Below are 144,179 nucleotides of genomic sequence, written 5' to 3'. Positions count from 1 at the left end.
ATTGAACCCTTGTGCTCTAGGCTTAAACGTGTCTTCTCCATCCAAAATTCTTGATATGTCAAGTTTATGGGTTGAAACTAAAGAAATTTCCCAGGGTCTACATGAAAGCATTGCAAAGTAGTGGTTTTTAACTTAGAGTTCATGAATGGGCTTTGGCCAGTCCATTAACTCATAAATGCATTCCAAAACATATATGTATGCATGTAGATGCATTTCTCCATCCAATGATTACATAGCTTTGATGAGATGTTCAAAGGAATTGATAGCTCAGAATAAAATTCAGAACTCCTACTATTGAATAATCTTAGGATAAGTTCTGCTTTTCCCTAAAAGTCATTGGAGAGAATTTTCCTCCATGAATTGAAGTATCCAGGAAGATCTTTTACTTAGGGTGTATATCATATTTTATAAAACCAAAGAATTAATGATTTTTAAAACCCAGGGAACTGAAAAAGAAGAGGAATATCTTATACCCAGAGGTACAAAATATCAATATGCCCTATGAAACAAACAAGTGCCAATGATTAAAACCTGACACATGCTCACTTGAACACCTGGGCTTGAAATATATTAGAAAGAAATGTCAGAGGAATTAATAAGCTTCTACCTCCTGTCCATATTCATTGAGAGAAAAATAAACAGAAGCTAAGCAATTACAAAAATCAGAGAGCAGAGTTTTGTTAGTTCTGCAAGAAATTCCAAGAAAACACATTTCTTTTTTAATGAAATATGCCACCAACAGCCAAAAGATAATATGATAAAAATTTTGTGGCAATTCAAGAATACTGTTTCATGGGCCAGCTCTGTAACTCTGATTTCAACCATCTCAGGTTTCAGAGCCTCCAAAATACCACTTTGCAGATATTCTTCTATCTGCTAGCTTTCTGATTTATAAACCACCCAACTATTTCCTTAACTAAAATTTTACCACTGCTTTCCATGCTATTCCAGTGGTCAGAGAATATGTTACCTACAGAAAGGAAAAGATTGCTGATCTACTGCCTTTATATAAACTAATTTCTCCAAAGGTCTTATTCATTCATAAAGCACATTGAGCCAGACACTGTAATAGATTCTAGAAGTAGAAAAGCAAATGAGGTAGACATTGACCCTGATATCAGGGAGCTTGCACTCTAGAAGAGAAGAAGATAGAGGGAAAAGTCAAATAAATAAAATAGTTTAAATAGTTGTATGTTATATTTAATGCTATTATGGAAACAATCAAGTGGCTTAAGTTTAGAATAACAAAGAGGAGCTTGTATTAGACAGTCAGGGAAGACCCTTCTATAGAAATGCCACTTAAGCAGAGACAAGAAGATAAAAAAGCTGTGTTCATGCATAGAGTGCGAAAAAGAGAATCTAAGGTTAGGGAAACAGCATGTGCAAAGACTAAGAATCAAGAAAGACCATGTATTTTTGAGAAAGGAAAAAATGTGGTGAATTCCATCCATTGAGGGAGAGAGAAAGTCTAGACATGGTTGGAGAAGAAGAGACAAGATCATGCAAATCCTGGAGGCCATGGTTAGGAGTTCAGACTTTGTTCTAGCTACAGTGGCAAGTCACTGAAGGTTTTAAGCAAGTGGGTGAACTGATGCAATTTTTATTTTAAGAATAGCATCTTTAATAATGTATGAATAGTGAATTAGTATGGGAAGACTAAAAGATGTTAATGTGGAATAAGTGGCCATGACGTTGGAGTGAAGAAAAGAGATTGAGACATATTTAAGAAATAGAATTAACAGAGTTGTCTGGTAGACCAGACACAGGGTCTGAAGAGAAAGGAAGGAATCAGTATTACTCTTAGGATTCTTATTGGAGAGGATGGTGAGACCATTTACTGAGACGAAGAAGATTTGCAGGAGGTGCCAAGAATCCATTTTCAACTTGTAAATTTTGCCATATATCTGTTACATTCAGGTGGAAATGTCAAGTAGGCAGCTAGATCTACAAGTCTGCAGTTCAGATGACCGACCAGGGCCAGAGACAAAAATTTGGTCTTCAACATTGCAGTAGTATTTGAATCCATAAACATGGACAAGATCCATCTAGGGAGAAAATTTGGCAAGGGAAAAGGGCCCTTAAGAGCCCTCCCCCCAAAAAACCCCAACCATTTAGAGGAAGGGAAGCCAGCACGGAAGTCTAAGAAGGGGTGATTAGTAGAGCAGAAGCAGAGCTGGAGAAGTGAGAAGCACTAAGAGAAGAAAATGTTCTTCCTTCCAGCTCGAAATGTCACAGAAGCCTTGGAGAGAAGTCCATTGGCCTCAGGCACATCTGTCATTGCCCGGAGTGTTGATTTGACTTAAAACATACCTTAAACCAGTGCTTTCCAAACTTTAACATGAAGACCTGGGGAATGATAATCTGTTTCATTCCATAGTGGGTAAAATGGAGGGTCTCTGGAGCCCTGCTGAGGCTGCTCATGGCCCCAGGTGGCCAGCTATGGGATCCCAAACCACAGCAGTGTAATGCTGTTGGCTCAGTCTGATTAGACAAATGGATCAGTGAGAACTCTTTTGGTTAAAGATATAGAAAACAGCCTGAGCTAACTTAAGCAAAAATGTGGAGAATTTAACAACACAGGGGTAACTCAAGGGACCCAAGACTGGAATCAGCCAGGCCTGAGGGAAGATTGGAATGGAGAAATGGAAAGTTATCAAGCTACACGGGTTCCTCTCTTGGCATCTCTCATTGCTGCTTCTCTCAGTAAGCCTGCTTTGTTAATTTTTTGGGCAGAAGAGCCCTCTCTGTTACTCCATGTTTATAGCATGCTGTCATCCCTCCCAGGTTCAGAGATTCTTTCTCTATGTCCCAATTTCAGATTCCTCAGGGCGGGACTCTGTACCAACATAAACCAGGGGTGCATGCCTGTTCTGATCAGCTGAAGCTGGAGGAAGTGTTATAGTGTGTAAAATGGTGAAGGGAGGCACTATGAGCTGGCCACACACTCCAAAAAAATATTGCTAGGTCCAACATGAAACTCACTTATCTTGATTATAATATTATATTGCCTTGATTCTAAGACGTCATCCATTATAAAAAGCATCCATTTACTGACTTATCCAGAAAAAGCAAAGACCATATAATCTATCATCTATCTATCTATCTATCTATCTATCTATCTATCTATCTATCTATCATCTATCTATCTTTAAAGCCTACAGAAGTTTATGTTTGTTCATCCCATCACACACCACTTTCTTTTCCACTATCAATATGGCCATCAAAATTTGACTCTAAGTTTCTTTTACAAAGTGTGAAAATAATTCTGAGTCACTTTTAGATCAAAAAGTTATTCTAATTTTCATTGCCCATGCCCATTGTCTTGGCAGATATTGCAATTTTTGGATTGGTAATATAATTGAAAAGTGTATCAAAGAATCTGGAATTTTGTCTAATAAGTATAATTTGATTATACTTATAGGATTTTTAATTGAATTACATATCACTAGAATTTAACATGCTTTTCTTGAAAGTCAGCTAAAGGCTTTTATCTGATATTCTGAGCTTGAATGATGGACCTTCACAAAATTAGTTAGATGCACCTTTCTCCTGGTTTTGAACGTTCTATACCGTGTTCTGAAAAAGCTGGTCTTCTCTGATCTCTTTAATTGTATTGCCTGATGTGGGATAGTCTTCTGCATACACAGTAATTTTTTGTTTCAATGCTGTACAATGATATAGACTTATTTAAAAATAGTTTTGTTGATTTTTACAATTACACTCCTAAATTGAATTTAAATGCTTTGCAGGCTTGGTACCACCAATGGACCAACGCAGCTGAGGTCCATCTCTCATCGTGCCTGGCAAAGTTGGTACAGAACATGGGAAAGCAATGGTAACAGGTTCTCTGGCCACCACCTGGAGAGTCTCTTCAGAAAGATTTTAAGACACATCCGATTTCAGAAATGTCAAAATATGGAAAATGTACATCTTGCAATCAAGCAAATATATATATAAATATATATATTTAGTTTTCTTTCACTGAGACTTAATATGTGATAGACCTTTTTAAGCTAAGTGATTCACATGGTTTAACTCATTTAATCCTCATGACATGACAATCTAGCTAGCCATAGCTCTTATGTCCATTTTACAAATGAAAAAACTACGGTTGTAAGGTTAGGTCATTTCCCAAAGACCACCCAGCCAGTAAATAACCTAGCTAGGATGGAAGGCCAGCCTGATTCCAAATCCCATGTGTTTAGTCAATGTATCAAAATGCTTCCTAATTAATTGTGTGGTAGCAAAAGTCATTAAAGATAAGATTAATTAGTAAGATAAATTATAAGATTAACTAATAATATGAATGTATCCACCTTGCTATTATTCAATTAACTGAGCTATTCTATTTTTCCAAGAAATATGGACAAGGCTAGTTGTAGTAGCTATTACATATGTCAATATTGTTTTTGGTATAACTTGGATGAATCACTGTTCATATATCCTTGATTTTCTTATCTTTAAATTCATGGAACTATTTCAAGTAATAGTAATCATAATGAGTGGAAAACAACTTGCAGTTAGAGTTCTATGATGTGCTCAGCTCTTTCCCCCCACCTGCCGTCATCCAGGTGTCCAAAGCAGAGAACCGCCAAGCAGCTGCCTGAGCCTTACCATCACCTGTGCAGGATAGAAGACAGGACAAATGAACATAAAAAGTGCCCTGCTCCAGTAGGCCCCTGATCCTCTCACATTAGAATTCTGCCTCTGGGAATCGTACCAATGGGTGGTGTGTGGGACAGCAAGGTGTCACCCCAAAAGTATTAAAAGACATATAGATGGCCAACAGACATATGAAAAGATGCTCAACATCACTAGTCATCAAGAAAATATAAATCAAAACTACAATGAGATATCCTCACACCTCTTAGAATGGCTAAAATCAAGAAGACAAGAAACAACAGGTGTTGGTGAGGATGTGGAGAAAAGGAACCCTCTTGCACTGTTGGTGGGAACGCAAACTGGTGCAGCCTCTGTGGAAGACAGTATGGAGGTTCCTCAAAAAACTTAAAATAGAAATACCATATGATCCAATTATTCCACTATTGGGTATTTACCCAGGGAAAACAAAAACACTAACTTGAAAAGATATCTGCACCCTATGTTTACTGCAGCACTATTTACAATAACCAAGACATAGAAGCAACCTAAGTGTCCATCAATAGACAAATGGATAAGGTATGTGTATATATATATAAATATATACACCTTATATATATGTGTATGTATTATAATATATATTTACACTATAATATACAATATAATACAATATTATATACATGTATTATAATATATATATTAATGGAATATTACACAGCCATAAAAAAGGATGAGCTCATGCCATTTGAGACAACATGGCTGCACCTAGAGGTTATTATGCTAAGTGAAATACATCAGACTAAGAAAGACAAATACTATATAATTCCACTTATACATGGAATCTTAAAAAATGAATAAACAAAAAGCAGAATCAGAACTGCAAGTAGAGAACAAACTGATGGTTGCCAGAGGGAGGAGGGTTGTGGCATGGCAAAATGGGCGAAGGGAGTGGGAGATACAGGCCTCTAGTTATGGAATGAGGAATGAGTAAGTCATGGGAATAAAAGGCACAGCATAAGGTATAGTCAGTGATACTGTAATAGGGATGTAATGGGACAGATGGTAGCTACGCTTGTGAGCCCAGCATCATGTATAAACTTGTCAAGTCACTAAGTTGTACACCTGAAACTAATGTAACATTATGTGTCAATTATACTTAAATAAATAAATATTTGCATATTTATATATATATAAATTAAATTAAATGGACATGGGGGAAAAAAGTATTAAGGGACAACCCCAGGCACTACAGCTTTTCTTAGGAACATCAGTACCATCTGAGAGCCTATTTCCTGTATTTGTTAGGAAACAGTGATGCTTCCTCATCCTAACTTGCCAGGATTTGGTGAAGAAGGTCTTCTTCCAGCCACAGCCATTAGCAAACTTCTTGCCTACTGAGTACAAGTAAATAAATAAAACTTCATGATGGGGGCATGTGGGTGGCTCGGTCAGTTAAGCATCAGACTCTTGATTTTGGCTCAGGTCACAATCTCAGGGTCATGGGATCGAGCCCTGCATCAGACTCTGAGCTCAGTGCAGAGTCTGCTTGAGATTCTCTCTCTCCCTCTCCCTCTGCCCCTTCCCCCACTTGTGCTCTCTCTCTCTCTAAAAATAAATGAAATCTTTAAAAAAAAATAAAGTTCACGATGAATATTGTAATAAATAATATCTTATGACATATATTGAAGATCATATTATAATTACAGCATGAGGAACATTGCAATCCAAGCGTGGTAACTCATTCATGGCACTAGGGCCTCATAGGACTTCCTCCCTTGATGCCAAGAAATGCTCCCCAAAGAGCTTAATCAACTTTCGAAGAGCTATGGTTGGGGTTTATTTAATAGATTATTCAAAGAACTGTAGACACAACCCACTTCTATTGTTAAAGAGCTAAACAGAAGACACAAAAATCTTTACGTGCAGGCTTTAAATGTGTTTTCCTTGTTTCTCATTTCCCTCTATTACTTTCAGGCTCACAGATTGCTCTAATTCACCATCTTTGTGATTTCCTTCCATTGACCCTATTGCCATTTCTCTGCTATTGGTCATGCTCATCTATGTGGCTTTTAGGTTAAAGATGTATCCTTTTCTCTCATCCATTCACTTTCATTCACTTGTGCTGCAAATATTGAATCCCTACTACGTCTCAAGTCCTGTATGTTTATCCATGTGACTAACTCACTGAGAACATGAAATCAGTTCAAACAGACATAAGATGTATTTTTTTATGTTTTCATATAGTAGTATTTTATTTTTTACCAAAATATACTTTGATTATAAAATTTAAAATAACTAGAAAACAAAATAAACTTGAGAATTCTTGTTCTAAATATGTTGTTCGTTTCTCTTATAGTAATTACTTATAGTAATAAAAGTAACTTAAGTAAAAAGACAGATTTTTATTCTAGACCTAATTTTACCATTTGCTGATTTTATATAATGTGGTACTCTGTCTCAGATCTCTTTCACAATCATCCTTATTTCTTTTTTTATTATGTTATGTTAATCACCATACATTACATCATTACTTTTCGATATAGTGTTCCATGATTCATTGTTTGCATACAACACCCAGTGCTCCATGCAGAACGCGCCCTCTCCAATACCCATCACCAGGCTAACCCATCCTCCCACCCCCATCCCCCCCCAGAACCCTCAGTTTGTTTTTGAGAGTCCATCGTCTCTCATGGTTCATCTCCCCCACTCCGATTTCCCCCCCTTCATTCTTCCCCTCCTGCTATCTTCTTCTTTTTTTTTTTAACATATAATGTATTATTTGTTTCAGAGGTACAGATCTGTGATTCAACAGTCTTGCACACTTCACAGTGCTCACCATAGCACATACCCTCCCCAATGTCTAACACCCAGCCACCCCATCCCTCCCACCCCCCACCACTCCAGCAACCCTCCGTTTGTTTCCTGAGATTAAGAATTCCTCATATCAGTGAGGTTATATGATACATGTCTTTCCCTGATTGACTTATTTAGCTCAGCATAACACCCTCCAGTTCCATCCACGTCATTGCAAATGGCAAGATCTCATTCCTTTTGATGGCTGCATAATATTCCATTGTATATTTATACCTCATCTTCTTTATCCATTCATCTGTCGATGGACATCTTGGCTCTTTCCACAGTTTGGCTATTATGGACATTGCTGCTATAAACATCAGGGTGCACGTAGCCCTTTGGATCCCTACATTTGTATCTTTGGGGTAAATATCCAGTAGTGCAATTGCTGGATCGTATGGTAGCTCTATTTTCAACTTTTTGAAGAAACTGTTTTCCAGAGCAGCTGCACCGGCTTGCATTCCCACCAACAGTGTAGGAGGGTTCCCCTTTCTCTGCATCCCCACCAACATCTGTCATTTCCTGACTTGTTAATTTTAGCCATTCTGACTGGTGTGAGGTGATATCTCATTGAGGTTTCGATTTGGATTTCCCTGATGCCGAGCAATGTTGAGCACTTTTTCATGTGTCTGTTGGCCATTTGGATGTCTTCTTTGGAAAAAAATGTCTGTTCATGTCTTCTGCCCATTTCTTGATTGGATCATTTGTGCTTTGGGTGTTGAGTTTAAGAAGTTCTTTATAGATTTTGGAGACTAGCCCTTTATCTGATATGTCATTTGCAAATATCTTCTCCCATTCCAGACATAAAATGTATTTAATAATAAACAGAAAATTTAGTTTTACTCTTCCCCAGAATCCCAGTTGGCTTCTGAGTTCCCTTTCGGGCACCTTTAGATTAGAAGCCAGATCTGCCCCTTCTATCATCATCAGTGCTGTTCAAGGGAAACTTCAGCAGTGGGAGGATGGTGGATTTGGGCATTTAGGAAATCTGGTACAAATTCTACATCACTTGCCAGGTATGAGAGCAGAAACAAGTTTGGTAAGTTGCCCAAGTCTCGGTTTCTTCATTTACTAAATGGGACATTCACATCTCTCTTCCAGATAGGTTCAAAAGCTCAAACACATGATTATAAGTAAAGTCATGCAAAAGAGGTAGTCAGTAAGTGTTATTTCTCCAATGCCGCACACCTTTCTTACTTGTGTCTTTGTCTTCTTTGCAATCTGTTATGTATTCAGTCTTTATCTAGTGACTACCTATTATGTGCCAGGCACTGTGCTATTTTTCTTCTTCTATAATGAACTCAAGAACTTCTAAATGGGAAGGACTTAGTCAATCTGGATGGAATGGAGACTTGCCTTAGGCTTTATTTGCAGAGCAAACTAGCTTTTTTACTAAGAATTTATGTATGGGGGGGGCGAGTGGGAGCGCTGATGGAAGTTATGCCCCCGCCCACCTGCACTGGCCAGCTCCCCTGGCAGAGAACACCACTTCCACTGAGACCTCAATGGTCTTGGCTACCACAAGACTTCTCCATGCACTGCTGTGTTCTAGGTACCCTCACATATGAACCAGGTGCAGAGAAGACTCCACTGCTTCCCAAATCCCTGTTCAGGGTCTCTAGCTCTCTTTCCAAACTGGCTTCCAGGAAGGCAACTAATTTCTCTACTGATTAACCTTTTCTGCCTGACTCTGGATGACAAGACCTCTTAAACCAGCTTCCTTCTGGCTTTGTCCCTGGATTATTTTCCTTCTGCTCACATTTCCATTGCTAATTAGCCACCCATTTCTTCATTTATTATTGGTGACCAAACCTCTTTCTTTTTTATTTCTTTTGTGTTGAATTTTCCAATTTGGAAGGAAAAGATTTTTATGGGTATATAGTGTCTGTGTAGTATTTTTTAGGCTATATTACACATATATCATTTAACTATTACAAAAACCCTGAGATGTAGGTGCTTTTTTTAAGATTAGTGAGAGAGAGGGAGAGCACAAGTTGGGTTGAGGGGAGAGGCAGAGGGAGAGGGAGAAGGAGGTTCCCTGTGAGCAGAGAGCCCCAGACAGGGCTTGATCCCAGGACCCTGGAATCACTACCCAAGCTGAAGGCAGATGCTTAACCGACTGAGCCACCCAGGCACTCCTGAGATGTAAGTGTTATGAATCCTCCTATTTTGAAGATTAAAAAATCAAATCTTAGAAAAACTGATACGTAAGAAGGACCTTCAACTCCATATGCTCTTCCCATTACCCCAATTTGAAGAATTACTACAAATATTTTGCAAACAAATTCACAAATAGAATAGACTATAAAAACAGCATCTGCAATTGTTGACTGATGCACACATGAAATTGCCTTTGTTTTTCATTAGTTAGATACTCGGTCCTAAGCACCTGGGCATCTTCTATAGGGAGCAGGTGAGTCTAAATTTTGAGAAGCAATATCTCAACTAATTCATCCATTTCAAGGTGCTCTTTAGTAGTCTATTTTTCTAAGCATCAGTAGGACAGAGAGTTACTGTTATAATAGAGTACAATTATTACCATATACATCAATTCTTTGTGTCTGCATTGTATTTATCTACTGACAAAGTCTTTTTCCCCCAGTGTCAGCACTCTATCGTTAATACAGCTTTAGAAGAGAATTGTGTTCTCCTGTGACTCATATATCACTAACAAAATTACCAGCAAAGATCCAATTCTCAATTATAAGCACAAAAATAGGCCTCCATTCTAGCAAGTATCAAGCCCATCTAGTTCAACATCTATTCTCTGACATAGATGTATTCCATCAGGATGGGCCAAGTCATTAGAAGATCTTGCAAGTTCCCCCAACATCATGTTATCAGGTTGTATTTTTCTTTTGGATCTTCAACATTTGTCTTCACATCATAAAATCAGTCGTGACCAGTTTTAAAGCAGACTTTTAAAGGCATGTGTAACTTTGACATTGACACCTCACTATCAAGGTGGGAAAACCTTAGCAGACTTGACCCAGAAAAAAAATCCCCTAATTTCATCAGTCAGGTTTTCTGGGGCAACCAGCCTACTACTTTACTCTCTCCCACACTACTAAATACCCAATAACATAGCTTATCCTAAACATCACAATGTAAAGGCCTGTCTTAGTCTGCTTGGGCTGCTATAACAAAATACCATAGACTTGATGGCTGAAACAACATATATAGGGAAGTCCAAGGTCAAGTGCCAGCATGGCCAGGTTCTGCTAAGAGCTCTCTTGTTGGCTTACAGATGGCTACCTTCTTGCCATGTCCTGACATGGCAGAGAGAGAGGGTGCAAGATCTCTGGTCTCTCCTTATACAGCGTTAATTTTGTTGCGAGGACCCCACCCTCACGAACTTATCTAAGCATTATTATCTCCCAAAGGCCCACCTCCAAATGCCACGACTTTGGGGATTAGGGCTAAAATATATGAATTTGGGAGGAGGATATAAACATGCAGTCCATAACAGTGCCCTCATCACCTATGACATAATCTTCCTAAAAAGCTTTAAGTTGCTGGTAATACCACTAGCTTGTGTACAACTCCTAACCACACCTGAGTAGAGGAAGAGAATAAGGGCAATCCAGGCAATCCAGAGTGAGTTCTTAGGCCCAGGCATAGCTTCATGAAGGTTCTGTGAGCCATGTTTCCTACAAAATGGCAGGAAGACTTCCTTACCAGTTACCTTGAAAGCTAAATGAGATAGAAACTGGGAACATGCCCAAGGATAGAAAGAATGCACAAGAAACTTCCCCTTAAAAAAAAAATAATTGGACAATTAACACAATATAGCTTGCCTGGATTACAAGCCAGTTGGCAATGCATCAAACCCAGTTTGGTGGCTACCCTCCCCCGAAAGGAAAGTCTGCACCCAAACCCAATTCCACAGGGGTCCTCAATACCCCCAGGTAACTGAGTTTCCCAGATAGACAACTCTTAACAATGGATTCCAAATCCAGATATCCCAAGAGTTTGAGTAGTCTATTTGTCTCACATTTAACATGACCACTTTGTTGTGTTTATACTATAAAAAGGTAAAGCAATAGGGGGCAAAGTACCTTCACTCAAACATACATTTACAGCATGTCCAGCAAAGCTTGCTAGCTCCAACCCATCTCCCTCCAGAGGCAACCATATATCTTTCTTCTTGCTGACCCTGACCTTGTAAGTTTCCCCCAATAAAGTCTATTTACTATTCATTCTGGCTGGCATTGTGAAATTATTTTTGAGCCCTACTGCAAGACAGATAGTGATCATGAAAAGACCCATCTTGAATAACAAGTGGTAGCCTCAGAGACTTACCCTGCACAAGTACCATCTTCATATAATGAAAGGTGATTTCATTTTTAACAAACCAGCATTAAATAAATGTTGTAGATTGGATTCTACTGGTTTTATAGGTTATATATAATTAGCTTGTAAATTTGATTTGGATTGTAGTTATATAAGAGCTATAAGCATAAAGTGTTTATATCTGGTTCTATATTCACATTTAATCAGTATTTTAACAAAATAATTTAAATCAATACTTGTGGTTGGAAGATACTGTTATGTTTGTGAATTCTGGGCTTTGCTCAAGCCCAGGTGAATAACCCCAAGACTTCAGCAAGCACATTTTTGTTTTCCCATGAGAACTACCTAAGAGGGTACACCTGGCTAAAAATAGCTTTCTATTGTACCACAGTGGCTATTACCTGAGTAGCATTCTAAACATTTGGATATGAGGAAGGCTGAATGAGAAAGATGTTACTCACACCTCAGTATTAGAAAATATACTTTGGGCTAAATTTCCCTCCCCAGTCACAAGTTGTACTGAATCAAACATGTTCATTTGGTACTCCTAGAGCTTGATGGGAGAACCCCTTGATATAGAACTTTTCTTAGCCCTAAACTACTCAGGCGATCTCTGACCTTATCAAAATTAAAGACTCACCTGGAGTTTGGGAAGGGAGCAGACATGCTAAGACACTATATCCTTACTGGAAGACTGAAAATATTCCCTCGAGTCTCCATATGGAATCAAGCAGTCCCAGTCTTACTCTGTGACACTAACATTGAGTTTGTCTAGGAAACTTAGAACAGTGGGAGTTTTATCAGACACCAAAACCAAATCAAGTAGTACAAAGGTGAAGGATAAGATCTCTGGATACACTGGAGTTTGTTTATCAAATCTAGAATCCTAAATCCCATTTGCACTTCTACCCTGGTCTTTAGGGACCTCTTGACAAAGATGTGATCACTTGGGAATTAAGCCACAATGACTGCATCTCTAGTCCAGTTAAATTGGGTTCTTCTCTCATTTGTTTTTCCACAAACCATTTAAACTTTTGAGTTTCCCAACAAGCATAATTCACAAATTCATTTGCTATTGGGGTTCTCAATATAACTTTAATTCTAAACTTTAATGAATTGGCTTATAGCAATATTCTGAATATGTTAAATATCACTATTGATTCTCTCTTGGCATACTTGACATACACCTACCTATATATTCATTCTTCCAGGGAATTAACTTATGAAGTCAAAGTTCCAGGAGAGGATATTTATTTATTTATTTATTTATTTTAATTTTTTATTGTTATGTTAATCCCCATACATTACATCATTAGTTTTAGATATAGTGTTCCATGATTCATTGTTTGTGCATAACACCCAGTGCTCCATGCAGAACGTGCCCTCCTCAATACCCATCACCAGGCTAACCCATCCTCCCACCCCCCTTCCTTCTAGAACCCTCAGTTTGTTTTTCAGAGTCCATCGTCTCTCATGGTTCTTCTCCCCCTCCGATTCCCCCCCCTTCATTCCCAGGAGAGGATATTTAACCCCACTATTGCTTGTAACTTGAAACAAATGCAGCAATTGGTTTTGTACAGAGATGAAGCACCCAGCTGTAATATCAACATATAACATTATCAAAATGTATCATATGTCAAATGCTTTTTTAATATACTGATTATAAATGTTTTATTAAAATATCCAGATAGTATCAAATATGTTAATGTTTATATGTATTTTAAATCAAACATCATCTGTTTTGTATTCTTTTAGGAAAGAGTTTGTATAATTGATTTCCTGTTTTGTATTGAATTAGACTAACCGGTGAGTAGAAAGCTCATAGGAACTGTTCAGACACCCGAGGTAAGTGCTTAAAAAATAGAACTATACTATTTAGTGTTTATTTAAAAAAAAAATTCCCATAAGGTATTTGAAGGAAATCATTTGAAGAACTATAGCAGGTTAGCTGTTCTGGAAATGATGTTTCCTTAAAGAGAGGAAAAAAATAAGATGGTACCAAAGAAATGGAATTTAAAAGGAACTTTGAATTAAAATTAAGATACAATGTAATGTCACAGTTCATGGGAAGCCTGAAGTCATGACTGAAAATAAGGTGCCAGCCTTCTGATGACCACACTGTTCTCCCCACAGCGACCCATGACAAGCCTCCCTCCCTGCTCACACTCTCCATCTGGAGGGGCTCATGGGAGAAGACTCTGTCTTCACACCTTCTGTAAGAGTGTGGGCATGTCAAGGAACATCCAGTGTGTTTCTGAGGATTTTATTTCTATGTGCCCAACGAGCTGCATGAAGGAAATTAAGATACAATGTGTTACAGTTAGGGAAGGGAAAAAGACAAAGGTTCTGGTACCAGACAGAAAAAACCAACTCACCCAGAGGTAGATTTAAAATATTGCCCAGAGGGGATAAACACACACACACATATGCACTATGTATACACACACACACACAACACACACCTATATACGGATATGAATGTATATGGACATATACTATAATCGATATATATAAACATGTACATAGATCAATATACCATACATCCATGTATATGCACATGAAGAAAGAGAGAGTGCGTGCTTTCTTCAGGAAGATTCTGCTCATTTCTAGTTTGATCTTTCTGTGCATAATCATTTAAATATTTATTACATATTTTAAAGATGACCTATATAGATATGGATATAAATATAAATGTGTTAACAGTAGCAACAGAAATATTTTTAAAATATTAAGGAATAAATTTAATTAGAAATGAGCAGAAGCTTCCTGAAGAAAGTGTTTTATCTCTACTGAGGTCCACAAAAGAGGACCGGTAAATCACATACCCTTTTCTTGGATAAAAACCTTAAACTTGTAAAGAAGCCAATTCCATTTAGTTTAGTCTATAAATTTAGTAAGATCCAAATAAAAATACTAGATAGGTTTTAACCTTGTGAAATTACAATTTTTTTCCTTTTGTACAATTTTATTGGCTAATTCTTTCAGAACAAAATTAAACAACAGTGATGGGTTTTCATCATTGTCTCATTTTTTACTTTTACTTGAAATACTTTTCACCATGAGGAGTTACGCGGGAATTGGCTGATACAACACACACATACTGTAATGTCTTAGATGAAATCAGCTCAACACTTCTATATGCTCATTGTGCTGAACTTCAGAAAAGGAGTCAACGCAGCTTATCTCTCTTTCCACTTTTTTCTTGTGGCTTCTAATGCTGCCATCCACTCCTGCCTTTCCTTCACTTCTGTCCTTTACTGCCTACGCCGCTTTAATCTGATGTCTACATATTGGAGATGACTCAGAATTTGTCTATCTAAACCCTTGCCCATGTAATCTCATTGGGTCTATCTACATAATCCTAAATTAAAAGAGCCAACTTGCACCTTTCATTTAAAAATAAATAGAAACACACATGCACACAAATATAAGTAAAGATGGGGAAATCTGATTAAGATCGATGGATTGTATCAATGTCAGTAGCCTAGTTGTGATATTATACTGTTGGCTTTTGAAATGTTACCTTTGGGGGAAACTGTGTAAAGTATGCAAATAATCTCTCTCTATTATTTATTACAACTGTATGTGACTCTATAATTATTTCAATAAAAATTTCGGAGAGAGATATCAAAGATTATGTGACTCATTACACCAAAACATCTTCAGATGGCTATTGTATTTAAATATATATTTTTTAAAGGGGGGGGAGAGAGAGAGGGATCTGATTAACTTTTAATTTCCATATCATGATTTTCTCTCGATTCTGGTGTTTATATACAGTTTTTTTTCAATGTAAAGAAATTACATTTTAAAGGAGTCCTTTATTTCACCCAAACTGTTATCACGTACTGATTTTTAGCTAGTATTATATGTTAGCAATTCTTGCCCTTTGCAGCAAATCTAAACTCCCTTCCAACACGTATATTCACTTCCCCAGCCCATCAAGTGCAGAAAAAATTTTATTGACATAATCTCTTACTTAGTGAAACAAGCAGACCAAAGAAAAATGAAATGTTGAATAAGAGTGTGATTCTGATGTACAAACTAATATTTCTGCTAAACTCTGTGCATGTGCAGCTAGGCTTGGAGGAATCCTTCTGATGATTGGCATCCAACTGAAGAGAGTCGAGAATTAACCATGGAGCCATGGGAGTCTGTCTGGGGTTCCCTTGCTTCCCTTGTTTTATTCCTTCACTTACTCCCTGCCCTTCATGTTTCCTTCCCTTCTGCTCTTTTTTTTTTTTTTTAAGATTTTATTTTTAAGTAATCTCTGCACCCAACATGGGGCTAGAACTTACAACCCTGAGATCAAGAGTCACAGGCTCTACGGACTGAGCCAGCCAGGCACCCCTCCTTCTGTTCTTGAGGTTAGAAAGCATCAGGATTTTTTAATGTTCCTCAGGTGAATCCCAATGCGGGTTCTTGATGAAAGAGGAAGTTTTCCTAAGGAGTGAAGGAACCCGGAGCTTTCCTGGTTGTCAGCCCCGACTTCCAGATACTTTTCCACGCTGTGACTATTTCCTCCATTCCCTGGTGAAAACCACCCTGCTGCCACTCTCCAGATGCCTCTCTCCTCACTCAGACCCGAGTCTCCAAGCTGCCAGGGCCCGTACCCTGTCTCACTGTGTTCCCACCCACCTCATGGTAGAAGGTGCTGCCTGAGTCTCTTCTGCCCCATCCTCCTCCCAAAGCCTGGAGGCAGTGCTTTTAGCGTTCGAGCATCCAGGGATCCCAGAGCCGAGCAGCAGAAGAAACACTCGATGTGGATTATAGACCCCTGGGCGAAAGTGGGCTCGTGGAATGGAACACAGGAGGAAGGCAGGCGCACAAGGAACTGTAAGAATGGAGAGGTGAGTTGCAGACTGAGAGTGTGCAAGCATGTATGTGTGTTAAGCTGCATGTGTAAAAAGTATTCATGGTTTGCATTGTGAATAACTAATGAAAAGGAAAACTGTAACATTTTCTCCTGATCCCATAGAAAGTAATACCTAGTAATTTTCACGAGTTGGTTATCATTTCTATAATTATTATGCAGCATGTAGATTTAAGCATATATATACACATAAATATATATACATAAATATATATATTTATATATATATAATTTTGTGCTACATGAATATATGTGTATATATATCAGACAAATTTATGGATTTCACTTCACAATGATGCTTACTGCTGCTTGTATCACTCATGTGACAAATTATAGGTTTGTAAGATCATATCAGAAATTTCGGTATATGAAGCTGTTGTGAAGTCCACTGTTTGATCTCTACCATATCCAATTACTGAAAACGGAGTCCTGTTCTATCCAGTGATTCTTCACAGAGATTTTTACAATATTCTGTCCAACAAGGTGCCACCCTTTTTCTGTGACTTGGTCTAAAAACAGGAGTGATTAACTGAAATATTTTCAGTACATGGTGCGTAGCTATAGAGCGTATGTAATATCCATCCTTCCAGCAGGGGGCTCTCTCACCATTAGAAGTATAGATCAGAAAAGATTAAAAAATTATCTACTCAGTTGTTCATTCAATTCATTTACTCACCAAGCTATCATTGAGTTCCTGCCCACTGCCAAATTCTATTACTTCCCAGGGATTTAGTAGGGAGGACTTCATTCTCCTGGAACTTAGAATCTAGTGTCTAATCTTTAGCTACCTCTACTAGAAACAATCATTGCCTCCTGAGTAAAAGCTGTTATTACCAGGTCAGCCACTTGGAGAGGAGGTGATTTTGCTTGCTGAGAAAGTAAGTACTTCGGAAAGGAGTTTGAGTACACATTAAATTTGATTTGCTCTCCTCTGTGCTCTGAGAAATGTATTCCCTCCCGCAACTAGAAAAGAAATTGCCTCTGTTTCTCCCATAGCCTTTCCTGGGATCCAGCCACTGCTCTATTCTGAGGGGGAAAAAATGGCTAATCTAGTGGGACAAGCTTTCTATGCCAACAATTTCAAATTTATGGTCTTAGAATCTATTATTCTAAGAATGATGAGGGAATTAGGATGCAGACCTCATAAACATCACCTAGTGCAGTGGTAGTCAACTGGTTTTGTCCAAGGACCAATTAAAAAAAAATTAAGATTTTTCAGATTTCATTGTTGTTTTCCTGCCAAATAAAAATGACATCGTTGCATCTTATGGGAGATTCATTCTTACAACTTGGATTATCCACTTGAATGAATGTTGTCAATGTAAAAGAGAAGATTGGTGTTGTGTTATGGACCACTAGAACATTAACCACTGAACATAGTCAAGAGGGAAAACATCATGGCAGCTTCTGATCTTTCTTCTTCACATTTGGGGCTGCATGCCGCACAAGGGCCAAAGCAGGTACCTTCCTGATGTAGTGTCCAACCCTCTCATTTTGCAGATTAGGGATCTAGAGCCCAGAGAGGAGGCAGGACTTATCCATGCCACACGGTGAGCTCTCAGGGCATCTTTTTTGAGAAATTGTTTTTAAAGATTGTGAAATCATAGCATCTTAGAGTTAAGATGAATCTTAGGAAGTCAATCAATCCAACCTTCTGCCCCAAGGGAAAACCACTTTGATAGGACCCCTAAAACGACATCATCCAAAAAGTGACAGATCGCTAACTGTGTTCTAGCTCTCAAAGGGTCCACTCATTCCTGAGTTTTCTCATTGTATAAAAGTCGTCCATGGAGCCCAAAGATCATTTCTTGTCTTGTTTCTAGTTTTGTGGTCTGCATCTATATAAAGAATTGTACTGCAATTGCTTAAGGACAGTGATCATAACCCCAGTTCTCTCGTCCAAACTACACATTTTCTATACCAACTTTTCAGCCATTTTCCAGATGCTCTAGTTTCTCCTGACATCCTCAAATCCCAACCAGATCCTAACATGTGATGCCAAATGTGATGCTTTTCAGCTGAATCTGGCAAACAATGAGAATGAAGCAAAGTATGTCCATTTCCCAGAAAACGTATTTTACCTATGGGGAGAATAAAGAGGACTCACTCTGAGCAACTAAAAGTTGCCTTTTGTGCCATTTCAACCTATGGAAGGCTTTTTCAGTTGAGCCAGGTCTCCAGGCTAAAGAACGAGTTTATTTGGAGAAGCAAAAATCAAAACGTTTCATGCATATGATAGCAATACAAATCAACCCAGAAATTCCAAACACTACTCCCTCCACCCAAGTCCCAGGGCCCAGGCTCAGGGTTAACTGGGTTTAAATGGATCAATGAATGCCTAAAGGTCAGTGCCGTCTCAGACATACTACGTTGTCATGAAGCACATATTCTCCAATATCTAGAGATAGAACTATAAGGGGTCTTTGGGTTCAAATAATAAGCACACCAAGAACCCTACCAGGGAATCAACAATGCAATTTCTTCTGTTAATAAATAACATATAGATGTTTATGCAAATCAGTGAGTACAAAATACTCATTGCAACAATTTCGAGATAATGTCCATTTCCTAAAACTAGTTTCAGCTAATTAACCATGGTGGAAACTAATCGATTGCCCTCAATCTTGCTGAAACTCTTTATGATACTTTCAGCAGCTTGGCAGTCACTCAAAACGGTCCCAGATTGATGCCAAGAAATCCATATTGGCAAATGCCCAGAATTTCATAGGAACCTCCCACACCTTACATGAATTGTCCTCTACGTCTTTTCAGCCAGAAACCAGCCACATGCTTCACCTTACTGTCAGCAGGTCAGGGGAGACTTTCAGAGGCTTACAGTCACCATATTCACTGGGTCAAAAATAAGTTCACTTATGCGAGCCATGGAACAAAATATTTTAATTCATATCTTCAGAAAGTTTAGAAGTCACAGTACCAATACCTCTTCCCATTTGTACTTGGGCCATGTTCAGTTTTACTGAGATCATGTTCTAATGTGTAAGCTATTAAAATATTTCACATGCCCTCCATTTACTCTTTTTGGAGACATCTCAGCCCTCGAACATGGGACATTAAGATAATATTTTATAATGTTCCTACTGCAATTTGTTGGGTTTCTTGCAAAAACTATTTTGCCTTCGTAAATAATCTTTGCACACATGTATTTTACTCATCCACATTCTGCGGAGGAGGAAACAGGGTTTTAGAAGAGTGAATTCACTTGTCCAAAGTGTCTTAGGTAGGAGACGACAGAACTGAGCTGGAGCCCAGGTCTGTCTCCAGAGTTTATGCAAAGTACCACGCTTCACAGAGACTGCTTCTCACTGAGGAAGGGAGGATCTAGATTATGGCTCTGTATCTTCTACCTGGGAAGCATAAAAAATATCTGCACTGGGAAGGACTCATTTCACTTTTGACAATTTTCTTAAACATCAAATATCTACACCTACTTTCTAAACACTTATTTTTGAAAATCCTAAAATCACCCTCAACCCGATGGTGAGATCCAAATCCATCCGCTCTTTTTCCCCCCTTAGGAAGACAGCTTCATGTAATGAAAATTGCACAGAGTTGGAAGTCAGAAAACGGGGTTCTAATTCCAACCTCACCATCTACTATTGTGGGTAAGTTATTCCCTGACATCTATTCTCTCAACCCTAGAATGCAAATAGTAATGTCATCAGTTTCCTAGAGTTGCTGATAATTATTAAATAAGAATATATGTACAAAATATTTCTCATAATCCTTTACAAACATTCTAATTACTATTTTGCTTTGCATTTGTTGATATGATTTCCACTTTCTTCGTAGATGTAGCCATCTAGAATATTTTCATATTTCCACAAGATGTCAACAGAGTGAAGGAATTTTCAAATGTTAATTTTCAGTTTGTCAAGCATACAATGAAAATGCTGAAGCTCAGATTTCCTTACCACTTCATTTTACTTGTTCTAACAAGTACAGAGAACAATGAACCTAGCTAACAATGATTCCCCATTACCTCTCTAACATAAAGCACTCAACTTTTATAATACATGTGAAGTGAGTAATAAGCACAGAAATACGTAATTGCTTTTTAAGAAATACTTGTTTTCAGTTTACACTTCAGAGTAATGTGGAGGACTAAATTATTTTATTTAAATGGACTTTTGTCAGGTAAAACTCTGAGTATCACTAATAGATTACAAAATGGGAGCATAGTCATGGGAAAAGGAGAATGAATTTTCAAAGGCATTAGACCTTAAACTCTCTCAGTATTCATAAACCATAATGAAGACCACAACAATCTGTTAATGAAGTAAGATTAGCAATCACATTTTATACTATTTCTATATATAGTTAGACATACTCTGGTGTTGTAACATTTTTAAATGTAGATTTTTGTAATCCAAGATTTTCTTTCCTATTAACGAAGAAATACAATGGATATGTGTTCATCTCGATGCTAACTTACAATTGAATTTCTTTTGTCCTATATCTTCTTATCTTTATGTCTGAAAAAAAAAAAATCATGTTTAGGAAATGTGGTTCAATTTATACCTTCAGAGTCCCTCCCACTTCTAGTGTCTGACCCACGTGTTGCGCCATGTGCTTTTCCTCTGCCTTTACCCTGCTCCTGAGCTATATTCCAAGAAGTTCCTGAGTCAAAGCCTGCTAGTATTTGTGCAGTGCCCCTCCTGCCAGATTTTTATCCTCTTCTAGCTGCATCCAGCTGTTTGCTTTGTGTATCCAATCATCTGCAGGCAAACTGCTCCCTTCATGGGAGTAATGAAAGGCCAGTAGACAGGATATCAGCAATCCTCATCCTCAAAAGAAAAAGCTGGCTTTGACAATAGTCCTAGAATATTCCCTGTCCAAAAGCAGAGATGCTGGGTGGTCCTTCGAATAATTATTTGTGCACAAGTTCATTCGTTTAGAGGTGATGTAACAAAGTGCTAAGAGCATCATCCCTAAAACGGGATTGCATTCCCAACTCTGCCGCTTCTTAGCTGTGTGATCTTGGGTGACTTCCTTAACCCTTCCCTGTCTCAGTTTCTTCATCTATAAAATATGGAATATAATTGTACCTATCTCAGAGTTCTTGCAAGAAGTCTTTGAGTTCATATGTGTACAATATTTAAACAATGTCTGGTGCATTGGATATGCCTGATGTCTTTCCTGTTAGTGTTACTACCATTTTTTGTTTTAGTCACTCATTTAATATTTATTGGTCTCTGCTAGTGCTGTTACACCAGGCATTGGAATACAAACCGGAGCAGAGCAAACAACTAACAGCCCTCATAACATCTATAGCGACACACACAAATCAAGTAAACTCATAAATATGTAGTAGGAAACATGATATAAATAAAATACATGAGGTATGACTCTGCCCCTAAAAATCATGGGCCTAGGCCACCTGGATGGCTCAGTTGGTTAAGTGTCTGTCTTGCCTTCAGCTCAGGTCATGATCCCAGGGTCCTGGGATCGAGCCCCACATTGGGCTCCCTGCTCAGCTGCAAGTCTGCTTCTCCCTCTCACTCTCCCTCTGTGCTCTCCCTCTCTCTCTCAAATAAATAAATAAAATCCTTAAAAAAAAAAAAAATCATGGGCCTGTCTACCAGATTTCCTAGCATCTGCAGTTCCTCTAGTTTTTTCCAAGGGACAGGAAGGAGTCTGCTTGCTCCCACAGTCTGTGAACTAGTACGGATTTGCTTGTCTGCTTCCTTTGTGCCCTGTTTCTGGGGAAAGGCCTGGTTCCCACTCTTCCACTGCTTAGTTTTGAACAGCTCTACTCAGCCATCCATATCTCATTCCTCCACCAGAGCAGAGCTGCCCCTTTGAAACTCAGCCCAGGCCCTGATTCTATTTAAATCAGCGGTCCTCCCAGACTCTGCCACTTGGCTGGCGGCTGAGTTGGATTATTAGGTGCATTGCCCCAGTTTCTGCTTCCCCAGGTTGCCCATACTCCTGCTACCTTCTACACACACTTTAGAATACCTGGATCTGGTGTCAAATGCTGCCTTTATACTTGTAACTCTGTGAGTTCTACTAAGTTTCTCAACCCTCCTTGGCCCTTGTAGTTTCATCTGTAAAATAAGAATAAAAATATCTATGCCGTAGACTTGAGTGGCTTAAATAAGATAAGACCTCTTAAGCAACTTTTAGTGTCTAACACTCGGTAAATAAATTCATTCATACAACAGATATTTACCCCTAGACACTGGGCACATTATCCAACAAGTACTTACCCCAAGCACTGAAGATACATGGGTAAAAAAAGACGTAAATTGGTTTCTTCATTTGTGAAGATTATATTCTATCAGGAGAGGCAGCTAGAAAGTAAAATAATGCAAATTGTTGTTGTTGTTGTTGTTTGGATTTTTTGTTTTTTGTTTTAAGTAAGCCTCATGCCCAGCATGGAGCACAGTGCAGGGTCCTAACTCGTGACCCTAAGACCAACACCCAAGCTGAGATCAAGAGTCAAATGTTCAACCAACTGAGCCACCCAAGCGCCCCATATAATAATGTAAATTATAAGTACTGTATAGGAAACAAAAACATTGCTGAGATAGAAAAACAAGGGAGATTTACTATCGATAGTGGTCAAAAAGGGGGTGGGGGGAAGAGACAGACAGATAAAAGAGCATGTGCAAAGGTCCTGAGGTGAGAAAGATTAGCAAGATTGAGGGCCTATAGGACCACAGTGGCTAGAGCTTGGTAAGCCAGGGTGGAGTGGCACAAGATGAGATTGGAGAGGTGAACCTAGTAAATGGCTTGGATCTTTCCTATAATTTAATTCTTCCTCCTCCCACTACCATCTCTAGCCCCCAGTTTTGTTTTTTTAAGGAAAAGATAGGTACTGCTACACGAAAGTTTAGTTGATTCCCATCTTAGGAATTCATCATGTTACTACTGATCCAGCTCTTTATGGAATAAAGAAAAGAAAGATTGAGATGGATGGTATGATATACATCATATTCTTCTGTTTTCTTCCTCTCTTCAAATGTTGGTGCACCCTGGGGGCTCAGTCCTATTTTGTGCTTTCCCTCATGATCTTCTTCAGTCTCATGGCTTTATGTAGCATTTGTATGCCCATAACTCTGGGTTATATCTCCAGCTCTGATTTTGCAGAGCTCCAGATGCATCTCTAAAAGCCCACTTTACCTCACTACTTGAGTGTCCAAATTTAAGATGGTCAGAAGAGAGCCATACATTTTTGCCCTCTAAGCATGTTCTTTCCCCAGACTTCCCCATCCCTATCACCATCCAACCTTTCATTCAAATCAAAATTGCAGATAAAATCCTTGACTCTTCCATTTCTCCTGCCCTCCTCCATCCAATCCATGGAAGCCTGTCAGCTGGACATCCACAGCAGATCCCTTATCTATTTCTCTGTCTCAACAGCCATCCCTCTCCTAGGGTCATTCTGTAGTCACCTGGGCTATCTGAGCTACCAGAACAGTCTCCCAGATGGCCTACTGCTTTCCCACAGTCAGTTGTTTGTTATCCCAACAATCAAGTCTCCACACACCTGCCATAGTGATCTGTTGAGGACATGAATGTAAATCACATCATGTCACTCTCCTGCTTAAAACCTGCTGTGCTTCCCACTGCACTTAGTATTCAATTCAGACCCTTGACCCTAGACCGTGAGACCCTAAACCATCTGGCCCCTTAGCGTCCCTCTCCTACCTCACTTACTATTCCTCTCCTCCTGTGTCACTAAGCTCCTGCCACACTGTCTTCAAACATATCCCAGCAGTTTCGACCCAAAGGGCTTCATGTGTCTTGTTCCCTCTGCCTGGTGCCCTGCCCCCTGACCTTTGCAGGTCTCGCTTTTGCCTGTCCTCCAGCTCATGTCTCAAGTACTTCTCTCTCAGAGAAGCCTTCCCTAGCTTCTAGTTTTAAAGAAGCTCCTCATTCCCCTACTCATTCTCTGCAACAGCTCTGCCCAACAGAACTTCTGTGATGGAAATGTTGGAAATGTTCTACAATCGGTGTTGTTCAACACAGTAGCCATGAGCCAAGCCACATGTGGCTATTGAGCACTTGAAATGCAACTACTGCAGCTAAGGAACTGAAATTTTCATTTTATTTCATTTTAATTTATTTTAATATAATTAGTCCCATGTGCAGACAAGGGCTATCCTGTTGGACAGAACAGCTCTATGACATCACCATATTTTATTTTTCTCAGTGCACTCATAACTACCTGAAGTCATCATGTTCATTTCTTTTCTAGTTCCATGAGGGCCAGGGTTCTGGTCTACCTAAAGAAAAAAGTACTGGACACACAAAAGGTCTTGTATTGGTTATCACAAATTCAGCAGCTTAAAAAAACACACACATTTATTACATCACAGTTTCTGGGAGTCAGGAATCCTGGGCATGGTTTAGCTGGGAGCTTTGCTTCATTGTGTCTCACATGTCTGCAGTCAAGATGTTGGCAGGGCTGGGGTCTCATCCAAAAGCTGACTGGGGAGGGATCTGCTTCCAAGCTCGTGTGGTTGTTGGCAGAGTTCAGTTCTCTGAGGGCCACTAGAATGAGGGTCTGTTCCTGGCTGGCTGTTGACTGGAAGCTGCCCTCAGTTCCTGGCCATGTAGGAACAACATGGCAGCATATTCCATGCCAGCTCACTTTATCAAGGAAACAGAGAGATTTTGCTACCAAGACAGACGTTTCAATCTTCTGTAAAGTAATCATGGAAATGATAGCTCATCACCTTTGCTGCATTCTTTTGTTTGGAAGCGATTCTCTAGACCAACCTACCCTTGAAGGGAGAGGATTACTCAAGTGCCTGAAAACCAGGAGGCAGAGATCATGCCGGGCCATTTTAGGGGTCCGCCTGCCACAAGTGGTTATTAGCTGTTAGCTAAATGGACGGATGAGTGGGAAAATGAAGACTCTATTCTGGCCGAGTAGCTGTGCCACTTTGCAGCACTTTTATTCCTCACTGTGGAAGGTAAAGCCTCTTGCATTAGAAATTATCAAGAAAAAAACAGAGGCTCTTTCCCAGAAGAAATATGAAAAGTTAAAAGAGCAACGAAAAAGGAAGCTCCTTAGCAAATTGGGCAGATCTTTACTTGATAACTATTAAAAGCATGGGCCCTGGATCATACCTCTCAGATTCGAACCCCAACACAGCATTTTCCCAGTTGTATGGGTAACTTCCCTGTGCCTCAGTTTGCATCTCGGAGTGATGTCAGGATTTAATAGATGTGGCAATCTTAGAACAGTGCTTGGCAGGGAATAAACACTCAAGAAATGTTAACTATTATTGTTATTATTACTGCTACTACTACCAAATTTTGTGTTGAAAACACATTTTCTTCTTTTATTGCTCTTAATGTGGTTCTTATAAGTTAATGATTGGATCACTCACGGTTCTTAGTTGCAGGCAACCAAAACCAACTCCAGCTGACATATGCAGAAAATGGCATTATTAAAAACATAAGGAGTGGCTCCCAGAATCACTGGAAGAACTAAAGAACTGGCATGGGGCTGCAGCCAATAACACCACCCAGGATCATGAGGCAGAGCCTGTCTGGTGAGACCCCTGCCCCTGCAGTCCCCACTACTGCATTGTCACCTCTGAACCTCATATGTGATGGCCGCATCACCAACACCCCCAGTCCCAGATGCTGCAGAAGACCATCTGCCCTAAGGAACTGAGTCTCCTTCGGCTTTCACCACCGCAGAGCTGGAGTCTCATAGCCCCCACATCACTGGCTCTGGGCTTTCAGTGGGCAGCATGTGACTGATGGAGGCTAGGTCTCAGACAGAGGCCAGACAAGCAAGGATTTGGCATTTTCTTCCTCTATGATTGTAAATAGGCCTGCCTCTTTCCAAGATTCATTAGAAGGGGAATTCCCAAAACAGAAGATGAGCGTTCCAAAGCTGGACAGCCAAAATAACTTTTAAAGGCAAATGTCCACTAAAGTGTTCATTAACGATTTCTCTGTGATGAGCATGATTTTTTAATCCATGCATTAAAAATTCAGTAATTTCCTGCAGGGAAGTTCTCTCAAGGATTTACATCTCTCATTAAATTCCTTTCTAAGTTGAAATTATAGTCTTGGAGCTAAAGTGAAAGATTGGTCAAAATATTAATTATTTGACTGATTTATTTGTGCTTTATTTTTTCACCAATAGATTTCCCTTTTCCAGAAAATCATTAATTGCATATTATATTCTCCACCAAGACTTGTACCCTTTCAGCACTCAGATGCCGTGATATTACAGCCTCTTGCCCTATAAAATGTAAGATGTCTCTATTCATGACCTCCTTGGAAGAAGTTCAAATTCTTATTGCTTGTGGTATTTTAATTTTATTTTTCTAGGAGACAGTCATGAGAGTTTCTTTCATCAGAAACTTCAGAATAGATGGCTTTGAGCCCTTGTGATTCACTCCTCCACACATCAGAGAAGGAGCCTCTGACACCAAGGTCAATGCCAGATGGTCCTCCAAAAAGATTGTACCATTTTACATGCCTACCAACAGCTTAAAGTTGATACAAAAGAAAGAGACTTAGGAAATTTCTGCTTTGGCTAATATTCTACTTCCATCATCTCAAGAATCTAGAATTTTTCTCTAGTCTTTTACCTTAAGGCCACAATTTCCCCTTTTATTTTTCCCTGATTTTCCACAAATTTTCCACAATTTCCCCAGTAAGCATACATTTGGCAATTTGATCATATTGCTTTAAAAATACTTTATAACAGTGTGTGGGGGGGGAAACAAACATTGAGATGCAATCCACGTGCAGGTTGGTAAACTTGAAGTTTAAATCTTGGCTACCTAATTCAGTTTGATTGATTTTAGATAATGGTTCTCAACCAGGGGCAGCTTGGCCCCTTAGGGGACATTGGCAATGTCTGGAGATATTTTGGTAGTCATAGGTGGGGATAGGAAGGAGTGATGCTACTGACATCTGTTGGGTAGAGGCCAGGGACCATTCTCTACAACAAAAAATTATGCCACCCGAGATGTCATTTGCCAAGGTTGAGAAACCCTAATGTGAACACAATGACTTTGATAGGCATTTTCAGTTTTCTTTCCTCAATCCATAGTTCTGTCCCTTCCTGGCATAGAGACACCTCTTCTGACTCTTAGGTCTTTAAAAAAGCAAGATTCTTCCTGAGAGGTCATTCCAGATCTCATCCTCAAGCCTGAACTGTGGAGGACGAAGCTATGCCCTGATATCCCATTCTGAAAATTCTGTGAGCAAATTTACCTTGGTAAATACTCCTTGGTTTTGAGCCTTTTCTGAAACACTTCTACTCAATTATGTGTATTTGAATCTGGAACTTTAACAAAATCAACTCCTGTTCTTATCACACTGCTCATGTCCACCCTTAGTTTTTCTAAAAATTGTAGTCCTAAAGCCCTGATGGGCATCCACGTTCTCCACCTATAGTCTATGCAGCCTTGTCATGTAAGCTCTTGCCACTTTATGTCCACATCTGCAAAATGATTTAATAAAACTAACTTCACAGGGTAGTTTGATCAAATGAAATAATATAAAAGCATTTAATGATCTATAAGACAATAGAAAGTTTGCTTTTACTGTTAGTATTTTTTTTCTCCCCACCTCCTTTCTCTACCCTCTTCCCCTATGGTTAATATGTGTAGGGCTCTCTGGTAAGGATATCACATAATGTACCAGTCAAGCATTTAGTTTCAGCAACAAAACCAGTATACCTATAACATGCATTTGTATTACATTTGCCCCTACCCATAAAGACAGTGAATTACATAGTCACGTTTTGAAGAATAGAGACAGCATCACACTGCAATTAGACCCTCCCCCAATTTAGCAGAAAAAAATTACAGATGGGTCGTGATTTTTACCATATGGTGCCTGGGAATAGAAAATAAATGAAACATCATAAAATAGCTCATTTCTTCATAAGAACGATCTTATGATTTGTGGTTGAAAACATGGCGTCAAATAAAGCAAAGAAAGAACAAACAACAAATAAACTTCTATAATCTTTGAAAAAGAAATATACTCTAAGCCATAGAAAACAAACATAAATGCACATTTTGATACATAATATTTTTGTTAGCCTTAACATTTATAAGACTTTTTATTGATGACTTGGATAGTTTGTTTTATGAAAACACAGCTCATGGAAGTTTGAATCGTTGTCTTCTTTCTCTCTTAGTAAATCTCCCTAAACTTAGCGGGAATAATCAGCCTCTTTCCATCTACCTTGGAGAGTCCTGCCACACTGAGATCATTATTCAGAGAAACTGCAAGATCTAAGCATTTGAATCTTTCCCAAAGAACTTTAGTTCACTTGCTTCTATCTTCCAGCATTGGATGGGAAAACAAACCACACAAGGAAAGCTGTAAAGAAATAAGTGACAAAAAGGACAGTCATAGTCCATTGGCTGTGAGCATTGCAAGATATTAATGAGTTCCCTATTGAAGCACAGAGCTTTTTGAGGGTCAGGCCATGGAGACACACTCATCTCTCTTCCTCATACTGCTCCCCTGGGTTACTGCCCAGAGTCAGCAGCATGAAATACTACTTCAGAGACTGTGGAATGAGTGAGTCTATTCACAACAAAGTGAATTGTAGGTGTTAGTTACCCAGTGACTAGTATCTATTTGTCTATTTTCCCTAGTAACCTTTCAGTTTTATAAAATATGATTCTTTCACCCCATATGTATCCTTTAGTAAGTATATACAAAGATAAACATTTCAGAATTATGATAGTCAGGCATGTTATAAATGCAGACATTCTGATGTGTGTGTCTTGAATCAAAAATCCATTTCCCTCCAGCTACAAGCATGTTTTTGGAAGTTACTTCTGATGCATGTGATCAGACTTTGTACAGTCTCCATGACGTTATCATAATCAGCACTGGCAATTTACTGGTGCCTGCTCTTGTAGGCAGATGGTCGTTGTTATAGTCCAATGAGATTTTAACTCTTCCTTCAAGAAGTCTTGGGTTGTGTCACGACCTCAACTCGGTGTGGCAGACTTCGCAAGCTAAATCTCTGTCTCTTAATCCATCCGGTCTAGGAAAGTTCCCTAAGGGTCTGTTTCAGCAATTGCTGTCCCTTGTGCCAATATGACAATTTGCCTTTCCTATTATAGGCTCAGGATTGCAAAGTTAACACTTCAGAGACTATTCGTTTCAACCCAGGGATGTGCCAAAAATTCAGGTGCTGCCGAAGATGAGTAGTGGTGTCTGGCACAGGAGTCCATAGGTAGGGATTAATAAAATGAAAAACAGCATACTTTTGTACTGATTGTGTTTTGTCCAAACAATACAATTTTTCCATAACCAAGGCAATAACAGTAAGTTATCCTGTAAGAATTAAATATAAAAACTGACACATAATTCAGAACAAAGAAGAAATTCAGACATCTTAGAAGAGTTAAGTTCTTACAAATGAGAGTCTACAGTAAGTCCAGATCTCCCCTTATCTGAACTAAATGTCTCTCTTTGGTCAACTTAACCACCATCTTCCCAAAATGGCTCCTCTCGTCTCAGCTAAGCCAGCCAAAGTCTGAGTCTGCTGTTGCCACCATGACCCAGTCCTTGGAAGGAACTTTCTGAGGAATCAGAGCTATATATTTCCTGGCCCCTGATGTTCTTCACCTTCCATATTGAAGCTGTTTAAGCTTAATTTACTCTCATTCTAAAAATGAGTCTAGATGCTTTGAAGGAGAAACACGTAGGCAGCTCTGTCTCGCACCACACTCAATCACTCTGGTTGTGTGCGCAGATCCCAGATCCATGGCCACACACACAACATGGCCTGTATGCTGGCCCTCTGGCCCAACTCTGGTCTTGGACCATGTCTCACTGATTCACCAGCACCTGCTGCTTGGCATCAGTGCTGATACCATGCATTTATTTTAGAAGGCTTAATCAGGTCATGATGAAGTACAGGGTTCCTTGAATCTTCATCTTGAAATTGTTGAACTGTAAGTGTCTTAACTGTGCATGACACTGAGTCTGCATGAGGCACATGACCTAAATGAGAGCTTGAGAGAAGCAAGAGACATGGGAAACTGAATTTTAGGCTCAAGTAGATGTTCTATGTGTTGTTAATGCCATTTTAGTACTGCATGTTCTTCAGCACTGCATTTTCACGTTTGAAAAGTTTGTCAGAAATATTCTATAGGCCATACTTTCTTCCCTCTGCCCCCCCCCCCCCCCAGAAAATCTCTACAACACATTCAACAAATCCACATTATTGTCAGGACTAGCTCTGACTTTTCACTTAACACATTCCTGCTATCTGAGCCCCACCCAATCCCTGATTCTATCAAGCTAATACCTGCTTTGGCCTTTGCAATTGCAGCTCCTTCCACTTGGAATGCTCTCCCTGCAGAAGGTTGAGTGGCTCACTCCTCATCCCAATCCCAGCTCAAATACTCTGCTCTCAAGGAGGCTTCTAGCTAACATGGCCTCCCTCCAACAATACTCACTATTATAACACCCTCCTTTAGTTTCTTCATAGCACTAAATACTACCTAAATCATCTCATTAATTTATTTGTTTATTTTCTTTCTCCCCCACTAGAATATTATCTTCATGAAAATAGGGATCTTATCTGTCTTAGTTACCACTTCCTTTTGGATTCCTAAAATAGTGTCCAGCACTGAATAAATATTTATTGAATTGATTATTTATTGTAAATTCACATTTTGTTTGAATATCTGGTAGAGTTATGGCCACTTCATTACATATCTTGTCACCTCACTTTTATAAACTTTTTACTGCAATAACTCAAACTCCTTCAATTTAATTGAACATAAGTTCTGCTCTACATAGATACACAACTTAATAAAATAATTTCATCTTTCTGATTCTTGAATTTATATTTGTTGATAGAAAACTTAGAAAATAATAAAAAGTATAGGGAAGAAAGCAAGAAATCAACCATACTCATACAACTCAGACTGGCATGATTAACATTCGATTCCTTTTAGTGTATTTTTGTAGAAATTTTTAGATACCAGCTGGGTGTCCTACAACTCAGCTCAATTCTGACACTATCTACCCAGGGATGGCATCAGATTCCACCGGTTAAGGGTTCAGTCCTACAAGACTGTCCCCTCAACACACACACACACAACTTCAGACTCCAGTGTAAGCCCAGGTTGTCACCTGTGCTTCTGACTGGCTCTAGCCTAGAGGTTCCCACGACCCTCTCCTTTGGTCCAATTAATTTGCTAGAGTGGCTTACAGAACTCAGAGAAACATTTTATTTACTAGATTACTAGTTCATTATAAAATAATAAAGCTCCAGAACAGCCAGATGGAAGAGATGCAGGGAACAGGATGGGGAAAGGACGTAGAGCTTCCATGCCTTCTCCAGGTGCATAACCCTCCCAGCAACTCCGTATGTTCACCAACCAACCCAGAAGCTCTACGAACCCCATTCTTTTAGGTTTTTATGGAGGCTTCATTACACAAGCATGAATGATTAAGTCATTGGCCATTGGCGATTGATTCAACCTTCAGCCCATCTTCTCTCCCCAGAGGTCAGAAGGTGGTTGGTTGTCTTGGCAACAAGCCCCATCCCTAGGTGGGGCCCAAAAGTCACCTTGTTAATGTAACAAAAGACACCTTTATAGCTCTCATCACTTAGGAAGTTCCAAGGGTTTTAGGAGTTCTGTGCCAGAAACACAGGACAAAAACAAAATATGCATTTCTTATAAGTCACAATATCAGAATAATGCTCTCACAGATCCAATTTTACTATCTCAAATTAAAAGGGCATATTACAGTTCACCAGTTCTGCTGAACACTGCCAGTGCTAACCTATGGGAAAGCAATGGTGTGATGGAAGGGAAAGATCAGGGACTGCAATAAAGGGTATTTTCACATTTTACTCTGCATACAATGATATTTTCTTAAAATTTTAAAAATAAGCATGCATTCATGTATTACTTTTGTAATATTAAAATAAAAGGACATGGTCTCAGTCAAAATTGTCATGGCCCTATTTAAGATCATGATTTTGTGTGTGTATTTTGAAACAGGTCTCAAAATTCTTTTTAAAAACTATTTAGACCCTGTTTGCATGCATTGTTTTGGCTCACCACCATGTAAAGGTGAGATGATTGTCTATTCAGACATGAATCTTGGTAATTAAGGTTCTTAATTATACTAAGAGATTAACCCATTCAATAATTCAATAAATATTTTTGAGCACCTGCTATGAGCCAGCGTAGTGTTAAATATTCAGTATATAACTTACAGCAAGATAGACAAGATTCTTGTCCTCATTAGTCCTACCTTCTAATGCAAGAGGCAGACAATAAATTGATATTTTATTTAGAATAGATTAGATTATTCTGCAATGATATACAATTCCCCCCAAATCTTAGTAGCTTAAAACAAAAGGTTTCTTTCTCACTGATGCCACATGCCTATCACAGGTTGGCAGGGGAATTGGCTTCTAATAGATACTTCGGAACCCAGGTTGAGGGTTGCCTATTGGAAAAAGTACATTGGAGGAGGTCAAAATAGCATTTAAATGTTTAAATGTTCTGACCTAGAAGTGATTTAATATCATTTATGTTCATAAGTCATTTGCCAGAACTACTCACATGGACCCACCTAACTGCTAGGGGGCCAGAAAGTGCTCTGAAGTGGGAAGCATGAGCAGATGAGACTAGTGACAACAATCTGCCTTTCTGATCATTAGATATTAGGTTTATCTTTCTTCCCATGTACAAAATATATGCATACCCTCTCCAGGGAAATAACCCCAAAAGTTCTATCACAGTGTCAAGCTCAAAGTCCAAGATCTCACAATACTTAGGCCTAGATGTACCTTCTCTTGATCTGGAGACATATGAACTAAATAAACAAAATATCTGCACTATCCTCCCTACCTCTCCACCCCACTCCCGATATATAATGGTAGAATAGGAACAGGATAACTATCATAAATATTCCCATTTAAAAGGGAGAAGAATAGTAGCCATTGTTGGTCTGTGGCCACTGTGGAATCCTGCCAGGCAGACATTGAGGGTCTTAGACACTAGGGTGGGGAATGTTCCTTGGTTAAGCAACAATTGAGATCCATGGTTGGCTCTCCTCTCCCATCACATTGTTTTCTGTGATCCTTAGCTCTAACTTCTACCTTCTAGAAGAGTTCTTTTCCATTATCCTCCATGTCCTTGGATTAAGTGAGCATTGGAGAATATGTCCTTCTCAGTTTTTGAACAGCTTTCTCAGACTACTTCCTGCTCATCCTGCTCACAGAAAGTTGAGGCCCAACTGTCGTTTTAAGTCTCATTTATAGTTTCCTTTAGCACTCACTGCTAGATATTTTGGCACTATCCTAAAAAATGAAGTCAACTTCTTCTACATTTGAGTCAAATCTGTTCCATGTGCCATAGTCACAGCCACTGTGCTTTCTGAGACACACATTTTTCTTTTATTTCTCTTGTGGGTAGCTTGAGCCCATCAGGCTTTGTCAGTGGGAAGCCCTGTACCATTTTATTCAACTGAAAGGATTTACTGGGCACCACTTCAATCTACTCAGAGATTTTAGTCATGAGTGTGACTGTCATATCCTTGATTTGATCCTTGACACAAGGCTGAGTTCTAATCAGCCTTTTTGCTCAGTTATGGCTGAGAATCATTTGTATCTTCCAACAATACAAGTCTCCAAATCTCTGGACTCTATGATCTCTTTCAGGTGTAATTGCAAGCTGGACAATTATTTATTTCATCTCTCCCTGTAGTATCTTATGTAATCAGTAGTTACCAACACCCAAATGGACATAACAGACACATACAGAACATCCCATCTGACAGCAGCAGAATATGCATTCTTATCAAGTGTACATGAAACATTTTTTAGGATAGATCATATGTCTCAACAAATTTAGGAAGACATAAATTATATGAAGTATCTTTTCCAACCATAATTGTATGAAACTGAAACAAAAGGAAAGCTGGAAAATCCACAAATATGTGCAAATTAAACAATGCACTCTTGAACAACCAATCGATCAAAGGATAAATCAAAAGGGAAATTTAAAAAAAAATCTTGAGACAGATGAAAATGGAGACACAACACACCAAAACTTATGAGATGCAGCAAAAGCAGTTCTAACAGGAAAATTTATTGCTATAAATGCATACATTAAGAAGAAAGAAAGATCTCAAATAAACCTAACATTACACCTCAAGGAAATAGAAAAGAAGAATAAACTAAGCCCAACGTTAGAAGAAAGGAACTAATAAAAACTAGAGCATAAATAGAGAACAAGAAAACAATAGAAAAGATTAACAAAATAAGAGTTGGCTCTTTGAAAAGATAAAAAATCTTGACAAACCTTAGCCCAATAATCCAAGGAAAAAAAAAAAAAAAGGACACAAATAAATAAAATAGAAATGGAGAGGAAATGTTACAATAAGTACCACACAAATACAAAGGGTCATAAGAGACTACTATGAACAATTATATGTTTAGGTTGTTCTAGGATAACATAGAAGAATGGATGAATTCCTAGAAACATACAACCTACCAAGACTGAATCATGAAGAAATAGAAAATCTAAACAGACCAATAATGAGTAAGAAAGTAAGAGATTGAATCAGTAATCAAAAACCTCCCAACAAAGTCCAGGAATTTGGTTTCTACTGAAACACTCAAAAGATTAATAACAATCCTCAAACTTTTTTAAAACATTGAAGAGGAGGGAATATTCCCAAACTCATCTTACAAGGCCAGACTTATCTGGATGCCAAAGCCAAATAAGGACACTTTTAGAAAAGAAAACTAATAAGTTTTCTGTACTGATAAGGCTAGATGCAAAAATTCTTAGCAAAGTATTAGCAAATTGATTCAACAGAACGTTAAAAGGTTCATACACCATGATCAAATGTATTTATCCCTGGGATACAAGGATGGCTCAATATACACAAATCAATAAATGGGAAACATCACATTAAGAGAATGAAAGACAAAGATCATGATCATATCAATAGATGCAGGTGAAGGTGAAGCATTTGACAAAATTCAACATCCTTTCATGGCAAAACTCTCAACAATTGGGTATTGAAAGATGTACCTCAACATAATAAAAGCTGTATATGGCAAGCCCACAGCTAATATCATAGTCAAGGATGAAACATTGAAAATGCTTCCTTTAAGATCAGGAACAAAACAAGGATGTCCACTCTCACCACTCATTCAACATAGTACTGGAAGTCCTAGCCAGAACAGACAAGAAAAAAAAAAAAGACATCCAAATTTGAAAGGAAGAAGTAAAATTGTCTGTTTGCAGATGACATGATCTTACATATAGAAAACCCTAAAGGCTCTAACAAAAAACTGTTAAAACTAATCAATGAATTCAGTAAAGTTGCAGGATACAAAATCAACATATAAAAATCAGTTGCATTTCTATACACTTAACAATGAACTACCTGAAAAAGAAATAAAACAATCCCATTCACAATAACATCAAAAATAATATAAATTCAGAATAAATTTAACCAAGAAGGTGAAAGATCTGTACACTGAAAACTGTATGCTACTGGTGAAAGAAATTGAAAAGGATACAAACAAATGCAATGACGTCCCATGTTCATGGATTGGAATAATTAATATTGTCAAAATATCTATACTACCCAAAGCAATCTATAGATTTCATGCAACCCCTATAAAAATTCCAGCAGCATTTTTTACAGAAATAGAAAAAATCCTAAAATTAGTATGAAACCACAAAAGACCTCAAATAGTCAAAGCAATCCTGAGAAAGAAGAACAATGCCAGAGGCATCACACTTCATGATTTCAAAACATATTACAAAGCCATAGTAATCAAAACAAATCATACTGGCATAAAAACAGACACATAGACCAATGGAACACAATAGAGAGCCCAGAAACCAACCCACTCATGTACAATCAACTAACATTTGAAGAGGGAGCCAAGTAGATTCCGTGGGGAAAAATAGTCTTTTCAATAAACGGTGCTGGGAAAACTGGACAGCCACATGCAAAAGAATGAAATTAGACCAATATCTTAGACCACATAAGAGTTAACTTGGAATGGATTGAAGACTTAAATGTAAGACTTGAAACCGTAAAACTCCTAGAAGAAAACAGAGAGAAAATGCTTCTTGACATTTGTCTTGGTGATGAGTTTTTGGATATGATGCCTAAAACCCAGGGAATAAAAGTAAAAATAAACAAGTGGGAATATATGAAACTAAAAAGCTTCTGCACACAAAAAAGAAATAATCAACAAAATGAAACGATAATCTACAGAACTGGAGAAAATATTTGCAAATTATATATCTGGTAAGGGGTTAATATCCAAAATATATATGGAATTCATACAGCTCCATAGCAAAATAACAAAGTATCCAATTTAAAAATGGGCAAAAGACTTGAATAAGCATTTTTCCAAAGAAAATATGCAAATGGCCAACAGTTACATGAATTACATCAGTAATCATCTGGGAAATGCTAGTCGAAACCACAGTGAGATATCTCCTCACACTGTCAGAATGGCTATTATGAAAAAGACAAAGAGATAGTAAGTGTTGGTGAGGATGTGGAGAAAAGGGAGCCCTTGTGCACTATTGGTGGGAATGTGAATTGGTGCAGCCACTTGGAAAACAGTATGGAGGTTCCTCAAAAAATTAAAAATAGAACAACCCCATGATGCAGCAGTTCCAATTCTGGGTATATATGCAAAGGAAACAAAATCACTATCCCAAACTGACATCTGCACTCCCATGTTCACTGCAGCATTATTTACAATAGCCAAGAGATGGAAAACAGCTAAGTGTCTACTGACATGAATGGCTAAAGAAAATGTGGTATATACACACAATGGACTATTATTCAGGCATAAATAGGAAGGAAATCCAGCCATTTGAGACAACATGGATGAATTTTGAAGATATTATGCTAACTGAAAGAAGTCAGACGGAGGAAGACAAATACTCTATGATCTTGATCTTACTTATATGTGGAATCTAAAACACCAAACAGAAAAAGAGAGTATATTGGTGGTGGCCAGAGGCTACGGGGTGGGAGAAATGGGTGAAAGTGGCCAAAGGGCACAAAATTCCAGTTATGAGGTGAATAAGTTCTGAGGATCTAGTGTTTTGCACAGTGACTATAGTTAATATTGTATTGTATACCTGAAAGGTGCTAAGAGAGTAGATCTTAAAAGTTCTCACCACACACACACACACACACACACACACAGGGTAACTATCAGGTGATGGATGTGTTTACCATCCTTACTGAGGTAATCATTTTGCAATATATGCATGTATCATATCATCACACTGGATACCTTAAACTTACACAGTGTAATATGTCAATTATATCTCAGTAAAGCAGGGAAAAATAAGTAAAAATATGCCCCCCAAAAAAAATAATTACCAACACATGCCATCAGCATCCAGCCTCTTCCACTGGAGCTACACATGTACAGGGTACATTATCTGCCTTCCAGGCTTCACTACGCTACCAGGGGAGATTGTTTTGCCAAATGTTTCACTCCTGTGACTATGAATCATCATCCTTACAGCTTCTAATATCACTTCCTTTGTTGTGTACCATTTAGCCCGTAAGCCAATGCCATCTATTTAAGACTTTTGTTCTAGTAACAGATCCCTTCTGACAATAATTTCTGTATCAGTCAAGATTGGCTCCGTGTTGCTGCAGTAATAAACACCAAAATCTCAGTGTCTGAAAAGTTTACTACATATCCATTGTGGGATGGTAGGGGAGCTCTGCTCAATAGAGTCACTCAGGAACGCAGGCTGATGCTGGCCGCTGTCTTGAATGTTGCTGGTGGCTGTGGCAGAGGGAATCAAGAGCTCTGAAGGGTCTTGCATTGGCAAGCCTGGAAATGACTCATATGACGTCTGTTCATAACTAATAGGCCAAAATTAGTTACATGACATTACTCAACCACAAGGAAGCCAGGAAGAGCAACTCTCTCTTGTGCTCAGAGTTGTAGACGAAAGGAAATATTTGTTGAGCACCATGAATACCTAGCAAAGTAGGTAAACAAACAACAAAAATAATGAAAAATCTGTGATAAGTGAGGTCAAAGGGGAAAAAACTGGGCTATATGGTAGAAGTCATTGAGGGACCTATTTAAAGTGGGTGGTCTGGGAGGTCTCTCTGATGATGTAACATTTGCATTGAGACCTTGAAGTTCAGAAGGAGTGAGCAAGGATGAAAAGAGCATTCCAGACAGGAAACATCAGCCCTTGGGTGGAATGAGACTGTTTTTTCCTAAAACTGACAGAAGACAAGATTTTGGAGGAAACCCAAGAAGCAACGGGGGCAGGAGGGGAGTGTCATAAGATGGGAGAGACATCAGAGTCAGATCAAAGAAGACCCTGAAGGCCATAGCAAATAATTAGGATTTTATCCTAAATGCAATGGGCAGCCATTGAAAGGTCTTAGGGTGAAAAGTTCCTGTTGGATTTATGTCTGAAAAAGGTAACTCTGGCTATGTGAGGAATTACTAGGGAAAGAGAATGAAAATGGGAAACAAGCTGGGAGGGTACTGTAGCAGGGCAGACAGAGATGGTGGGGCTGGGAAGGGCTGCAGAAGGTGATCAGTAGTGAAGATGGTAAGTGGTGAACAATTTAAGATAAATTTTGAAAGCCTTACTGATGTATAAAGTAAGAGGGAAAGATCGGGAATGATAGGAGTTATGTATGACTTCCGTTGTCAAAGATAAACAAAGCCGGATACTAGTTAAAGTGGTAAGGACAGATTTTTATCGGTAATAACTTATTACAATCAAAAACAGGGACCAGCCTTGAAAAATCCCTGAACAGACAATACCAGTTTAGTCATACAAACAAAGATTAATTTAACTTATTTTGCAAGACTAACTTGACCTGGGTAATTTCTTATCATGCCTCTGAAAATCACAAGCAAAACTTAAACTGTTTCCCAAGGTTGATATGAGCTGTGCCCTATCATTTAAGAGAATTCTAATATTATAACCAGTCACTGTGAAGAATAAATAGTCTGCTTTCCCACTACATAAGCTGCTTTATAGCAATATACCCCTGAGCCTCATTACATGTTTTGGTTTGAGTGCTCCTGGTTTGCAAACTGTCTTTTTGGTATGTGCACAGTAAACTTTGACTAATTACTACTTCCAGTGATTCATTCGTTTTACTTCTGTTATGTCTAAATTTTTGACAAACTATTACTATAGGGAAACGAATCCAATCTGAAATGAACTCAACTTTGATATGTACAGAGATGAATGGGTGTTTTAAAGGGAGAAAGAGGGAATAAAGGGGAAGCAAATGGAGCTCAACAGAGTAAATGCAAGTAGGCCAGCTGTGTATGCTAGCTGGCAATCACTGAAGTTAGGATTCTACCTTCCAACAGAGACTGGGAGACAGAGGCCCTAACCTCAGGTATTAGCTGAAATGAAAAGAAAAAAAAAAAAAAGACAGCCCTGAGTTTTCTCAGGCAGGCACTTTAAGGAGTCTGGGTTCATCTTAGGATGTGGCCTTGATCTGTTAGGAGCTACAGTAGTGTTTGTTCAAGTTTTTATATGTCAAGGTTGAGGCCTAGTCGAGAACAGGGCTCAGAGGAGCCTAGCTACAGTTTGGTCAAAGAGAGAATCTTTGTTACATGTTTCTGATTCTAGTGACATGTGGTTGGTGATGTCATTCATAGAGAAGGGGAAGTGACAACTAGGTTTAAAATCTAGAGGAGACCAAATCCCACGTTAAGTATGAAACATTTGAATGGCTAAGAAGTTAAATATAAGAATGAATCATAGTAGAAGTCTGAGCTAGAGATATAAATATAAATCAAGAGCTGTCATCATGATGTAACTCAAAGATCACACAGGTGGGAGTGGGAGATCAAGAAGACATAGGGACTCTAGGATTTGCCTTACAAATTATTCCTTGAGATTTGTTTCCAGAAATGTATCATCATTAGGTAGATGGGTCTTTTTTGTCAGAAAGTCGAATTAACAGAACATCAATCAAGGTAGCTGTTAAATATTTGATTTTTCTTTTGATTTGAAACCTATCTCCATTTACGATTTCTAAATTGTAGCAAAAATAAAATTACATTTAGTGGACATTATTGTTCACATTTAACATATGTGGCAAACTGAACAGAGAAGGGTTAAATAACTTTTGCCTTACAAAATTAGTAAGGGTTGGATCCTGTATTCAAAACTAAGCAATCTGTTTCCAAAGGCTATGATCTGAACCCCTATACTATGTGGCAAGCATATTTAGTAGCGTGGCTTATTTATTTAGTGGGTCATAAATAATAGACTTTTATATACATATAATAGTTCCAGTAAGGGCGCCTGGGTGGCTCAGTTGGTTAAGCGACTGCCTTCAGCTCAGGTCATGATCCTGAAGTCGCTGGATCGAGTCCCGCATCGGGCTCCCTGCTCTGCGGGGAGTCTGCTTCTCCCTCTGACCCTCCCCCCTCTCATGTGCTCTCTCTCATTCTCTCTCTCAAATAAATAAATAAAATCTTAAAAAAAAAAAATAGTTCCAGTAAGTTTTTAGTGGATCTATGTTCATGTGTGCATGTCTGGGTCATTAGGGTTGGGGCACAATTCACCTGGAGGCTTTGCCCCGAGGTATATTACACCCAAACTCTAGGCAGAGTAGAACTGGTTTCACAAGAATGGCTCCGAAGCTTCAACCCATTGGAAACAAACGAACAAACAGAAAATTAAAAAACAAAACAAAAAACAAACAAAAACCATGCAAATTGTACGGGACAGTTGGGTTTGCTCTACCCTATGGCATCAAGCTGAATTTCTAATCCTGGACATAATTTGCTAGTCTGGGAGATGAGTAAAAATTTTCCCCCACCACACAGTGAAATTTTTCCCTCCAAACAACACTATACGTAGTTATTACACTGAATTCACATGGTTATCTAAAGTATCGAAGAGGTCTTTGACGGCAGGCATTATTTTATTCCATCTTTTTAACTATATCCTCAGTGGCCAGCAGAGTCTAGCATGGAGTAGGAGCCCAAGAGAAGAAGAAAAAGAAGGAGCAAAAAAGGGAGGAAAGAGGGAGGGAGGGAGGGATGGAAAAAGGTAAAAGAAAGAGGAAAGGAGGGAACGAAAAGAGAAAGGAATTCAAATCGACCATTCCTACTGGACACTTAGAAGGTGAGCAAGATGCCCTCCAAGGTTGTGTTTTTAAAAGTTTTTCCCACGTGTGTGCCGTGCAAAAACATCCTGGTTCTATCCGAAATAGCCTAACTGGGCCTCCACCCCCGGCCCTTGCGGCCCGCGGACTCGCTTCAGGGGCCTCTCGGGCCTGCCCACTCCCCGTGGACCCCGTTCTCCAGCCTGCCTCGCCACTGCGCCTGCGCACGTGGAGCGCTCCGCCGCGGGCCGTCGGGGCGGGGTCCTGAGCAGGGCGTTCCGCCCAGGGGAAGAGGAAGAGGAAGTTGGGGGAGGATCCTAGCCGGGAGTGAACCGGAAGTGCAAACGCTCCTGCTTCTCGTCGGCCAGGCGGAACCTGCTCTGCTGGGCCCGGTGGCCGCAAAAGAACTTTCTTTCTCCCGCCCCAACGGTCGCCGCGGCCAACTGCCTCGCCCGCCTGGCAGCCTTCCACCGCCTTCTCTTCCCCTCTCCAGCTCCGCGCGGCCCTGTCTCCCTCTCGCCCCGCGGTATCCGCTTGCTGCTACCACCGCCTCCTCGTCTTCTGCCCGGCCGAGCGGCCCGCCCCGCTGCAGTGATGTGCGACAAGGAGTTCATGTGGGCCCTGAAAAACGGAGACTTGGATGAGGTGAAAGACTATGTGGCCAAGGTAAGCGGCGACGAGTGGAGTGCGCGAGAGCACGGAGGTGGGTTGCAGATGAGGCTGAGGAAGCTGCTGGGAGCTGGGCTGGCGGGGGTGGGGGGTGGGGAGGAGAGACAGCCTGGATGGAGGTGGCACCAAGGAGAGAAGGGGGTCTGGGAGCGTCTGAACTGAAGGAGGGGTGCGGATAACACGGCCGCGTTCTGTCAGGTAACTGGGTGGTGTGATACAGTCAGGCTCTTCTTGTCTGCCTGCTCCCTGGGGGAGGGGAGGAGTGGTAACCGTCTTTTGGAGTCACTTCTGAGCCCTGGTCATTTGAGTTTGGCCCTCTTCTGTGCCGGAGTAACTTAAATCTTCCTTTGAATGGGGTAATTCTCCATCTTAGACCTGCCGGTTGCTGAATGAAGTACCTCAGTGGTTAGAATCAGAGGAACGTTTTCTTGAACTTTGAGCCTCTTGAGAATTTAAAGTATTCATTGACCGTGAAAAAGAGTACCGAAAATAGCAATGGTTAAAATTGTGAAACTCGGTATCACTTCACTGTGAAGTCTTAACTTTGGGTGTGGCCTTTTTCCTCTCCCACACTACAACAAATCGTATTTGCTTCAAGTGGTAAGGTGGTCAGTCCGCACCTGGCAGTGTTTAAGATATCAGTAGCTTTCAAACAAGCATGGTGACTTTAGTTACTCCATGTTTATCCTTGATCCCATCTGAAATACTCAAACGAGTCATAAATAGTATGCAGTGTAGTCACAATATGCTTAGGGGTAAAATTGTGATGAAGAAAGCTAATCTCAAACCTAAACTCAAAATATAAAGTTGAATCTTCATTGTGGTGGAATGGTAAGCTTAAAATCCCAAGCTGACCTGCCTCCCGACCCTAAAACTGTGCCTTTTGTAATTATGAGAGAACTGACCTGCGATTATAATATGATGGTAATGTGAAAACAAATCTTCCAAAACAAAAGTATAACCTATGACATAACCATGGAGGGCATCTTGCTTCTAAAAAATATAACTTTATGACATAACCATGGAGGGCATCTTGCTCACGTTCTAAAAGTGTGAGAACTGGATCTAAATTTTAGTTCTTCAGAGGATATGACCGCTGGTATGCTGTTTTTGCTTCAGCGATCTATGTTAGGAAGCAACTAAGCAGAAGCAGAGTTTCTTAAAACTTGCAGGATTGTGTAATCCCATTACAATTTAGACTTTTTGCATGCAGAATATGTGTTTTGTTATTTGCAATGGATTCGTGGGACACCATTCGCTGCCTTCTCAGCTGGTGGCAGTCTGAAACCTGACTTAATTGGATGTTTCGATCTAAGATTGAAAGGAAGAAATTACTGGGACACTTCAATCCATGGTACACTTCCCAGTGGTGGGACACTGCAGTACTCTGGAAGTGAGTGGGCTTTTGTGTTTCTGTTATGGCAGACCTAGGTTATTTGATATACGTGAAATATGAAAAGTTGGTAAGTACTGATGGAGCTTACAGCTACAAAAACAACACCCATTTATGTGGTGTCTTCCTGGTACATTATTTTATATCATCCTTGTGAGTCTTGTGAAGTCCTTTTATTCGTCCCATTTTACAGATAGGAGTACTGAGATGGAGGGTACTTAAAACAAAAATCCAGAGTTACAGAGAGAACAAATAATGAAGCCAGAACTGAACTGCTGACTCCAAAACTCAGGCTCTTTAACTGCTCCATTCAGTCTCTCCCAATATCACCTGTAATTGTGAAAGCATATGATATCAAGATTCTAGTAGGACATTCCCCAATTTTTTTTTTTTTTAAGTTTTAAAATCAGGTTGTTATGTTCAGTTTGATTTTGTTCTTTCCCTATTAACTACCCTACTGCCTATTCTCATCAAAAGAGACATGCATGAGAGGGAGGCTAGACATTCAAAGAAAAGCAGAAGGAAGTATTAAGAACTGGTTTATCTGAAAAGTTTGACTGTAATGTAATCCTATGAACAATGAGCTTTTTCCTTAGTTTTATTGAGTAACTTGAATCTCTTAAAGTATCTTTTGTTTTGTTAGTGAGAAATATGCAAAAAACCCAAAACCACCAAAAACCAGCACTCTAAGGGTTTACTAAGTTCCCTTATAGTGCTATTCACACTCTCAAGTGCTTATAACATAGTTTCTTCTGCTCAGCAGCCATCTTCCCTGCTTACTCATTGACTCATCTTTTTCATCCACCAATTTATGAACACTCATGATACTGAGTTTGTGTAATGTGCATTTATCTAAGTAAAAGTATGTAAACAAAGTACATAAAGGAACGTTTGGACTCATCTAATTTTCCTTCTAAGCAGTGAGTCTTTAAAATACTCTCCTCAGTACTCCTATGAAGATCTCGCACATTGTTAATATATAAGAATGGACCTGTAGGTGAAGTATTTTAGTATTTTCCCTTTTTAAAACTAACATTTTAAAAAATAAATAATCTGGGACACCTGGGTGGCTCAGTCGGTTAAGCATCTGCCTTTGGCTCAGGTCATGATATCAGGGTCCTGAGATCAAGCCCTGCATCAGGCTCCCGGAGCCTGCTTCTGCCTCTCCCACTCCCCCTGCTTGTGCTTTCTCTCTGTCAAATAAAATCTTAAAAAAAAAAAAAAAAATCAATAATCTTACTTTTCTACCTGCTTTTGACTTCTATACAGAAATCTGAAATAAGGATAGGCATAAATTACTGGTTTTAGGTGAGTTCTTAACTCTGAAAAATAAGTTCAGAGTCCCCAAGTCATTGAAAAGTGTATGTTTCTAAATGGAAAAAACAGCATATAAAGAAAATTTTAGGTTAATCCATATTAAATATTCATCTGTAACATTAAAACAATATCTGAAACAGTTTGGCTTCTTGACTGACCTAAAGACCACACTTGGTTAGTTCATTCATTTTTATTGGGCACCTTTCAGGTCCCAGGCACTCTGCTAGGCCTAGCCCGATAGTGAAGAAGTTGGACACAATGCTCAGGAAACTTAAGCATCTACATTTAGTAGACTTGTATGGGAAAATTTTCATGCTTTTAAAGAAGTATGAAAACTGTAACATCTCACATAAAATTCAGCTAGTCCAATTGGAAAACCAGTGAAAGCCAGAGAGCGAGATCTTCATGAGCAGCAATAATAGATACTCGTAACCCCATCTTCAATCTATGTACTGCTTCTGGGTGACATTATCTTTGCCTCGTCTTCCATTTCTACCTTTATGTTCATTTCTTCCATTGGAGTTAATTCTGCTTTCACCTGGGCTCCAGTCTTCCTAATAGACGGCTTTGTTCACATAAAATCCAGATTGAGCCCAGACTGTCTTCTCAGAAACTTTTTCATTTTTGTTGTCTCCATTTTGACTAATGACCTCTTGACCCACCTATTTGCCCAAATGGGAAATTGGGGGATTTTCCCCAACTTCTGAGTGTTGTCAAGACTACCCTCTTCTCTCTCAGCCATTCTTTACTCTCCATTCTTATCACTACTGCTTTCAATTAATTGCTGCGTCTTTCCCGCCTGAACTGTATTTTCCTTGACTATGGTATTCCTCTCTTTCCTAGTCAACTTGCATATCTCTCTGTATTGTGAATTCTGAGCATGTTCTCTTTTTCAGCCAACCTCCTACACTGCCCTTAAAATATTTTGTGATTCCCCATTATTAATTTTTCCCCATTATTAATTTTTAAAAGGGCCAACTACTCCTTGGTTTGGAAGACTAGGCCACTATGATCTGGCCCATGCCTGCCTTTCTAAACTCTCCTCTCTTACAAACGCTCTGCTCCAGGCTGTGCCAGGCTGTTTCTTACTTGTATATCTTTACATGTGCTCTTTTTATCCTCCTGGACCAAGTCTGGCTCACCTCAATCACTAACCCCCAACCTGGTGAGCTCCTATTTATCCTCTGAGCTTAAATACCACTCCTTCCAGAAAAAACACTTGACTTCAGATGGTGCACTGCTTCTTTTACTGTTTCACTTATCAGATTGCTGTGACTTTGTTTACATGTCTGTCTTTAATTAGGCTCTGAGCCTCTGGAGCTTAGATACTATATTCTTTTTCATCTTTGTATCCAGTACAGTGCCAAGGAATTTCACACATTAAAAGCACATGTTCCAAGAAATTCTTTTTATTCTTGACTTAGCTACAGTTTCAGTATACTTCACTGGCTGTGTAATAAAGATTACCATTAACAGAGTGATTTATATTGCCAGGTACTAGAAGACACTCTGCAAGATCTTTACCTAAGTTTTCATTTGCTTTTTACCCCAGCATTTCAATATAGCTAACAGTATTCCCATTTTTAAGGTTGAGGAAATTGAAACTTAGAGAAGTTAAGCAACTTAACAAGGTCACAGAGTAAGTAGCACAACTGGGATTTAAACATAGAGCTGTCTGAATCTACAGCCCATATTTTTTTCACTATATCAGTCTGCCTCGAAATGGTTATCTGGTTTCTTAGCTCAGAGTAGTTTAGCATCAGCACCTTAAGAAAAAGAAAGGGGCTTGCAAGAAGGAGGCACAACAAGTTATATCTGATTATGAATAAAGACTTAGGAAAATGGCTATAATTTTAAAAGTTTTTAACTGTAACAATATAGAAATAGCATAGAGACAACATCTCTTATAAACTTTAAATCTCTTCAGAGAGACTCTCTTTGCTCAAGGTACTCTGTAGAGACTGATTATTTGATAGCTTGTGGAAACTTTTGTATTTATAGTCACACAGTCTTTTTTTTTTTTTTTAAGATTTTTTTTTTTTTTAAGTAATCTCTACACCCAAAAATGTGGGGCTTGAACCCACAACCCTGATTCAAAGAGTTGCATGCTCGACCGACTGAGCCAGCCAGGTGCCCCTCTAGTCACACAGTCTTATAATTTATATATTTGAAGACCTTATGCAGTGCAGAAAAAGTTAAATTGTGTCTGTTTGCCTTAAGAAACAAAAGTAAACTAAAGTATTGAGATTTCTATTCAGAGTAGTTTCAATTAAACAAATAGCACTTTTTTTTTTTTTTCAAAAAGTACGTTCTTAAAATTTTATTTGAGCACTGTGATGCCATGTGTAAATATAATTTGATTTACTTATCACATCAATCCATGAGCATAGTTAATGTTGTTAAACCACCATTTTAGAGATTAAGACACTGAAGCAAAGATTAAATAGCTTGCCTAAGGTCATAAAACTCTTGAGTAGTGAAGCTGAGATTTGAACTCTTGACTTCATAGCTCCTTGCTGTATACTTCAGCATACCATTGACCTTCATTTCTCATGAATGCTATGTAATTCAGGGGGTACTGTTTTATGCAAGTCTTAAAAATAATCAGGATGGTAATTATCCATTGAGACTACTTAGAGGTGAACTTTTTGGTAGATTTTGAGGATCCAACTCTCCTAGAGGTGAATGTTTGTGAGTTGTATTCATAAATAGTCCATTATAATCTCCAGCGGGTCTGATGTATGTACTCTCTTGTTTACGTGTGCTTCTGTTTCACTTGCTGTGAAATACTATACATCAGGTCTCTAACTTCCCTTTCTCTGTGGTTTCCTTTCCCTCTCCAGCCCCCATTCTAATTACATCTGCCTTTGACACTCTGATAGGTTTGAAAAGCACAACTGTGCACGCTTTGAAAGGATAGGATCTCTTGAACCTGAGAAAAGTATCAGCGCTAATCTTTAGAAATTGCAAGACTTATTGGGATCGCTTTTCATTTTCCTAATAAAATAGGCAATTTAAAAGCAGTCCTAATTTAATCTGTCTTGCATTTATTCATTTTAGGCAGTTTCCCTTTTTTCCATTCCTTTTTTAAATTACCAGTTTCTTTCTTATAAAGATTTGTCACTGTATTCTGCCCTTTCTGCGTCAGGGCTGGTGACTCAGTCAGAAAGCAGATATCTCAGCTTGTATAAATAAATATAGGTGCCCTCAGAAGATATAGAAAGTTTAGTATAGACACACTTTTCTGTCTGTTAGTCTGTTAGTCTTCTTTTTGAATGTAAAAGAAGATCTTTTTTTATATTGGAAGGCTAGTGTTCACTCTGATGTCCATAGGCTATATATAGTGTTTGGTTTGAAATCGTAAACATTATCCTTACACTAGTGCAGATAGTTAAAAGTGTAATATATTAAAACTGATTTGATTATAAAAATAATGTAAGCTTTTACTATTTAAAAGGTAACACTGCATTGAATAAAATAAATTGAAACTAAGTGTCCCATTGCCCATTCCCCCCTGCCCAGGTGGTTTCTTTAAAATATAGGTTGTATTACGTATTTTTAAGACAGAAAAGCATTTAAAAAAAACAAAAATTTCCCCATAATTCTATTATCTAGATAATTCCTGTTAACTTTAAAAAGTGAAATTAATTCAGGAACAGATTAAAAAATGCAGCCGCTATGGCTCCCTTCCCTGGTCTCTGTGAACAAAGTGAACCATTCTTAACAGTTTCACATAATTTCAAAGAAACACTGGAAATTCACTTACTTGTCTATTTTCCCACTTAAAAACAATCTGTACATACTTCTACACTTTGCTTTTTTAAATTCCTTAATAATTTATCTTAGGTTCCACAGTGAAGTTTATTCATTCCTCCCCTCCCTTTTTTTCCAATGGGGCATAGTATTCTATTTTATGAATATACCATAATTTATTTAACTAGTGTTCTATGATAAATATTTTTTCCAGCTTAATTTTGTAATTAAACAGTGCTGTCATGATTACCTTTGTATATATACCTTGACAGCTTTTGAGGTTGTATCTGTATTACCCTCCTGATGAAGTTTTGTAAACTTAGGCACACATCAGTAAGCACATTGGACTGATTATTTCCTCACAACATCAGCAGCACTGGGCATCATCACACTTCTTAGTTTTTGCCATTTGAATAATTCAGGTGAAAAATGATACGTTGCTTCAGATTCCATTTTTTAATGAGGAAATCAAACATCAGAACTTTATTAGCATTTGTGTTCTTTCCTCCAGATTTCTTATTCATATCTTTTGTTCATTTTTCTATTAGGTAGTTGGTCTGTTTTTTACTGATTTGCATGAGCCCTTTATAAATTAAGGAAGTTCGTTTTTTATCATAGTTTTTGTAGATTTTTTTCCGGTTTGTCTCTTGACTTCCATCTATTTTGTTGTTGCTCTATAACAGTCTTTACTTTTTATGTGGTAAATATAGCACTTGTTCCCCTTTTGTGACTTGGATATTGTCTCCTATTTACAGAGACATATTTCTTCTCTGTAAGATTATAGATACATTTGGTCTTCTAAAACTTTTTCTTTTTTTGGTATTTTAGGCATTTGATCCTTCTTTTATTTACTTTGAAGTTGTTTGGTTTTTTTTTTTAAACAGTTTGTTTCCATACCATTTATTGTGTAATTCTTCTTACTAATCTGAGCTATTATCTTCATCATAAGCAGAATTTTGTGTTTGGATTTCTTGCTCTGTTTCTATCCATACTAAATTGTTTTAAATACTGTAGCTTCATAATATATTTTAGCATGACATAGAACCATTTTTCTCTTATATTCTCTTTAGAATTTTTGCAGGAGGTTTCCTTTAAGATTTTTCCCTTTTTTCTATTGTCTGAGGGAAAATATGAGCATTTTTTGAACTACCTCACATTTAACCCTAATGTCTCCATAAGCATTATAACATTTTTTTCTAGCATGTTGGCATGATGTAATCTGAAGAACATAATGCTTTAGGTTTTAATTCTTTATGAAGTATCTTAGGATCAGAGAATATAGTGCAGTGTGGGAATATTCTATATCAAAGTATTTGAAACAGTGAAGTTGTGTTTAGGTAATCAAATCACAGCTGAATTGATCATTTTAAAAGAGTTACTCTAGGTACTATAACAAAGGCCACCTTGTAATGAGAAGTAAGACAGGAATTAATTTTTTTGCAGCTGTATCTTTATGGTATTAATAGTTCTGATAGCTTGATTTTTTTTTTTTTTTGGTCCACAGAACAGTGCTCTAAGGGTGGAGAGGAGGTGTGATTATTGAAAGCAATGAAGAAACAAACATAAGCTTACCTTAGAAAATGAAGGGGCAAAGAATTATGTTATCTTAAAGTTCTAGAGGCCCATACAATAATTAATATGTATGAAAGTAACCTTGAGCTTCAAGAAAAGTTTAGATTTAGTCTACTTTTCTCTTATTTAAAAAGCCAGAGATGTGTAGGATATATTTTGGAAAGATTTCCATTTGACTATATAAAATAATAAACATTTTGATACTTAAGTCTAAATTCTTGACCTTCTGAAAAATTTAGATATCAAAGAAAGGGGGTTGCAGATAATAAGCACTTTGCCCATAGTATAATAGAAGCTGTAACAGTCTCCTTAGGGAATTTGGAATTTCATTGCTGGGTTAGCCATAGGGTTAATGGCTTTGGATTTAAACCCTCTTGCTCTGGCTCTCTAACTAATTGGATTGCGTTGAGCAAATTAGTTCCCCATTCAGAACCTGGGTTTCCTCAATTGGGGGAAAATCAGGCTATTAATAATACCTACTTGATGTATCTCAACTCTGTACCATTTTCCCTGGCATGTGGCGAGTGTTAGCCAAGAAATGTTAGCCATTGTTACTCATAATAATAACCATAAATTTGTTTAGAAGCAAAACTACTTAAATTTATCACCCAGTCCACCTGCCTTATTTTGTAGTTGAGGAAAAATTAGTTGTTAATGGGCTTGACCCAGATCATACTGCTAATAAGGATTAGGACTTTAATGCAGTTTTCTGGAACCAGAACAGGTACTTTTTTTCCGCCCCCCCCCCCCCCACCAAACTATGGTATTTTATAATAAAGTACTTTGTACTTTATACTAGTTACTACCTCTGTTGGAATATTCTTTTTTGCCCCGCCCTATCTGCATAGTAAATTTCTGCTTATTTTTAAAGTTCTTGTTCTGCATAGCATTCCCTGTTTGTGCAGTTAACTCCTCATTTATGCCAATGTGGTATCTAACGTAGAACTTTTTCACTATGTTTATGCTGTAGTGCAGTTTCTTTAACTGGAGAGCTATGGGCTCCTGATTTAACCGACAAGTCCCTGGACTTGAATTAGAAAAACAGTGGTTTAAGAAACTCAAATCTTGTTCTATGGAAGTCTTGCTCTTGTCTTTAAGTTTTGAATATTCAAAAAGAGTTTTGTGTTAATGACTGGTTGAAAAAAAACAAAGGTGCCTGTGTAGGAGTGGATCATTTGTTACCATTTAGATATTTGAATAGTACCTCTCAAACTTGAGAACTCAGAGATTACCTCCCCCCAAATATTTCACATCTTGATTTAAGATACAGTGTTTATAGTGGGGCTTTTATCTCTTGGAGGGTGGGGCTTCCCAGAATTTGAAGGCCCTTCCTGTGTTTGAGGAGTTCCCTCTTATATAGTGTGAATCTTGGTGAAATGCAAGGCCTACCACAACAAAAGCCAAAAAGGACAAATAAATTGCTTTTTCCTGTCTGCATTTAGGAAATGGGCCCAAAATTCATAACCCTAATTGGATGCTTTTTTCTGGAGCTGATAAAAAGACGCAGGCGCTGTAAAGGATATGGCTGCAGCAATAAAATGCGCAGTTTCCAGAACGAGAAGTAGCGGTGTGCCTGTTGTGGCGTCTTCTGTGCCCAGGTGCTTCTTGTGACGGATTTTGGTTTTATTTCTTTATTTTGAAGCCTCCTTCATGCCTGCACATTTACTGAGCTTGGTTCTTCAAGCTTCCCAGTAATTCTGAGAGATACTTTGAATATCTGTTTAATTTCTGTTCCTCATTATGAATTGGTTTCTGCTGCTTGTAATTAAGAACCCCATATTAATTTTTACTTGCTTATCCTCCCTTCTTGTACTGTGAGCTTTTTGAAGATAGAAATTATCTTTGTATTTCCAGCATTTATCACATTGTCTCTTACCTGCTTTATAGTTTGGGTTGAATTGGTATTCTAGGAACTAGCCCTTCCTTTGTTGTTTCCAAAGTTGTTTTGCTATATTCCTCTTTGTAACAGATGTTCTTAGTGTAAATGATGTTCCTTCATATTTCCTCTCTTGAAAATAGCTCTTAAGTTTTCAAGGTCTTTCTTTTAAACTCGGTAAACTTTGTCCAGCTTTTTCACACTATTAACAGTAGTTGTGGAATACAATAATAATGACAACAGTTGTTTAGATATAATACCAGCTTTTACTTGTAAAGGTGGCCATCACTTTAGAAGTTCAGTAGAGAATTTTTAAAACCATATAGTCTCAATAAAAGTAAAGGTAGTTTTTATGCTTGTTTTCTTGTGAAGAATAAGAATGAATCATCATTGCTTTTTCATTGGCATTAATGAACAAATATTAAAATCCATACTTAATACCACATAAAACAATATAAAAGCGCATGGACCATCAAACCAATAAAATTGAAAGCTGTCTAGCTGCAAACTAAGTCCTTGGAAAACACCTTTATTATTTGTTATTTTAAAGCCCTCAAGAGTATTTTACTTTGGATTCCAACAGACCAGGGTTTGATCCCAATCCTACTACTTACTAATCTTGACCAAGTTATTTAATTTCATCAGCCTCAGCTTTCTCATCTGTAAAGAGGGATTGTGATAATAACCAATTCAGATATTTTATCTAATTTTTAAAAGAGACAGTGAATGTAAAATTCAACAAAACAGTACCCAACACATTGTAACTGCATAGTGAATGTTTGCTATTTGTGTTGTTGTTTTTATGTGGATCCATTCCTAAGAGGAGTCTTAGAGAGGCCAGGGCTCTCTTAGGCTTTGTGAGCCATACAGTCTCTATCATAGCTCTTCATCTCTGCAGTTACGGAAAAACAGCCATAGATGATATATAAGCAAATAAGCATGTCTGTGTTCCAATAAAACTTTATTTACAAAAATAGGCAGAAAGCTGGATTTGGCCCATGGGTCAGAGTTTGCTCATCCCTGTATAACACTGAAGTTACAAAAACTGGCTTGTCTGATAAACTAAATTTTATTTCTTTCTCCTTGAGATTTTGAGATCTAAAATAATGAACATGTATGATCAAATATAAGACTTCTTTTGGGGCTCAACATTTCCAAAAATATGATTCAGAAGTTTTTCTGGTTTAAAGATATTGAAGTCTTCAGACCTGGAAAAGCTACGTGTAGATAAGGGGATGAGAAAGAAAGAGGTTGAATGAAATTCTTTAAAAGAAAAGCAGAGTCTTGGGGTGCCTGGGTGGCACAGTCGTTTTAGCATCTGCCTTTGGCTCAATGATCCCAGGGTCCTGGGATTGAGCCCTACATCGGCTCCCTGCTCAGCAAGGAGCCTGCTTCTCTCTCTCTCTGTCAAATAGGTAAATAAAATCTTAAAAAAAAAGAGTCTCTATAGTAAATTTGCTCCTTAGGCAAGAGGCCTAGAATTATTCTGAAAATTAGGAATCATTACTTGTATACATGAAAACAAGAACTAATTTAGATCATTAAACTGAAAGGGAATTCTAAAAAATCTTTATGGCTGTCGAAGGTCATCCTTCACCAAAAACGCTCCCAGAATTCTCTCTCCAGCTCCAATGCCAGTCCTAAGACCTTGTTTGATTTCCAAACTGTGGAAGTGAAAGAGAAGGCTAGTTATTACAGTTTTCATTGGTTCATTCATGATTCATTCAGCAGATATCATTTGAGCGCCTATAATACCAGCCGCTGTATTCAGTAAGCATAGGAATACAATAATGAATATTTCTGACGATCCATTTTCTTTAGTAGGTTCAGTTAAAAGGGTGTACAGGACAAACAATAAATAAGATAGTTGCATGGGTTCTGGATAAATTATTTTCTTATTTAAAACATGACATGAATAAAACTTAGAAAGCAAACATACAAATATGTTAAGGAATCATATAATTTCTGTAGAAATAATAGACTGCTATAAGAGCTAAGAAAAAGTTATATTTGGTTACAGTATAGAGAAGAATCAGCGCTATAGAACATCAAATTCAAAATGGAAGATAATGGGAACAGAATGCCTTCTCTTTGAGGGCTTACTCTATGTTAGGTATGGTCCTACAGAATAAGTTAATATGCATGTAGATATGCATATAATTTAATCTATGTCTACCCAGGTAGGCTTTATCTCCATTTTTTAGGTAGAGATGAAAATTAAGTAACTTGCCTGAAATCCTACAGCTAGTAAGTGGAAGGATAAGATTTGATCTGACTCATTCCAAAAGAGTATTCTTTTCCATCATTTGCACTGAAATTTTTCAGAGCTACAAATGAAATACATACATGGAAAAAACTGAAGATTATTATGATATGTAAAGCATTGAGATTAAACCAGCAAAAGATAGGGAAGAACATACAAGTTTGAACTGATAAATAGAAATACAAGTTTTCACAAAATTGGAAATAGAGGGTCCCCACATTTTATTCAAAATCAGGAAACGTAAATGAGGAGCATAACACATCCTGACTAAAATGATTATGAAGATTTTTTTTTTTTAGTCTGTATGCTTATAGGCAAAATAATAACATGAATTTTAAGAGGTTAAATCGTCTTACCTTTAGATTATTTTCTGTGATAGTACTGGATAATAGTGAAACAAGCAGGTCTGTCAGGAATAAAGCATATAATATATTCAAGTTGTCACTATTTTATGATGGTGATAGAAAAACAATCTTAATATATACACCCCCTTCCCCACTGAATAGATTTCTGCAGAGATCACATTTAAAATTGTAGGAATTGGGGCACCTGAGTGGCTCATTCGTTAAGCGTCTGCCTTCGGCTTAGGTCATGATCCCAGAGTCCTGGGATCGAGCCCCGCATCAGGCTCCCTGCTCAGTGGGAAGCCTGCTTCTCCCTCCCCCACTCACCCTGCTTGTGTTCCGTCTCTCTCTGTCAAATAAAATCTTTAAAATTATAGGAATTGAATTACTCTTTCCCTTCTGTCTGTCTTCTCTCTTACCCCCTCCTTTCCTTCCCTTTTCCCTCTCCCCTCCTGTCATGGGTTTATTTACAGATACAAACTTTAGGAATGTAAACCTTTGGATCCAGACACAAGACATTTCCCAGGCTACATAAGATTTTAGGAATAAATTCCAGCTGTGGAGCCATGAATTAGTTTCTTGAAAATGAAGCTAATTTTTGATCATATGAAGTTTTCCAAATTGAGATACTACCATAATGTTTTGAATGGATTTTTTTAATTTTGATAGTCTTTCTTCATATGAATGCATGCATTCTGTTAAATTAAAATTTTAATTTTATACCACCAGTAAAAATTCTAATACTTCACTGTTTCCATCTCAGAATTTCTAAGTGTGACTGATTGCTTTAAAACCTTCCAAAGAAGAAAAATAAAGTGAGCTTTTAATAAGTAAATCAGCCATATAAAATTCATTTAAGTACAGAAGTAGTCATCTTGAAAAAAAAAAAAAAACTTAGGTTAAAAGTTCTGTGTAGTGTGTAGATGAGGGAATATACCATAAGATTTGAGCTCTTAACTTTCATGGGCTTTCATTTAAAAACTTTTTTGTTAGTAAAAAAGGTAGATGCTTAACACTTTTATTAGTTAAAAATACTTATAAACAGTTAAGCATTATGTTTGCACTTAAAATTTTTTCTAGTTCACGTTTTGATTTTCATTAGTTCTGTGTGATACTGGTAAGTAAATTAATGAAAATGAACTATAATTTTGAATATATACTTCCAGAACCTTGAGTAGTCCTAAGTTTAGAATCCTGAAGACAGAAAAGCATAGTTATTTGCATAACTATGTTAAAAACACAGAACTTTGTTTTATCTTGTAGTTCTCATTTTTAAACAAGGCATATGTTTTTTTACTGTGAACAATTTCTTTTTTCAAAAAAATTTTTTTGCCAGATTCTCAGGCATCATTAACCATTGAAATATGTTAAAATTACTACCATTTGTAGTAATTTTTGTCAGTGAAAATAACCCACAGTTGGGAACGTGTCTGGGGTGACTGACCCTGGTAGATTTTAGAAGGTGATTACTTTGGTCAGGATCAGTGTAGGAAGGATTTTAACTAGTAATCAGAAATTATTCTTCAAAACAATTTAAAATGTTTTCTGTGGATGCATTGTTATTGATTAACTAAGTAGGTGCTCATTAAAGGAATGCTTATGGGTATTATTCCTGTTCATTACTTTGAAATGAGTTCATTTTTATAATATTGAAAGTTTGATGCATTTGGTGTGACAGACCTTTCCTGATAACTTTGTAGAAAATATGTAGAATTAAGAGCAAGTTGATGAAATATTTCTCAGACTTTCTACCTTTTTCTTGTGCCATCTACCTGTATTATCATCTTTTTTGTTTTCTTTGCTCCTCAGTGGCAAATTATACATTTGAATCCACTGCTATGTAATTTATAACTCTGGTACTTTTTATCCACTAATATCACTAGTGCAGTATTATGTAATTCTTGGCAAAATTGTATCCTAAGGCAAGGACTTGTAACCTCGAGGGGCAGGGGAGAGAGGACAGAGGGACAGTTGTAGGAAAGGAGAGGCCATAGCATTTATCCAGTTCTCAAAAGGTTCTGTCATTATCAAAATACTACATTCCACAGTCTTAAGGAAATTCTGAACTCTGAGTGGGGAAAGGTAATACTTAGCTGTAACTGAATTACTGGGCACATTGACTCAACTATATAGAATTTGTTAAATTTAATAGTTTTACTGCATTCTGCTGTCAGTCAGGTGTCCAGTATTAACTTACATGCTGTGCTACAAAATGGTCACACGTATGCTAATTTAGTCTACTCTTTGTTAAGTAGCTTTTGAGGACACTGGTTTCTTGTGACAGTACAGTAGAACTCAGTTGCAGCAACATGTAGGTATCTTGGAGATCAAAGGAAGCAAATTACTTGTGTATTTTCACCTGAAAAAAGTCCTAAAAAAGAGTTCTCTGCAAGAGTCAAATGACCATTTCATTTGGAAATATTATAAAGAATGCTATCCCAGTCTGAATGTTCATTATTCAGATGAACCTAATGTGTAGTAGAGACCTGCAGGAAGTACTGGATCTAGTAAATATCCCCCCCAAAACCACAGTTTTGAGATGCATATAAAAGGTTTTGCTTTTGGGGTGCCTAGGTGGCTCAGTCAGTTAAGCATCTGCCTTCAGCTCAGGACATGATCCCGGGGTTCTGGGATCAAGCCCCACTTTTGGGCTCCCTGCTCAGCAGGAAGTCTGCTTCTCCCTCTCCCTCTGTCCCTCTACCCCCCTGCCCTCCGCTTGTGCTCGCTCACTCGCTCTCCCAAATAAATAAAATCTTTTTTAAAAAAAAGATTTTGCCATTAAAAGGACAGGAAATCTGAAACTATTGAAAGTGTATACGTATTTGTAAATATGGTTTTATTCCATATTAAAACCATTTAGGAGAGTAGATAAGGCAAATATTGAAAAAAGCTGGGGAAATCTGGTGAAAGGAAGATGTAGAAAAATAGAAATACAAAGTAAACTAAACTAGGTAAACTGACCTACTCTCTATTTGGACTGTGGATGATGGAGATAGAACACTTCATAACACAAAGCCCCTTGAAATGATTTTTTTTTTTTGTTCACCATGGTACCTACCGTTTGTCCCTTATTTGCCTTAAACTTCCAGAAGCTATACTTAACAGTGCAGTAGTACTAGCAGCCCACCAGAAGAAAAATTACTCTCTGGACCGTGTAAGTGATTAAAATGACAATATCCTTAGAATATAGGTAAAGCAAACCAAAGACCTAATACTTGTCCTGTGTTACAAATAAACATAATGATATTCTAATAGCCACCATGTAATACTAGGTTATTTGCGGAATGCTTTGTCTACATTTTCTCATTTAATTCTCATAAACATTTGGTGTAAAAAAGACACCGTGAAAGATTGTTTTTACAGGTAAGGTTACTGAGAATTGAAGAAATTTAAGTAATGTGCCCAAGTTAACCAAGCCAGTAAATGGCAGAGCCAAGATTTGTCTCTAGATGTTTGATTCCATAAACTACTCTCATTCCATTACATGAACGGGAGTATTTTTCTGAAAGACTGAGGGGGTAGAGAAATGAGTTTCAATTTTTTTTTTTTTTTTTACGACTTAACACAAACCTGTTGTCAAAAGAGAAACTTCTAGAACCACAGTGACCGTAGTCCAGCTCATGCTATGCGAATTACAGCTGTCACTTGACCTGATGAACTTGTGTCTTTTTGTTCACTTCTGTACGTTTCTACCATGTAGAATAATGTCTAGCTCTTAGTGGGAGCTTATAAATATTTGTTGAATAAATGACCAGATAAATGACTAGTGAATGAAAAAAATCTCTAAAGCTTGAAGGTCTTATAAAAGATCTAGAGCTGTACATACGATGGTAAGAGTTTATATAGAAAGAGCTTGTATTCTCTATCCAGAAGATGAAATCAAGATCTGATTAAGGAGTATCAGCTTGAGCTGAAAGTCACTGGCAAGATTTGAGTCTAAATGGCAGGAAAAGAAGAGCATCCAAAATCTGAACAGGAAATAAAATGTTAACAGAGACAGAAACCAGGTGAACCAGTTCCCCTTCATGTTGGGATTAGCAAAGTGGCAGAAAAGGGGTCTGAATCAGCGTAAGGGGGAGCTATAATATTGTCTTGGGATTTAACTCTTGTCACCCAGTGCATTAGGGTTCTTCGGTGCTTTTAACAAGTTTCTAAGGTGTAATACAAAAGATAAGGAGATCAAAAAAAAAAAAAAAACAGACGCCAGGCCACTTTGAGTTAGTCATATAAAAAATTATTTATTTAAATCATTATAAGACTTCTTTACCTTTGATAGAGAACATTGCTCATTATTTCTTTTATAATTTGTTATTCAAGAGGCAACAATGATATTATTAAACAATACCACCAAAGCCAGGTATTCGTTTGCTGGTTTTGCTTAAAATGAAAGGTGAATTCAGCACCTACTTTGGTTCCTAGACTTTGACTCAAAATATTAAGACTTATTTTTTAAAATAAGGCTTGGAGATTTTCTGCAGTTAGTCCTAAAAGTGCTATATGCTGTTAATTCTTGTTTTCATTCCGAATACTCATTTTTATAAGGATATACTTTGAACAGGCTTGTGAATAATTATTCTAAAGGAAATAGTGGACTCTGTGTGTGTGTGTGTGTATATGTGTGTGTGTTTGTGTGTGTATACATATATTATAAACACTGGGGTTCTTTTCTCAAACATTGAAAACTCTTAAATGAACTCTTATTATTGATTTTTACAAAACTAGAAAAATAGATCTTTGAATTTGAAGTCAGACATTCTGAGGTTAATTATCTTTGGAAGCAAGATGGATTGGATGATGTTTCTCTACAGTTTTTTTAATGAATTTTTAAATTTGTAAAAATTGTCATTACCTTTTAGCTAATATGGAAAGTTACCAGAATTAGTATACTTAAAATTTTTGTTGTTGCAAGATCTAGGCAAAATAATAAATGTTTTCAAAGTCTAATGTGAAATAAAATAATGGACAGATTTTAAAAAACCATGTAACTTTATATTAACACTCACAAAAGCTGTGGTTTTCCACAGTTTGGGGTCCATCCATAAGTAATATTCTTACCTTTAATATAATAATTTAGTATTTTTACCTTTATTTTCAAAATATTAATTTTCTAGTGTTGAGCTCTTCTTTGCTTCATCAGTAATTTAGGACATTCACTATTGGTTTCATTGTGTGTGTGTGTTTGTGTGTGTAAATTTGGGTGTTTTTTGTGTTATTTTTGTTGTTTCCTCCTTTGGTGTTTTTTTTTGTCCTGGTTTGTGTTTATATGAAAGCTTTTGGTATTAATTTTTAGTTTTATTGCAGTGAGGTTAGAGAATAGGTTCTATAAGGTTTTCAACTTCAGGCTGTATTGAGGTTTTCTTTGGTCTGTTACAATCAAGTTTTGTTAATCATGGAAGTTAAAGGTGTAGTTTCCATAAGGTACAAAATTTGATATATATTCAATCTTTTTGATTATTAATCATGCCTGCTGTATTCTTACCTGCCAAAGACTGAGATTATTATGATAGTCTCTCACTACGGTGCTATTTTGTCAGTTGTTTTCTTGATATTCTTTGGTAGATTCATGACTAACATACACATCTTTTCAATGTAAAATGAACGTCTTTTTCACATACACTTTTCTTTGCCTTGAGTTCAACTTTGTCGTATATTAATGTTACTCATTAATTTCTTTAGATATATGTACCTGATATATTTTTGCCCATTCGTTTATATTTTTTCACATTTTCTCACATTATTTTATTTTTAGGCGTGTCTCTCATTGGATTTTTATTTGCTTTTCTTTTTGCCAGTGTAATTTAACAAAATCCAAAATTCATTCTTTATCTTTAAATTTGATAGTTAAACCTACTCACATTTGTTGACATAACTGATCAATTTAAATTTTCTTTTTAGACTTTGAATTTATTTTGTTTAAACTTACTTTCATTTTGTCTTTTTTTTTTTTTAGCCATAGGCATTTATTTTATCGGCTTCCTTTCCTTCCATGACTTGAAAGGTATTCATTTTTTTAGTTCTACCAGAACTTAAATTTCATCAGAAAAAAAGTGTTTGAGTCTAAATTTTGCTAAGCAGTAGCCTTTAGTTTGTTTTAGTTTTTTAAAACAAAAATATGTGTGTTGCTTTGATTATAAAAGTAATGGATTTTTTAATTTTTAATGGATTTTTCATTTTTAAAAAATATAATGTTATTGAAAATCAGAAAGTGAGAGTATTCTCATAGTCCTGGTCTCTAAAGATGACAACTAATCAATTTATTATATATATTCCTTGAAATTTTATATGATTATAGATAAATATATAGTCTTGTAAGTTTTGAAGTAAGTGCGATCATTCCTGCTTTATTCACTCAACAGCATGGTCATCTCCCCATGTCAGCAGTACAGAATTAGGGCAAGTCATCTTCATTGTGCCTCAGTTTCCTTGTAAGGGAATAGTAGTACTAATTCAATTACCTAACGCTTTTGTGATAATTAAGTGAATTAATACCTGGAAGGTACTTGTAACAGTGCCTGGCCACATGGTAAGCATTGAGGAACTATGTTATTTTCATCTTAAATGATTCTGCATAGTATTTCATGGAGGATATGCCATCATTTATTTTAAAGTCTCCCATGTACAGTATTTAGTTGGGATTGTGTCCCTTAATAAGGTCCAAATAAGATAGAACCTAGTCAATTTTTATTTTCTCACCTACTTTCTGTTTTCTGTAAATGTGTGATTGTATGTGCTTGTTAAAAATCTATGTCTTCTCTCTCAAGACTTCTTTTTGACATCTGTATTATCTAGTTTTTAACCATATTTGTTTAAGTAAAGACTTTATGATGCCCAAACTCCCCATTCTTGTGTTCATTTCTTCTATTTCACTAAAGCAATAGTTCTCAAAGTACTGTAGATCTCATAGATGTCTGGGGGCCCCAGGGACCTCTTCAAGATATCCATGAGGTCAGAACTATTTTCATAATAATATTAAGACTTTCTTTGCTCTCTTCACTATGATGACACTTCTACTGATGGCGCATAAGCAGAGTTCAGTAAAGCCACTGTGTCAATCAAGGCAGCAGCGCCAAACTATATGGCTGCTCGTCATTGTGAACCTTACCCCACACACGCACAATTAAATATATTTCCCTTCAGAGTGCCCTTGATGAAACGCTAAACATTCACTTTCATTAAACCTTGATTATGGTGTACACTTCTTTCGTATTCTTTGTGAAGAAATGGAAAGTATTCATAAAGCACTTTCACAGTTGGAGCTGCAACCTGAACTAGCTGCCTTTTTGAGGGAGCAAACCCTGCAAATTATAAATTTGGTTATTCAGTCTTGGCTATTTGGCAGATAATTTCTTGAAAATGAAGTTCGTGAGCCTGTCAGTTCAAGGAAAATAGCTTGAAGAAAAAAGTCAAATTTTGGAACATTTATATCTGCCATTTTGAGCCTGACAGCTTCCCAGTACTTAAGGGCTTTGCTGATGAGATTGGAAGTGTTATCAATGAATGTGATTGTTTTGATACTGAAAAAGAAGTGAGTCAACATTTGGAAGATCTATGTAACTCAATAAACCAGTACTTTCTAAATGACCAATGCATTACAAAATCATGCATATTTATAAAAGAGCCATTCAAAGTGTAAATAGACTGATGGGTTTTAATGTAACAGAGTATGAAGTTCATTGATACAGTGACAGATTCCACATTGTAAGTAATCTTTAACAAACTACCACTTGTTGAGTTTTAGTGTAGTGTCAAAGAAAATCCATAATTAACTGAAAAGGCTCTTAAAAACATGTTAAATTTTGGGCGCCTGGGTGGCTCAGATGGTTAACTTCTGCCTTCAGCTCCTTCAGCTCAGTTCACGATCTCAGGGTCCTGGGATTGAGGCCCTCTCTTGGGCTCCTTGCTCAGCGGGGAGCCTGCCTCTCCCTCTCTCGTCCCTCTCCCTGCTCATTTTCTTTCTCTCTCTTCCTCAAATAAATAAAATCTTTTTTAAAAAAGTTAAATGTTTTACTTGTTCAACTACATATCTGTGGGAGGCCAAATTTTCTTCATATATTTTGGCCAAAACGATATGTCAAAACAAATTGAATGTGACAGCAGATATGAGAAGTCAGCTGTCCTCTGTTAAAGCAGACATTAAGAAAATTGCCAAAAAAAAAAAAAAAAATGTAATGCAATGTCACCCTTCACCTTTTGGGGGAGAGGGGAAGAGGACTATAGTTATTTTTTATTTTTAAAAATCTCATTTATGTTAACATGCAATGTGTTTCTTTTTGTTATTTCTAAATGAATTAATAAATATTTAAAAGGTTTTCTGCTTTGATAAATACCCAACCATTATAAACAAAAATCACTTTGGGATGCTGAGACTAAATGTCGGAGAATTTACTGCACTAGAAGTCCTAAGGTACTGCTCACCTCCTCCTCCTTCCCTCACGGGAGCATCACTGGTGTATTTTCTGATTTGCTGGTACCCAAGAGTGCCTTTGCCTTTACACGTGAATGTTGATTTGCTTGTGTGGAATGGATGAGTCATAATTTATTCTCTCTCAGCTGGAGATTCTGTAGACCTTCTGCCTACCTCCAGCGTATTTAAAGGACACCTCATACAGCTCCCATTAGTGTCAGTGTCAGTAACTCTCCTCAGAGGCTTATACCTGATTCCCCAAGTCCTCTCCAGATAGCATTACTATAGATAGTCTCTTTCTCTTGTCCTCTGGAATTCAGTGTTGTAGAAAGAGACCAAGCTAATTTTTCTTTAGAGTAACATATTTTTTACTTATTTGTTTTTATTTTTATCCTTGTAAAACAGAAATTGCAAAACTATGCTAATGGGTGGCGGTGGGGGGGGGCGGTTCTATTGAATTTTGTAAATGAGTTTTACGATCTGCAGGTTCACGTCTTTTTTGAACTCAAAAAGTGTACTTTTATAACTTTCAGTTCCCCTTGTTTTGACAATGTATTATTTATAGATTTTAGCTTTACTGTCATTATATCATTTTTATTTATCACTTCAGTATTCTGGGAGAATTTCTTAAGCTTATTGACAATTCTTTATTTAATTAAGTTTTCCTAATTTAGAGTTGGTAGTGTTACCCAGCTCTGCTGACTTTGGTACAGATTTTAATCTTGCAATTGCAGTTTTAATTCTCCTGCCGTATTTCACTTTCTCACCCAGTTTCCTATTCCCATCAGCCTGGATCTCAGTTTGTTTGCTATGCATATTTGCTTGTTTTCCTCTTAAGATACTTTTTTCATAGAAACCATGTCTTTTGGATTCCATCTTGATCACTCTGTGAATGCTTTCTAAAATTAAGTTTCTTGAGTTTTCAGTATGATTTTTCTTTTCCTTTGTTACAGTTTTCTTGTAGTTTTCATACACCCCATATTGTTTTTCTTCTGTGACTTACCCTTTAAAGGGGAAAGCTGTCCAGATTGAGGGTATGCAAACATAACCAGAGTGGAGCCTGACATGGGGCTTGATCTCACAACCCTGAGATCATGACCTGCACCAAAATCAGGAGTCAGATGCTTAACCAGCTGAGCCTCCCAGGCGCCCCCATTCTGAGCTTTTTTGAGTTGTCTTTTTCTGTTTGTTTTCACAGAAGTTGAGGCAGGCATATCAGGAATGTGTCCCTGAGAATGTATCACTTATACTGGAGGACAGTTTGCTTTCCGTTTTAGTTTGTGGACACAATTTAGATGAAGTGAGAACTTCTGAACATTTAGTATTAGCAATAGGATCTAATGTGTTCCTGCTGGTTTTAATTTATTTAATATCTTTATTACATTGTTAAAATATGAAATACTCTATTTAGTTTCTGAACTAGAATTGATGGCATACTCACCCATTTTCCATGAGAATAATATGAGCAGGTCTTACTTTCAGTGAATTTTGCCATTTTATGTTCTCCAACTTTTTTTTTTTTTCTATTTGTGACCCGATTTCAGAGATGTTAAAATACAGGAAAATGCGTACTTTGGAATCGATGAAATACATGATATGGTTATGTTCCATAAAATAAGAACTTTAGGGGCGCCTGGGTGGCTCAGTTGTTAAGCGTCTGCCTTCTGCCTTCAGCTCAAGTCATGATCCCAGGGTCCTGGGATCAAGCCCTGCATCGGGCTCCCTGCTCCGTAGAGAGCCTGCTTCTCTCTCTCCCACTCCCCCTGCTTGTGTTCCGTCTCTCACTGTGTCTCTCTCTCTCAAAATAAAATCTTAAAAAAAAAAAATAAGAACTTTAATGGTACAGAGTATTTGGTATTAATCTACATGTCCAAAATTAGAATATTTAGGTAAATTATGGCACATCTACTTGACAGAATATTATGTAGCTTTCAAGAATGGTACCAAAATAATTTACCTCAATGTTAAATAATTAGTGTGATTTACTTTCATAGAAAAAAATTAAACAGAAGGACAGCAAGGTAGTAATAATGGTTGTGTTTTAGATGGCAGGACTCACTAGAAGAAAGATCTCTTCTTTTCCAAATCTTATTTAATGAATGTGTTACTTTTTAAATGTATTTGTGGTGGCCATGGGGTTGTTTGTGACACTTATGAAGGGATCAATTAGAAATAAATCCTGCTATGCTAATTTCCTTTTTTTTGCAGTTCCTAGACTACTATTAGATAAAGGAAATCTCAGTCATTTCACTGAAATTTTTATGTTTTAATGGTATGCTTCGGGGAACGATGGTAAAGGATGGTGGGATAAGAATGTAATGAACTAGATTCAAGACCGTTTGAATAGTAGTACCCAAATACTCTACCTATTTCTTTATGTAGTGAGCTAAAGGAAGTTTCCTGGATACTGGTGGAGCTCATTCCTCATCTTTTCTCATTTTCTAAGAAATGTCTTAGGTCACCATAATGAAGATAGGTGAGGTACAACTAGAGGGAGGTTGGGGATCAGAACTAACAAATTCCTTTTAATAAGAATCTGGAAGGAACTTGGCAGCCTAGGAAAATAAAATGACCATTATAAGTTGAAATTTAACAGCAATTAATGTAATGGCCCTGCGTTTATACTCAGAAAATGAGTAACTGAAGTTCAGGGTAACAGGAAATCATACAAAAAGATTTCATTTTAGTTATAATGTGATGTGGCTGCTAAACATAATTGGTAATCTAACATGAAAATAGGGACTGCTTGTTCCATGTGTCCCCAATGGGTAGAACCAGAACTGTAAAGTAGAATGAGCTGATCAGTAAGATCTTGAGTTGCCTTTCATTAGAGAGGTTCAGTTGTAGGTTGAGCATACACAAGCAAGGATTCAGAGAGTAAGGGGATGGGTTGGATGACATTCAGAGTCCTTTCTAACACTGAGACTGACTTTCAGACACACTAATGATTTTTTTTTTTTTTAATTTATTTATTTGAGAGAGAGAGAATGAGAGACAGCACGAGAGGGAAGAGGGCAGAGGGAGAAGCAGACTCCCTGCTGAGCAGGGAGCCCGATGTGGGACTCGATCCCGGGACTCCAGGATCATGACCTGAGCTGAAGGCAGTCGCTTAACCAACTGAGCCACCCAGGCGCCCCTCAGACACACTAATGATATTTTTAAATTACCTCTTTGTGGAGTGATAGTTGTTATGGTAAGCAGCAGGTTCCATAGTGTGACAAAGATGCTATAAATGACTGCACTAATTCATTAAATTGGACTATTGGCACAAGTCACCCATAGACATTATGGGCAGTATTTATAAGTAAGTTACTCTCCTTTTTTTAATGGAGTTTTTATTGAAGTACGTAAATAACAAATACCTGATTGAAAAAAGGTAAAGTGTAGTAAGAGACGTAAACTAAGAACTGTGAGGATTAAAAGGAGGGAATTATATATCAAGAGTATCAAGGGGGAAAAGAGAGTATCAGGTAAAAATTTTATGAGAGAAAATAGGTCTCAAAGAGTAAGTGGAATTTCAGCAGATTAGGACATGAAAGGAAGTGGGGTAACCATGACAAAGAAAGGCAACAACATGAAGTTTCCTGGAAGCAGGAAAGCACTGATGTTTTGGGAACAGTGTAGTGTGAGGTAAAGCGGCCAGAATGGCAGGTTGGTATTGAAGTGAAGAGGACTTGAGTGTCATGATGAGGATTTTCTGTTCGACCAAAGGGAGCAGTTGAAATTTTTTTGAGTGAAGGAGTAGCATGATCAGTCTTACCTTTTAGGAACATCGATGTACTTGATTGACATTTGTTGAATTGTTGGATTTGGAGAAATTGCATAGAAAGCTATTTAAATGAGAACCATTGAGGGCTCTGTTAATAAAAGCGGATGGCATTATTGAGCGCTCACTATATGCCAGGCACCTTAACATTATTTCAGTGAAGCCTCACAACTATGCCGTGTGGTAGGTACTTTCCAAATTAACACTTCTGGATTTCCAGGAGGAAATTCCTATGAGAAATCCATACACCATAATAATTAATTTCTCCAGGTATATTCTCTTATGTACACATGTGCTGCGTTCACCCATACTCTCCAAATCACCTTAGTGAATACTGTTACATCTTAATATAGCATTTTATAACATGCTATCATAATCAGCAATCCCAAATTATTATTGAGGTTTAAAAGTACCATATTAGGCACTGTGGTAGAAATAAAAGAAGTATAAGATGTAGTCTCTGACTCCTAAGGTAGACACAGACCCACAATTCTACTTTTTTGTACCGTGAGCATGCCCAGCACAACATGGCTGCTTAATAAATGCTAGTTGATTTATTGATTTTAAATTAGAACTAGACCATTACACCAATAATTTTCTAGTCGGATAAGAATTTATCAATATAGTTGAGGCTCTTGGTTATTCAAAACAGTGGTACTTGAGAAATGAAGCATGATTAGCCTTCACAAATGCCAGTAATGTCATTTAATTTTTAAAAAGTTGGAAAACCTGTCCACTGTCCAGCCCTAAAATGTCATGCTTCAACATTGGAATAAATAATATTGCTTACAATTCATTTGGTTCTCCTCTTAACATAGAACTCACTGACTTAATTGATATAAACTAGTCATGCATTATCATATCTTTTTTTTTTTTTCTTTTAATTCTTTGAGCAATTTTGATTAGGACCAGGGAAGAATCAGAGAAGGTAGTCTGCAGTTGTTAGAATATGGAAGAATCTTAGAACTCTTCTTGGGTTCCATTCAATTTAGAATATCACATAGACTTTCTCCTCCCACCATAATCTAAACCCCCTTATTTGAGAGGCACCAGGAGTCAACCTATCCTAAAGCATTTCATAGTCACTACAGTGGTTCCGGATAGAATGTATTTAAATGTATTTAAACTGCTCACCAGAAAATATAGTGAAGTTTATTATATCTGCCATATTACATATCTGGAATATGCCATATTTAGAGAAAATAAAAATAGCTTAAAAACAACTTAGAAGAAATATATGGCAAAATATAATTTTAATAGAATAAAAATCTATGTTGTGTATTTAACAACCAACAGGCTTCATGTTGCAATAAAAGAAAGAGTAAAATGAAACTGGATAGATTATTCTTGTTAAAAGGGAAAGGTAAAGCTAGGCAAGCCTTGATGTGACGACAAATTAGGTTTGTCAGTTTGCATTACTTCAACTGTATATGGTAAATAAAAGCTGTGTGCAGAGTTATTATTTGTGACCTGCATGGTGCAGTCCTTAAAAACATACGTAAACTTTATCCCTAAGGAAGCATTTGTTATTCAAAAAAAAATGTTATAGTCAAAGTATTTTGATATAGATGTTATTACAGGACTGTACAAGGTTGACTGAACTTATCAGCTGTTTCAATTATATATGATGAAAATCTGAAATCATAACCAAGATCCCCAAAATTTGTTTTAAACACCTGGTAGATGTGGATAAGTCAGGAGAGGTAACAGAGAAGCAGTGGTCAATAATGTGGTGTAGCTGAAGCCAGGAGAAGAGAGTGTGTTTAAAAAAGGAAGAAATGACCGACTTTTTCACTTCTGTGAGGTCAGTTAGGGTGAAGCCTGGGATAACCTTTGCATTTTGCAACATGGAAGTCATTGACCTCAGCAAAAATGGTTATGGTTTAGTGTTGAGGGTGGAAGTCAGATTAGAACAGAAGGTGAGAAATTGGAGATAGCAATGAGACAGTGTTCTTGGAAAATTTAGCCATGAGAGGAAGGAGGGAGAACAGTAACTGAAAGGTCTAAGGATGGATCTAAGGAGAGAGGTTATTGTGTTGTATTTTGCTTGTTTAGCGGAAGAGTTGTGCATGGCACAGACTGATGAAAGGGGCCAGTAGAGCAGTAGAGGTTGAAAACACAGGCAAGAAATTCTCTAAGAAAACAAGAAAGGATGATATCCAAAACACAGGTGAGAGTTGGGCTTCAGACCCAAGGAGAGATTTGTCGTCGTTGTAGGAAGGTATGGTGGAGGGAAGTTCCTGAGGGAGTGGCTGTCTGAAGGCAGTCTTCTGTGTAAAGAGGGTATGATGAGGTTATCTGCTGAGAATGAAAGGGAACGCGGAGATAGAGAAGTCTAAGGTCTGTAAAAAAGTGGAAGAAACTTAAAATAGTCTCTCTGGAAAGTGGAAAAGCAAGAGAAAAAGGAAAACATGGTAAGATTGTCATGTAATGTTAAGGGACCCCTTGAGATAGTACATTTTTCTTTAATCCCAGAATCTGGGAGGCAAAATTAGGGTTAGATTTTTCTTGGTAGCCGGTAATGTTTCATTAAGTTAGAATCAAGATTACAGAACAGGTGTCTAACTTCCTCTCTGGTGATGTCACTAATGCCTAGAGTATTGGCAGAGGGTAGGGAGAAAGGAACTAGATAGAGCACATCTTCCTTCCCTATTTTATCACCACTGCTGCAGTTACACCTATCAAGACCGCTGAAAACCTGGTGAAATTCATTCAGACCTCCTACTTCGGTAAACACGCTATTGATCTCAAGTTACTGCTGCTGTTACTAGATAACTAACACATTATCCATGTTTGCTTGAAATGGAGGGTGTCGTGTATGACCTGCTTCCAAATCTATTACTTGAGCAACCTCATCATTTCTTCAACCAGAGCTTTATCATATCATTTACTATCTGTCAGAAACTATACTAGGCATTGGAGATGCAAAAGTAAACAATAGAGCCTGGTACCCGGCCTTTGTCCATAGAGGATACAGATAATAGGCAGTTTGAGTACAATGTGATAAGTGTTGACGAAAAGGAAGTGCAAGGTGCTTTGGGCATACCTGTGAGGTTCACATTACTCAGAGCTGAGGTGGTTAGGGAAGACATTCCACAGGAAGTTGTATTAAAGCCTGCTTCTAAAGGATTAGTAGGAGTTAACAAAGCGGGGGGGGGGGGGGGGGGAAGGAGTGGGGTGCTGAGGGAGGATTGCTGTGAGAATGGAAGTTGGAAGGGTAGTCACCAGATAGATCTTCTAAACTGTGTTGTTTAGACAGTATTCTCTAGAAGCAGTGAATAGCCATCAGAGGACTTTTTGAAAGGGAATGATGTGATCACATTTTGTGTTTAGCAAGTTCCCTGTAGTTGCAGAGTAAAGAATGGACAGAATACGCTAGAAGTTGGGATATTGATAAGGATGTTTTTTCCACCAATTCAGACAATTGTTTTGATCTCTGAAGCCCACCCAACTGGTAGGGGTCACATTGATCCTCTCTCATCCCACTTTAAAACTTCTGGTTCCATGTAGTTAGTTGAGGTATAGGATATAGAAGGCAAGAGGTTTTTTTCCTTCAGCACTAACAGTGAAGGAACTTGACCTCAACTAGCTTTTGCTCTTTAAGTCTCCCATGAAGATTGTTAGTTACCCCTGCTCTCATCCTGTCTCAAATACTGCTTTGTTAGCAGCCCATTTTGTAAGAATAGAGCCACAGAGATTTGATTTCAGGAAAATCTGTTATTGAGGTATAATTGAAATACAACAAACTACAGATATTTAAAGTGTACAATTTGATAAGTTTTGACATGTATATACCCGGTGAAATCATCAGCACAATGAAGATAACACATCCATTACCCTCACCGCTCTTTTGTAATCCCTCCCTCCTATTGTCCCTCCCCTCCCCTTCCTTCAGGCAACCACTGATCTGCTTTCTTTCACTATAGTGATAAAAGTTTGCATATTTTTTAATTTTATGGCAATGCTATACTTCCTTGATTACCTCAGTTTCTAATAATTCTTGAAATCAGGTAGTACTTGCCTTCCAGCTTGTTCTTCTTTAAAGTGGTTTTGGCTAGTCTAGATTCTCTACATTTTCAGATCAAATTTAGGATCTGTTTGTCAGTTTCTTTAAAAAAAAAAAAAAAAGCCTGCTGTGGTTTTGACTGGTATTGCATTGAATCTACACATCAATTTGGGGAGAATTGACATCTTTACAGTCCTGAGTCTTCCAACCCACAAATGTGGTATATCTCTCCATTTCTTTAGGTCCTCTCCTAATTTCAGCACTTTTTAGTAGTTTTTGGTGTTAGGTATTTCACATTTTTGTTAATTTATCACTATTTCATATCTTTGGATGTTCTTGTAAATAATACTGATTTTAGTTTTGATTTGCAATTACTCATTGCTAGTATATAAAAATGCAGTTGATTTTATATATTATTTTGTACTGAAAAATTGCTAAAGTTACTTACTAGTTCTAGTAGCCTTTTGGTAGATTCCATAGAATTTTCTACATAGATGATCATGTCACCTACAAATACAGACAGTTTTACTTCTTTTTTTTTTTTCTTTTCAAAATGGATGTTGGGGTTTTTTTTTTCCTTGCCTAATTGTACTGGTTAGAACTTCCAGTACTGTGTTGAGTAGAATTGATAAGAACAGAGACGTCTTGTCTTGTTCCTGATTTTTAGGGGCAGAGCATTCAATATGTCACCAATGAAGTATGATAGTTGTAGTTAATTTTTTTTATGGAAGCCCCTTCTTAGGGCAAGGAAGTTTTCTTCTTTTCCTAGTTTCCTGAGCTTTTTTTTTTTTTTTAAGATTTCATTTATTTTTTGACAGAGAGAGAGGGAACACGAGTAGGGGGAGTGGGAGAGGGAGAAGCAGGGGGCCAGATGCGGGGCTTGATCCCAGGACCCTGGGATCATGACCTGAGCCGAAGGCAGACGCTTAAGGACTGAGCCACCCAGGCGCCCCTGCTGAGTTTTTATCAGGAAGGGATGTAGGGTTTTGTCAGATACTTCTTCATTTACTGAGATGATCATATGGTTTTTCTTTTCTGTTTTGTTGAAATGGTGAATTATGTTGACAGACTTCAAATATTTAACCAACTTTGTACTCCTGGGATAAACTCCTTTTGGTCATGGTTATATTCTTTTTATATGTATATAAATTTTTATTTTTAATTTTTGTATTTTTAATTTTTTTGAGTTCAGTTTACTAAAATTTTGTTTAGAACTTGTGTTCATGAGGGATGAACACCTGTAGCGTTCTTTTGTTTTTTTGTCGTGTTCTTCTGTATCATCATTGTCGTATTTTGAAGAGTAATGCTGACCTCATAAAATGAGTGAAAATGCTTCCCATCTTCTGGAAGAATTGGTATTACTCTTTTTTTTAAAAGTCTGGTCAAATTTACCAGTGTAGCCCTCTAGGGCCTGGGAGTTTCTTTGTGGGAAGGTAATCAGTAAAGTCTGATATTAGCACTTTGTGTATTCACTCTTTATTTTTCTGATCACCCTGGTTAGATATTTATCAATTGTATTGATCTCGGAGAATCAGCTTTTGATTTCTGTTACTTTTTTGTTTTCTGTTTCATTAGTTCCTGCTCTTTTATTCTTCCTTCTGGCTTACTTTGAATTTAATTTTCTGTTTTAAAAATTTATTTTTTGGAGCACCTAGGTTCACAGCAAAATTGAGCAGAAGGTATAGGGATTTCCATAAACCTTTTTTCTTCTCCCTAGTTTTAAGTTTTTATTTAAATTCCAGTTAACATACAGTGTAATATTAGTTTCAGGCGTACAGTATAGTGATTCAACACTTCCATACATCACCCTGTGCTCATCCCAAGTGTGGTCCTTAATCCCCATCACCTATTTCACTCATTCCCCCACCCACCTCCACTCTAATGACCATCAGTTTGTTCTCTGTAGTTAAGGGTCAGTTTCTTGGTTTGCCCCCCCCCCCCTTTTTTTTAACCTACGCTTGGTTTTTGGTTTTTTTGCTTGTTTCTTAAATTCCACATATGAGTGAAATCATATGGTATTTGTCTTTCTCCAGCTAATTTATTTCACTTAGCATAATACTCTCTAGGTTGGTTTTGTGTGTGTGTGTGTGTGTGTGTGTGTGTGTGTGTGTGTGTGTAATACTCTAGTTTCTTAAGGTGAAAGTACAAAAATCATTATTTTGAGGCCTTTCTACTTTTCCAGTACAGGTCTTTTAGTACTATAAATTTCTCTGTAAATACAGCTTTTGCTAAGGCTCCACGGAAGAGGATCCTTTCTTTCCTGTCAGTCATACAAAGCCTTTCTGACATTGTCATTTTTTCTGTCTGCTAAAATAAGAACTGTAAAGATATGTCTGCAGGGATAAAGGATAAAGTTTAAACTCACAACTCCATTTCATATGCATTTTCCATACTTATACTAAGTGGGGAAGGAAGATGCCACTTATTTTGGTTCCAGAATATAGCTTTTTGACAAAGTCGTCTTACTGATTACTTACTACAAGCAATACTTTCTTTTCAGTGAAAAAAGCACCTATCCAGTTAATGCTCTCTAGTTAATATTAATAATGGAAAGGAAATATTAATAATGTAAGGAAAACTAGTTACATTTGAGAATCGCTGAAGCAGTATCTCCGTTTGCCTCAAAGCCTCTCACTTGTGCAGTTGGCACACCACGTTGCCCTTACTATACATTTGTTTCTGAATAGCAAGTATATTACATTAAATCATACCTTTGAATTTCAACCATTATGCAGAAACCTGCCTTAACTCAATTTTGGATAGTCTTTTAGTGCTAGTATCAGAAACTATGTTAAGTACTTTGCATGGAGTAGCTTAATGATGCACTAAAACCTGTGAGGTCTAAGTGTTTTTATTCACATTTTACAGATAAGGAAACAGATTTGGAAAGTAACCAGTCGAAGGTCCCACAAATTAGTAGTATAGTTGGAGCTTCAACCTCATCTCCAGTGACTTTAAGCATGTTGTACACCTTTCTTCTATATCCATATAATGGCCATGGAATGATAGGGTTTTGAGCATCTTGATTCAGAATATGGCTTGATGAGTTGACCAAACTAAGATAAGTGAATAGTAGTTAAGAAAATAAGTTCCTTCAGACATGTTGTTACTCTAAAAATCTGAACTTTGCTTAAGAAAGATGGGCAAATACTGAATTGGAGGCAGTATGAGTTTAGATCTCACTTGTTACTAAGCCACAGTAAAAAGTTAGTTAACTTCTTTTAGCTTCAGACTTTTCATTTATTAAATGGAGATTTTCTCCTTTTAGGTTGGCTTAAAGATGAGAGCTTATGTGTCTAGCACAGTACCAAACCCATAGTGGCTGGTTGTATTGGTTATTGTTAGAATCTTCTCAATGAATGAAAACTTTTTTTGAGGCCTTGAGTTCATTCTCTAACATGACCCACTCCCCATCCATCACCAAGATTAAGTCCTGTTCTTCTGATAAGTATTTGTACAGCATTGAGTTCCTTTCCTTTATAGCAGTTATATTTTGACATTGTTTAATTATGTGATTATTTGATTAATATCTGCCTCCCCACACAAGATGGTTAGCTCCCTGCAATCAGAAGCCACGTCTGATTTTGTTCACCTTTGTCTGTGTGCACAGTGCCTGCCATATAGCAGGGCTTTAGTAAATGTTAAGTGAAGGAAATGATTCTTAGTATAATGATGTCTGCTTCCTTCGAAGTCATGATGCTTTTCCTTGAATTTCAATACATGTCCTGTGATCAGCATAAACTCTCAGTATGTGAACTTACAGTCTTCTGTGGCCACATCTTGACTTTATGCTGACTGAACTCCTTAGAAATAGAGCACAGTAACGTATTTCATGACAGTTAGCATTATTGTCTTTTGTCTTTAGTTTGACTAGTCATGATTGAATTACCTTCGTACAATGTGTGTGCTACTGTGCAGAATTTAATTTCAACTTCTTGTTTACTTATTTCACTTCGCAGAAAATGCAATTGTTTCATGAAACTCTTACGCCTTAAGAAGGGGAAAATACTGGGTATTTCATGTCCCATCTTCAGTCTACCATCCATCTAAATATCATTTTCATTTGGCTTCTCTTATAAGGGGGAAGATGTCAACCGGACACTAGAAGGTGGAAGGAAGCCTCTTCATTATGCAGCAGACTGTGGGCAGCTTGAAATCCTGGAATTTCTGCTGCTGAAAGGAGCAGATATTAATGTATGTAAAGAACATTCTCATTTTAGAAAAAAATCCTGTTGTATGCCTTGGGTAATTATTTTCTACAGACTTGTAAAATAAGAATATAGTCTGAAATTATACCAAATTTCCTGTAACTTAGAAATATATAACTGGATTTTTTTTTTTAAATAAGCAGCACAGACTTTTTTTTTTTTTTTTAAGATTTTTATTTAGTTTTTTGACAGAGACACAGCAAGAGAGGGAACGCAAGCAGGGGGAGTGGAGAGGGAGAAGCAGGCTTCCGGTAGAGCAGGGAGCCTGATGCAGGGCTCGATCCCAGGACACTGGGATCATGACCTGAGCCGAAGGCAGATGCTTAACGACTGAGCCACCCAGGCACCCCAACAGACTTTTTAAAACTAACTATAGGTAACAAATTGCTGTCGTGCAGTGGAGGATAGGACTCTGCAGTGATAGGATAAATGCAAACTGCAGTTTTGGAGAAAGGTCAATAGGCAGAAGGTCAGACAGGAGCAGTCATCTCCTGCCTCTTGCCTTTTATAGCTTTTCAGAGTTTTGGACAAATGTTTAAGTAACCATGACAGCAAATGCGATCCACTTTACACATTTCAGGGGACACCATGTCACCTGGCCCCATTGTGGCAGTCTTTTACCTCTTCAGCGGCTAATTTGTACCCACCTCTTCCCTTCCTGGACCTCACTGGCATTCCTACAATAGTGAGGAACTTGGGGCTCAAAGAGGTTAAATAGTACAGTAAGTGGCGGAGTCAAGGTCTGAGCTGAGGTCAAAGCCCTGCGCCCTCTACTTCACTGCACTGATACCCAAGGAGATACGGCTTATGGATTTGGGTCTTGGCAGCTCTCTAAATGGCAGGAAACTTGAGTAGGGAAACATTGATAATTCTGTAAATAAATCTAGAAAGAAGGGAGAAATGAAAAATAAAGTGGTTTTTTATCTCATTATTTCATAGGCTCCAGATAAACATCATATTACCCCTCTTCTGTCTGCTGTCTATGAAGGGCATGTTTCCTGTGTGAAATTGCTTCTGTCAAAGGTGAGGTCAACTGCTAATTTTTAAGTTTTTATTTAAAATTCCACTTAGTTGATATACAGTGTAATATTAGCTTCAAGTGTACAATATAGCAATTCAACACTTGCATACAGTACCCGGTGCTCATTGCAACAAGTGCGCTCCTTCATCCCCATCACTATTTCCCCCATCCCCCCCACTCTCCTCCCTTCTAGTAACCCATCAGTTTGTTCTCTGTAGTTAAGATTGTCTGTTTCTTGGTTTGCCTCTTTTTTCCCCCCTTTGCTCGTTTTAGTTTTGTTTCTTAAATTCCACAAATGAGTGAAATCATATGGTATTTGTCTTTCTCTGACTCATTGCACTTAGCATAATACTCTCTAACACCATCTATATTGTTGCAAATGGCAAGATTTAATTCTTTTTATGGCTGAGTAATATTCCTGTGTGTGTGTGTGTGTCTTCCTTATCCATTCTTCAGTTGATGGACACTTGGGCTATTTCCATAATTCGGCTATTACAGATAATGCCACTGTAAACATCGGGGTGTATCACTTTGAATTAAGTATTTTTGTATTCTTTGGGTAGATACCTAGTAGTGCAATTGCTGAATCATAGGGTAGTTGTATTTTTAACTTTTGAGGAACCTCCATATGGTTTTCTAGAGTGGCTATACCAGTTTGCATTCCCACTAACAGTGTGCAAGGATTCCCATTTCTCCACATCCTCGCCAACACCTGTTGTTCCTTGTGTTGTTTTTTTTAGCCATTCTGACAGGTGTGAGGTGATATCATTATAATTTTGATTTGCATTTCCCTGATGAAAAGATGTTTAACATTACCCATCATGTGTCTGTTGGCCATCTGGATGTCGTCTTTGGAAAAATGTCAGCTCATGGTCTCTTCCCATTTTTAGTCAGATTATTCGTTTTTGGGGTTTTAAGTTTTATAAGTTCTTTATATATTTTGGATACTGACTGATATTTATCAGTTAAGTCATTTGCAGATATCTTCTCCCATTCTGTAGGCTGCCTTTTAGTTTTGTTGATGGTTTCCTTTGCTGTGCAGAAGCTTTTTATTTTAATGTAGTCCCAATAGTTTATTTTTGCTTCTGTTTCCCTTGTGTCAGGAGACATATCTAGAAAGTTGCTATGGCCAATGTCAAAGAAATTACTGCCTGTGTTCTCTTTTAGGATTTTTATGGTTTCAGGTCTCACATTTAGGTCTTTCATCCCTTTTGAATTGATTTGTGTGTATGGTATAATAAAGTGGTCCAGTTTCTTTTGCATGTTACTGTCCAGTTTTCCCAACACCGTTTGTTGAAGACACTGTCTTTTTCCCATTGGATATTCTCTCTTGCTTTGTTGAAGATTAATTGACCATATAGTTGTGGGTTCATTTCTGGGTTTTCTGTTCTGTTCCATCAATCTGTGTGTCTATTTTTGGGCCGGTACCATACTGTTTTGGTTATTACAGCTTTGTAATATAACTTGAAGTCTGGAATTGTGGATGCCTCCAGCTTTGTTTTTCTTTTTCAGTGTTTCTTTGGCTAATTGGGGTCTTTCGTGGTTCCATACAATTTTTAGGATTCTTTGTTATAGCTCTGTGAATAATGCTGTTGGTACTTTGATAGGGATTGCATTGAATGGGTAGATTGCTTTGGGTAGTATAGACATTTCAACAATATCTGTCCTTCCAATCCATGAGCATGGGATGTTTTGCCATTTCTTTGTGTCATCTTAGGTTTCTTTCATCAGTTTTATAGCTTTCAGAGTACAGGTCTTTCACCTCTTCTGTTAGATTTATTCCTAGGCGTCCTATTATTTTTTTGATACTCAAATTGCTAATTTTTATTGTTTTTTCCATTGTTTAAGCTAAGTATTTGGTCAGTTAAATTGTGCGTGGCATCAGGGACAGAAAACTAGAGGCAATATTTAAAATTGAGGTCTAGACCAAGTGTTATTCCAAATAGCTGGTCCACAAACTGTTACCAGTTCATGATGGGTAAGGAGCTTGGGCTAGACTCTAAATCAGTCAAGTCTCCTTCATCAAGAATATCTTGCTATGAAAAAAGTTAGCTGAACTAAGCACTTAGTGACGTAGATATCTTAGTGACGTAGATATACTTAGTGACGTAGATAGCTGAACTAAGCACTTAGCTGAACTAAGCACTTAGTGACGTAGATATACTTAGTGACGTAGATAATGTCCTGGACTACTAATGGTGCCAGGTTCACAGACCATACTTTGAGTAGCCCTAGTATGAAATGTGTAAGCTTCATTTTCTGTAGTACATACCGAGTGAGATTATTAGGGGCTGTTTGCTGTAAATAAGGGCCCTCCAAGTCATCTGGTGTCTTGATATGCTTGGGGTCCTGGTAAGTTTGGAATTGCCTAGTGTTAACTCTTAGATGGAGTTCAAATTCCAGTCTCAACAAACCAGTCAGTTGCAATCATTCTAGCTGTATTAGATGGAACCTGCAAATGATGGAAGACAAGAAATCTTTATAAAACAAGGCACCAATATTAATCCCAAGCTTATCATTTCACGGCATACTCTAGAAGATGCTGTTTATAGCATTTCACTTGGGATTTTAAAATAAGTCCTGCCAAAGGAAGAAAGATACAGAAATTAAATGAGTAAATGTATATAAAGCATTTTGCCACAGTACCTGACACATAAATGATCAATAAATAGCTCTTATTTTAACTAAGACTGAAGAGGATTTAATGCTTCTTGGATTTAGAAAAAATTAGGAAAGAAGGTTGGCACGTTTGTTTCTTAACTCTTTATTGATAATTTTTTTAAAGATTGAAACTGTTCTGAAAGCAGTTAGTTCAGGTTCTCAAAAACTGGGTTTTTTCCCCATAGCTGCATGTTAAACACCATTACTGAATTTCTTTAAGTGTATGGTTGTCACTGGTTTGGGGTTGGGTTTTTATTTTGGGAGAGGGGGTATAAATCAACAGTAATTTTTAGATACTATACATTATACTGATATGAATGATGTGGTTCTTCCAAAGCCAAAACAAATGAAAATATTATTCTTGGCCACTGTAGTGGACCCAGAATCTGTGGTAGGATGTGCTCACAAAGATTTCTAGTCACTCTGTCTTACTCCTCCCCCACACCCATGAAAAGATTTTTTTTAAAGCTGACAGCTTCCGGAAGTCTTCCTTTTATCACTACTGTGTGTTTCCACTTGCCCCACCTGCCTTTGAGTCTGCCAAAATGCAAGTCTTGGTGGCTGACTCCCTTGCTATGGGAAGCTCAGAATAAAAAAGCCTTTTTTTCTCCTCAAAAAAAAAAAGTACCTTCGAAAACTACTGGATCATTTCATCCCTGGGAGAATATTTTTGCTTACCATATTAAAAACTGGTTGTCACAGGCTACAAGTATTGATTTACAGTTTGTTAAAGATTTATGTAATTCCAGTATTTTATTAGTTAGAATTCTTTATATTGCATGTAACTAAACCCAGCTCAGATAGGCTTAAACAGTAAAAAGATCTTGTTGACTCACATAACTACAGTTGAGGCACACCGCCTGACCCTGTGCTTAAGCCACATTACCAGGATCTGATTTCTCTTCGCTACTCAGCTCTCTTCCTCAGCATGGACTTAATTCCCCTGGCCTCAACCTGTCTGCTAAGTATATAGTAAAAGAAACAGTAATAATACCGTCTTATATATTTGAAAATTACTGAGTAAATCTTAAAAGTTCTCATCACAACAAAAAAACTGTGAGGAGGCGATAGATGTTAACTTTATTGTGGTAATCATTTTGCAATATATGCATGTATCAAATCATAAACTAATACAAATTTTATGTCAATAAGTCAGAATAAAAGATAAAACAAGATTTGTTCCTCCCCCTTTGTCTCTCTTTCCCTGATATTATTCTACCCATCTGTTTTGGTCTCTGAAAATAAAAACCTAATAAAAACCTAATTAAAAAAGCTAAAAAGGGATCCTTTTTAGCTTAGGCTCTGATCATTAAATGAGATGCTCCTAAGCATGCTCTTTCTTTTTAGCCATATCTCAAGGCTCTGTATATCTCAAGGCTCTGTATTTCTTTCTGATAAGCCTCGTTTTCCTCACAGGACAAAGCAGTTATTGTTACGCTAGAGAAGTCCCAAATCATCGTTGGTATTCCTTATTTCCAAAGCATGATGCTCCAGGTCATTGAGACATGACTGTAAGATTCCATTGTTAAAGAATCTTCTGCCTTGATCTGCATGTACATTAGGTCCTAATAGATTTTCTTAGATGGGTCTCTGTAATTATATACACTGTTGCTACATTATTGATTGTAAGTTGAGTTGTTTGACTTTTAACTAGCTTATTTTTTCTTTTATTTGTGTCTGAGCCTTGATTTTGGAAGCTAAGTGACATTCAGAGATGGCTCTGTTAATGGCAGATCAATTGTACCCATGCAGAGCTGTTATTTTAGATGAAAGGGTTTTTTTAACCTTTTTGAAAGTGGCATAGTAAAATTTAGTTCTGTTTTTTTCAAAATTACTTTGATTTTTTATTATTGCATAAGCTTCTTTAATGGATACCCTATAGTTTTGTTAGCCAAATATTTTTTTTGGAAATTGATTGTGCTCTTTCAAAAATCCTTAGTTGCTAAAATAAGGCTGTTCCAGAGCACTTTGTTACAATCAATGTCTGTATTATGAAATCTGGTTCTGCCTTTTATCAAAAGTTTGAATCCTTATGGATTATTATGAATTTATTTACCAAATTGACATTTTTAATATATTATCCAGCTGGTATAGCATTAGTATAGGAAAAAAGCCAAAGTAAACAAAGTTAAAAACTCAGTATGATTACAACTAATGGGGGTAAAAAGAAAAACCACAAAAACAAAAGAAAGAGGGTAACTAGAATATTCAGAATCAAACTATGTGATACGCTAGATCACTTACTGGCCAAGTTTTTGTTTTTGTTTCCAATTTCATGCAATGGAAGATGAAGTTTATGACACAAGTGGGAATTAAAAACATTATTTCATCTGTGGAGAACATAATATGTACTAAGCACTTTGTTTATATTATCTCCTTTAATTTCTGTCAACCCAAATACATAGGTATAATCGTCTTCATATTATGGATAAGGAAACCATTTGGCTCAGGGAGGTTAAGTATCTACCAAACGTCAAAGAAAATATAATGAAATTATGACTCATAAGTCCATGTTCTTTCCCTAGCAGAATTATAGTCAGGGACAGTTATGAGAAATGAAACACGTTTATTTCTGTAGGTAAAAGTTATTTGGCCTGATTTTTTTATTTTTGAGCTAGTAATTTTTTTAAAAAGATGAATACATGTGGAACTTCCACTTCAAGATTGAGGTATGAACACATGCCATGGTATCCCCTTTCTGCCCTCCTATGACAGAAAAGTGGTTTTTAAAATGAATGAATCAATACTTGCTCTGAAATATAAGAAGCGGTTCATTAGAGAAGAAATTATAATGAATCCTGAGACACAGAAAGCAGAGGGGATGGGGTTGAAGAAGAAAACATTCCCCAAAATGAGCAAAAGAGTTTTGTTAGAAAACGTAGGAGCTGATCCAAGGCTGCTCCAAGCCCAGAAGTGGTCAGCACCCTGAGTAACAAACAAGTGAAGATTTGGATGCACTTCAGGAAGAAACAAATTAAACCCAAAGAGAAAAACTGAGATGCAAGAAGGATCATAATCAAGAAATGAGTATGTGAATAAATCTAAATGAATATTAAAATACAAAACAAACACTAAAGTAAAAAAAAATAAACTACTATAGAATTGTTAAATAACAACCTATAAGATGAAAAGAAGTACATGAAAAACATTATGTAAAACTGGGGAGAAGAGACAAGGGAAAGGACACACGTGAAACAGGTTAAAATGCAGGCTCAAGAAGCATCCTGGGAAATGTAGCAGCAGCAGAGGAAGAAGCCCAAGCAAGAGTGTGAAACCGACTTCTGATAGAGAAGTGGCAACCAAACAGCACAGCAGTCAATAAAATCGATGTCAGCCTGTTTTAATCAAAGCAAAACAGACCATTTAAGTATATATCGTCTTGAATTGTAATTTTCTCAGTTGAATAAGGTTTTCTGTTTGGTTGGTTTTTTGCCCTAAAAAATCTCAACCAGGAAATTTCAGGAATAAAAGGGATATTTAAAAGGTGATACAAAATATCCTCCCGTCCAGAGGTTGGCACACATTTTCTTACAGGGTCATGTATGACTTTCACTGGAGCTCTAACGCTGCCATGGACAAACTAGAACAAGTACTGAAATCTGTATGGAATCACAGAAAACCTGAATAGCCAAGGCAGTCTTGAGAAAGAACAAAACTGGAGGCATCACAACTCCTGATTTCAAGATATATACTACAAAGCTATAATGAAACAGTATGTCAGAAATACATACATTCTGTTCAGTGCAATGGAATAGAGCCCAGAAACAAACCCATGCTTAATATGGTCAGTAAATCTATGACCAAGGAGGCAAGAATATACAATGAGGAAAAGAAAGTCTTTAATAAATGATGACAAGAAAACTGCACAATTACCTGGACCACTTTTACATCAAGTGCAAAAAATAAACTCCTACAACTCAACACCAAAAACACCCAAATAATCAAATAGACATTTTCCCAAAGAACACATATAGATGGCCAAGAGGCACATGAAAGGATGCTCAACATTACTAATCATTAGAGAAAGTAAATCAAAGCCACAATGAGATAAGAATACCTTATACCAGTCAGAATGGCTAGTATCAAAAAGATAAGGAATAACAAGTGTTGTCAAGGACATGGAAAAAAATAACTGTTGCGCACTGTTGGTGGGAATGTAAATCGATACAGGCATTGTAGAAAACAGTATGGAGGTTTCTTAGAAAAATTAAAAACAGAAATACCATACAATCCAATAATTCCACTACTGGGTATTTACCCAGAGAAGAGTAAAACACTAATACGGAAAGGTATGTGCACTTCCATGTTTACTGCAGCATTACTTAGAATAGCCAAGATATGGAAGCAGTCTAGTGTCCATAGATAGATGAAATACACACACACACGTGTGCACACTATGGAATATTACTCAGCCATAAAAAGGAAAGAAATCTTGCCATTTGCAACAACATGGACAGATCTAGAGGGTATAATGGTAAGTGAAATCAGAGAAAGACAAATACCGTATGATTCCACTTATGTGGAATCTAAGAAGCAAAACAAAAAGCATAAACAGACCCATAATTACACAGAACAAACTGATGGTTGTCAGAGGGGACGGGGTAGGAGGATGGGCAAAATGGGTGAAGGGGAATCGGAGTACAGGCTTCCAGTTAGGAACGTATACGTCATGGGGATGAAAGGTACAGCAAAGGAATATAGTCAGTGGCATTGTGATAGGGTTGTATGGTGACAGATGGTAGCTACACTTGCAGTGAGCAAACCATGACGTATAGAGTTGTCCGATAACTGTTGTGTACCTGAAACTCATGGAACATTGTGTGTCAACTATAATTTTAAAAAGCTGCCATAGACGTACAGAAATGACAAGCATGGCTGCATTCCAGTAAAACTTTACTTACAGAAACAAGCATCTGGGTCATAGTTTGCAGATTCCTCTTCTAGCTCATGAATAGTTTGAAATTTATAGCACACATCATCTTAAAACTCTAACCCTCAGTGGGAAAATGATCTTTCCTAAGTGATGCAAGTTGAGAATGTATCTTATCATTCTGGATGCTTTTATTCACCTGTGCTAATGCTTGCTTGTTGAAAAGTTTTATTGTCAATTAATGCAGCCAAACAAGAGCTTATAGGACAGTGATCTGGAATTTTCATTGTTTATTACTGAACTGATCCCTAAAATCTCATCTGCCTGAATAATAGCATCGTTTCATGAACACATTACTTAGAGTTAATCACGAAATGATACTCTTGAATTATATTATTAGCCAGTGGACTCTCATAAGTCCAAATTTCATTTCTTTTTCACAGCTACATGTATTTTGGTATACGTATAATTTGTTTTAAATCTAGTTTGTCTGTTGAAGATACAGTTCTTTGAAAGTTTGCCTGTAGCATTAATACACTATCATGTTAGACATTTCCTATATTGTTAGGATATGTATTATCTAACTTAAATCAACATTTTTATATGAATACTAAAATTCCTTATAATTTATGTAATGCCTTATAATTTATATAATTGATAATTTGATTTTAAGAAGTATCCTTGTTTCCTAATCCTAAGAAAAACCACTTCTAAATAAACCAGTGTGGGAAAAAGGGAAATATTTAAATGTTTACTTCTACTCCTCTTTTAAAGATGTTACGTTTGCTATAATTTAGAATGTGGACAAGGTAAAACTGTGTCATCCACTCTGGTGTGTGTTCATATTCTGTCCCTATATAAGTACATACTGCTATTAAAAATGACCACTCAACTTCCTGTGAGAATGAGAATTCTTTTAAATAAATAGAAAAAGTTGGTACTCTAGCATGTGAGAATTAAAATCTTGTGAATTGAAAATTTAATCCAAGTTTTAAAACATGCTAATTACTGTTTTCCTAGATTAACGAACCTCCAGCATACTTCAATTGTTATTATACATGGTCATTTGTTATTAGTGGTGTTTAGCACATTAGGCTGTATCTGAGACGAAGAAATCCAAAGAAACTTGGGCTTTTTTTGTTTTCCATTGTTTCTCTGCTTCACTGTGTCAAAGAAGTTCCCTCCTTAGCAAGTCTACTATAACCGTGTGACAAATAGGGGACCGCTGATTGTGCAGCACTAATTATGGTGACTCCTAGCTGTTTCAGACAACTCTACGTTGCCTGCTCCTGTTTGAGTAGGATAATGTGAGATACCTTCCTTTTATAAAAAGGAAGTGAAACTACTAATGTTTTATGTACAATTGCTCTAAAGAGTAAAAAATACTAAACAGTTTAAGAAAATTTAGAAGACCATCTTAATAACATTGATGTTTTTGCTAAATATATATATATATTTTAAAGATTTTATTTATTTATTTGACAGAGAGAGAGACAGCGAGAGAGGGAACACAAGCAGGGGGAGTGGGAGAGGGAGAGGGAGAAGCAGGCTTCCCGCTGAGCAGGGAGCCCAATGCGGGGCTCGATCCCAGGACCCTGGGATCATGACCTGAGCCGAAGGCAGACGCTTAACGACTGAGCCACCCAGGCGCCCTTTGCTAAACATATTTGTGTTATATTTAAAAAATCAAGCAGCCAGTTAATGATAAAAACCAAATACCCTTCTCAAATAGCAGCATCGTCAAATTCTGAAAGTGTCTGTTGTACAGATTTTGCTGCTTGAATGGAGAATCCAGTGGATAAGATCCAGAGATTGGGAAGTCACCCTTCTCAGCATAAACAAGTACATGCTTGCAGGTAGAACCATTTTTCACTCTAATTACTCCCTGCCCCACCCCAATAAAACCTAGACAGCTTTCCATACTCTCAAGCACAGATTTTATGATTGCTCAGAACCCCAAAGTTCTGTTCCATTTAACATAGGCAAGTCTGGTTTTAAAAATGTTTTAGGACAGGTGACTCTCAAAGAACTCAGCAGTGTCTTTCTGAATTGCTTTAAGGAGGAACTGCACTGTCAGAATTAATACAGCCACAAATCTTACCACCTCAGTAATGAAGCCAGTTGTTACACTCTTTAAATGTTTCCCAAATCTCAGACACAGATAAGCCCATTGTAAGCTCCTTGTTTTTACCCATTTAGATCTTTTAGTCTGCAATCCTTATTAAATAGTTGTCAGTGACATATACGGAGGGCTGTGGTGCCACACCAACCCCCCCCCCCCCAAGTTTAGTTGTCGGTTCTGCCTCTTAATAGCTCTGTGGTTTTGAGCAAGTTCCTTACCATGTAAGCCTAGGAAGTTTTCTCTTCTGCAGCAACAAGCCAGCACAGTAGTCCCCCCTCATCCAGAGTTGTGCATTTCACGGTGTCAGTTACCCTTGGTCAGCCACAGTCCAGATTCAGATGATCCTCCTCCTGACTATCCTCAGAAGGTCAATAGTAGCCTAATGCTATGTGGCCATGCCTACATCATTCACCCCACTGCACCTCATCGTGTCAGCGTTTTATCATCTCATACCACCACATTTCAAATGAGAAACCTGCAACTCACTCTTCATTTCCCTTGAACACTTAGAGGCCACTGTAGGGTTATTAATTGGCCCAATTTCATACTGTGTCTCAGGGAATAGGGAGGCTGGAGGAGAGGGAGAGAGGGAACTGGCCAGTCAGTGGAACAGTCAGAATACGCATGTCATGTATCGATTAAGTTCGCCATCTTATATGGGTACAGTTCGTGGTGCCCCAAAACAATTACAGCGGGAACATCAAAGATCACAGATCACCAAGATGTAAAATGAAGAAAGTTTGAAATATTGCAAGAATTACCAAAATGTGACACAGAGACATGAAATGAGCAAATGCTATTGGAAAAATAGCACTGATAGGTTTGTTTGATCCCGGGTTCCCACAAACCTTCCATTTGTTAAAATATGTATCTGCGAAGTGCAGTAAAGCGAAGCACATTAAAAGGAGGTATGCCTGTACTTACCACACTGAATTATGTTTGCATACGTGATCCTTTCCTTTGTCCTCTCTAGGTTGTGAAAATATGCAGAGAACCAGCCTCTTGTTCTCTTTAATTCCCCAGAATAGGAGTTGACAGACAATTTCTGTAAAGGACCAAATAATAAATATTTTAGGCCTTGCAGGTCACATGGTCTCTGTTACAACTGCTCACCTCTGCTGTTGTAGCAGAAAAGCAGCCATAAACAATATGTAAAAAAAAAAAAAAATGACTGTGTTCTAGTAAAACAATCAAAACTATGTCTAGCACTTAATAGAAACTTTATAAATGTTGAATACTCTTAGGAATTGGTTATCTGTAACAATGTTTTTAGCTTGAAAGTGTTCAACAGATGACACATTGTATACATAATTGTATAAGGTTCTTCATTTTCCTGTAGGAGGCACAAAAATGTTGAGTATACCTAAGTTAATAAATTCTAGAATCTGAGTCTCACCCTAACATTTTTAGGGGAAAAGCCATAGGTCAGTTTTAACTCAAGACAGCATGGAACACAAGATGTAGAGTCAGAAAGCTCTAGTTTCTTTAACTTGCTGACTGACTTTGGGCAAATTTCTGAGCTTAAGTTAAATCTCTATTAAAACAGAGAACAGGGGCACCTGGGTGGCTCGGTTGGTTGGGCGTCTGCCTTCAGCTCAGGTCATGATCCCGGGGTCCTGGGATCGAGCCCCTCATCGGGCTCCGTGCTCCATGGGGAGTGCTTCTCCCTCTGCCCCTCTCCCCCACTCCTGCTCTTTCTCTCTCAAAAATAAAATCTTTAAAAAAAAAAAAAAAAACAGTGCCTACTTTACAGGGGAGCTGTGAGAATAAAACGAGATGATATATCTATAGTATTAGGTTAAAAACTAAAAACTGCTATAAAATTTAAGAAACATATTCACTGTGTTGACTATTGCATTAGATTCTTTGGGGTACCCAGAAATATTCTTTGTCTCTTGTATCAATATGTAAATTAAATGTGCTGTTAAATCCTGTACCAGTAAATAACATTACACAACATATGTAAATGTAGGTATTTGAATAATTTTTTTAATGTTACTGTTTTCAGTAGATTCCAAAACTGAATTGTATAACTTTTATGGTAATGGTAGTATTTTAAATGTATACTCAAACAATTGAAAGTTCCCAGGTTCGGAACACTTTATCATACTACCATGGAACTGTAAACAGATGCCCCAAATCATGAGATAATGGAGTTCTTAATGAGCAGTTTCTCGACTGTTCTAAAATGCATAGGGATTCAAAATAAATATTTTGCAGTATTCTTTCTAACAGTGATTTGGTATGTGTATACACAAGATGGTAGAAAAGGTAGTTTTTCCTTTTAATGTGGTGGCTATGTATGATCCCCAAGGGTAAGATTGATGTTAATAATACTCATTTGCACTGTGACCCGCGTATAAAATTTCGTTGAGCATCTGCTCTATACCAGGTATCATCCTACGTGTTAAAAGTACAGAGATGAACATAACAAGAGCCTTGCCCTCGTGGAGCCCAGCCTAATTTGGGGGAGACAGGTCTTGTAATGTAATTACAGACTATGGTAACTGCCTTAAGAGAAGTAGAGTTCAGCTGTAACAAAAACTCCTCCTACAGTGATTTAAACAAGAAAGTGACTCAGAACAAGATGTCTGAGGTGTGCAGTCCAAGGCTGGGCAGCTGGCTGTGCTGTGTCGTCAACATCCCACACGCCCTTCTCTTCCCCAGGCCTCATGGTCACAAGATGACTGCCGAACCTCCTGGCATTGCGTCTGTGTTTTGTGTAGGAACAAAAGGAAAGAGCTAAGGACTCTACCCTCCTGGGGCTTTATTGAAGAAGGAAAGCCCTCCGTGGGAGAGGCCAAATTTGTGTCAGATGGCCATCTGTAGCTCTACAGGAGTCTGGGGATTCTGTTTCTTTTCAACCCCTGAAGCAGAGGAAGCAAAGTCTAGTAGAGGGAGACAAGTACATAAAACCAGTACATTAAAGTGTTATGATTGCTGTGGCACGAGTTTATATGTGAGACAGTAGGGATTTGAAGGAAGAAGAGGTCAAGTGTGGTCCTGGAGGTCAAGGGGATGATGTTATAAATAAGGATGCCATTACAACTTCAGGCAGTGCAATTCATAAAGCAGTTGTAATGTAATTCATAAAGCAATTGACACCTGAGCTGAATCTTAGAAACTTGTGTCCAGGAATCCCATAGAGAATTGGGAGACCATTCTAAACAGAAGCAACAATGTTAGAAAAGTCACACGGACAAAGAGAAACCATGATGCATTAGGGTAAGATAAAAAAAAAAAACTATTCACAGCTACAACATACACTAGAAAGGATTTAGCAAGAACTATGACTAGACAGGTAAATAGTGAGCAGATTATGCATTTGTCATACTGTTTATCTTCATTCTCTTCTGTTAGGATGCCATTAAGGTTTTTTGGTAGGTGGGTAGTATGATCAGACTTGGATTTTAACAAACATCACCCAAATAGACGTATGAAATCTGAATTGAAATGGTGTAAGAAGTGAAAAAAGAGGTGTGCCTGGGTGGCTCAGTCAAACGCCTGCCTTTGGCTCAGGTCATGACCCCAGAATCCTGGGATCAAGCCCCACGTCGGGCTCCCCACTCAGCAGAGAGTCTGCTTCTCCCTCTGCCCCCCCACTTGTGCTCTCTCTCTCTCTCACCCCCCCATAAATAAAATCTTTTTTTAAAAAGTGAGAAAAGATAGGAAATTAATGAATTAGGATCTCTATGTAAAAATCCTGAGCTAAGAAAGTAATGGTAGCAAGGACAGCTGAGAAATGTTAAGAATAGTCTGGTCTAAAGACTTGGTGACTGATAATGTGGGAAGTAAACAAGAAAAACTGCGTGGTGTCTGCACATTTCCTGGAAGATGGTGGTGGTGTTTACCATAATAGAAAATACTGAAAAAGGAACAAGTCTGTAGGAAAAGATTATGGTGGAAGCAAATGTAGAAGATAGCCAGCTTGAGCCAGATGATGGGGACAATAACCTGGGAAAAGGACCTAGATCCTTAAATGACCTTATAGGATAAAACCACCCTACCAACCTTAATACTCTTAGCACTACTGTTTGAGAGAGTAATTTATATTGTTAAAACGTACATAATACCCAAAATAATCAGCTAAGTCAGTGCAGTCCCTATCAAAATTCCAATGGCATTTTCACAGATACAGAAGAAACAATTCCCAGCTTTATATGTGGAACCACAGAAGATTCCAAATAGCCAGAGCAGTCTTGAGAAAGAAAAACAAAGCTGGATGCATCACACTTCATGATTTCAAAACCTATTACAAAGCTTATAGTAATTAAAACAGTAATGTGTTAGCATAAAAACACACACACACAGATGAGTGGGACAGAACAGAGCACCCAGAAATAAACCCCCATCATTTATAACACAGGAACCAAGAATGTACAGTGGGAAAATGACAGCCTCTTCAATAAATGGTGTTGGGAAAACTGGACAGCCACATGTAAAAGAATGAAACTGGACAACTATCTTACACCTTACATAAAAATCAACTAAAAATGGATTAAAGACTTGAACATACGACCTGAAAACAGTTATATTCCTAGAAGAAAACATAGGGGTTAAGCTCCTTAACATCTGTGTTGGCGATGTCTTTTTGGATTTGACACCAAAAGCAAAGACAAGAAAAGCAAAAATAAGTAGGTGGGACTACATCAAACAAAAAGCCTCTGTACAACAAAGGAAATTAACAAAATTAAAAGACAACCAAGGAATGAGAGAAAGGTTTGCAAATCTAGTATATAAGGGGTTAATATCCATAATATATAAAGAACTACAACTCAGTAGAGGAAAAAACACAATCTGATTATTAAAATACAGGTAGAGGACCTGAACATTTTTCCAAAGACCATGTACAGATGGCCAACTGGGTAAAGGTGCTTCCCTAATCAGCAGGGAAATGCAAATCAAAACCACAATGAGATATCACCTCTCACCTGTTAGAATGGCTGTCATCAGAAAGACAAGACATAACCAATGTGGGTGAGGATATGAAGAAAAGGGAACCCTGTTGGTGAGAATCTAAATTGATGTAACCACCATGGAAAACAGTATGGAGTTCCCTGAAAAAGAATTAAAAATAGAACTTCCATATGACCCAGCAATTCCACTTCCGGGTATTTATCTGAAGGAAATGAGATCACTGTCTTGAGAAGACGTCTGCAGCCCCATGTTCATTGCAGCATTATCAGCAGTAGCCAAGACATGCAAACAACCTGAGTGTCCATCAACAGATGGATAAAGAAAATGTGTATAATACACATGCACGTGTGCGCACACACAGGAATATTATTCAGGCATTAAAAAAAGGTAATTCTGCCATTTGCAACAACATAGATGGGTCTTCAGGGCATTATGCTAAGTGAAATGAGAGAGAGACCAACACTATATAATGTCGCTTATATGCGGAATCTTTAAAGACACACACATACACACACACACACACACACACACTCTGAACTCATAGATACAGTGAACAGATTGGTGGTTGTCAGAGGTGGGGGGTGTTGGGGAATGGACAAAATGAGTGAAGGTGGTCAAAAGATACACACTTAACAGTTGAAAGATAAAGAGAGTCCTGGGGATGTAATACCGTGGTGACTGTGAGGGATAAAAAAGAAACAGAAATGTTCTTACAGAACAGAATATAAAAGTTGATCTTGACAAAATAGAAAAGCTGGCAAGTTAAGAAGTACAGGAAGTGATGGGAGGGTAGAGAAAGTATCTTATAAAGTAGAGGGATGAGGTACTGTCAGAACTGATGGAACAAGAAATATAGGTTTAAATAACGATCATTTAAATTTATAGAGAAACAAACTGGTATTTTAAATATAAGAAATGGGACAGTCTGGGGAAGAAGGTGGTAATGAGCTAAAGCCTCATCCATATAGCAGGAAGTAAGAAGGTAATATCTAAACTTAATAATGCACATAGTAACATGAGTATATTATTTAGAGCTATGAAAATAATCACTAGAATTAAAAACAAGTGATTAAAGATGGTTTCCTCAAGGAAGGGGTGAAGCCAAGTATACTGACTTATATAAACTTGTTAGTAACTGCATCTAGTACTAAAAAATGATTTTAATATTCTTATCCGTATTAATAAAACTGGTTCATCATTTTCAGAATTGGTTTGACTTTGTTAGATTTATTTCTACATATTTTATTCTTTTTAATGCTATTATAAATGGAACTGTTTTCTCAGTTTCATTTTTGAAATTCGACCATTGAACTTTTTATCTTATGAAATGCCCCTCTTGTTGGTAATACTGGTTTATCTTTTCTGTTGTCTGATAGTCACCCTAGTTCTCCTAGGGTTACTCATTTATTTTTAAAAGAAATACGTATATATGCATATTTAGAACAAAAGAGTAGACAAACGCTAAAATGTTAATAAAAGTATCTGACCTATATAGAATTATGAGTTTTGTGGGGTTTTTGTGTATCTTGAGTTCTGTGATACATCTATTAAAATTAGGGGGGAAAAGTGACTTAATGTAAATCAGCTAGATTTTTGTTGTTGTTGCTACAGATGGCAGCAATTGACTCTAACAGGTAGAAAAAGGAATTTTTCAAGATATTGGGACTAGTCATAGAACCAGTAGGACAGCTGGAGGACCAGGCTCAGAAGAGGGAGGAGCTCTGGAAGCTACAGGCCTCGAGGTAGCAGAACCTCCTCAGCCGTCTCGTCTAGTTCATGCCACAGGAAGAAATGAACTCTTTTTGTTCTCTATCAAGATTCAAAATCCAGAAGTGAGAGTCCTGCCTGAGTCAAATAAATCTCTGACACTTGATGAGGAAAATACATGGCACTTCCAGTTACATAGTCCCAGGACTCCACACAGTGGGGACCAAAGAACCCCCAAAATGAAATTAGGATGCTATTATCAAAAGAAGGGAAATGAATTCTGACAGCTAAAAAGCAAGCAATGTTCACTAAAATATTCAACTTTTTGTTAGTGCAGAATTACAGTTTATAATGCTAGTCATAAAAGCAGTGATCAAATAAGAAATGGTTTTGAATACAATGATCCCAGTTATTGTCCCACATCCCATAGAGGACTTACCACACTGAAGTTCTCCCTCACAGATTTCTCTCCCACTTGACTATGAGTTGCCTGTGTTCCATGAAGCAGTTAAATTCAATTAGAAAATGAAGAAATAGAGATCTTTATAATCATATAGAAGACTTTGTAATAATGTAGCACTTCCTAGGATGTCATCTTCTTGGTTTACCTAATCAACTTGTGCTTACTCCTCAAGACTCAGCTCAAGCACTGCCTCATTCAGAAGCCTTTCTCCCTTACATCCTCCTATTGCGTCCCATTCTGGCTAAGAGACCTCTCATCCATGTGCATGACACTATTATTCTCATCCACCTCTGTCATATTGGATCATTTGTCTGTCTCCCACACTAGCCAGACTGGCAGACTATCTTGTTTTTCTTTGATTCTCCAGCTCCTTACACAGTGTCTACACATTCACTAAACACTTGCTGAATGATTGAATGAGTCTGCCGGAGCAAAGGAGTAAGGCGAACATTCTGTCTAGAACCCAGCGTGTATAAAGACATGGCACATGGGATGTGAGCGTGATGAGAAGTTCCGTAGGATTAGAGCAGAGAGAGGTTAATGGGAGAAGAGACTGGTGAGTTTGACTAGAATTGGTCTTTAAAAGGCTATTTATATCAAGTTTAGAGAATTCTTTAGGCCTGAGAACAGTGGAGATTTGGCCAGGGGAGGAGGGCAGGACACTAGAGGCTGTTGGATGGCTAAACACTGGTTGGGGCTGGAACTAGGCAAAGAGAGAACCCTCAGGTGGGAGCAAATTCAGCTCCCAGACGCTAGGCACTTTCTAGGGACTGGGAATGCAGTAGTAAGTAATACAGAGATGTTCCCCTGGAGCTTCGTTCTAGTAAAGACAGATAAAGACAACAGATAGACACAAAGCTGTATGTACACATTCGCAAAACTGAAACGCCACGTTGCAAGTAAAATCTTCCGGAATCACACTGTCCAGGTAAAGCTTTGGAGTAGGCCGGAGAGGCTCTCGCGCGTACAGAAGGGAACCTCCTTTTACAGCCCCCGTGGCAAGCATTAACTGCTCAGTTTTTGTATGTACAGTGACCAGTATTACACAGCCTTCTTTAGGAACTTGTCTCAAGTAAGCGGTTTGTAAGCTCTGACCTGTAGAAATACGTTTGTAGTATTTATGCACTCTCCACAAGGTGTTGCAAAGAAATAACGGTCACAGTAATACTTTCTTCTTTAGCCAAAGTGATTTTCCCCATTTCATATTACACATAGGGATAATCTTTTCTAAAGCTTAATTGAATGCATGATAGTATAAATGAAAGGCAGTCATTGCCTCTATTATTGGCAAGTTGCGTTTGTAGCTTACAGTTTCTAGTGCCTGAAAAACAGTCTGGCATTTTTACGACTTCGTCTACAACCTTGCCAGATGTTTGGGGTTTCTTTTCAGTTGAAGGGAGCCCATTAGTCTTGATTCTCGACACACACATTAGACGCCTCTGCGCGTGATGGCAGACTCCTTCAGTATTAATGGCTATTTCCTCTCTTTTCAGGGTGCTGATAAGACCGTGAAAGGTCCAGATGGACTAACTGCCTTTGAGGCCACTGACAACCAGGCAATCAAAGCCCTTCTTCAGTGATGGACGGATGGGCTGCCAGCTCTGGAAGAAGGGCTCTCCCGTGGCCTCACACTGCTGCCTGTCTGTCTGTCACTCTCTAGCTGCCAGCTTCTTCAGCTAAATACTTTAACAGGGGTGAGGGGAGAGAGAAATTCATAACCAGTCAGACCACCAGAAAAAAACCATGTTTGGGAAGAGAGGAAAAAACCGTGATCAGGCTTTTACTGGGACTCCTGATCAAGTCTGCCTCTTTTCCATTTCCAACAAAATACACAGCTTATGCCCAAGGGAGAGCAAAGACAAACCGTACCAGTACCATTTGACCCTTTCAGCTCCCTAGCTAGTTTATTCATGAGATCAAGTCGAGGGCCTGATCCTACCGAGGCCAACTCTCCGAGTGTGGTAGCCGTAACTGAGCAGCAGCGGCTGCTGGGACCTAACTCCGGGTGCTGAGATAAGCAATCAGCTCTAGCCTTCTGCCTTAAGACGCACTCTCCTGGGGGCCTCCTGGCATAGTTAAGAGCGCTGCCCGTGGTCGGCGACCAAATCTTCCCTCAGCGACTTTCAGCTTTACGTGAGAGCTCAGTTAAGGTGAGGGGGCACACTCCTAAATTGCTGGATGACTCAACTTTGGATTTCCTCTCCCCTTTCACATGGATTTCATGTATCTTTAGATAAAACTGACTAGTTTTATTTATAAAACCTTAAATTTTGGAAGCCTACAGGAGAAATCATTCCAGTGTGCGTATTTTTTTCTCCTCTAGATTCAGACGTTTATATAACATTGAAACACTTTCAGACTCCTGCTGGTAGTAAAAGGGGATTTAAACATAGAATCATAGCCATAGCCTGTTAGTATCCTCTAGAGAACAGTTGTCTTAGTACCTATGGATTTTCTTCATTTGCTCTTTGAATGGATTGGCCTCGGTTATGTTTGGAGAATCAAGGAACATTCTTTGGAAATCCTCTCTCAGACCCACCTTGGATGCTGATTACTTACTGCACCAAAGCTATCACTGGGGTGAGATTTACGGTCTGGACAAATTGAGCCCTGTCCCTTCAAAAGTTTGCTCGTTACCAGGTTTCCCCAACTTGTCGATAGGCTTCTGCTGAACATATGCCAACCCATCTGCATAACCTATTTTTGTTTCTTTACTAAACCATGCATCACATTAAGTGTGACCCCTTCAAAATGTATTCTGTCTTCTTAAAATACAGTGCCCTACAAGGGGTGTTCTGACCTGCAGGAAATATTTAGACACATGTTCAAATGTTTATTTCATGAGCAGTACAACGAATTAAAACATACACCCTTAAATTTGCTATTTCACATTTAAAATATTGACTCCTTTGACTTGCCATCCATAAAAGCTTGCTAAAAATATTAGGGTTTTTCCTTAGCCAAATCATGCAATAATTGAATGTACCTCAAATTTTTAAAGGGGGGTTGGGTTAGGGGCTTGTATTCAGATTGTGGATAACAAAGAATTATGATTTTTTAAGGCAATGTAGCATTCTAAAACAGGGTTAAACTAGTATCAAGAGTAGCCAGCTAATAACAAATCTTACTGATCGGTTTGTTATGGTGTGGGTTTATGCGTGTGTGTGCGTGCGCGAGTGTGTGTGTGTGTATTTTTCCCCATGAATCTTTTTTTTTTTTTTAATCCTGTGGCTTTTTGCTTACAACTAGCCTAACCCTGTAATTTTCCTGCATCCGAGAAAACAATCACAAACAAAATGGTGGTTTAAATACTTTGATATATTTGGCTAATTCTGCTTAGTGCAGATTAGAGTTGGATTAGAAGTCAGTAAACAGTACTTTATTACATCACTGAATGGAAACAGCTATCCTCATTGAAGACGGAGGGCACTTTATCAGTCTGTATGTTGGTAGCAACAAGGTGTTTCTGTATTTTCGTTTTCACCTCTTGGCTTGGATTTTTACCTTTCCTTTCAAACTGTTGTGTTGCAGTTGGCTATTGCAGAGAGTGCACTGTCCTATCATTCCTGAACTTGGTCTGCTTTCCAGTCACCTGGTGGAGAAGCCGCGTGACTCTTTGTACAGTTCATCCCGCTGTTCCTTGTCTTGCAGTAGAGGCTACTTCGCCTTCCCTCTTTCTCAGCCATTTTGTAAGCCCCAGAATTATGGGGCGATTGCTTGAGAAAATAACGTAAACATAGAATAGACTGGCCGAGATGGTTTACAATTTCTGTTTTTTTTTTTAACTAGGTTATTTATAATGTATTTCCGAACCACTTGGCAGAGAAATTCACAACACTTAATGTTCATTTTTTGAGTAAAGGAAGCTAAAAACATGTCTGCTTTTTGGTACTACATGCATTAGTGAAGGGTTAAGTAAGTTTTGTTCTCCACTGAATATTTAACATCTCAGAAAAAATCTTGCATGTTCTGTAGTTTTTGTATTAAGTCAGTCATTTTGTATGCACTCTATCAAGTAAAAACAGGCGGTTTACCTGTTTACATTAGTATCCTAACAAATTCCGCCCCCTTGCAGCTTCAGACTGGCATCTGTATACTTAGAGTTCAGACACAGCACCCAAGAATACCCAAGTAGTTCTTCTAGGCATAGCTCACCTTCTACACCCAGCGGGGCACAGAGGAGAGGCGGGTGGGTACAGTGTGTACAAGCTGCAAGTAAGGCCCTTTACTCATTGATTTCTTCCCCCCCCCCCAATAATGGATCTTAAATCTAGATGTACCGACTTTTTTTTCCTAAAACTTCAACGGAGCTGCTCTTTACTTCCATGCAATATTGTGTACTCGATTGTGTATAGAAGAAGCTGGTGAGAGTGCCCTCCTATATAAGCAATTGCAGTGTTTTGCATGCAAAATTTTAAGAATTTAAATCATCCTGATTCTATTTTGTAAATGGAGAAACAATCATATCTTTCTAAGCAGTAATGGAGGAAGACTAGTGCTTTGTGCATTTTGATATATTTGAGTTCATTTTTTCCATCATGTAATACTTTTGACACAATTGGGTTTCTCATATGATCCTAGTTCATGTACATCCGAATGCTAAATAATACCGTGTTTCAGTTTTGTGTTGCAAGAACAAATGGAATAAACTTGAATTGTGCTACAAGGAACGTGTCGGCAGCTTTTCCTCCCTCAGCTCCTGCGGCCTTCCTTTCCAGACCCTTTTCTCACAGCTTGACCCAGCCTCTGGTGGACTCCAGCTTTGGGTTCATCCAAATTTCCCTTCGTAACCCAATTCTAGGAGAAAATAAGTGGAAAGAAAATAAGACAGGAAAGATTTATTTGAAATAAACTGTACTACTCCTCATCTGGAAGTGTTGCTTTTGTGTCGGTCTCCTGATAACAGACTGGGTCACTTACGAACCTTCAGTAATCCTGGCTTCCTGAAAGCAGGGCTAGCCGGCGTATCCTGGAGCATCCGGGTCAGGATCGTGGGCAGCCGCTCAGGCCTTTCCTATGTCAACTGAGGCTGCTGCACATCCCGAGGTTCACGTTTGCCCAACGTACTCGACCGTGAGCGCTCTTTTAGAGTGTAGTTTTCAGAACAAATGTTCTGATTGAACATTAAATCACTTTGAACCTCAAAATCTGAACCAGATTATATTCAGCTTGATTCTGTTGTAATCTTGTCAACAACCTAAGACAACTGTGTATTTTTCTTTTGAAATGGCCTATGAATAATATGTGCAGATGCGCAGTAAAAGAGAGCAAAAGCTATCTTTCAGGACCTTCATGTTGCCAACCAAGGTTTAAGCATGGGGTAGCATGTAGGGGTGGATGTGAGTCTTCACAGGAGATTTTTTGATCAGTGAAACTTTCATTTTAAGAATTGGGGTCTTATCGGGGGTTCCTGGGTGGCTCAGTTGCTTAAGTGTCTGACTCTTGATTTCAGCTCAGGTCATGATCTCAGGGTCCTGGGATGGAGCCCGTATCCAGCTCTGCACTCAGTGTGTAGTCGGCTTGAGATTCTCTCCCTCTGCCCCCTGCCTCTGCTCGCACACACTCTAAAATCTTAAAAAAAAGAAGTGGGGTCCATCTAAGTGTTTAAATCTAGTTAAATATATGTTAAAGGGAACAGAGCATCTTCTATAATCATTGAACAAACCAGTTATTAGTCAACGGAAGGCACACATCTGGACGAAAAGCACTTAGAGTTACTGTGAAAATTTTGCGATTAGACACCAGCTATCACAGGACCCTGACGCAACACAGTAGATCAGATTGTTACTGCATTTTTTTTTTTTCCTTCTATGAGACCAGGGATTCTCAAAATGTCCCTGGCCTAGCCACATCACCACCACCTGGGGACTTGATTGAGGTGCCCAGTCCGGGCCAACCGAATCCAAGCATGGGCTGAGCCCATCAGTCCATGTCGTAACAAACCCTCCGGGGCATTCTGATACACACTTGAGTTTGAGGACCACTGTGAGCGACCATAAAGACAAAGAGTCTAAAAACCTGTAAATGGGAAGTCATCGAGGGTGGCTTCCTAGAGATGAAGTAAATGGAAGCCTTTAACACAGCAGACACAGCAAAAATGGACGCCCAAGAAAATCTTAAGATGAGCCTCAAAGTTATACTCTGGGCAAAAGAAGCGAAGGTAAGATGTCACAACGGCTCCAAAGATAAAACGCTGATGAGAAGGACCCTTTGTTACTAGGGTTTTTTCCCCTGCAGGACGTCCTGTCAACTGCTGTGGGTAGTATTTCCACAGGAGCCCAGGGTTAGAGTCCCCATGGGCGAATTGCTTGAGCCCTCCCCAAGTCCTTTCCTTGAATCCCCCAGAGGGGTGAGGAGGCATGCAAGGAATTTGGGAAGATAGGTCATGAGTCTCCTTGTCTTGTGCTTGGCACATTGCAGATCACTGCAATTGCTCCAGTCACTTAGCCGGGTCCCCGCTGGTTTCTGCCGCGCAATCCTACAGCAGGAGACAGCCACACTCAGAGGCCAGTTCTGCTTTCTCAACCCCAGTGCCCTGTGCTGTCGTTACTGCTGTGAATATGGATCCTTCTCTGTGGTGCGGGCACCACTAGATCGGAAACAGCCACCTGCCTGTCACCTACCATGGTCTGTGTAGGGTCAACTACCCTGCCCAAATACTAGCCCCATCATCACTCATCAGCCATAGGACATTTTTCTTCAAGGCTATTTCACTGAAATAATAATTAACTGATTGAGAATAAAATTTATCAGCAGCTTTTATAGCACCTGCCACTTGGTAGACATTCACTGTATTCGTTCTGAACTACTCACATCAAATCATTACACAGTCAAATAGGAGATAAGCTTTGTTTTCAGTAAATCGTGACTGAAGAATCGCTGTTAGGACCGTGGGGCTACACCTAAGTGTCACGGTACCCAAATGTTGGCCCCGTAGCGTTTTAAGTACTAGTGGGACCACAAACCCCAGTCAGTGAAGTAAAGACAAAGATCACAGTCACAACCACAACGATGCACTGAGGAATGCTGACCATGGGGTCAAATGCAGGTCACTGAGCCACTGTGGCATATACCAAAGCACAGCTATCAATAGCCAAACAAAGGACTGTCTGGCCACCCTAGCAACTTCTATGCATTCAGCAGCTGCCGCAGCAAGGATAGTCTTATTTACAGTTTGGATAGAATGATGGGTCACACGTCTGGCAACATCCACAGTCACAGCATCTTATTACACAAAGGAAAAGAACGCATAGACAATTCCTGATCACTGGGTGCTGGTTTTGAGGATAATACTAGATAACTAGAATCTTTTTTGTAAAAGCAGCGATACTTTCCTAAGCTTTTAGTAACAAATCTGACAATGTATTACGTTATCTGTAGGTCCCTGCCTGGCCTCTAATACTGTTCCATGTGTTCATGCACATCCCCCGTGGCTGGCTACCAAGTGTCTCTGTGGCCACTGCATGGGATTTGCTAGTCAGATCTGAATACTTTCAATAGGCTTGCAAGTACTCAGATCTATGCCACTTTTTTTTTTTTTTTAAGATTTTATTTATTTATTTGGCAGAGAGAGACACATAGAGAAGGAACACAAGCAGGGGGAGTGGGTGAGGGAGAAGCAGGCTTCCCGCAGAGCAGGGAGCCCGATGCAGGGCTCGATCCCAGGAGTCCTGGGACCATGACCTGAGCCGAAAGCAGACACTTAACCGACTGAGCCACCCAGGCGCCCCAGATCTATGCTACTTTTACCACTAAATTTTTTAATTAACATTTACTGCATGCAAGTTAGGAGCTAGGCATTGTGCAGAGGACTTTTTAACCACATGACCTTATCCAATCTTCACAATCATTGTTTTTAAAAAGGGAGACTAAGAAATGTTAAAGAACTTGCTCACAGTCAATAGGTCCCGAACGGTAAAATTTAGTTCTGATCTGAGTGCCCAAGCTCCTTCAAAGTAAGTGAAAATAAAAGGTGTTTTCCCCCAGATATCCAAAACCAACCACAGAACACTGCCCTGATCTGCGGAGGAGACTGGGTGGTGCTCGTGCGGTCTTTCTCAACAGTAGGTCTCCAGAACGTACTTCACATGACCGAATCGTTGTCCCCTCCCCCTGGCCCTGGGCACCTGCCATCCTTCTGCTCTCTACTTCTGGCAGTCTATTTTAGATTCCACATATAAGTGGGACCATGCAGTATTTGACCTTTGTCTGGCTTAGTTCACTTAGCATGATGCTCTCAAGGTCTATTGATGTTGCAAATGGCACAATTTCCTTTTCCAAGGCTGAATAATAGGACCTCGTAGGTCTATAACCACAGGTTCTTTATCCGTTTGTGTATCGACATTTAGGATGTTTCCTATCTCGGCTCCTGTGAATAACGCTGCAGGGAACATGGGAATGCAGATCAGATCTCTTTAAGATCTAGATTTCAACTCCTTTGGATATACACCCAGAAATAGTATTGCCGGTGTCTCAAGCACACCATAAAGGCGTACATCAGTGGTGTCTTTCCACAATGTCAGCTTTATTCAATCATAAAGCAAGGTTAACTATAATTGTCAAACAGGTTCAGGATTCCAAACTCAATGACCTATAACTTGGCTTCATACCTGTCACACAAAGTACAATACAAAGTCAACAACAAAGAAGATACAGGGAGGCCTAAGAAGTTAACACAGCAAACTCAAAGTCCGTCCGTGAGCAGGCAGCTGAGATGGGGACTCGGTCCAGTCCAGGTCAACTCTCAGCGCTGACTGCTAATTCTGTCTAAGCAGTGGAGGATCTTTATCATGGTCAAGATCTATTGGGCAGAGCCTTAACTTGCAGCTGCCTTTTCAGTGCGGTCAGTCGTGGAAGAGTCCACGTCGAGAGTTTGACAATATGTTATATTTACTGCAAAAGTCATCCCTTCTTAAAGGAGTTTAATCAGTCTTGGGCCTTCGCAGGACTCTTCTGGTTCTCATGATTACCAGCTCTCGGTTCTTCTAGGCTCTCTTGGCTTGGATGCTTTTACCAGCTCTGAGTGTCATCAGCCTGTGCAGGTTTCGGTGATAACTGGTCTTGGCTGCTACGCCCTTGGCTGCTTACGTCACTGCTTGACATGAATCACTGCTTGACATGAGTGACTCCATCTTGCTCTCTACGGCTTGATTAGATGTTAATTCTAGTTTTAGTATTTTGAGAAACCTCCACATTGTTTTCCATAGTAGCCACACTCATTTACATGCCCACCAACAATTTGGACAACAAAAGCTCCCTTTTTTTCCACTTCCTTGCCAACACCTGTCCATTGTTTTTTTGATAATAGCCAACCTAACATATAGGAGGCAATAATTCATTGTGGTTCAGATTTGCATTTCCCGGAGGATTAGTGATATGGAACAGTTTCATATTCCTGTTGGCCATTTGTAGGTCTTCTTGGAAAGCAAGGTCTTTTGGAAAGAAAAGGTCTCATTTTTTAAATTGAGTTACTTGGTTTGATTGCTATTGAGTTATAGGAGTTCGTTATAATAACTCCTTATCAGATAAATGGTCTGCACATATTTTCTCCCATTCCATATGTTGCCTTTTCATTTTGTTGACAACTTCCCTTGCTGCGCAGAAGCTCTTTAGTTTGATGTAATCCCGCTTCATTTTTGCTTATGTTGCCTGGGCTTTTGGTGTCATATCAATGAAATCATTGTCCAGCCCAGTATCAGAAGCTTTTCCCTGTTTTTGTCTAGGAGTTTTATTGTTTCAGGATTTACATTTAAGTCTTTAATCCATTTTGAATTGATTTTTCAATAAGGGTCCAATTTCATTATTTTTCATGTGGATATCCCACTTTCCCAATACCCTTTAACAAAGAGACTTTTTCCCATTGAGTGTTCTTGGCTCCTTTGTCAAATATTAATTGACTGTGTATGTGAGGGTTTAATACACTGGCTCTCTATTCTGCTCCATTGGTCTATATAATATTATGCCAATACCGTATTGCTGATTGCTATAGCTTTGCAATCTCTCTTAAAATCAGGGAGTGTGATACCTCCCGCTTTTTCTTACTCAAAACTGTTTGGCTGTCCAGGGTCTTTGGTGGCTCCAAGTCAATTTTAGCAGTGTTTTCCTATTTCTACAAAAAGATCATTGGGATTTTGTTAAGGATTGCATTGAGTCTATGTACTGCTTTGCGAAGCATGGTCCCCGTTTTACCAGTATCAATTCTTCTAATCCATGAACATGAGAGGTCCTTCCATTTGTGTTATTTCTTCTGTCAATTTTTTATAATTTTCAGTAGACAACTCTGTCACCTCCTTGGTTAAGTATCATATTCCTTTGGATACTATTGTAAATGGATTTGTTTTAATTTTCTCTTTGGAGAGTTGTTAACAAGTGTATAGAAATGCAACTGATTTTTGTATCCAGGGACTTACTGAGTTTTAGGTCTAACAAGTTCTTTTAACCATACCACAACACTATGAACCTGGAAACTGTCCTATACCTATGCTTATCAAAAAATTACCATTTAAGGGAGTTAGGGTTTCAGGATATTTTGATGTTTTACCATTTTAACTGAGCATTTACTATGATCTGGGCACGATTCTAGGTATTTTTGTGGACTGCTATGTTTAATCTTCATAATAACCCTATGAAGTAGGACTATCATCATCCCTATTTTCAGATGAGAAAACTAAAGCTCAGAGAAGTTAAGTAACTTGACATATGGTCACACAGCCAGTGACTGTTAGAACCGGGGCTTCAACTCAGGCAGCCTGACTGAAGTTTGCTCTCTATACCTTATTATTTTGCCTCTCCAACTTTCACTGAACCAATTCATGATATTTTAGTCTATTAACACAGCTTTTACCAAGTTCTTAAAAAGATACTTAGAAAACATTTTATGGATTTAGGATTTTAAACAATCAGGTAGAAAATATTATGTAACATGCACTGATCAATGACTTTTCATGGTGAAATCAAATTCTACAAAGATGACATTTAATTTTCAAGTTTGAGAAGCAGCAATATTTGAGTGTAACATACACTTTTTTTTTTTTTTTGGCAGTCTAAAAGATTAGGATACAGAACAAGAATCAGCAACCTACAGTCCGTAGGCCAAACCTGGCCCACCACCTGTTTTTGTAAATAAAGTTTTATTGGAACGCAGCCATACCTAGTCACTTACATATATGGCTGCTCCCACACTCCGTTGGCAGAACAAGCAGTTGTAGAGCGTATACGGCTGACAAAGCCTAAACTCTATGGTCCTTTGCTGAAAATGTCTGCCAACTCCTGTTATAGAGGTTTAGACGAGCTAGATTGAGAAACACCCTCCAGGTTTGGCCAGGACCTAGTTATAGCGTGATTAACAGAGTCATGAGAGAATGTAATGTGTTCGTTGAAGCAACTGAAAAGTCAAGCCCATAAGTAATGCACCTCTTTACAGCTGTGGGGAGACTGTTACAGTAACCATCCCCAGTGACTCACGCCTCCCAGTATGGGTGCCCTAGTGTAACCCCTCTACACACGAACTCTTGAGCTTGGCCATGTGACTTGCTGGGGCCGAATGGGACAAATGTGAAACAACAGAAGCTTAAACAGGTACCTCCTCATTGGGGTTTGGATCTCAGCATGAGAAAGATTACTCTTCAGGAGGGGCCACGTGGAGAACAGATGTATCCCACCCTACAGCTCCAGCTAACCGCCACACATGTGACGGAGGCCATCTTGGGCTGCCCACTTCCAGGCATATGAGTGACACCAGGTGAGACCAGCAAAACACCACCAGCTAAACCCAGTCCAAACTGCAAAACTGTGAACAGTGGTGGTTTTAAGCCACTAGGTTCTGGGTGCTGTTTTTTTTTTTATGCAGAACAGATAGCAGCCACGACACCCTAGCTGAAGGGCATCAGGACCAGTGGCCTCACCTGGGGATGAGAAAATATGTCTGAATATCAAAGGGAAAGTGATCATACACCTACCACACGCAGGAAATACCAAATACCATTAAGGACCCAGGATTGCCTTTTCTTTCAACCCCTTGAAAGGAAGGAGAATAGATTAAAAGGCAAAAATCTTGGCCTTTCTGGTTAGGAAAGGTTAGGTGCTGTAAATAATAAACTCCCCTGTTTCTACAGAACCCTTATCCCCTTCTGTCTTCCTAGACAGAAGAGGAATCTCTCACAGCCCTGCAGGGGTTTCTTTGTGCCTCCGGGAGAGTCGAAGGCTAGCGGGGGGGGGGGGGGGGGGGGGGGGGGGGGGGATTTATGGTAGGAGCCAGATACCTGTGCCAAATCAGGGGCTGCAAGGCAAAGGAAGCTGTGGTTCAAGCCGTGTGCGGGGGGGAGGGGGGAGCTGGAAAAACAGGGCAGTGCAGAACAAAGGGGAGCCACAGGGGCGAAGACCCTCACCGGAGATTCCCACGCAAACTGCAGGGTGAGCCGGCGCCGGCTTGCTGCCCCAGCTGAAAGCCAGGAGGGCCCTCACTGCCGGCCAGAGAGGGGGGAGGGGGAGGGCAGAGGGGGCTGCTGATGCCTGCACCCGGGGCAGGAGCCTCTCACACTTCAGACTTTCACTTCTTGCAAGCACGCTCTCAACCCAGACCTGGGGAATCCTGTCAAAGCAGCCCTCTTGAGACCCATGCCAGCCTCCATGCACTGCCTCTGAGAACTCTAGAAGCTAAAAATGCCTCTGATGCAGACACAAGAAGGGAGGAGAAAGCTGCAGGTCAGGAGCAGGAGGGACAAGGTCACGTGGGACGTAACTAACAAAGGAGACCAAAAACGTCCACTACAGAAGTGGGGCCATTTCAGCTCAGAATGCATTTTAGGAAGGGAGGTAGTAAGGATAGTTCTCCAAACTGTGAGCTCATTCATTCCGTCAACACGTATTTCCAGCCTAAAGCTGCCCGGTACCATTGTGGGCCCTGCAGACGCATCCGTGAACCCTACGGACAGGACTCTTGCCCAGCTACGGCTTACAGCCCGGGGCGGGGGCGGGGGGGGGGTAGAAAAACAAAACAACAGTAACAAGAACACAAGGTCTACCCCTAATAAAATCATGACATGTCCTGATGTGTGCTGGAAGGAAAGAAGCAAGCTGGCTGAGAGCCCATGGCGGAGGGGGGGGGGGGCCGCAGAGATGGGAGGGGGCCTCCTTGCTCCTGGGGGGCAAGCACCTGTGTCTTGCTCAGGTCTGTGCCCCTCCCGGTGTTGGTGCATTTGAATGAAGTGTTTTAGCTTCAGGTCAGCAAAGCTCCACGTGGTTAGACTTTTTCCACTTTTCACTCTATGGTCTTGTGTGACGCTGAGGCAGGCTAAGGCACGGGGGCGGAAGCGGGGACCAGCACCATGGAGAACAGAGTAGGTGCTGAGCAGGCGCTCCAGGGGACTCGCCTGGTCCCCGCTAATGACCCTGCAGGGACGGGGGAGCGATGCTCCAATGCCATCTCTGCACTAGGAACATTCACTAGAGCCAGCAGCAACTCCCCCCCGCCTCCCCAGAGCGCTCTAGATCATCCTAATGGGACCACACAGGAGACAGAAGCCCAGCTTTCTCTGTAGGGAGCTAATGCTTCCCCCAAAATAGGAACATGGTCCCTAGGCTTTATCACCCCAAGGAGGATGGGTTTCTAATATCTACTCCTCACACTAAGCAGAGAAGCACTGGAGATTTGCTTTTCATCTTTTTCTTACTCCCTCTTTTTTTCCTGAGTATGCCATTACATAATCCTATAGATCATCTCCATTCAGTAGCTAGGAGTTTAAATCTTGTTCTGTGTCGTTATTAGCAATTCTTTTCATAATGATAATAATAAAAACCCCAATTGAAACCTGGACATCAGGCACCCAGTTGCCCCAAGCAAATGAACCGTTCGCTCAGAGGTATCACTGTGGTTTCATGGTGCAGAGGGAAATACAGGAATCCTTCTCTGAGGATAACCAGACCCAACACAAATGTTTTGGTTGTGTGACCCGGTGGATTATCTTTTAAACGTTTAAACTCGCTCATTTCAGACTATGCAAAGGGTAAGTCTTTAAAGGGCATCTTCCTGATTAAATCTAATACCTCTAGCCCAGAACTTTCATTTGAGTAAATCCCACTTCTTGAGATACTCACTCCTGAGTATCAAATACATGATTTAATATGCTTGCTAAATTATGGAGTGTTGAACAAAGGGAAAGGATCTATTTTTTTTTTCTCTTGCCACCATTATTTATTTGGGTTAAAGATTGCCTTGTGCTTCCTGACATATGTTAAGAAAGAATTATGTTAGAGTTGTGTCATGTCATGAATCAACTTGACAATGTTTTCTGCCAAAACTTGCATCTCTACTTTTGGCGTCCCTCTCTTTGAAGTTGTCCTCTCTTTGCTAAGAAGAAATAGATGCTTTCATAAGCCTGTGGGCTAATTATGTCAAAGGGGAAGGTGGGGAAGCAGGTTCCAAATATAGGTTGATGGGCTGCATGAGGTTGAACCCAACCTGACCACTGCAGAGTAGCACTTCCTTCTTTCTCATTGCATTATGTTCTTGCCTGCACTCAGTGAAAGACAGCAGTCCTGAGCCTTCAGATAAACTTGTACTCTACATGAACTTGTCCAGGTTTCTTGTGCTCGCATTTGGCTGAGCTGAAATTGTTTCCCAGGATCCAGAAACACTTCTGACACCAATCACCTAGTCCCTTGTATCCATAAGTAAATCCGTCCAATGAAAATTGAATTAAAAGGTCCTCATTGCTCACTCTGCTTCCTCCCCCAATGCTTAATCGGTCTAATAAGATTCAGTTAAGACCACCCAAGCCTCCCCCAACTAATGCAGCAGCACGGTGAGCCAGATTTAAACCAATGACCAATGAAGTCAAAAACATCGATGGGTGATCAGGCAAGAAGAAAAGCATGGAGAGCACAGATACAACACCAATTTTGCAATACAAAAGGGTCATGAAATGATTCAAGGTGTTTAAAGACAATATTCTGAGAAAGCAGTTGTGCCGGGTTTTAGGAGATCTGAAAACATCCTGTTTCCAGTCCCAACAGTGAGGCTTCCAGGAGTATGGAGGCATGAACAAGAATACCGTGGAAATAAGAGTTTTAGCCCAACCTGATATAGTCCTTCTGCATCCTGACTCCTAAGCCACATTTATCTCCTATTTGAGGAATCATTCCAAAAAGCCCACCACACCATCAACACAAGGCACCTGGGGTTCATTTGTTACCAAAGGAGTTGCATACAACCAGAAGAGTTTCTAACACAGATGCTCAACATCAAAACAAGAACAAAAGCCAGGTCAGGCGTACAAGCAGTTAAGTCCAGGGCACCAGGACCCCCACCACCCAGCCCCAGGGGAATGACTGCCAAATCCACACCTGTCCTGAAACCTCATTCAAACTCTGGGTCCTTCTCTCCAACTACCTTCTGCATCCAAAACTAAACTCACCAGCTTCACTGCCCACCCACATCCACAAAGAAAACATTTCTTTCCTTCCAAATATAAAGTGTATTATAATCAATTAACTGAACATATGCCACAACATCATTCTTTTAATCATGGAGATTTGAAACCCAAACTGGCTGGATTACACACGGTTTCATCCTCTCCTACTGTCATTTCTTCTATTAAAAAACCTTCCGTGGCCAAGCTGGACCCTCCATTCACACTACTGCCCCCTGTTACGAGTTGAATCATGTCCCAAAAAAGAGATCTTGAAGTCCTAACCCCCAGTACCTCAGATTGTGACTTTCTTTGGAAATAGGATTGCAGATGCAATTAGTTCAGATGAGGTCATACTGGAGTAAAAATGGGCCCTTGATGTAATACAGCTGGTGTCCCTAGAGACTGTGAGGACAGAGATTGGAGTGACACAGCACCAAGCCACAGAGCGCCAAGGACAGATGGCCACCACCTGAAGCTCAGAAGAGGCAAGGAGGGTTCTACTGAGAGTCTCAGAGAGCTCGTGGCCCCACAGATACCTTGATTTCTGACCTCTATCTCCAGACCCCTGAGACAATAAATGTCCATTAAGGGATCTAGTGTGTGGTACTCTGTTAGCCCTGGGAAACGAACACAACCCTCCTTCCCTTCTAAAAACCTTCCCTTCATGGCTTCCTGTTCCCTCATTATTTCTAGTTCTGTTCTTTGGCCAGGCTCCTGAGGCCTGCACCTGCCCAGCCCATCCTCCCTTTAAAAATGTACCTCCCACCATTTCTTCCTGACTTCTCTGAACTACAACCTATGCCGACCACTCCCATCTTCAAAGTCTTGCTACCCGTTTCCACTAAAATATCCTTTCCCTCCACCAAGTGTGTTTATTTCTGCCTTCCCTACCAGTCCATAGCCCCTTGAGAAATGGGCAAGGACTTATTTTCTTTTGAATCTCCCCTGAGCACACAAATACTCTAGAAGGACTGGTAGATTAACTGATCTAGTCACCTTGGCACATGCTTTATCCTTGACCTGGGATATTGGGCAGGCCGTAAGCTACAAGCCAGGGACCACTGTTTTGCTTTTTGTGTCCCCAGTGCCTAGCCCAGTGTCTGACATTTCATAGACTTTCAAGAATTTTTTTTACTTAATCCATTTTAAAGATCAAGCCTCAGGTAGATCTATTCCGGGTCCATCCCAGGTAGAACAGCATCCGCCTTCTTTTAAAGGACTCACTAATGAAATACCTTGAAGTTCTTCAGACAAAAGTGGCTGGAGAGGGAAGGAAATGCCATTCTCTCTCTCTCTCTGGTAACCTCACTAATAGGTCATTAAAAGAGCCCCAGCCTGGAGCCCCAGGAAGCCTTATTAGTCCCCATGACCCATCAGGGAGGGCAGCCTTCCTCCCAATTATCAGGCTTACTATTTATTAATACATGACAGGGCTTCTTCTCCCAGCCCATTGTTACCTATGTTTCCAGAGCCCTTTGAAAGCATAAATAAATGATCGCTGGCTGGTCTCCTTTCCCCAGGATGTTGTCAATGCTGAGAATCCTGACAGTTTTCCAAGACGTGATTTGCCACAAATGCCTAGTGCTCCTGTCTTCTCCTATTTACAGAGATACCTGATAATCCAAGGTGCCAACTCCTTCCGACAGAGACAGACTAATGCTGTCATAAGTCTGCAGGTCACAGAGCCGTGCTCCGGGCTTTTCAAAGAGCCCAAGGCTTGGCAATGGAGAAGCCATCAGCTCAGCTGGTCAGTCATTCAGATCCCCAAAACACCAGACCCAGAGAGCCTGCAGGGGCCAGCGGGTGACTCTGGCCAGGGCCGAGCCCAGAGGAAGGTTACTGTTGTTCTGACACCGCCTGTCATTGCCCCCACCCCCCCCACCCTCTTCTGAGCTTCCACCCCCCACCTCTTCTACCCACATTTCCCAAAACATTTGAATTAACCTCTCTGATAGTTATTCCCGTGGCCTAGATGTTGTCCCTCAAAATACAAAGCCCCTGGCCATCCGCTGGATGTTTAAAAGGTCTGGATGGGGATGAGAGTCATAGTGGTGGGGGGGGTGGGAGGGGTAGGGTCCAAACTCGGAAGGTAATTAGAAGCCAAAGAAAGAAGGGGGCGTTCAGTTTCCAGTTCCACATGAAAGGAGCTTGGGAGTCCCCACTCTGTCCCGGCAACAAGGAAAAAGCTGAACAGACTAAAAAACCAACAATTCTTCTTGGATTGGTTAGAGACATGAGAACACGGGGCAAACCACTGCCGCCGAGCCTGGAGAAGACAGACGGACACAGAGAGTCATGACTTACCAGAGCAGGAACCTCCGTGGGAACCCGTGTGGGGCAGGAAACCCTGAACGGTAATGGACAAACTGCTGGGGGCTCAGTGTGGACAAATCTGAGAGTTAAAAACTCCAGGCGGAATCCAATCATGGGAAACCCCCCAAATACTGGGAGATTTACCTCTAGGGGCTCGACCAGATTCCCACAGTAAGTAAGTGAGGAAAAACTCCCTCGAGCTTCCAACAAGGGTAGGGGGGAGGAACCATTTTTCAATACACCAGAGCATGCTGTTCTCAACAAGGCCTGCCCTCAGCTGAAACCAGTTAACCAGAGGCTAAGCTGGTGGGGAATTTCAGAGCCTAATTGACCTGGGGTAGGGAAATACCCAACTCCAGCTGGCTCTAGCCATCTCGTCCCACCTAAGGGAAGAGAAAAAACTAAGAAACACCTGTGAAGCTCACAGTGGCAAGGCAGACTCACTAAAAGCCTGAAACTATACAACACACCCCCCTCCCCACACCTCACCAACACATTACCAAAGACCTATTTACAGCAGTCCCTCTTACCTGATACATTATGTCCAGCTATCAAGAGAAAATTACAAGGCACACCAAAAGGTAAAAACACAATTGAAAGAGAGCCAACATCAGAACCAGAACCAGACAGGGATGTTGGAATTATCAGTTGAGAATTTAAACAACTATGACTAATATGCTAAGGGCTCTAGGGGCACCTGGGTGGCTCAGTCGGTTAAGCATCCGACTCTTAATTTCAGCTCAGGTCATGATCTCAGGGTTGTAGGATTGAGCCCCAAGTCAGGCTTCATGCTCAGCAGGGAGTCTGCTTCTCTCTCTCTCTCTCTCTCTACCTCTGCACCCCGCCCCACTCGCACACAGGCACGTGCTCTCTAATAAATAAATAAATCTTTTTAAAAATATATGCTAAGGGCTCTAAGGGATAAAGTAGACAGCATGCAGGAATCAATGGGCAATGTAAATAGAGAGATGAATATCCTAAGAACGGAAAAAAAAATGCTAGCTTAAAAAACACTGTAACAGAAATGAAGAATGGCTTTGATGGGTTCATTAGCAGATTGGATGTGGCTGAGGAAAGAATCTCTGATCTAGAGGATATATCAGTATAATCCTCAAAGACCATAAAAAGGAGAACAAAGACCAGGGCGGGTGGGGGAAGCAGAATATCCAAGTCTACGGAACAACTGCAAAAGGTATAATATATGCATAATATGGATATCAGAAGAAGAAAAAGAGGAAGAGAAGAAATATTTGAAACAATGACTATTTTCCCAAATTAATATTAAATACCAAGTCGCAGATCCAGGAAACTCAGAGATCACATGGGATAAATGCCACCAAAAAAGTACAGCTGGGCATATCATTTTTAAATTACAGGAAATGAACCATAAAGAAAAATTTTGGAAAAAGGCCAGAGGAAAAGAAACACCTTACCTACAAAGGAACAAAGATAAGAATAACATCTGATTTCTTCTCAGAAACCATGCAAGCAAGAAGAGAGTGAAGTGAGATATTTAAAATATTGAGAGAGAAAAAAAAAAACACCAAACTAGAATTCTGTACCCCAAGAAATTATCCTTCAAAACTGAAGGAGAAATAGAATCTCTCAAACAAACAAAAATTGAGGGAATTTGTTGGGGCGCCTGGGTGGTTCAGTCGATTAAGCGTCTGCCCTTGGCTCAGGTCATAATCTCTGGGTCTTGGGATCAAGCCCTGTGTCAGTTATCCTGCTCAGCAGGGAGTCTGCTTCCCTCTCCCCCTCCCTCTGCCCCTCCCCATTGCTCATTCTCTCTCTCTCTCTCAAATAAATAAATAAAATCTTAAAAAAAAAAAAATTGAGGGAATTTGTTGCCAGTAGATCTGCCTTGCAAGAAATGTTGAAAGAAATTCTTTAGGAAGAAGGAAAATAATATAGGTCGGAAACTTGTATCTACATAAGGAAAAGAGCATTAAAGAAGGAATAAGTGAAGGCAAAATAATAACTTTCACTGTTTTATTCTTAATTGATCCAACAGATAAGTTTGTTCATAATAATAGCAACAATATATTCAATTAGGTATACTTATGTATGTAAGTTATGTATATCTTATATGCGTATGTCTTTTTATACTTATGTATGTATCTTGTATTTATTTGTGTATGCTTATGTATGATAGCAATGATAGGAGGAAACAATTAGGGTTATTTTGTTATCATAAGTTGCTCATACTACCCATGAATTGGCATAGTGCTATTTGAAAGTGGATTTGGATTAGTTGTAAATGTATATTATAAACTCTAGGGCAACCACTAAAAAGTTCAAAAAGAGAAAGTATAACTGATATGCTAAGAAAGGAGAGAAACTGGGGTCATATAAAATGCTCATTTAAAACTACACAAAGCAGAAAAGAGTGGAAGACAAAAATAATAACAAAGAACAGAAAACCATAATGAATATGTTAGGTATTAACCCAGATATATCAGTGATCACTTTGAATGTCAGTAGTCCAAATGCATTGATTAAAGGGCAGAGATTGTCCGAGTAGATCAAAAAACAAGATCCAACTATATGTTGTCTTCATGAAATCCACTTTAACTATAAAGACCCACATAGATTAAAAATAAATGGATGGAGAAAACTATACCATGCTAACACTAAGAACAAAGGAAGTGTAGATTATCAGAAAAGCTTATCATTGATCAAATGTACTTTTGAGTGAAGAAAGGAGACAAGATCAATTAAAGAATCAGAATTATATGAGGAGGGCAAATAAGGGACAGAATTTTGCGAGGGAACACATTTAGAAAGTGGATATCTAGGCTTATGGTGGCTTGAAATGAGTTATTGAACTTATTCCGTAGGTATTTTTGCCAGTTCTCAGCAACTTTGTGACCCCAAATACTCAAAATACTGTGTACATTCCTAAAACAGAGTGAAGGAGTCCCACTCCCTGTCTAGGAAATGTAAAAATGTGAAATGCAGGATAGATCTGGCCTTGGGGATGTGTCGGAGTGAGCTGTAACAGCTGTAGGTGAACACCCACCTTCTCTTCAATTTCCCTCCCTGTCAGAGGTGTCATGGCTGTCCTCAGCCATGGGCTAGTCCTGGGCCTCCTTCACAAGGAGTCTGCTTTGATCAAGGTTCATGTTACATCATCAAATCGTCTTACAATCCAGAAATGTTTGCATTTTAACTGAGCACTGAACAACCTTCCAGGCCCAACTGTCTCTCTCTAAGGTAGCTGAAGTGTAGCAGGATGACTTATTTTCAATCATGCAGTTTTCTAGAAGTCTCGAAACTCCAGGCACTATGGCAAATGGGAGCAGAGAAAACTATGGAAGGAAAAATGTCCCTTTATTATTGGCACCCCAGTAGTAACAAGCACACCCACCACCCAGATCTTGGTTTCTAAATACCATTCTCCAACAAAAGGAAACAGGGCTCCTTGAAGAAGTAGTTGATTCCAGGTCTGGGCAAGAAAAACACTAGGTGATCCTGGGGCATCTTGTGATGCCAGAAAGTAAGGAAGTACTCACAAAGGATGAGGGCTTCCTGAAGGAGCATAGAAGCCAACCAAAGAGTTCCCAATGACCAAAGCTGGAAGAAGTTGAGCAATAAAAAAAATAATATTTAACTGCAATCCATAGAATAAAGTAAACATGCATGAGTCTATTCTGACATTTAAAAATAATTGAACAAATAAGTACACTTAGCAATAAGGCATAGCTCGTCCTTACAAAAATAAAATTTAATAAGCGTAGAAGGAAAGAAGGAAATATAAAATCACCATTAGAACTCCACAATAACAATTCCTGTGGGAAAAACAATCCACCAATGGCTGCTAAAATTAGTGGTCGAGAGTTTGAGGAAAAGTGGAGTATTTATATATGATCTAAAAGCACCTTTCCCAAGATACGTATTAATTGTAAAAGGAAACACAATAACTTTACATTTAATCCCTTCAGACATACCTTAACTGAATGACAGAGGAAAAAGCACCAGTAATAAGAACTACTGATATCCTGTACCCCTGATATCAGATCAGGACCCCACACCTAGGACCTCATTTAAACTTAACTACCTCTTTAAAGGCCCTATCTCCAAGTACATTGGGGTTTAGGGTTTCAGCATATGAATTAGGAAGGGAGAACAATTCATAGCACTTGAGAACCTTGAGAACCACAATCTAATCATGAAAATACATTAGACAAACCCAAATCATCCATGAATCCACTTGTAAGTACTCTTCAAAAGTGTCAAGGTCATGAAAGACAGACGAACGAACTCTCATAGGTTGAAGGATATTAAGAGACATGACAATTCAATGCAACATGGGATCTGGGATTGAATCCTGTGACAGAAAAAGGACATGAATGGGGAAATGGATTAAATCTGAATAAAGTCTCCAGTTTAGTTACTATTATTGTATCAACGTTAATTTCTTGGTTTTGATCATTGTGCAATGGTGATATAAAATGTTAACATTACGGCAGCTGGGTGAAGGGTACACTGAAATGCTCTGTGCTGTTTTTACAACTTTACTCTAAAATTATTTCAAAATAAAAAGTTTTTTTTAAATGTCCCTTCAAATCACACCCCTCGCAATGTGGTTGGAGTAGAGAATAGACCCTCGAGCGTCTTCTCTTTTTTGTGGGGGGAAGGGTTGGGGAGACAACGCAGATAACTGCACAATTTCCCCACCACCCTCCCAGAAGTGACAGAGAGCAGGAAACAGGAAGATCCAAAGTGAAAGACAGATTTTTAAAAGCCGGTTTCATGGAGGCAGATGTGGAACATGGAATCTGCAATAAGAGAGATGGGGGCTGGCCTACTTCCAGGTGTCCAGCTCAGAGACCGATCATGAACCTTTATTTTAAGACTGTCAGCTGTGTGTGTCCACAAAAGAGAAAGAGAGGACTCTGTTTCCACACAAACAGCCCAGTGGACGACGACCACTGGCTGCTCACCCTCCCAGCTAGTTGATTCTGTGGCTCTGAGAGCCCCGAGGCTGATTATTGTAGGGATTAGCACCTGACAGCCTGCACAACCCAGATAATTCCTTTTATTTAGGACTATCCACAATAAAGTGGATGGCCAACCCCTCACCCCCCTCCCACTCTCCCGGCCATCTTTCAGCTTTGTGGTTCTAAGCATTTTTGTTCTCATTCATTTTGCAAAGGCTTTTTTTTTTTTTTTCTGAGTACCTACCTTGTTTAAGACATCAGTAAGCCCAGAAGATAGAACATAACTCTTAGATAAGAATGGAGTGCTAACACATAGTAGGCTCACCAGAAAGAGTTTGCTGAATCGACTTCGATGCCTCCTGTGGATTACATCCAGAAAGCTTTTCTATACTTAGATTGTGGTCTTTCTGGCCATAAGCTCTCCTATGCACAGTGGCCAGAATAGAATATAAATTGCTGGGCCGAGGTGTAGCTACAAAGGTTTCTAAAGATGTACTCTTTAACATAGTTGACTCCTCTCTACAAGATGCACTGTGAACCCTGGATAAAAGATAAAAATAGAAATAATAATAATAATAATAGTGATCAGCTGTCATCGGGTGTTTACCACATGTCATGTATGTAAAGTTCCCAACAACAACCCTAGTAGGTAGGAGCTAGTACAAGTTTGCAGATGGCTATTAAAGAAGAGGCTTAGACACAAGCCAAGCATCCGGACTGGAGTCCATGCTCTAAACCAGCGGGCTCCACTTCCCTTCCCATTCCTTAATTCTGCTCTAGCCTTACTGCGGGACTTCAGGCAAGTCTTTACAATTCCCTGGGCCCCTGCTTACCTGCCGATAATATGGGGATAATAATCCCATCTTGCCTACTTCAAAGAGTCAATTACACAAGGGTCAACACAACAAAAGTTGAATATCTAGTAGATCACAATAGACAAAGGGGATCAAGAGTACACTTAATGTGATGAGCACCGAGAAATGTATATAATTGTTCAATCATTATACTATACACGTGAAAATAATATAATACTATATGTTAATTATACTTCAGTTAAAAAAAAAAGTTCTCTAAAATATCTAGGGCTCTGGGGCACATGGGTGGCTCAGCCAGTTAAGCATCTGACTCTTGATTTTGGCTCAGGTCATGATCTCAGCGTCGTGAGATCCAGCCCCAGATCCGACTCTGAGTTCAGCGGGGAGCCTGCTTCTCCCTCTGTCTGCTGCTCCCCCCTGCCGACAAATAAATAAATAAAATCTTAAAAAAAAAAGAAGATACTTGAAATTTGTTTTAAATTAATGTGCTCATAAATAAGCCATGGGTTAAAGAAATTAAGTCTCATTAAAACAACAGATTTAAAAAAAAAAAAAGATATAAATCCACAAAATCTAATTCCTAAGCTGTAGTGAAGAAAACTGAGAGGCAGCCTATTTTTTCCCTTCAGGACTCCCAAAAGATTTGGCCATTTTAGGAACCAGGAAGCTCTGGAAGCAAGGATGGTGAAAGGTCTAAAAATAGGAAGACTGGCTGGAAATGAGTGTAGGAAGCACTTAGACCTCAGGGTGCCTTCCCTCAGCACAACCCAATGACAGCCCCTCTGTGCATTTGCTGGAGAGTAAGGTAGGGGTCTCTGGTCCAGTGCACACCAGACATGGCTGAATCTTGTTGTTTTGTTTTGTTTTGTTTTGTTTTAAGTAGGCTGCACACCTAGCACAGAGCCCAACACGAGACTCAAATCCACGACCCTGAGGTCAAGACCTGAGCCAAGATCAAGAGTCGTAGGCCCAACCCACTGAGCATCCAGGTGCCCCATGGCTGAAGTTTTTAACCATCCTAATAAAAAGAGCAGACTCAGTGGGAACTTATCCTGAATAGCGACAATCTCCCCTCCCAACCTTCTTCCCTGACTTACTGTCAAACTGGCAGCCAGGTTTGTATGCTTCAGGTAAGACCTTCAGAGAGACTTCACTGCGGGATCTCAGGATTCTGAAATCCAGGGTCCCCCAGGATCTGGCCCAGCCAGACTCCTTACAGGGACGCTCACAGTCCATAAGCCCTACCAATGGGCTCAAGGCTGCCAATCACTTTTTTCCCTATTGTGGTAAAATACGTGTCTCATAAAACATGCCATCTCGACCATTTTTAATTTCACAGTTCAGTGGCATTAAGTACATTCACCATGTTGTGCAAGCACCACCACCATCTAGTTCCACAACTTTTCATCACCCCAAACAGAAACTCTGTACCCATTAAGCAATAACTCCCAGTCTACCTCCCTCCAGCCCCTGGTAACCTCCATTCAACTTTCTGTCTCCATGAATTGGCCCTACTCTAGATATTTCAGGTAAGTGGAATCATGCAATATTAGTTCTTTTGTGTTTGGCTCATGTCACTTAGTATAATACTTTCAAGATTCAATCACATGGTAGCATGTTATCAGAATTTCACTCCTTTTATAGCTGGCTAATATTCCCTTGTATGTTTAGATGTCATTTTGTTTATCCACGCTTCTGCTGACAGACACTGAGGTCGTTTCCACATTTTGGGCCACTATGAATAATGCTGCTGTGAATACTGACAGCGCAAGTATCTGAGTCCCTCTCCTCAATTCTTTTGGGTATTCTCTATTCTCATCACTTTTTAATTCCTTGTCATCATAAAGTGACAAACCAGGGATCCCCCAACTATTAGAGGACAAGCATTTAGGATGAAAGACAGAACACGAACAGGAAAAAAAATGTTTGTTTTTCAACTTAGAGGAAACAAAGACTATACAGAGAGAAGAAAACAATGCAAAACAAAACAAAACAAAAAAATAATGTGTATCCTAAGAAAGATGAAAAGGAGATACAGCATCTAGAAAATAAGAAGAGTATGCTTTAAAAATAAAACTTTCAGAGAACCAGAAAAGTTCTTTGTAAATAAATGTCTGAGATCTAGAAATAAAAATCTCAATAAATACATGTGTTAAGAGTTGAGGAAAAAAAAGAGTTGAGGGAATCAGAAATCACTCAGGAAACAGAAATGAAGACAAAGAGGAGGAATAGAGAGGCATCTGAAGAGGACAGCTAGCGCCTGAACTAATAAAAGCTCTATAGATGAGAGAGAAAACAGAAAATAATAAAATTGTAAAGCAAAAATAATGATAAAATAATAATAACATAAGAGAAAATAACAAAATTATTATTATACTCAGGAATGAGTTCCCCAAGTCCTTGCACACTATTGGTGGGATTGAAAACTGATTCAGCCACTATGGAGAAAAGCATGGAATCTCCTCTAAAATCAAAACTAGAACTACCATACTGTCCAGCAATCCTGCTGCTGGGTCTATCTCCAAAGGAGATGAAAACAGGGGACCGAGAGACATATGGGCTCCCATGCCCACCACAGCGCTATTCACAGCAGCCAAGATATGGAAACCACCTATGTGTCTGTCAACGGACGATTGGCTAAAGAAGAGGTGGTACATATACACAGTGGAACACTACTCAGCCTTGAGAGAAGGAAATGCTGCCATGTGGGACAACGTGGATGAGCCTTGAGGACATTATGCTAAGTGAGGTAAGTTAGAGAAAGACAAATACTGCATGGTATCACTTATATGTGGAATCTTTAAAAAACAAAAAACCAAACAAACCAATTGTAAAAGCAGAGTAAAATGGTGGTTCCCAGGGACTGAGGGGTGGGAGAATGGGAGCGATGTTCAAGGGTACAGACCAGCAACTAATAAATAATTAAGTCCTGGAGACCTGGTACACAGTACAGTGATTATAGACAACACAACTGTATTATAATCACTGAATTTGCTATAAGATTAGATCTTAATTGTTCCCAGTGGAAGAAGTGATCATTATGTGACATCACAGAGATGTTCACTAACATTACAATGGCAATCATACTGCAATATAAATGTATCAAATCAATCTGTTGTACACCTTAAACTTACACAATGTGGTATGTCAAATATATCTCAATTTAAAAAAAAAAAAGAAGGAAATATCCCAGAGCTAATACACATAAGAAAAGGCCCACCATGTGTCCAGCACACAGGATGAAAACTGGCCCATGCCAACATACATCATCATGGAACTTCGGAGCTCTGAGGACTAACAGAAGACCCTAGAAGCTTCCAGAGAGAGAAAAACAAAATCATGCATAAAGGGTCTAAAGTCAAGGTGACTTCTGACTTCTTTCCAGCACTTGGGAAGCCAGAAGACAATGGAGTAATGTCTTCAAAATGCTTAGGAACAAAGATTTCTGACCTAGAAATCTCTATCATTAAGTGCACTTGTAGTCCACACACCCAGACATGAGATTTCACTGTGGCAGCATTTTCCCCAGACTTCAAAAATTCACGTACTATCTTCATGACTTTTGCCTTAACCACAATGACTTCTACTATTTTTTTATTATTATTTTTTTTTCTTAAATGGTGTCATTTTTTTTTTTACTTAAAAATTTATGGAATTTGTTATGGAAAACCGGCTATCACTTGTGATGAATAAAAAGTAAATATGGAAATAAATTCAATCAAAGCAATGATTTCAAGTTCTGACTGGTTCCCATTGGTTTCCGAGGGCTCAGCCTCATGCCCTTCTCTGCTTGAGAAAGGAAGATTAGCAAGGGTAAGAGGATTGTTAAAGACCTACACCGCCTGATAGGTCTTTTGATGTAATCAAAAGGATTGAAGGAGATTTGAAACGTATGAGTCAACCTTCTATAATGCTACCTCGGTGCACCTCCTACACCCCCACACCCCCAACCATTCCACCAGCATCTCATCTTGGAAATACTGCACTGCAAGGACACACAGAGGCCATGTCCCACTCGCTGGCAAGTCTCAGAGCTGAGAAGGTGGCCTGTGTCTCCGTAGAGAAAAGCATGAAGGGCCTTGAGACCCCATCACGATCAATGGCTAAGATCAGACAAGAAGACTAAACCCTGTTTTGGTTTTAAAAACCTGTCTGTCTCTGCTCTTCAAAGCTCAGAAACCAAAGGGGGCCTTCCTGCAAAAGGGCAGGTCTCGTCTGTGAGCTCAAACCAGGTCTTGCTTTAACCAACCCCCCACCTGCATCTCCAAGTTTACTTAAATCATCTTAATTTGCCATTTCACAACAGAGTGGCCTCTGCAGGCAGTCTCCCCCCACCCCGCCCACCCCACCCCCTCAGGGTTGGGCTATGTGTGAATGGCAGCTTCATGGTCTTCTCCAGGCCTCAGGCAACGTTTGTGGTTTTCCTCTGTGTTAACACAACCACTGAGGCTGGTCTCCAGAGACATAAAGACTTGCTGGTCCCTGACTGAGATGGGCAGCTTCATAACTACGTAGGCTAAGTGTGCTTAGCACACTCTCTGGCAAGGCCAAGCCAGGTCTCAGACTCCAAGACTCTGTGTGGCCAGCACGGTCTACTGTCCGTGACCCATTCCAGCCATGAGACAAGTAGGAGCAAGGTCGAGTAGTCAGTGACCAAGCAGAAGTTCTAGCAGTTGTAGCTATATTAAGTCAACAAGAAACCAAAACATTACTCCTGGCCTGACTAATAACAATAACCACCTCAGCTCAAGATGATACTTTGCAGGCCCATGAGGAGTGTGACCCCTAGTGCCCCCTTTCATCTGGATTTTTTTCTGTAAATGTTGGAGAAGCCCAGAGTTCCTCCTTAGACAGTCTCTCACTTTTTCCATTTACCCTCTCTCCCTTGTCATATCGTCCAGGCTCATGGTTCAAATAAAATCTATATGCCGATGGCTCCCACATTCATATCTGCATACCAGAACTTCTCACCTGACATCCAGACTTGCATATTCCCATGCTTACTCGATACTTCCATTTAGAATTTTTATAGGCATCTCAAACACAGCATATCCCAAATTGAGTTCCTCGTGTTCCCCCAAAGAACCGTCTCCCCTCCGGTCTTCCCATCTCAATAAATGGCCACCCCTTGGTTCCATTTGCTAACCCTGCAGTTAGCTTTGAGGGTTTTTTTGCTCTCACACTCTCTCCACCATCTTGTGAATTCTACCTCCAAAATATGTCCAGAGTGTGACCACTTCTTACCACCCACACTGCTCTCACTCTGGTCCCCGTGGTTATAGCAGTGGCCTCTGCTCCTGCCCTAACCCCAGTCTATTTCAGTGCAGTGGTCAGAGTTCTCCTGTAAGACAGACCACATCACTCCTGTGGCTTCCATCCCCCTAGAAGGAGAAGACAAATCTTCACCATGACAATCCCATACAATCTGCCCTCTTACCTCTATGACTTCTTCTCCTCCCCCCTCCTCCTTTTCACTTGGCTCCAGCCACATTGGCTTCCTCACTGTTTGTGAAATAAACCAGGTATGTTTCTACCTCAGGGCCTTTGCACCTGCTGTCCCCTTGGCCGGGAACACTCTTTCCCCAGATAGTCACATGCTGGCTCCTTCACCTCCTTCAAGCCTTTATTCAAAAGTGACACATCAGTAAGGCTTTTCCTTGCCACCTATTATGGGCTGAATTGTGCCCCCACCACCCCACCCTCACCCCAACAAATTCATATGCTGAAGTCCTAACTAACCCCCAGGAGCTCAGAATGTGACTGTATTTGGAGATAGGGTCTTTAAAGAGGTAATTAAGTTTAAATGAGGTCATTCGGGTAGGCTCTACTCCAATAGGACTGGTGTGCCTAGAAGAGGAGGAGATTGGCCCAGAGGGAAGACCATGAGAAGACACAGGGAGAAGGGCCCCATCTACAAGCAAGGAGAGAGACCTCAGAGAAAACCCCTCTGCCAACACCCTGACCTCAGACTTCTAGCCTCCAGAATTGTGAGGAAATAAATTTCTGCTATTTAAGCTTCCCAGTCTGTGGTACTTTATTACAACAGCCTGAGCAAACTAATACATTACCCCATCTACAATGCCCAGTGCCCTCCTCCAACACTGCATATTCATATTCCCCTTCTGTGCTTTCTTCCTTTCCCCCTAGCATTCGCCACTGTTAAATATGCTATAGATCTTTCTTATTTCATTTGTTTATTATCTGTTTTCACATTAGAATGTGGTTACCTCCAGGAAGATAGAGATTTTTATCTGTTTTTCTCCCCAGAAGTAGAATGGAGCCCGGCGCATAGTAGGCACTCTGTAATCATTAGCTGAATGAGTGAATTTTCCTGCTCCCTGCACCCTGTGAATGTGAGCTTGTGTTTGCATGCAGAATCATGGGGGGCAAGGGAGGGCTGGGCCACCCTGTGGTTGGCCCCACAGCTATGCATTCTTCCAGGTTTGAGGAGCACCCACTCTCTAGAAGATGGACATTTTAAATTCAACATTGAAGTAGACAGTGGCCACAATTTGGTCAGGAAGATGGGAGTATATCAAGCAATTATTGATATAGACACAAACAGCTTGGTCTCTGGTTCTAATGGGAACCAAAAACCTTGATGGAGACCTTGCTACACTGTGCCACACACTAGGCTGCATGCTTGACTTCCTCCTAATCCCCCCAATCACTTAGGGAAGCAAATCTTATTCTTATTATTCCCTTTTACACAGGAGGCACCAGGCTTATAGAGGAAGGTTGAGTCGCTTGATCAAGGCCACCTATCGACAAAATGGCCACACATTAAGCTGGAGTCCATCTGGTGTCAAAGCCTATGCTCTTAACCACTATTCCCGAAAGATGTAACTGAGTCTTTGGGGTCTTACATCAATCCAGGGTAGCCAACCCTCTGGGCTGCCCTTGGGTATTCTGCTTTGATGGACTCTTTTGACCTTCCCCACCCAACAAGGAGAAGATCCAGCTGAGCTTCAACTCCAGTAACGTAGCCTTTCCTACTCAGCAGCCTCCGTGCTCTGCCCCACCACCAGGCTGGGTGAGCAGCATTGCTGCTGCCAGTCCTCATTACCCAGCAAGCAAGGGCCAGTGAGTCTAGAACAGCCATCAGAGTCTAGAATAGCCATCTCATCCCAAGGGTGTGCTGGCACTGAGAGCCAACAGCAGGCCCCAGTGGAGACTGACTGAAGTCAGGAGCAGATATATTCACAGGATTTCACAGTGGCTCTGGGGTAGGAGGCCCCCAGTTATCTTGAAATAATCTTTGGTGACATCTGTGGCCAAACCAAAGTGTCACAGTGAGGAGTGCCAGTCAGCAAAACATGTCCAGCTTTTCAGAGCTAGTGAGGTCTGTTGTTTGACACCTTCTGTGTGTTGGTCAACAGTGCCATGAGTCATGATTGGGTACAGGAAGCAATGCAGGAGCACCAGATATGTATTTAATCTCTGTTGACTCCTAAAATTTTAAATGAAACTTATGTTTAATGGGGACCTATCAAGTGCCAGGCACCTTATTGGTGCCCTTCATCCCCATAACCTATGAGATAGGTATTGATATCCTCATTTTGCAAATGAGAAAACAAGGCTCAGAGAGCTTGCAAGTCATGAGGTCCAGCTTCAAATAGAGCCTGTCCATATCCTAAGCTCGGTGTGAACTTCCTGCTACACAAATGTGCCTTGTGGAAGAGAAGAGCCCTTTCTCTCTAGAAGGACTTTATATCTCAGGAAAGTAACATCTTTCTAACCAGATATGCCCACGGCACTATCCAAGTTCCAGAACAACAACAACAAAACAACTTACCTAACTGGAAAAAAGGAGTTTCCATTGGAGAGCTCTGAACTTGGAGCAGAAGAATGGCCCAAGGAAGGGTGGGGGGTACATGGCGGCAAGAAAACCTTTCTCCACTCTAGGAAGCTTCCCTAATGGTCCTTCTCCACACCCAGAAGGTGTTCCTTTAGGTTAAGATGTTTATGACTGCAAGAGCCCCTGCAAAGTTCTCCTGCTAGCCTGACCCCTGGGAAGAAATTAATTTATTTGCTTCCTAACTGCTACAGCTGCTGGTAGGACCTAGGGCAGTGACAGGAATGGGGGGAGTGCGTCTTGAGGAGATCTGAAGCAGTCATCAAAATTGCTCTTGTCCTACCTCCTAAATTTTCCTGTTCACAGCTCTGCCAACAATTCACTGTGTCACATTTGCATCTCGGTGAGTGCTGTGTCTCAGGTCCACCATCTCTATGTGGAAGAAGCCTGCAGAAGCAATCCAGTTTGTCCCCCAACTCCAGGGGCCACCACCACTCTCCACCTGGTTAAACAGGGAACCATTCTTGAAGGTGATTTCTCAGCTCTGCTCTAAGTACCTCCCAGGGACTGATCATCCCACAAAGAAATTCTTCCTTATATCTGATTTCAATTTCTCCAGGGAAATTCCAGCTCCTTTGGTTCTCTTTGAAGATGGAAAACCCTTTGCACAAAAGATTTAAATATATTCAAACAACATGGGGCACCTGGGTGGCTTGGTTGGTTAAGCATCTGCCTTTAGCTCAGGTCATGATCTTGGGGTCCTGGGATGGAGCCCCACGGCAGGCTCCTTGCTCAGTGAGGAGTCTGCTTCTCCTTCTGCCTCTGCCCCTTCCCCCACTCATTCTCTCTCTCAAATAAATAAATAAATTTTAAAAACATTTAATATATTTAAACATTACAAAAGTCAGGAAAATTTGTAAAATATTCAGTTGTAATCCTTCCAGCCTACCTTAATTTTCATTTCTCTGTATCCCTTTCCAAAGTTTATCCTTATAAATATTTCCAATAATTATAATCCTAACATGGGCACCATTTTGTAGATTCCCCTTCTCATTAAAACACTTCTTCACACACTACCTAATTTTCATCCCCCTCTTTCGTGCAAAGGGTCATTAATGTGCTGTCTTTCCTGCACAGATTATTCCTGGAGTCCTCATCCATACTCCAGAAACGATAGAATGATTGTTTCTACTTGAGGAGTGTATATGTCTGCCCATTAATAGGTTGGGACTCACTGAGCCAGTTTACCTAGTCTTGCCATATCTCCCTTGAGCCCAGTAACACTCAGATATGAGATGGATGGTTGAGGGTTATGTGAAGGTTTTCTTACATTTGGGTAAGTGTTCCTGTTTCTTGACTCTTTGATATAGACCTATAATTCACCTGCTTAGTTTCCAGTGACCATGAACTTTAATGGCTGCTCCATGCTGTTCTGCAAAAGGGTCAAAGAACTACAGGCAATGTATTATACCAGACTTTCTGCCCAGTCTTCACCAAAACAGTTAGTGCTTGGCATCTAAAACAGCTCCCTCTTGACATTACAGGTCTGCTAAACTCTGGGTCTATTGGTGCTTCACTGAGGACTGGACCCTACCTGACACCGATGTCCCCTTGAGGAGGCAGAATATGTACAAAACACCCTTTGTACTTCAAGTTCTTACAGTTAAACAGCACACACTCTATGGCCAGGGGGCAAGATTGTTCTGAGTATAACTCACCGGCTGCTACAAAATGGAATACTTGACCTCCATTGTTCTTTCTATTAGAGTTAACTAAGACTAAAATAGGAGTCCCTCTCGGAGCATATCCCGGGAACAAGACTTTTTTTTTAACAAAGGCAGAAAAATTAGAGTACTAGCCCTCAGAAATAGCAACAAGGGATGAATGCATACCTGTAGGAAAGAGATGCCAGCCCAGAATTAAAAGCTGATTTCAGTTAATGAGCATAAGACGAAACTGGAGAGACTCCACTGATCAGCCTATAGAACCCCACCTCACTCCCGAACTTCCTTCCACCTGGCACATGGGAAAAGACTCCATCTCTCTACTTGGAACAATTCTTATTGGCAATCCAATTTCTGTGTGTCATTGTGTGCCCTTCGACAAGCATAAGAGGATGATGACTTTCTGGCAGAAGGCCCTGGGAGAGTTGTCAGACATCCTGATAAACAGGAAGCATTCCTATTCTCGGTGTTTGACCACACATTTCACTGCCAATCTTCTACAACTGTCTCATGTCCACACTGACTTTTCCCAATAGCCAGGCAAGAAGCCAGGAAAATGAGTGAGCATGTCTGCCCCTGACCGTGTAAGTCCTGCTTCTCTCAGAATAATGGACAAGGAGGCTTATTCACAAGGGTGCGGAGCCAGCTCATAGCAGCTCATGAGAGCTGACTGTTACATTTTCAAGAATTTTGTGAGCAGGTGGACACCGCTCAAAGGCTGGAAATCAGTCCTGATGAGATGATGTATACCACAGAAATTAACAAATACTACAAATCAGTGCCAGTTGTTAAACATTGACCAGCACACCATTGCTCATTATTGAATCCCTGGGATTTTATAGACATTCAGAAAGGGTCAGAACTTGAGCTATTTCATTTTTTTTTTATTCTCCCCAGAAAAGACCAGGAAAGATAGAGACAGAGAGTCCTAAAATGTTGGCATGAGAAGGGATGCTAGAGGTCACCTGGTGAAAATACTGTGGCCAAGTGACAAGAGTGTCACGCTGCCAGGTTCCAGACAAAGGACAAGACCCAGATACCTGTGTCCCCATCACTGTTCTTTGGAAAGTCCCACCCAGATGCTATAATAAGAGCAAACCAAGACTTGCTTTCACCCCATCGTTCTGGGAGCAAATTTTCACACCTTGGAAATGAAGCATATGATTTTCACCATGACCTTCCTCAACCTGAGAAGCAGGTGGGCCAAGCATTTCCCAAGCGTTTTATGGAAAAGAGCCACTTCCCGCTTCACTTGCAATTTCAGGCAGGGGGTGAGAGTGATTCTGAGCAGGTGAAGTATCTGCCCCCAGGGGATGGTCATAGTCGGTAGGGCTGCTGGACTGAGTGACTTATAAACAACAACCATTTCTTTCCTGAAGTTCTGGACGTTGGAAATCTGAGATCAGGGGGCCAGCCCATTTGGGTTCTGGTGAAGACTCTCCCCCAAGTTGCAGACTGCTGACTTCCCATAGTCTCTTCACACGGCGAAAAGGCGGCAAGAGAACTCTCTGGGCACCAATCTCATTCACGAGGGCTGCACCCTCATGGCCTCATCAGCTCCCAAAGGCCCTGCCTCCAAATACCACCACAGTGAGAGTTAGGATTTCAACATATGAATTTGGCCACAACACATTCAGTCTCTTGGAAGGCTAGTTAAGGTTGCTGGGGTCTGAAGAGCTACCACCAAAGAGACACCCGTGAGGTCAAAGCACCACGGAATTCCGTGAGCTCCTAGCGGTGCTGAGGAGACACGGTCCCTGTCCCTGGCACAGCCACCCTCCAGCTCTGCTGAGGACGACCCATGCCTGGGACACAGAGTGACCAGAGTGTCAGCACCTGGGCAGCATGTCAGAATTCCTGCCTGTGAGAGCCCCGGATCTTCATCAGCCTGAGGACCTGAGAAGCCGGGAAGTTGAACGGGCCATTATTCCCACTTTGTGGTTTGGGCAGGAGAGCCGCAGCCCCTGAACTCGTGGGCGTTCATAAAAAGACAAGGCAAAACTGGGAACTTCTGACCTGATGGGTTTATTTCGGCTGAAAAATAACTGAGAGCATCTCAAAGGAGAACAGTGAAGTGTTAATGAGCTAATTAGCACTTGTGCATTCGTTGCTAGCAGTCCATGTGTGGACACAGAGTATCTGCCTTTGGTACTTAGAAGTTTGTTCTCGACACTTAATTAGAGGACTACCTATTCAAAGGAAAAAAGTTAGGTGTTAGGTTATATGGGTGACTTTACAAAAAATTAGAGTACTCTATAAGAAGAGTGCTTCTGAATCAATTCAGTCTGAAATTGCCGATACCCTGGCTCCTAGGCTGGAAGTAAATGTAACCACTGGTCCTGTGTTACTGGAAGCAGATGTCACCAGCCAGGCAGGGACAGACACGTTCAGTGCATCCATAACATCCAGTAGGGTTTAATCCATCTCCATGAAGCTGACTTTGTGACTTTGGTCTATTTTGACAAAAGGAGATCACTGTTGAGCTCCGAGGAGTCTGGACCAGGTTGCTGGTCCTGTTCGACAGTCAATGAGAACCTACTGTCCACAGGACCCAAGCCAGCTTCTCAAAACTGTCAGGTGCATAGGAGTCCCCGGGGGGACCTTGCTGCTAAAATGCAAATTCAAACAACCTCCCAGGTGATGCTTCTGCTGCTGGTCCAAGGCCCAAATTTCCACTGGCATGGCAACTAGACAATGGAAATAGAATGATCAATAAGACAAAGCCTTTGCATCTTAGGAGCCCACATACACAGGCGATTTCAATACATCATAGCACTGTGATAGAGACACCACATGCCCACATGCTGGGGCGGAACCAAGAGGCATCTAACAGGTAGAGAAGTCTTCTGGTGAGAAAAACAGAAACAAGCCAGGGATGGCCTTGCATCTGTGGCTACAGTTGTTTAGAATTGATCACCAGTGAGGAACCCCGGAGGGTTCTTGAACAGTGGAAGCAATATGGCTTGAGCTGTGTTTAGAAAATCACTCTGGAGCCACTGATGGAGGATGAAGAAGACATCCTGATTCTTTCAAGTCTTAGGGATTCCACATCCAGATGATATTCCAATTCCATCTGCTTCTTTCCATCTCCACTGCTGCCCCCTTCGGCCAGACATCACCTTTTCTCATCTGGAATAATACAATCACCTCCTAACTACTTCCAGGTGTGCCTCCTGCAACCTATTTTCCATGCAGCAACCAGAGCACTCTGCTCTGGAGGTACACCAGACCATGTCACCTGCCAGTGAAAGTCCTCCAATGGCTTCCTGTCAGACTCGAGATTCCCAAACCCGTCCCATGGCCTGTAAGGCTTAACACAATCCTACCTCACCCCGGACTATTCTTCCCTCAGCTGATATCCTCCAAACATGCACCCACTCAGAGCCCTTCTACATGCTGTTCTCCCCACCCCAGATGCTCTTCTTCATCAGGTCTCTGCTCAAATGTCACCTACTCAAAGAGGCCTACTTTGAATATCCAAATTTAATCCACTCCATCAGTTAGCTTCAATCCTATTATCTTGTCTATGGCGCACTTACTGGTATCTGGAATTATTTAATGTAGATTAAAACACACACACACTCACGTATTACCATAGTATAAGCTTAGTGACAGCAAAGGACATGACTATTCTCCTTACCACTATCTCCCCCACCCCCCAGATCAGTGCATATGGTAGGTGCTCTCTGAATATTGTGTTGAGTGAATGGGTTTGTGGGAGGTAAGATGGGTGCCAGGGATACCTATTAGGAAGCTTTTGGAGTCATCCAGCAAGAATCAAGGAAGCCTTCACTAAGGTGTTAGTAAAGGAGTTGGAGAGATAATAGCTTGAGGAATATTTAGGAAGTAGAATCAAAAGGACTTGGCGATTGAAGAGAGATGGAACATGTGAATGAAGGAAGAAATAAAGATGATTTGAAGACTTCTATCTTCCACATCTAGTGACTGGCAGTGCAACTCAATGAGATGGAGAAACCCAGAAGTAGAAAATGATGAATTCAGTTATGGATGTGATCAACTGGAGGTTCTTCCGGAACATCCAGATGGAGATGAATATATGAGTCTGGAGCTTGGGACAGATGTCCGCACTGAAGATAGAAACTGTGGAGTGACTGGTATCCAGATAGTGCTGCTCAGAGAGAACACATAGAATAAGACAATGAATACACAATAGGCAAAATCTTGGGGTACACCAACAGTCAGATGGTGGGTGAAGAAAGAGGAGCCCACGTGGGACAGAGATGAGGAGAACCAGGGCATTTTTCTGTGTCATGAAAGCCAAGGGGAATTTCCCAGGAAGCAGGAGTGATTAATGGTGTTAGATGTAGCAGACAGGTCAGAGAAGATAATGAATAGAAGAAAGTGCCCACTGGATTTGCAATTAGGTGTTCATAGGCGCCTTCCATTCAATAGAACTGTGTAGGTGGAAGTCAAATTGCAGTATAATGAAGAAGGAACGGGAGGTGGGGAGATGATTAAAAGTAAGTCTTTCAAGAAGTTTGAATGAGAATGGAAGGAGAAAGAGCAGCAGCTAGGAGGTCACAGGAAGGTTCTGTTGAACATTTTTTAATGATGGGAGAGACAATGTGTTTGTGTGCTAAGGGTAAGAAGCGGGAGGTTGAACACAGGAGGAGAGAGAGAAGTGATGGGCAAGCCCCTGGAGATGGGATCCAGGACACAGACTGTGGCATCAGCCTTCAGCAGGGAGAGGGCTACTTTATTCTCTGAGGCAAGAGAGAAGAAGGGAAAGGTGGAGCAAGGTAAGTACATGAGATTAAGTGAATGGCCTCAACTTTCTCAATAAAATAGGCGATAAGACAGTTTAGATTTTTTTTAACACAAGCAGCAGCATAAAAAAAAAAAGAAATGGGAGCCAAGGTCATGAACTGGCAGCCTGTGCATAAACATACTGTCACAAGTGGGATGGAGGTAGGGAGGCCTGGGAGGAGGCTGTTTTGCACCAGCATGAACAGACGTAAATAAGAACCAAGACGACTCATGATGTGAGGGAGGCAGAGTGCGGCACACATCACATCATCCCACGGGGGCCCATATACTGTAGTATCATGAAGACTTAATATTCATACAAGACCCAAAATCGCCCTTGCCTTTATGTCCTGCCCTATCATGCCTTTTCCCTTGTTTGGATGTCTCAGAGTAGGGGTATGTGTAGAAAAGAGTTAACATACCAGGTCTGAGATTGCTACCCTTAGGAAAGTCTGCTTGCATGGTTGGCATCTGGGAACCAGACACTCAGAAGGTTCCCTGAATGATAAGGGAGGTTTACAGTGCCTGGACCACTCGTACAAACAACATGGTTTATGCTAAACACCTGCATTCCTTCTGGGAGCCTGAAATTTTGGTCCTAGCTATATGCAATCGGTGCCTACATGACCAGCCCCCAAGAAAAACCTTGAGCCCTGAGTCTCAAATAGAATTCCCTAGGCAGAAACATCACACATGGAAAGGAGTGAGCATTTTGCAACCCCTCATGGGAGGAATAGAGCATAAGGAAGTCTGCATATAGATTCCTCCAGACTCTGCCTGTGTCTTTTCCCCTTATGATTAGATGTACGCCCTTATTGCATTAGTGTAGTAAATCTTAGCAATGAGTACAATTACCCGCCAAGTCTGGGAATGCTTCTAACATACTGCTGAACATGGAAGAACTTAGGGACCCCTGACGCATGGGCCATACTTGCCACCCACTTTGTTTTCCCCTCCCACTTACTCTGCCACCAAATACGATCCAGTTTCTACCTATAACACTTCACAGAAACAGGGCTTACTGTGCACATCTCCAGTAAACAACACTACAAGAGTTGTGAGCCTCGGGGTGCCATAGACACGTCATGAGCGTCAGTGTGGTCAGTCCCGGCATGCCTTTCCAACCTTCTGGATCGTGTACTTTCATGTATGATTCAAAACATGGCTCAAGCAGTTTCTTCAGAAACCCAGATGGCTTTTATTATCAGTCCCATTATCTAAAGGCTAAAGTGTAGCTTCAACTTCAATGAATGCTGCCTAATAGATTCAACCCTAGAGCAGGAGTCCGCAAGCTATTGCCCGGAAGCCAAATTCAGCCCAATGCTTGTTCCTGTAAATAAAGTTTTATTGGAACACAGCCATGCCCATGTGTTTCCATGGTGTCCCTGGCTGCTTTGACACTACAACAGCCAGGTGAGTAGTTTCGAAAGGGAACCGATTGCCCGGAAAGCCTAAAATATTTACTACCTGGACCTTTACAAAAAAACACTTGCTGACTCTCGCATTAGATGAATAAAGTTCTGTGGAAAGAACAGAAAAAAATAAAAGAGGAGAAGCTAAAGACAAATTTTCCCATTGACAAGTTTGCCTCAGCCTGGATTTTTGAGCCTTATTCCAAAACTTTCTGGAGTATGTGACTCACAAAATGTGATCTTAAGCAAGAGAGGAAGTCACAGAGATTGGGAGAAGCCTCTTCATTAGCTTGGGGAAAAGGTCTTGCTCCAACAAGTAGGAACTGCCACATTTTTTAAGAAAAAAATTTTATTTTTTTATTTTATTTATTTTAAAATTAAAAAATTATTTATTTTTAATTTTTCCAACAATTTTGATTCTATTTAAGCTTTAGAAATATAGTTTCACATTGTATAACATAATAAAAAAAATAACTAAAATTCTCTGTACCACCCTTTAAATTACTTCTTGAAGTTTTTATTTTAATTCCAGTTAGTTAACATACAGTGTAATATTAGTTTCATGTGTCCAATATAGTGATTCAACACTTCCCTACCTCACTGGGTGCTCATCACAGCAAGTGCCCTCCTTAATCCCCATCACCTGTTTCACCCATCCGCCCACCTACCTCCCCTCTGGTAACCATCAGTTTGTTCTCTGTAGTTAAGGGTCTGTTTCTTGGTTTGTCTTCCTATTTTTTTCTGCTTTGCTCATTTGTTTTGTTCCTTAAATTCCACATGAGTGAAATCATATGGTATTTGTCTTTCTCTGACTGACTGACTTCACTTAGCATTAAACTCTCTAGCTCGGTCCACGTCATCACAAATGGCAAGACTTCATTCTTTTTTTATGGCTCAGTATTCCATTGTGTGTATGTATATCACTTTATCCATTCATCAGTTGATGGACACTTGGGCTGCTTCCATAATTTAGCTATTGTAAATAATGCTGGTTTAAACATAGGGGTGCATATACCCCTTCAAACCAGTGTTTTTGTATTCTTTGGGTAAATAGCCAGTAGTGCAACTGCTGGAGCCACATTTTAAATTTATTGATTTGATAAATGTCTACAGAGCAGCAAGTTTGTATGTTTTGCAAATATCTCCCTGTATATGACCCAGCCTTTTCACTGTCATAGCAATGGCTTTAAAAAATATTTCTTGAGTATGTCCAATTAATTCGTTTTTTAATTTGTGTCCTATTTTAGAATCCTTGTCAAATTTAAGGTTGCTAAGATCTTCTCATACGTCTTCTGCTGGAAACTTCATAGTTTCACTTCTCCTATGTGGGTTTCTGATGCATGTCAAGTTACTTTTTGTAGGTTATGTGAGGCAAGGGTTAAGGTGCTTTTTGATGGTTTGGTTTTGGATTTTTACATCTGGCCCTCTAGTTTTCCCAGTACTGTTTGTTGCAAAGATTCTCCTTTCCCAGTTGAATTGCCCTGGCACCTTTATTGAAGAGCAATTGATATATACGTGGAGGTCTATTTCTGGACTTCTGATTGTGTTGCTTAGGTCTATTTTTATGCCAATACCATACTGTCTTTATGATTATACTTTTTAATCTTGAAGTCAAGCAGTTTAAGTCCTCCCACTTTGTCCTTCTTTGTAAAAGTTGTTTGGCCTAGTCAATGTTCTTTGAATACCCTTGTAAGTTTTGAATTGGCTTGTCAATTTCTACACACACACACATACACAAAAAGTTCCGCTAGGATTTTAATTAGGTTTGCTTTGATCTATAGATCAATTTCAGGAGAACTGATATCTTAACATATCAGTTCTTCTAATTCATGAACATGACCTCTCTCTCCATTTACTTAGGGGTTCTTTAGTTTCTCACAGCTACGTTTTGTAGTTTTCAGTGTACAGGTCTTTCATGTGTTTTGTCAAATTTGCTCCTCAATATTTCATATTTTTGAGGCTATTGGCAGTGGTAATTTTCATTTCAATGTCTAACTGCTAGTGTATAGAAATAGAATTTATACATTGGTCTTGTATCCTGCAAATACAAGATATTAGTTCTAGGAGCTTTATTTTGTAGATGCTTCAGGTTTCCTACATAGAAGATCATGTTGTCTGGGTATAAAGACAGTTTTACTTCATCTAATCTGCATGCCTTTTATTTCTTTTACTTGCCTTATTGTACCACCTAGAACCTCCAGTACATTGTTGAATAGGAATGGTGACAGCAGGTATTCTTGCCTGGTTCCTTATCTTAAGGAGAAAGCATTCAGTCTTTCGTAAGTATGATGTTAGCTATAGGTTTTTTGTTGATTATAGGTTTGTGTTAGGCTTAAGAAGTTTCTTTCTATTCCTGGTTTGCTTAGAGTTTTTATTTTAATGGTTATTGGTTTCATGAATCTATTGTTTTATCCTTATGTATTTGCAATTTCCATTGGTAAACCACCATAAAAATTTTTCATTAGGAAGGAATTTGTTACTCATAAAAGATACTTAATTTTCAATATTGTCAGTATTATTTGCAGGGTTTAAGGAGAGCAGACAAGTCAAATGGGAATTTTAAATTGTGACTTAGCATGCACATATTTGATTTTATGTGATTGACTGCTCTATTGTCTGAGTCATAAGCATTTTTAAAAGCTTTGTATAGCATTCTGGTAAATAATGATTTATTAAATACTAATTTTGACCCTTGAAAGAAAGGATTCTGATAAGAGAGGAATAGGAAAAGAACACAATTGGATACACAGAGCTTATGAGTTATTGCCCATAAAACTGCACTGGTCTTTAAGTTTCTGGACTGTATGAGAGTCTCAAGCACATGTCAAGTACTGCTTTCTCTCATTTCTTGCTAGTTCATAGAAAATTTAATTCTCAAAGCTCCACTATACCAAAAAACTCACCGGAGTAAGATTGGGTCAGGCTTGCATAAGATCCAAAGAACCTTGAATATCTTATATAAATCTTTCAGATTAGTTTTCTTTGGAAGAGAGAGATTGTCTGGGGTCAAAAGTAAAATTAATTTGATCCTCAAGATTTTTAAATTTATTCTATCATCTAAAGAGCATATCTAGATCTGGCAAGATGCCTCCTTATCTTGCTGGGGACTCAGTCTACAGCGATAAAATAAAAATGATTCATACTCATAAGCATTCAGGAGCCTGCCACAACAGCAAATAAATGAAATGTCCATTTCCCGCAGCTGGGTGATTAGGTGAATGCAAGAAAGAAAAGCCTTGGTCCCGTGGTCCCTTCTTTCCTCTCATCTAGATAACACCAGCCATCTTTAAGGCTCAGCCTTCACGTGCCTAGGGAAGATGATATAAAACCCTGGGAAGGTATCTGTCCCTACTCCAAAAATTTACTCCACCCACAGGCTGCCCTCTGGGATTTCACTTATGGATAGCCTTGATCATTTGGACTGGAATCCCCTTGACAGCCATCCTTCTGACAGCCCACTGCATCTTTGGGCAGTTCTGATTCAAAGAACAGCCATCTTGGGGTGCCTGGCTGGCTCAGTCGGTAGAGCATGTGACTTTTGATCTTGGGGTCATGAGTTCAAGCCCTACATTGGGTGTAGAGCTTACTTTATAACAAAACAAAACAAAACCTCCATGTACGTTTCACCCAGTGGTCCTAGTTTCACCCTTGGCAATATGATGTTGAACAAATCTACCCCCTTCCTAGAAGACATCCATCATGAGAGTAGAGGAAAGCTCTCCAGGCCTTGCTGAACCTCCTCTTTACTCCTTACTAATCCAAATGTATCCCATTATGTCCATGTGTTTCTTCAAGCTAGGAGTCCAAAACTATATGTGAAAACTCCAAGAGAAATCTGATGCCCATGGAGTCACATTGGAATATATACGCATCCTCATGCTTCATTTTGTGTTCACATTAACCCAGCTTTCTTGGGGAAGTCACATCATACCCTTATTTTTTTCTTACAATTTGCATAGGATAGCCCAACTAAATATATCATTCCCCTAAAAAGCAATGCTTCTAAAATGCAAACATCTCGGGAAGAGTTTGCAAAGAACTCTGTAGAGAGAAACATATTATGAATTGATTCCTCAGATCTATTTCCTCTGTGGGAAGTCTGACAATCAGGCACCAAGAGAATACTCAATTTGAGGGAAGAAGAGGTAAATTTATGAGAACTGAGGAAGCCAGGCCTGGGGCGGGGGGGTGTCACAGCGGCTGAATGAAGGGTAGGGGAGAGAGGACGCAAAAAGAGGAGGTGGGATTGTGTCAAGGACCAAGTCCAACTGTTTTATAGTTTTTCCAGGGTTTTGAATTGCCGAAAACAGCAAGCCTGCTCTTCCCCCTTTCCTTCCAGACAGCAAGCCTGCTCTTCCCCCTTTCCTTCCAGCGAATTCTCTAAGAACAAAAATTCTGTCAGTCAGCCTTCTCACATGGGGAAGGGATCATTCCCATCGCTGTGCTCAGCAATTTCAAGTTCTTCACCCTCCTCTGGAAGGTTCTAGTCCACCCCACTTTCCTTTTAAGGCTTTTTATAATGAACTCTAGTTTTCTCCTAATCAATATATTCATAAATGACCACATGGCTCTTTAGCCAAGAAGTGATTGTGGCAGGGGTGGGGGTCACGGGACAAACCCAACAAACCACCCAAAGAACAGCTGTGATATCACGGTCAGAGTGTTATGGAAATAAAAGAACATCTGAGTCATCAAAAGCTGGATTCCTATTTTACACCAACACCTAGGAACAGAGTGCAGGGGGGTGGGATGACTGCAGAGAGCTGGCAACCAATCACTGCAGAGTCAGGGAGGGAGGGAGGGAAGAAAGGAGTATCTCTTGAATACCTTCAGACACAGGGTGGGGGTTTCACCTATATTTAACACACCCACGCCAACCTTGTGGAGTACGCATTACAATGTCCACATTACAGGTGAAGTCACAGAGGTTAAGCTCGCAGACCTTGCCCAAGGCCACATGGCTCGTGGATGGATGACTAAGATCTGGGCCACACAAAGTTCATCATATTTCTACCTGCCTACACAGCCCCCTGGAACTCAAGAGAAGTGCATCTGAAACCATGTGTCCCACTTGATTCTTGGTTGTCGAACTTGAATGCTACATGCTGGAAACAGACACAACTATGTGATCCTGTAACACTGAGAAAGAACGAAGTTCGAGGTCATAGGAGGCCCCAGTTCTGATTTCAGCCCATGAGGCAGAATCACAAATGGCTGTGGAGGCTGTAACAGTTTGCCTCTGCTAAGAAGCCACCAGTGGGTGAGCAGAGGGAGGAGACCCACAGTTCTGTACGTATCGCGTCCAGGTGCATCTGCTTTATGTGGGCGCCATCAGTACTATCATCTCTCACTTCACAAGCAGTGATGTTACGTCAACAGACATTCACATTCACCAACAATACATCACTGTAGCTTAGTTTCCCAACCTGAATCTCATTTAGGTCCATAAAAAAGATGCAACTTTGCCATTTCTGCCTGGGAGGGTCACGCTGGGAGTTGGTGGTAATGTGGAAAGAGAAACACTAGGAGCTGGAGTGAACTGTGGTTGAAGAGATGCCATGATCTGTAGATGGGGGATGAAGAAAGGCAAAGGAGTGGCTGACGGCCTCCCCCAGGATGATCTGCTTAAGTACTGATTCATAGTGGATCTTGGAATAATTAGTAACTATGAAGTAGTAGCCAGTTGATTCCAAATGCTCTGCTCACAAGAAAAAAAAAAAAGCAATTCAGTAAGGCCACTGAATCTCTAATTTCTACGGCAAAATTAAACAGCACATCTGTCTCCATGTGATTCTTCCTTACTAGAAATCACAAAAGATCTTAAACAGTGTGCACACATTTGATGTACTCCCTAGCTCACCCCACAGTAGGTAAAATATGTTAAAAAAAAAAAAAAAAAGAAAGAAATGCTAAAAGTCATAGTTGGACTCAAAAATAAAATAAACATCCCTGTGGAGCAGCTGCAAAGCAAAGTGATCAGGACTAGAGACAGGATAAAGGCTACTGAGCCCCAAAGCAGGCAGGGGCAACAATGGTTTGGTCACCCTGAAGGAAGGTGTGTTAGTCTCCTCGGGCTTCCATAACACAATACCATAGACCAGGTGGCCTGAACAACAGACACTTATTTTCTTACAGTTCTAGATGCTGGAGGTCCCACATCAAGGTCCAATGGCTTCAGTTTCTGGAGAGAGGTCTCTTCTTGACTTATGGATGCTCACCTTCTCAGGATGTCCTCATATAGTCTTTCCTCTATGCACAAGTGTGCACGCACATACGTACACAGAAGGAGGTAAGGAGGGAGGGAGTTCTCCCCTGTCCCTTCATATAAGGGCCCCACCCTCACCACCTCATTTAACCTCCTTCCTTAGAGGCCCCATCTCCAAATACAGCCATGGTTGGGGTTAAACTTCAACATAGGAATTTGGAAAGGAGCACCAACTTTCAGTCTATAACAAGGGAATTAGCCTCAGATTGACTATTGGAGGCCGCCATTGGGAGGCGACAGGGGGAGAGGGAAGATGAGCATTTTTTGCCTCGTGGAAACCAGCTGAGAAGTAGGCTGTGGGCCTGAGAGGAGCCTCCTGATCAGGAGTTAAAATACTGATCTGTATCTTCCCAGCATTTCCATGGAGCAGGAACCCCAAAATACCATCACGAAACTTGATCCTGGACTAAAAGCCTGAGAGGCCAAATGGAAGCATCTTCAAAAATCATAAAACTCTAGATACGAAGACAGAGAAAAGAGACATGAATCTCCACTGAAGGTGACCCTACTGGCATCTTTAGTGAATATTTATATTTGATTTGTTGCCACCACTGCTGCTTCTACCTTCTTGAAATGGGTACTTAGCTTATTGATTTTCAGCCTTCTTTTTAAATATGTGCATGTAAATGTGCTGTAAGTTTCCCCTTAAGCAAGACTGAAACTGCATCCACAAGTTTTCATCTGCCATAGTTTCATTATGATTCAGTTCAAAATATCTTAACATTTTTATTGTGACTTTTTTTGATGCATAAGTTATTTATGAGAGTATTACTAAATTTCCAAATATAAAGGATTTTGAGTCTTTTGTTGTTGGTGGTGGTGATTTTTAGCTTAATTACACTGGATTAGAAAGCACATTCTTTATGATCTCAATATTCTTAAATGTGCTGAGATTTCTTTTAAGCCCTGTGATAAAGTTTTAACAAACAACAGCTCATATGTTTGAAACTTAAAATGTACTCTTAAATCATGCTCAGATTAAAGAGATAATCATCAACGAAACTGCAAAATATTTTGACCTGAACCACAATGAAACTGATGCGTATTTAAATTTCTGGGTGCAGTTTAGATTGTAGTTAGCAATTTAGAGCTTTAAACAAAGTCTTCAAAATTAAAAATAAAGAAAAAGATTGAAAAGAAAAAATTCAACTCAAGGAACTGGAAAAAGAATGCCAGGATAAGATTTTAAGAAGTAGAAGAAAATACAACAAACACAAACAGATACATATAGTAATGTTTGCTGCAGAATTCCCTATAAAAGCCAAAAAAAAAGTAACTTTTAATTACCAGACACCAGATTCAGAATTGACAGCTGAAAACGGTTTCCCTTTAGTTATATAAATTGTGGTATGTCCATTCACTGGAATATTATGCAGCCATTATACATGCATCTGTGACTCTATTTATTGACCTGGGAAAATGCCCAAAACACATCATTAAGTAGACAAGGCTGGAAAGCAGCAAATACTGTATTCACTAAGTTTCTTCAGGATGTAAAGAAGAATTGCTTCTGGCTGGACTAGGAGAGACAGAAGGAGAAAAAGAAAGGGAGGGAGGGAGGGCATGGCTTCACATGTTGGAAAATTTCATGGGATTAAAGAATAAAACAACTAAGAATGAGGAAAGGACTGAAACCAGCATAGTTTCATGGATCTCAGTAGAAAAAAAAAATTCCAAAGAACATTTTTTGAGTTGGTGTAGATTAGTCTAGGTTGGATCCAATGTCTACACCAAAACCAAGCAGCTTTGGTTTATCAAATAATGAAACCCTGATTATTAAGATGGCCCCAGAGTAAGAAAAATGACTGTGCATGTACCCAAGATGTGTCTATCACCAGTAGGATCCCTTTTTTCTAATATAATATGTGTGGGTATGTGTATATGTGTGTATCAGATGGTAATGGGATAGCAAGTGATGGTCAATCCCTTCTATACTTTTCGATGTACCTCAATGAATATGTATTACTTTTATATTTTTTTTAAAAATGCAATTTTCTGTTTGGGAAAGAAAAACTCACTTCAGAATATGCTAGCGTATTTGATGAGATTCTGGACAGACCTGACAGCCAGAGGGTACAAAGCTTTCATCAAATAGTCCTAAGAAAGCAAAGTAACCACCAGCTCCATCTTCCTCTCAGCTGTCTGCCCACCTCTGCTTCCCTGTCACTCACCCAAATCTGTTCCCTGATTCGAGAACAAAAAAGAAAAGGTTATTAGCCTGTAGGATATAGGGCAAAAGCAAGGACAATAGACCCAAATCATCCCAACAGAAGGAAACAGTTTTCAGCTGTCAATTCTGAGATCATCATCTGGTAATTTCATGCTCTGCAAAATTTGGAGTCTTTGATGGAGTCTGCATCTTTTTCTGCTATTGATTCACAGAGGATGGGCTTTGGTTGCTCTTTCCTCCCTTTTTCCTTTATATGTACACATTGCAGGAGGAAAAAAATGCAGGTATTCTTTTAAAATCTTTTCAGCCCCTCTTGTGTCTCCAGCACTGCCTGTCTGGGCATTTTCATGCACATATCACAAATGAATATTCATTTGACAAACACTGACCAACATCTCCTCAAGACAAAACAGCTCAGGCTTTGGCATCAGCATTCCCTGGGTTTGAATTTTGGCTTTTTTTTTCTTTTACTATTTGCATGTCTGAAAGATATCATAGGGCTGCCATAAGGCTTTGTTTCCTAACCTGTGGAAGGATTTTGTGAGGAGTAACTGAGGCAGATGAGCATCCTAGCTTCTAACCCACACATGTCTATAGCACCCTCTAGACTATCCAGTTAAGGGAAAGAATTACAGCTTCTTCATCTTTGTTTGCCAAGACCCAGGACAGTGCCCACAGAAACAAGGACTACCACTTGTTGAGCTATTATACTAGGCACTACACTAAACATATACCCTTATCAAATCCTTTTACTTGTCTGTGCCCCAAACTGTACCCCAACCATGTTTTAGCAATCTCCTATACCTTTTGTGTCCCTAGAATGGCGCCAGGTGCTTTAGCAGGACTCCCATAATTATTTGTAGAATTAATGCATGTAGCCAACCAGCAACACACCCTTATATTTAATCAACATCTCTCCTCACATCAAAGGTCTCTTCCCGACAGACACAAAGGCGGCGAGAAGTCACATGTTAATGTTGATGTTGAACCACTGAACTGAGGCACAAAGATATTAAGTGGCTCATCCACCATCAGTCAATGGTATAATGTCTTTCTACGTTCCCATATCCATTCCCTACTCAGTCTCCAAGTAAGAAAAGAACAGAAAGTCCCTGGGTGTGAGACAAGGAGATAGCTCCCATGCCTGAGGATGAGCATAAGAACAAAGGAGACCATTCACCAACCTTCACAGAACATAGAGCTTCAAGGTGAGAAGAGAAACCTTCCAAAATGGGGGTGGAAATCACTACTCAGGAACCCCATATTTAACCTAAAAAGCCAAAAAGTGAATTGCCCTGTTGGGGAGAAATCCCAAGAAGTGAATGGTGAGCACCTGTCTGGGGTCTCCCAAATGCATCCGTCTTCAAAGGCACCTTCTGCTCCCAGAGGGTGACCACCATGGGCATCAGTGAACACTTGCGCTTTCCTCTTGGGTACAACAAATAGAACTGATTTGTGTCTCAGATGAGCCTGTTTCTATAATTCCAGAATGTGCTCAGACTGCCCAAGGGTGTTGTGTCAAAATGCAGGTCCTGTTTGATTCCAGAGCAGAGGCTGCTCTTCTTTTTACCAAGTATAAAAACAAAACAAAAAATAAAGATGGCAGAAAGTGATCAAAATCTTGTTGGCTCCTTTGATGGAAGAAAAACTCACTTGAAAAGTAAGAACACCAAGGGGACGATGTAGAAGTAAGTGCTGCTAATTAAATTTAGGATCAAGAGTGCCAGCAGATACACTTCCTGCTCAGAACCATGAGCATCCCATCAGAACAGTATCTTGGTCACAGATTGCACCCCAATCCTGATGGCTCCTTCACTGATCTACACCAGTAACACAAGGCAACAGGTAGGTCTGTGTTACCTGGACTCACACTGGAAAAACAACCCAAAGTATCATCTTCCCAAATAAGGGCAAAACATAAATAACAGGCCAGCAAAGCAGACCTTCCATGGTTCTGGCAAAGAGCTCCGTGGCTCCATTTGGTGCCATGTATGAAGCACTGGGCATCAGGGATTGTGTTCCAGGGCTGGGACGAGGTTGCAACAAGTCCTGAAAAGTTCAGGACTTCAGGTAAATAATATTCAAATGCAATATTTTTTAAAAAATTAATGCAAAAGCTGCTGTAGAAAACAGTTGGAAGCTTCCTCAAAAAATTAAATATAGAATTACCACATGATCCAGCAATTCCACTTCTGGGGATGTACCCAAAAAGAACTGAAAGAGAGACTTGAATCCCCACATCCATCACAGCCTTATTCACATTAGCCAGGAAGCGGAAACAACCCAAATATCCAGCGATGGATGAATGAATAAGCAAGATGTGTTGTATACCTACAATGGAATATTATTCAGCCTTTAAAAAGAAGGAAATTCTGACACATGCTACAACATAGATGGACCTAGAGGCACCTCGGTGTCTCAGTTGGTTAAGCGTCCAACTCTTAGTTTTGGCTCAGGTCATGATCTCAGTGTTGTGAGATCAAGTCCTGAAGTCAGGCTTGCTGAGTGTGGAGCCTGCTTAAGATTCTCTCTCTCCCTCTACCTCTGCTCCTCTCCTGTCCCCACTCACACACTTTCTCTCTTTCTTTCTCTAAAAAACGAAACAAAACAAACAAGTAAAAAAACATGGATGGATCTTAAGGACATTCCGCTAAGTGAAATAGGCCAGTCGCAAAAAGACAAATACTGTCTGATTCCACTTACAGGAGATGCCGAGAGCAGTCAAATTCATAGAAACACACAGTAGAATGACAGTTGCCAGGGGCTGGGGGAGGGGTGGATGGAGAGTTAGTGTTTCTTGGGGACAGACTTTCAGTTGGGAAAGAGGAAAGGACTTCTGGGAATGGATGTCTAACAGTGTGAACACTCTTAATGCCTCTCAACGGTGCACTTGAAAATAGTTAAAATGATAACTTTTGCGTTATACATACTTTACCACAATAAAAAATGGGAAAAAATGGAAAAAGCTTCATGATGAACAAAATGCAAACATTTTAAATAAAGATGGGATCAGTACTACTGATTTTTCCTTTTGCCTGAGGCTCCAATATGGCTCCATATGGCCGGTATCCAGGTCGGTATCCTGTTCACTACAGATTATTTTTGAATTGTGATTTTTGCAAATATTGCCTTGAAACATTGCTTGCCTTGATTTCTGAGATCTGGGGCTCCCCCATTAAATTCTGTGACCCAGGAAAGTGCCTCCCTCTCCTCCCCTGCCTCTCCCTGGGCCCCGTATCTTTCCATTGCTTTCCCTTGACATCCAAGACCTCTGCATTTCCATTTAGACTCCAGCCTCTCTCTGTTGTGTCTGGAGAAAGAGAAGGGACCCATAAGCTGGTGCCTCTGGATCATCAAAGTCATGTTTTCGTCTGTCAACCTTCCTGATGCTCCCTGGGCTCATCACGGACTATAATTTGGGTTTATTCACACGCCAGTTCCCTCTTGCCCTAATCCTGTCATCACCTGGAACCTGTCAGCCTGTGACCCC

The 144,179-nt window shown here is 39.5% G+C and overlaps 1 protein-coding gene and 1 long non-coding RNA gene across 3 annotated transcripts in view; both read left to right on the top strand.

Moving 5' to 3' along the window:
* Positions 1 to 42,045: 42,045 nt before the first annotated feature.
* Positions 42,046 to 122,575, top strand: MTPN (myotrophin). Of its 2 annotated transcripts, XR_013442890.1 has the most exons (5): positions 42,046 to 42,409; positions 75,187 to 75,300; positions 76,254 to 76,337; positions 117,440 to 119,305; positions 122,393 to 122,575. XR_013442890.1 is itself a non-coding variant. In XM_036100704.2 (4 exons), exons 1-4 carry the CDS (start codon positions 42,338 to 42,340, stop codon positions 94,653 to 94,655), a joined length of 357 nt encoding a protein of 118 aa, XP_035956597.1. In that variant the 5' UTR covers positions 42,053 to 42,337; the 3' UTR covers positions 94,656 to 97,741. The 2 variants fall into 2 exon arrangements, 1 of the variants encoding a protein (XP_035956597.1); XM_036100704.2 differs by lacking the exons at positions 117,440 to 119,305; positions 122,393 to 122,575 and adding an exon at positions 94,569 to 97,741 and having other exon boundaries at positions 42,053 to 42,409.
* A 17,528-nt stretch (positions 122,576 to 140,103) lies between these two features.
* LOC118541186 (uncharacterized) overlaps positions 140,104 to 144,179 on the top strand; it is a 7,224-nt gene continuing 3,148 nt past the window's right edge. The window contains exon 1 of the long non-coding RNA XR_004919979.2: positions 140,104 to 144,179. This exon is cut by the window's right edge and continues 2,334 nt beyond it. This is a non-coding gene — a long non-coding RNA (uncharacterized LOC118541186).

The sequence above is a fragment of the Halichoerus grypus genome, chromosome 12 (genome assembly GCF_964656455.1).
Source record: "Halichoerus grypus chromosome 12, mHalGry1.hap1.1, whole genome shotgun sequence".
Classification (NCBI taxonomy): Eukaryota; Metazoa; Chordata; class Mammalia; order Carnivora; family Phocidae; genus Halichoerus; species Halichoerus grypus.
Note: the sequence above shows the minus strand (reverse complement) of the source record. Positions and strands in the feature narration are given on the sequence as shown.

Bases quoted from the DNA above. Each gene is read 5' to 3' on its own strand.
- MTPN (XM_036100704.2), top strand. From the start codon at position 42,338: ATGTGCGACAAGGAGTTCATGTGGGCCCTGAAAAACGGAGACTTGGAT. The intron at 42,410-75,186 runs GTAAGCGGCGAC...TTCTCTTATAAG, and splicing joins TGAAAGACTATGTGGCCAAG to GGGGAAGATGTCAACCGGAC. The intron at 75,301-76,253 runs GTATGTAAAGAA...ATTATTTCATAG, and splicing joins TGAAAGGAGCAGATATTAAT to GCTCCAGATAAACATCATAT.